Consider the following 144,179-nt stretch of genomic DNA (forward strand, 5'->3'; position numbering starts at 1 on the left):
CCCAGTTCTCTCCCTGGAATAGCTTCTCCCATTCTCAGTCCACATAGTTGGATGGTATTGACTCCATCCTCAGCCCAATTGGGCAGTTGGGTCATTGGGTCAGGCTGGCTTATCACAGTGCTACATTCTCCTAGACAATTAATTATTTCAGGATGGGTATATGAGCCAACTGGGACTAATAGAATCAAGGCCAGGACTTTAGCTCAAACTGCTGGGAAAGGGAAGTTCTCTTTTCTACTGAATTGGCTGCCATGTTGCTAACCTAGGGATGTGGATGGCAGGTCTGCAGATGGAGCCCACAAGGAGATAAGAATGGAAAGATGAAAAAATCAAGGTCGGGTCACATTATCTGAGGACTTGGGGACAGATATATATCAACATATAATTTTCTTCACTTCAGCCAGATTGCTAGCTCATGGAGCCCCATAGGCAGTTCTATACTATCAGGCAGACTTGTGAATGTTTGTTTGATTTGCATTTATTTCTCTGGGCATTTCCTAATCCTGAGTCCTGCAGTGTCCCTGCAGCAGCAGCCAGCTCTTCTCTCTGCCTTGATTTGACCATCCACACTGCCTTCTTGAAGTTTTTGAGAGGATCCTGCTGGGAGGCTCTTGATGAAGGGCACTGGAATCGTTCACGGATGAGATAGCCATGTCTGGTGGGAGCAATGAAGCCATTGGAAGTTGGGATGATTCTGTTCACTATGGCATGGACAAACTGGATGGCCAGCAGGGTGCCTGTGGGGGGTGGAGGTCAGGGCAGCAAAAATGAGAAAACCGGGGTCACAGAGATTCAATTTCACATGTTCAAGAGTTGATTGCATGAAGTTAAATATGTTATGCCCTTTACTGGGTCAGGCATGACATCTAACCTCTCAGAGTCCCTCTTGCTTTATCTATAGTATGGGAATGATAACTGAACCTATGTGCCAGAGGGAATTCTGAAGGTTTGAAGATGCCATGTGGGTGCTTAATATCAATTTCAGCCCTGAGTGAACTCAGTAAATATTATTATTATTATTATTATTATTATTATTATCATCACTGGAGGAAGAGAAGGAAGAGAAATTATGAACCTGTCCAGGATGGGCTTTTAAGGCCACATTCCACAGACCTCAGCTTTTGAGCCATCTGTGACATTTTGCTAGGCATCTTTGCTGCACTGTAATAGACCACAATGTATTAGACTATAATGTATTACATTACAGTGTATTAGATTGCAATGTATTGGATTACAATGTATTGGATTAGACTGTATTCTATTATAATTAGTTTGATTATAATGTATTCTATTACAATGTATTTGACTTTACCTGATATTCATTCAGACACTTGCTTGCTTTGTGACCTTGGGAAAGTCCTTTAACCTCTCTGAACTACAGCTTCTTCATTTGTCAAATGGCAACAACACTTACCTCCCAGCCACTGTCTACAGGAAACAGTGTAGGAAGGTGACAAAGGTGAGCACAGGGAGCAGGCAGACCTGCTCCCACCCACGACCTCACTGTGTGACCTTGGGCAAGTTACCCCATTACTCAGAGTCTCAGTTTTTGCTCTGTGAAATGGGGGTGACTGTTGAGAGAATGAAATTGCTTGGTGACAGTACCCAGTACACAAGAAGTGTTAACTTTTATTAATATGTCCTTAGTGTAATATTGAACAGATCAAGAGATGTGGGGTTTTCAAAGTGGTATTAAACAGTCTGCCCCTGACTTTTATGGGGCCTGGGGCAAGAGAATAAATCAAGGCCCACATTCTACCAGATATAATACGTAAATGTTCCATATCCAGCTAATAAACTATTAAATGAAATATGTTCTATCCTCTTACATTGATGGATATACCTTTGGAACCATCTGGAAGGTCAGGTTTAGGTTGAGAATTCTCGGTCTTCTCAGTTCCACCCTGGAATGTGGTGGTGTGGGAGAGCCAACCCCCAGCTGTCTGTGGCTCAGCCCCCTTCTCTTCCCACAGCCAGCTCCATCCTATACTCCTAGGGGCCTCACACATCTCAACTCCATGCACAACACTCCATTGCTGCCCCGAGCCTAGGGGTATGCACATTGGGCGCACAGTCCACCCTCAGAAGGATGGCCCTGAGGAAGAGGTCTGTGTAGGCCCTAATGAAGGCTTCATGATGGATTCCTGAGAATCAGAACACAACCAAGGACACTTGCAGGCAAGCTGACTTGCAAGCGAGTCATGCTGGTCAAGCAACTGCAAGCAGTTCTTGGAACAGAGTCTTGGACTGTCTCCGGGTTCTCAGGGTCATTATGACCCTAGTAAAAGAAAACATATATTGTTATGCCTTGCAGACATGGGAAACTCCCTTTACAATAATCTTAAGAACACATAGGCTGCATTCCTTTCTTAAGACATCATGTTAAGATGGTTTTTAACCTTTTTCCTTTTTTTTTTTATCATCACCCGAGGACATTTTTCCATTTTGTGTACAGATAGAGTGGGAGGGAGAGAGAGGAAGGGAGAGAGAGACAGAAACATCGACGTGAAGGGACACATCGAGTGGCTGCCACCCACACGACCAACCAGGGCCGGGGACAAACTGCAACCGAAGTACATGCCCTTAGCAGGAACCGAACCCGGGTCTCTCCGGACCGCAGGCCGACGCTCTAACCGCTGAGCCAAACCGGCCAGGGCATCTTTTTCCTTTTTTATAAATCACAGTTAAGCATTATTTGAGCTTAGATGTAACCTTGGGTGGTGGGGCACTGATTTATGTAACCTTACACAGTAAAAACCATGATGTTTAGGAGGAGTTTTGCTACATGCCTGAGAGAGCTGTAGCCCTCCATTCATCTTGAATACATCTTGCCTGCTGATGCTTTCTTCGCGTCCCCGATCATTTTGAATGCAACAGCTTCAGGCCAGATGGGAAAAGTGTTCTGGAGTTCCAAGTACCCAGAACATGGGTCTCGAAAAGGAGCTGTAGTTCTAGGTACACCAGTCCCCTTAGCCTGTAGAGGCCTGGGAGGGAACAAGCCAGAGGAGGCCAGAACAGGGCTTTCTTCTCCAGATATAAGATCAGTTCTGTTCTCAAAGCAAAATGACTCACCATCTAACACACTCCAGACGATTATGGAGCGATCCCTCAAGCCAGCATACACATACTTGTCATCCTTGGAGAAGCAAGCACATTGGACTCCACGACAGTAAGAGTTCTGTTGAAAAAGACAATGTGATCTTGATTTCAGACTGAAAGACACACAGGAACCAGCCCCCAGGTATGTGTGTAGGAACCAAGGCTGTAAGGACCCCACAGGAGATGGATCCAGGGAAAAACTGGAGGGACAGGTAGTATTGATATTTCCAGAGTCAAAACACACCTTCACTGAGACTGGATTGAGCCTTAGAGATATTTTGCATTGTAGTGAAGAAATTCTAGGATTTAATTCTTAAATGACCTCAATTATAGAAGTATTAGCTATAATTGTCTTTAACTAAAAGCATTGTGCTAAATGCAAGAGGGGACCCTGGATTGGATCCTGGAATGGAAAATGGGAATTTGTCAAAAACGTACAATTTCAATGAAGTTGATAGTTTAGTTAATAATATTGTTCCCACATTAAGTTCTTAGTTTTGACAAACACTCTTGTTACATAAAATATTAACATTAGGGGAAGCTGGATGAAGGGTGAATAAATAGAAACCTTTGTACTATCTGTAAATCTAAACTTTTCTGTAATTCTAAAATCATTCCAAAATTAAGTTTGTTTAAAAACAAAATCATAATACTTTCAACAATAAAGATATAAATAAATAACTACCAGAAAGCTAGGTGTATTTAACTGCAGTGGTGACATTTCCCATCTCAACGAGACAAAACATTACTTACATTCCAGCCTTATAGTGACTTCATAAAAATAAGTAAGTCAGGTGGGACAGAGGCTTTTTAAGATCAAACTACTCATACTCTGTTCTCTTAGTACAAGATCATCTCCCTGTGTTTATTAACAACTTTTGCATCTTGCAACCTAAGGTATGGTCTTCATTCCCCATCTGAAAAACTAGAATAATAACCCCAATGGTACAGGATTGTTGAGGGTTAAATTAGAGAATATTTTAATATGTGTATTTTTATATAGTATATGTTTTCTATAAATATATAACATAGTTCTTCATAATATTGATACAAAAATTATAATAGCTCCTTGAGATAGGCAGTATGAACTCCAAGACATTTTGTATATAAAGGAGTTACCAGTTTCCTGCTTCAGAGCTTTTGCAGCTACTGTTCCTTCTGCCTAGAATGCTATTCCATAGGGTTTATTTGACCTTAACCAGCAGCCCTTGCTACTCTCTACCCTCTTGACATTGCCCTATTTTTTTCTAAAGGCCTGTTGTTCCCCAACCGTTCACATATTTGCTGCTTTATTTTTATTTCACAGGCATTTATTGAGCCCTGAGAATATGTCAGGAGCTCTCCTAAGGGCGAGGGCCATCTCAATGAGCAAAACACAAAATTCTGCCTTCACAGAACTCTCAGTGTCACCCCCACTAGAACATGGCTTGAAGATTGTTGGTGGGATTGTTGGTGTCACCCTGGTCACAGCTGCTTCCTCAGTGCTAGAAAGAAGTCTGTCATGGGTGGTGCAGTTAAAACTGGTCAGTGAAAGAATGACATAGTCAGGGTTAGGGAGAGTGAGGCAGGACAAAATCTTGTCTTGATTTAAAACTTTGATATGTTTTCCTTTGTGGATTTTTTGCATTTGTTGTGACTTATTTTTTTATCCTCACCTGAGGACAATTTTTCCATTTTTTGTTCAGATAGAGTGGGAGGGAGAGAGAGAGAGAAACATAGATATGAAAGGGACACTGAGTGGCTGCCACCCACATGACCCAACTAGGGCCGGGGACAAACTGCAACCAAGGTACGTGCCCTTAGCGGGAACTGAACCCCAGTCTCCGCAGGCTTACGCTCTAACCGCTGAGCAAACCGGCCAGGGCTGTTGTGACTTTTTAAAACATTGTATTAAGCACAGCTTTGGCTCAGTGGTAGAGTGTCAGCCCACGGACCAATGAGTTGCGGGTTTGATTCCAGTCAAGGGCACGTACCTTGGTTGCGGTTTGTCCCCGGCCCTGGTCAGGGTGGTGCGGGAAGCAACTAGTCAATGTGTCTCTCACATCAATGTTTCTCTCTCTCTTTCTCTCCCTCTCTCTCTCTCCCACTCTATCTGAAGATAAATAGAAAAATATCCTCAGGTAAGGATTTAAAAACAAAACAAAACAAAACATTGTATTAAGCTCTGGCCCATTTGGCTCAGCAGTTAGAGTGTTGGCCTGAGGACCAAAGAACTGTGGGTTCAATTCCAGTCAAGGGCATGTACCTCCATCTCGGTTCGTCCCTGGCCCTGGTCAGGGTCATGCAGGAGGCAACCAATCGATTTCTCTCTCTCTCTCTCTCTCCCTCCTCCTACTCTATCTAAAGATATTTTAAAAAATATTCTTGGGTGAGGATTAAAAAAAACCACATTGTATTAAAATATTATTTCTCTTGACTGCTGAGTTTTGGGGCACCCTCTTAAACTCTGCTCCTGAGGTGAGTGCCTTACTTTTCTTATCCTAGTCCTGACCCTGGTCAATGGCACATAGTGTGCGCACTTAATCAGTGATGCCTGTCATCAGTTTCCTAACACCAGGACCTAGCATGGCTACATACCGTGTAACTCATCTCGAATTTCCACTTGCATGCCTGCAGGTCCCAGAGACACAGCAGGGCTTCCTCAGACCCGCTGACCGCCAGCTGCTCCTTGTGGCTGACCTCCACGCAGGTGACCCGGCTCCCATGGGCCTCCAGAGGGAACACTTTGGAATTTGCACACTCGTAAAGGAAGAGGTCACCATTGGTCATGCCGTAAATCACACGGTAGTCAGCCAGGACTGCCACACTGGATATGGTCACAGGCAGCTGGGTATAGAAGGTGTAGATTGGCCCATCGATGACTGGACAGGGGTCCCTGGGGTTAATAATATCCAACACCAGGACAATGTTGTCATAGGCGATGGCCAGGCACTCCTCGCCCTTACTCAGGGCCATGCAGTTGACGGCTTTCCGGGCTTCTGGAGGGGGGATGCATGTCACATCTTGCCTGGAATTCAGGGGGAACACCAGGACGATGCCGGAAATGAGGCCAGTGAAAAGGAGCTTGGCCTGCTCGGCGACCTCCAGACACCTGACCTCACTGGAGGTGTCCAGGGCATCTTGTTCTTCACCTGCCACAGGGAGAAGACCTCATCAAGAATGGATCATAGGAACACTCCTTCCACGGTTTTTCTGATTTTCAATACTTTCATTATCCATAAACTTCAACATGGCTACTACAAGTTTCCCTGCTTCCACCCCTGCCCCAAACCATCCAAGATTTTCAAAGTAAAAATACATCATGTCACTGCCCTGCATACCACCATCCAGTGACTTTCCACTCCCCTCACATGACCTCTCAGACCTCTTCCCAAATGTTTCCTTTATAAACTTCTGTAAAGGCTGAAGAGTAAATACTTTAGCCTTGCCGACTATATGCTTTCTGTTGCAACCATTGAATTCTGTCTTTGTAGCCCCCAAACAGCCACAGAAAATACACAAACGGGTCTATCTGTACTTGGCCCTCAGGTCTAGCTTATCCCCTACAATGCTTTGTTTCTTTGTGTCTTATTTGCCTCACAACTAACAGGCAAGCACCTTGAGAATCTGTCTTGCTCACCAACTCCCTTCCCCCTGAGCCTGGCACTAAACAAAAATCTGTCAAGTCAATGAATGCATAAACTTGAGAATGAATTTCTTTTCTTAAATTATTTTATCATAAACAGGAATTTCTATATCTCCATTCACCCAGTGGGGACTGTCCCAGATACTGTTGGTAACACAGCCCGTTCCCCCAGACCCAAGGCTGCCACTGCCCCCGAGAAGGGAGCTCTCATCTGGAAATGCCTGGGGGCTCTGCCTACTCCCAAGGATGGCACCAGGAAAATGACTGCCTGATAGAGGGCACAAAAGGCTGGTCCTCTTGCTTCAAATGGGAAAAATTCTGAGGTGCAATTTATGCTCTGCAGCTCCCTGTGGGAACAGGCCGAGCCCCCCACCCTTACTCAGTCCTTCCCAGCCCCAGCCTGCTTCTTCACTCCCTCGCAGGCCTCTCCTGGGAGCTCCCCTCTACACACCACTTGGGCAAATATCCCCATCACATGCCCTGCTTTCAGGGGAACCTGAACTAAAACAGAGACTAATAAGGCCAGTTATCAATTGCCTTATGCCAGAAATTTGTAAAACCAACTCCCATTTTCTATTAGTCACTTCCCATTTCACTGGAGTTATGAGGGTGATATGGACTGGATGTTTGTGCCCCTCCCAAATACATACGTTGAAATCCTAACCCCTAATGTGACGGTGTTTGGAGGTGTAGCCATTGGGAGGTGATTAGGTCATGAGGGTGGAGCCCTCTGGCTGGGATGAGTGCCCCTAAAGGGGAGACGTGAGAGCTTGCTCTCTCCTTTCCCTCACTGTGAGGACACAGTGAGAAGATGGCCATCTGCAATCCAGGAAGAGAACCCTCATCAAATACTTGATGTGCTGATACTTGACCTTGGACTCCCAGACTCCAGAACTGTGAGAAATAAATGTCTGTTGTTTAAGCTCCCCAGTGATGGTATTCCGTCATAGTGGCCCGAATAAACCAAAACGGGGGCTTCAGTGCTTACCCACACAAATGACAGTGCTTATATCATACAAACCTTCTGCCAAGTCCCAAATGATGACTTTGTTTTTGTCCCCAATTTTGGGGAAGTAAATGTAGCTGCCATTGTGTGACATGGCAGTGAGGCCAGTGCGGTCCAGAAATGGGGCAGAGACCCTTGGCTTCTGAATGTAAGTGAGGTCCCAGACTTTGAAGGATGAGGACTGCTGAGAAGCAGATGCCACCAAGGCGCCACTCTGGGCCAGAAGGCTTACGGGGGCCCCGACGCCTTCCAGGATGTCCAGCAGGGTCCCCTGTTCTGACAGACTCCACACCTGCGGGTGGAGAGCAGAGGAGCAGAGCTGACTTCTTCCTTATGCTTCCTTATGTTTTCAAGATGTAGCTTGAAAACATGCTCAAGTTCATTTGTCCACCGAAAGTGAATTCTTAGGCTGAGGTTGAAAGGCCTTCATGTTTCCCCACCCCCTAAAACATGCCTACATCGTACCACCATGACAGTTTTCAGAGTGAGTTCCAGGGAACCCCTGGGGGGCAACCCCCTGCCTTTTCTGTGAAAGCAAGACTATTTTCATAATAATTCTAAGATATTATTTGATTTTTCCATTCATTTCCTCTCATGATCAAATAGTGGAGTTTTCCAGAAGTTATGGGACATGTGATATTGTAATATCACCCTCTGTTACTGCACATACACACCCTGGGAGTTTCTTTTTTGTAAACATAAGGGCCTTGAGAAACCCAAAGAAAACTATAAAGATAAGGGGTTAATGAAGGCCTTGGGAAACTCAGAGGAACCATGAGAAGAAAGAGGTTAATGGTTGCTCTGACCTAACAGCTCCTCTCACCCCCCTTCCATCAGTCCCCCCACTTAATGGTGCCAAAAGCAGCACCAAGAGAATGTAGTTTTTTTCTGAAGTTTGTGCCTTTAAAAGTGGGCAACAAAGAAGGCTTGGGGCTGTCGATTTGGGGAGAGCCCCCCTTCAGCCCACCAGTGAATAAAGTGCTCCTTTACAATTCAGCTGTGCATCTCTAGTTATCTCGCTGACCATTTGGAGGCCCCAGAGAGATACCTGGTGTTTTGTGACTCCAAGGGCTAGATGCCTAGGATGGGCAGCCTTTCCTGATCCCTAGAGATCTGAGGGGAGGCGCCTCTTGAGTTCCAGGGCCCTGAAGATCCTACTTGGATTTTCAACAAGTGGCTGGGAGATGCCAAGACATCCCCAAAAAGATTAAAGGAGACTTTGTAAAAGCCTCTGGAGATAGGTTCTGGGTGACCAGTCTTTCTGGGTGAGAGTAAGAGGGCCGGACATGGCGCAGCCTCTCCTCTCCTGAGAATCCCCCTCAGACGTTAGGTGGGGTTCATTCTGTTCCCACTGGATAAGGAATTTTCCTTGGCCCACCAGTGGGGCGGAAGGAGAGTCTGATCACTTCCTGGAAACTTCTGGTGTGTGAATGTGACTGTGTGAATGTAATTGTGTGTGAGTGACTGTGCTCCACGATGCTTGTTAATTCTCAGTCTTCTTTTTTCTGTTTAATCTGAGGCCAGCTTGCAGCTAAACTTATCTGCCTAGGGAGAATGGATAATAGGCAAGGTTCCCAAAAGACCCCCCTCAGATGCCTCTTATAGAATTTCATGGAAGCTTTTAGAAATAAATATGGGTACAGAGTTAAATTCTCAACAGGGACACCCCTGGGGAAGAACAAGGTAAAAGAATAGCAAAAGTAATAAAAGGAACCTTAAGGGAAACAGAGCCCATAGAAAAGGATCACCCTAGGAAGGGTCAGGATGGCAGGCCCAGGACCCAACTAGGGAAGAACCAATACACCTACAGTAAAGAGGAAGGACACTGGAAGCAAGAGTGCCCAAAATGGCCAGAAAGGAGAGACAAGGCAAACAGACATATCCCAGCTGTCCTTAACTTAGAAGAATGACAGGGCTAGGGCTCCTTCCAACTGAGCACCCCCTGGGAGACAAGACAATAGGGGACAAACTAGTTAGTTCCCTGGTAGATACTAGTGCAGCAGACTCAGTCCTGACAGAGCCAGTGGGGCTCTAACTTACCCCTGGACTTCAAAGAAGACTATAGATCTTGGGAAAAATACTATGACTCATTCATTTCTGGTCATGCCGGAGTGCCCATAACCCCTACTCAAATGTGATCTTCTTCAGTGACTGTTCGATTGCTGGCCACTGCCACTCTAGGCCAGCACCCCACCAAATTCCACAAGACGTTGGCCATCAATCTTGCCATCCTGCTTCTAGACAATGACCCAGAGAAACCTTTGCATGACTGCCTGGAGGTAATCAACATAGTGCAGACGGCCCGCCCAGACCTCAAGGATATCCATTGTCATCATCAGATGAGATATTGTTCACAGATGGAAGCAGCTATGTCCAGGAAGAAATCAGGTATGCCGGGGCAGCAATAATAACTCTGGTCTGTGTCATTTGGTCACAGTCATTAAGTAGAGGAACTTCAGCCCAACAGGCTGAACTCATAGCCCTAATTCAGGCTCTCCAATGGGGCAAGGAAGATCTGCTGCAGATCAGAAAGCTTAGGAGGCAGACCTAAAAACAATGGGGCCTCTCCAGATACACTAAGTCAGAAAATGACTTAGCCAAGCAGAAACAAGCCATAAAGGAAATCAATGGACAATGGACACTGCCTGATGAGAGGTTATTAGTCCCAGAGGCTCTAGGTTGGACTTTAGTCAACCAGCTGCACCAGACTACCCACTTAGGTACACCAAGCTTACTGAACTCCAGAGAGACAGGCAATATCCAGTAAGGTCACAGGAAAAGGGAGAAGGTTTAGAAAAACAGGAATGTGTGGGTCTAAGTAGGGAGGAGGAGAAAAAAAGCTGGGGAGGTGCAGACAGCAGATAGATTGAGCAAGCTCTCAGGTTCGTGTCAGGGGAGGGACTAGGAAAGTCGCAGAGGGTCTGTGCAAGTTGAAGAAGGATTGTGTAGAGAAAATAAACAGAAGAAATCAAAAGGTGGGAAAGAAAAGATAAAAGAAAGGGACATACATATTACAGGAAGACAGGACATTGGAGGAATACTCAAGAAGGGAAAAAAATAAGACACTGAGAGAGGGAGAGCTTGCCTCTGGTAATGGAATAACAGTCTGAGATGTAGTAAAGGGAGTAATAGGCTTAGGCTACTCCTGCCCCTTGGATCAGACAATAGCCCTGCCTTTGTAGCAAAGATATCACAGGTTATCTCTAAGAGGTTAAATATAAATTGAAAGCTACCTTAAAGAAAACCTTAATAAAATTTACTTTAGAAATCGGTGAAAACTGGACCACTCTGCTCCCACTCACCCTCTTACAGTTCTTGCAGGCCCTGCAGTCTGCCCAGAAAGCTGTTAATAAACATGTCTGCTACGCCCTGCCTGTGCCCACCTCGGACCCTGTGCACCCTTTCTAGCCCAGGGACTTGATATGGGTAAAGAAGTTCACCACCCAGGGACTGACTCGCCTGGAAGAGACCATACACTGTCATCCTGCCTGCACCAATGGCTGTCAAGGTCAACGGCATCCTGGTCTGGCTGTACCATTCCCAGCTGAAGGCAGGAAAAACAGAATGGACGGTCCAGGCCTCTCCAGATCCCTTAAAAATGAGACTCTTACGTTTATTGGGACTCTAATTTTTCTGATTATGACTATACAGGGAAATCTTTATAGATCTTGGCCCCAGTGGAACTGGGAACTTAAAAATGGGATATTGGGGGAGGTCTTAAGAAATGTCATCACAAAGGGGATAGAAAACCTGTTTTCAATCTCGACCTATGTGACCTCATGAGAGGCACCATAGGCACAGATAGTATTACTGAAGATTGATGTCATATAAAAGGGCCCATACCCTGGGGTTGTGGGACACCTATTGGGGAATGGGACTACAAGGGATAGGAATCTATATATGCCCAGGGAGTGGTACAGTCACCACAAGTTACTTGAATGCAAATCAATACTTTTGTCCATCTTAGTATTGTGAAACCATATTTACTACTAAATGCTATCTAAGAAGCAGGGACCAGGCCAAGTTAACTTTGGGGAGATCCAGGGGTAAGGGACTTACATATTCCCACCTAAGTATAACCTCCAGCAATACAAAACAACAAGGTTTAGATCTCTTTTTCCTCAAACAGGAAGGACTCTGTGTGGCACTGGGCAAAACCTGCTGTTTCTATGCCAATAATTCGGGAACAATACAGGGACAGAGTTAGTATCCTTAATGAGAAAGAAAAAAAAGGTCAATGATTTGACTTGTACATAAAACCAGTGGAGATGTAATAACTCCATTCCGACACTGCACATACACATCCTGGCAGGTTTTTTTTGTAAACATAAGGGCCTTGAGAAATCCAAAGAAAACTATAAAGATAAGGGGTTAATGAAGGCCTTGGGAAACTCAGAGGAACCATGAGAAGAAAGAGATTAATGGTTGCCCTGACCTAACAGCTCCTCTTGTCCCCCTTCTATCAGTTCCCCCCCTCCTTAACGGTGTCAAAAGCGGCACCAAGAGAATTTAGTTTTTTTCTGAAGTTTGTGCCTTTAAAAGCGGGCAACAGAAAAAATGGCGGTGGAGAGAATGGAAGCTACACAGACCATCTCCCAGGACCAAACTGGAATTACAACTAAAATAAAGGCAAATCGTCAGGAAAAAGCAACAGAAAAGCAGCTTGTGCCCTGGCCAGTTTTCTCAGTGGTTAGAGTATCAACCTGCAGTCCAGGGACGCCTGCATTCAGTTCCTGCTTAGGGTGCATGCCTCAATTGCAGTTTGTCCCCGGCCCTGCTTGAGTCATGCAGGAGGCAGCCACTCAATATGTCCCTTTCACATCAATGTTTCTCTCTCTCTCTCTCTCTCTCTCTCTCTTTCTCTCTCTTTCTCTTCCTCTCTCTCCCTCCCACTCTATCTGAACAAAAAATGGAAAAAATGTCCTCGGGTGAGAATAAAAAAAAAAAGAAAAAAAGCAGCTTGCGAGGAACATATAACCAGGGACACTGACCTGATCCTGGTAGGATTGCGGAGGCGTGAGAGGGGGGCTGGGAACCCACAGACAGCAGCAGCCTTAGCTGTGAGCAGCACCCTCAGGTTAAACTCCCAAGCGGTTCCACAGTGCAGAGCCAGGACCGACGCTAAAATAGCCACAGCCACTCACCTTGGGCTCCAGCAGAGGGAGGGTGGACTGGACTGGAACTGTGTGGGGACACCCAGGATTTGGAGGATGCTCAGAGCTTTTGCTGAGTTGCAGCCATGCAGGCTGGTGGTCATCTTACTCCTTCCCAGGGCTCTGGGGAGAGGCAGTGGGCTCTGGGGAGAGACAGTGGCCCCTCCCTCAGAGATTCAACCCCACCAGGTGGGCCATTGAAATGCAAATTGAGGCCCATTGACAACCAGCATCTACCCCACCCTCAGAAAATCCTCTTACACTGAACACCTGAGGGAGTTTTTCATTCAACTGAGATTCCAAGGCTCTTCAAGTAACTTCTGCTAATAGCCTCTAGGCAAAAAGCTAGAGGATAATGGAACCATTCCTGGGCTTGCAACTCTACCCAGGAAAGTAAGACATGACAGTGGTGTTTAATATGGGTCCTCCCTTGCTCATCCAAACCCAGTAGAGGGAGCCACAAACAGCAGAACACCAACACCCACAGGGAAAATTTGGCAGGCTCCAAAACCCTCTGAGATAGCCAAAATGGTGAAACAAAGAAACAAATCTCAAATGAAAGAACAAGAGAACTCTACCGAAGATGAGATAAATGAAACACAGTTAAGGACGTTAACAGAGTTACAATTCAAAGCCATGATCTTGAGGAAGCTCAATAGTATGTGTAAAGACATCAACACCATGAGTAAAGACATAGAAAAGTTGAAAATCAACCAATTGGAAATTAAAAACCACCAAGAAAAATATAAAGAAAGACATAGCAGAAATAAAGAACACATTGGAAGGACTAAACAGCAGAGTAGAAGAAACTGAGGACCAGATCAGTGAATTAGAAGACAGGGTAGAAAAAAATCAACCAATCAGAAAACCAAAAGGAAAAAACAATTAAAAAACAGGAAGAAAGCTTAAGAGAACTGTGAGACAACTGGAAATGTAATAATATTTGCATCATAGGAGTCCCTGAAGAAGAAGAAAATGAGCAAGGATTAGAGAATATATTTGAAGAAATAGTGACAGAAAACTTCCCTAATTTGGTGAAGGAAGAAGGCATTCAAGTCCAAGAAGCACAGAGAGCCTCAAGTAAGAAGAACCCAAACAGGCCCACACCAAGACACATAGTAATCAAAATGCCAAAAATTAAAGACAAAGAGAGAATCCTAAAGGCAGCAAGAGATAAGCAACAGGTTACCTACAAAGGAACCCCCATAAGGCTCTCAGCTGACTTCTCAAAAGAAACACTACAGGCCAGAAGGGAATGGCATGAGATAATCAAGGTCATGAAACACAAGGAACTGAATCCAAGACTACTCTATCATTCAAAATAGAAGGTCAAATAAAGAACTTCCCAGACAAAAGAAAAAAAGGCCTTAGCACCAAACCAGCACTGCAAGAAATGTTAAAAGGACTGCTGTAATTAGTAGAAGAAATAGGAAGAAAAATATAACCACACTAAACAAAAAAATGGCAATAAATAAGTACATATCAATAATCACCTTAGCCCTGGCCAGTTTGGCTCAACGGTTGGAGCGTCGGCCTGCGTTACAGAAAGACCCGGGTTCAGTTTCTGCTAAGGGCATATAACTTGGTTGCAGTTTGTCCCCGGCCCTGGTTGGTCGTGCAGGTGGCAGCCACTCGATGTGTCCCTTCACATTGATGTTTCTCTCTCTCTCTCTCCCTCCCGCTCTATCTGAACAGAAAATAGAGAAATGTCCTCAGGTGAGGAAAAAAAAAATAATAATAATCACCTTAAATGTAAATGGATTGAATGCTCCCATAAAAAGATACAGAGTAGTTAATTGGATAAGAAAGCATGACTCATATATATGTTGTTTACAAGAGACCCACCTCACAACAAAAGACTCACATAGGTTGAAGGGATGGAAAAAAATCTTCCAAGCAAATGGAAAGAAAAAAAAGCTGGGGTAGCAATACTCATATCTGATAAAATAGATTTCAAAATGAAGGCCACAACTAGAGACAAAGAAGGCCACTACATAATATTAAAAGGATCTATCCAACAGGAAGATATAACCTTGGTAAACATATATGCACCCAATATAGGAGCACCAAAATATATTTAAAATCTTCTGGAGGACTTCAAAGGAAAAATTGACAGCAATACAATACAATCATAGCAGGGGACCTCAACACCCCACTGACATCACTGAATAGACCCTCTAGACAAAAAATTAGCAAGGAAACATAGACTCTAAATGAAGCACTAGACCAAATGGATTTAATAGATATCTACAGAGAATTACACCCCAAAACTAGAGAATTCACATTCTTCTCAAGTGCACATGGGACATTCTCAAAGATAGACCACATGTTAGGATGCAAACTAAGTCTCTATAAGTTCAAGGAGATTGAAATCATATCAAGCATCTTCTCAGATCACAATGGTATAAAACTAGAAATCAATTGCAACAAGAACATGCAAAGACATTGGAACACATGAGGCTAAATAGCATGTTATTAAACAATGAATGGGTTACCAAGGAGATCAAGGAATAAATTTAAAATTTCCTGGAAACCAATGAAAATGAACACACAACAACACAAAATTTATGGGATGCAGCAAAAGCAGTTCTGAGAGGAAAGTTCATAGTACTACAGGCCTACCTCAAGAAACAAGAAAAATTTCTAATAGACTATCTAACCTCACAACTTAAAGAACTAGAAAGCAAACAAAAAGAAAACCCCAGAGCAAGAAGAAGGAAGAAAATAGTAAAGATCAGAGCAAAAATAAATGACATAGAGACAAAAAAAAAAAAAAAAAAGATTCAGAGAATCAATGAAACAAAGAGCTGGTTTTTCGAAAAGATAAACAAAATTGATGGACCCTTAGCTAGACTCACCAAGAAACAAAGAGAGAGAACCCAAATACACAAAATCAGAAATGAAAGAGGAATAGTAACAACTGACACCACAGAAATACAAAGGATCATTAACACCACAGAAATACAAAGGATCATCAACAACTACTATAAACAATTATATGGCAACAAATTCGACAATCTAAGTGAAATGAACAAATTTCTAAAAACACATAGTCTCCCAAAACTGGACCAAGAAGAGATAGAAAATTTGAACAGACCAATAACAACTAAGAAAATTGAAGATGTAATCAAGACTCTCCCAACAAACAAAAGCCCAGGCCCAGATGGCTTCACAGGGGAGTTTTACCAAACATTCAAAGAAGAACTAACATCCATTCTCCTCAAACTATTTCAAAAAATTCAAGAAGAAGGAAGACTTCCAAACTCATTTTATGAGGCCAGCATAATTCTAATTCCAAAACCAGAAAAAGACACTATAAAGAAAGAAAACTACAGGCCAATATCCCTGATGAACATGGATGCCAAAATCCTAAACAAAATACTAGCAAATCGGATCCAGCAATACATCAAAAAAATTATTCACCATGACCAAGTGGGATTCATCCAAGGGATGCAAGTCTGGTACAATATTTGCAAATCAATAAATGTGATACACCACATAAACAAAATGAAGAATAAAAACCACATGATTATATCAATAGATGCTGAAAAAGCATTTGACAAAATCCAGCACCCATTTCTGATAAAAATGCTCAGCAATGTGGGAATAGAGGGATCATATCTCGACAAAATAAAGGCCATATATGAAAGATCTACAACCAACATCATAATCAACGGGCAAAAACTAAAAGCATTTCCCTTAAGAACAGGAACAAGACAGGGATGCCCACTTTCACCACTCTTATTTAACATAGTACTGGAAGTCTTAGCCACAGCAATCAGACATGAAATAAAAATAAAAGGGATCCAAATTGAAAAGGAGGAAGTGAAACTGTCATTATTGGCAGATGACATGATACTATACGTAGAAAACCCCAAAGACTCCATCAAAAATCTATTAGACTTAATAAATAAATTTGGCAAAGTAGCAGGATACAAAGTTAATGTCAAGAAATTGACGGCATTCTTTATTTTTATTTTTATTTTTATTTTGCACAGATAGAGTGGGAGGGAGAGAGAGGAAAACATCGATGTGAAAGGGACACATCGAGTGGCTGCCACCCACACGACCAACCAGGGCCGGGGACAAACTGCAACCGAGGTACATGCCCTTAGCGGGAACTGAACCCGGTCTCTCCGGACCGCAGGTGGACGCTCCAACCGCTGAGCCAAACTGGCCAGGGCTGACGGCATTCTTATACACCAATGATGAACTCACAGAAAGAAAAACTAAAAAAACAATCCCATTTACCATCATAGCAAAAAAATTAAGATACCTAGGAATAAACTTAACCAAAGAAGTAAAGGACCGATTTGCAGAAAACTACAGGACATTGAAAAAAAGAAATAGAGGAAGATATAAAAAGTGGAAGCACATACCTTGTTCATGGATTGGAAGAATTAACATCATTAAAATGTCCATATTACCCAAAGCAATCTATAGATTCAATGCAATTCTCATCAAAATACCAATGACATATTTCACAGAACTAGAATAAATACTTCAAAAGTTCATATGGAACCAAAAGAGACCTCGAATAGCCACCGCAATCTTGAAAAAGAAGGACAAAGTAGGTGGGATCACAATACCAGATTTCAGGTTATACTACAAAGCTACTGTAATCAAAACAGCCTGGTACTGGCACAAGAACAGGCAGCTAACCAGTGAAACAGAACAGAGAACCCAGAAATGGACCCAAGACATTATGCTCAATTAATATTTGACAAAGGTGGCAAGAGCATACAGTGGAGTAAAGACCGCCTCTTTAATAAATGGTGTTGGGAAAATTGGACAGCTACATGCAAAAAATTAAAACTAGACCATCAGCTTACACCATACACAAGAATAAACTCAAAATGGATAAGAGACTTAAATGTGACCCGTGAATCCATAAAAATTCTAGAAGAAAATGTAGGCAACAAAATTTCGAACATCACACGCAGCAAAATTTTCACTGATACATCACCTAAGGCAACAGAAACAAAGGAAAAAATGAACACATGGAACTACATCAAACTAACAAGCTTCTGCACAGCAAAAGATACAACCATCAAAATGCAAAGGCAACCTACTGTATGGGAGAGCATAATTGCCAATGATATCTCAGATAAGGGGTTAATTTCCAAAATATATAGAATACTCATACAACTCAACAAAAGGAAGACAAAGAACCCAATTAAAAAATGGGCAGAGGAGCTAAAAAGACACCTCTCTAAACAGGACATACAAATGGCCAAGAGACATATGAAGAAATGCTCAATATCACTGATCATCAGAGAGATGCAAATTAAAACAACAATGAGGTATCACCTCACACCTGTTAGAATGGTCGCCATCAACAAATCATCAAACAACAAGTGTTGGCGAGGGTGTGGAGAAAAGGAGACTCTAGTACACTGCTGGTTGGAATGCAGACTAGTGCAGCCACTATGGAAAAGACTACTGTGTTACCGCAAAAAATTAAAAATTGGCCCTGGCCAGTTAGGCTCAGTGGTTGGAGCGTTGGCCTGTGGTTCAGAGAGACCTGGGTTCAGTTCCCGCTAAGGGCATGTACCTTGGTTGCAGTTTGTCCTTGGCCCTGGTTGGTCATGCGGGTGGCAGCCACTCCATGTGTCCCTTTCACGTCAATGTTTGTCTCTCTCTCTCTCCCCCCTACTCTATCTGAACAAAAAATGGAAAAATGTCCTCGGGTGAGGGTTAAAAAATAAATAAAAAATTGAATTGCCATTTGACCCAGTGATCCCACTTCTAGGAATATACCCTAAGAAGCCTGAAACACCAATCAGAAGGAATATATGTAACCCCATGTTCATAGCAGCACTATTTACAATAGCTAAGATCTGGAAACAGCCCAAGTGCCCATCAGTAGACGAATGGATAAAAAAGCTGTGGTACATATACACAATGGAGTACTATGCAGCTGTAAGAAAGAAAGATCTCTTATCTTTTGAGACAACATGGAGGAACCTGGGAAGTATTATCCTAAGCAAAACAAGCCAAGCAGAGGAAGACAAATATCACATGATCTCACTTATTTGTGGAATATAATGAACATAACAGTCTGAGGAATTGCATAGATTCAGAGATGTGGAGGTAGGGTACAGACTGACAACCGTCAGAAGAGGGGGTGGTGGGGGGAGGGAAGAGATAAACCACAGAACTTATATGCATGTACGCATCACTGATGGACATAGACAACAAAGCCAGGGACGGGGGGGTGGGGGGGATGGGGAGGAGGCTGTCAATGGGGGGAAAAAGGAGAAACATCTGTAAGAAAAATAAATTAATAAAAAATAAATAAATAATAGCGGGCAACAAAGAAGACTCGGGGCTGTCGATTTATGGAGAGGCCCCCTTCAGTCCACCGGTGTAATAAAGTGCTCCTTTACAATTTGGCTGTGTGTCTCTGGCTATCTTGCTGACTTGTTACAACAATATTACAACAGATAGGAGCATGCAGAATCAAACAGGAGAGTCCAATAGTCTCCTATTGAACTAGACGTGAAAGAGATTTGCCAACATGGGAAACAGTGACACCCTTCTGAAAAGTTTTTTGGTCTGTGTCAGAAAAGTAGTTATTTTCATAAAAGTATGTTATTATGTTGACATGTCATGTTAATGAATCAATGGATAAGTATTTTGGGATTTTCTCATTTTTAATTTTTAATATGGTAATAATCAATAAATACTAAATACAATGATGGATTCTGAATTGGATACTGGAATAGAAAATAGAAAAGTTGTGGAAAAGCTGGTGAAATTGGAACAAAACCTGCAGATCAGCTAAGAGTATTATTCCAGAGTTAATATCTGGGTTTTGATAAAGGGACCGAGGTAATATGAGAGGTGAATGTAGGCAAGTGGGGTGAACAGTAGATATATATTTGGGGACTCTCTTAGATATAACTCTTCTGTAAATACTAAAATTATTTCAAAGTAAATCAGTTGTTAAAAATATATAAATCAAATTGATATGATCCACAAAAGCACTTTGCGGTAGGTGGGGGAGTCTCAATAATCTTTAAGAATGTGAAGATATCCTGAGACCAGAACTTTGGAGAACGAACCTTGAGAACTTTGAGCTTAACAGAAACTTTCCTCCCCTCCCCCAGACCCTGCTCCACTCTAAAGGTCAAAGTTCTCCTAGTCTTTCAGGTTCAGTGGGAATGCTATCTCCTTGAATATTTGGCAGTTCCCCCAGATCTGTCACTGGGTCCTAAGAGACCCCTCTTATCCTCCCAATGACCTACCCTGTTTAGCCTGCAGTCATTTTTGTGAGTTTCTATATTTTGAAGTTCAAAGGTCCCTAAAAATCATATATTTTATTTCAGAGGTAGAAGTGAGGATGACAGGCCCTAGGTCTCCCCCTCACCTGAATGAGTGCATCCCGGGATCCAGTGACAATCAGATTGTTCTCAGGACCAAAAACGGCTGTCTCAACTGTGTCTTCATGTTCAAGGTCAGTGGCCATGAATCGATGAAACCTCTGGGAGTCGGCCAAGAATATCCGCACAGATCTTCCAAAGCCTGAAATGGCAGGGACCAGGGTAATGCCTTCCATTCCTGGAGGAGCTCGAGTAATTCAATTTAGTTAACAGAGTTTTTTGAACACCTATTATGTGCCAGTAGAAGAAACACAATGGTGAGCAAAACAGACACAGCCCTCATCTTCACAGAGCTTGCCACTGGGGGCAGGGAGGATGACAGTGATCAATAATCTCACAGAAAAACAGTGAAGTTATTTATTATCAGAAGACAATGAGTTTCCCGAGGACTGGGACTGCCTATTTAAGCTGCTCATGATATTCCAGAACCCAGCACAAAGCTGGACACAGAGTAAATATGTTTTAAGGAATGAAGGAAAGAAGGAAGAAAAGGAAAAGGAGAGCAGAAGGAAGGGAGAGAGGGAGGGAGGAAGGAAGGAAAATATAACGATTACAATTTGTGATAAAGGCAATGAGGTCAGGGCACTGGCTGCCAAGAGAAAATGCTACGCAGACACACGTAGCAGAGAACGCACTGTGAAGACGGAGGCAGAGACTAGCATGTGGCCACAAGTCAGGGAATCACAAGGCAGAAGCTGGAAGAGGTCAAGAAGGGTTCTTCTCTAGAGCCTGTGGAGGGAGCCAGCCCTGCCAACACTGGGATTTCAGACTCTGGGCTCCTAGAACAGTGAGAGAAGAAATTCCTGTTGCATTAAGCAACCACAGTTGTGTAGTAGTTAACTGCAGCCCCAGGACGTGTGCGCTGACTTTAGAGGGGGGAGGAGGTGACAGGCACTGGAAAAGTGGAAACAGCATGGGACACCAGGAGACAGGAGAGGATTGGTGTGTCTGAGGAGCAGCATGGAGGCCGGTGTAGATGGAGCACAGTGAAAGAGGAGGAGATGAGCGAAAGGGTTGCCAGATTTAGCAAGACAACAGCACACCCAGTTAAATTAGAATTTCAGATGAATAATGAACGTTTTTATTAGTATAAGTATATCCCAAATATTGTGTGAAATATACTTACTATATACTAAAACATTGATTTGCTGTTTATCTGAAATTTAACTAGGAGTTCTGTATTTTATCTGGCAACTCTGCCCAAGGGGATTTGCTCATTTGCGTTCCAAATATGATCTGGGTGAATGTTGTGTTGAGAGAACCTAGCACGGAGGTGGGAAAATAAGGATTACAACTCCTAACCAACAGTTTGGTTCTTAAAACTGTGAATGGAGAAACTGTCCAGGCTTTTTCTTCTCATTGGCTGCTGGAAAGAGCTTTGTTTTTTTTTTCTTAATTTTTATTTTTTAATCCTCACCTGAAGACATGCTAAGAGAGAGAGAAACATCGATTGGTTAACTTCAGTATGCTCCCGGACTGGGGATCAAATTTGCAACCCAGGTATGTGCACTGACGGGGAACGGAACCCGCAACCTTTCAGTGCACAGAAAACACTCAGCCAACTGAGCCGCTCGGCCAGGTGATCTGTAACAAGCATTTAGATCACTGAGCTCTTCAGTGTGTGTGGCCTCAGTCCTGACGCTATTTTGTGCCTCTACCTTTGTTTTTCTTTCTTCTTTCATTCCTCTTTCATGTGTTACATTTTACACATACTTAAGCCACCTGAAATTCTTTTGGAAACAGGATAGACAGTATATGTCAATTTATCACCCATCATTTGATCTTAGAGGATAAGTGTTTAGCCCTGCCAGAGTGGCTCAGTGGTTGAGTGGCGACCCATGCACCAAGAGGTTGCTGGTTCAATTCCCAGTCAGGGCACATGCCCAGGTTGTGGGCCCAATCTTCAGTGAGGGGCGTGCAGGAGGTGGCCAATTGATGTTCTTTCTCATCAATGTTTCTATCTCTCTCTCTCCCTTCCTCTCTCTCTAAAATCAATAAAGGGAAAAAAAAAATAGTTGAGGATAATTTCATATTGAATTTTTGGATGTATTGGGTTAAATACAATATATTATTAACATGAAGGTCACACCTTTTAAAATAAGTTCATAAGAACATTCATAATTATAAACATGGCTCACATTTGTGTTTTGCATTATTGACAGCACTGGTCTACAGTGTCTTTGACCCCTGGAAATGGCTTTGCAAAAATTGGGCTGATTTTAGGTCAGTGAAAATACTCTGTATGAGACTATAATGATGGATACATGTCATTATACATTTGTCCAAACCCATAGAATCTACAAAACTAAGAGTGAAACCTAATGTAAACTATGGACTTTGGGTATCAATGTAGGATTATCGATGATCAATATACACCTCTCTGGTGGGAAATGTTGATAATGTGAGAGGCTATGCATGTGTGGGACTAAGGGGGTATATGGAAAACCTCTGTACCTTCCACTCAGTTTGGCTGTGAACCTAAAACTGATCTGAAAAAAATTAATCCTTAAAAAAAATCAGGCTCTAGAGCATATGTTAGTCACCTCCACTAGGCAGCCTTCCTTGACTGCTTCGGACTAAAGAAGAAAACCCTGTCACACAGTCCCATGACCTCTGATTCTTGTCTTTCTTGTGCCATCTTCCCTGTTAGCCTGCAAGCCCCGAAAAAGCAGGGGCTGTGTGAGCTGGCTTACCCCTGAGTGTACCCCATCCCTTCACCCAGCCCCGCTCTATCCCTGTGACTATCTAACCACTCCCATTTCAAAGATAATGAACCAGAAACCCAGAAAGGTTAGGAGATTTGCCCAGAACAGTTTGGCAAATGACAGCTGGTAAACCAGACCAGGCTGGCCACCTATTTTTTGTCTGGCCCATGAACTAAGAATAGTTTTTTCACTTTTCAATGGTTGAAAAAAACTCAGAATGAGATTAGTATTTCATGATTCATGAAAATAATATGAAACTCAAATTTCAGCATAAAGAAAGATTTATTGGTACATTGCCATACCCACTCGAAATATCATCTGGGCAGCTTTGCATTACAAGGGCAGGGTTCAATAGTTGTGACAGAGAGCATTGGGCAAAAATGTGTACTATGTGACCATTTGCAGAAAAAGTTTGTTGATCCCTGGTCTAAGACACTGCCTTCTTCACTTCCAACCAAATCCAGAGCTTTCTCCTTATCACTCCCCAGTGAGCTAAACACTACCTGCGGCAAGAAGGGACTCGTCTTCAGAAACCACCAGGAACCCCACAGCTTCCGGAAGCTTCTCCATCAGGCTGTCTCCTTCGGAGGAAACCTGTACAAAGTCAAAGATTCCCCTCAAGCATTTCCATAGGGTTAAGGGCTCAGGGTCAAGAGCTTGATGCAGGGCTCTGTTGTTCACCATGTGCAAGGCAATGTGATTCTAGGCTAATTCCTTAATCCTTGGGTATCTCAGTGTCCTCATCTGTTAAATGGGTGATGATACCAGGACTGCCTCACAGGGCTAAGAAGTGTGTAGCATGGTCCCCCTGCTTTCCACCCCCATGCACGTAGTCAGCTCTCCCAGAGTGGCAGGTATTATTATTGTTGACGTTGTTGTTGTAACAAACTCAGGGACCCAGAGAACATTCTAGCATTTGATTTCTGACCCCAGAGGAGGTCTGGAGATCTCAAATAAAATCAAAACACAAGGTGGAGCCACAGGAAGAAAGCACTGCTCTTCCCATTCCTGAATTGCAGAAATGAGTTAATTTTGTTCAAATTTAAAAGGAAGATTCATTCACTAACCCTGATTCTCAGCCCCTATCCAGCTACTGAGTTTTAAGTGCCTGACTGCCATTGGGCCCTGTGCCTAAGGGTTATGTTGATTATCTGATGGGGTTGGGGGAATGGGACATGTAGGCAACCCAGGAAAGTGAGTCTTTTGCACCAACTCAAGCCAGGATTTTAAAATGTTTGTTCAAAAAAAAATAAAAATATTTGTTCAACATTTATTTAGCAGGTGCAGGAGAAAGGGAATTTCTTCATGGATGTAACTGTTTATATTTTTTTAACGTGATTCTTTATAAAAGAATTTTTCTTTATTGATTTTAGAGAGAAAGGAATGGAGAGAGAGAGATAGAAACACTAATGAGAGAGAACATCAACTGGCCACCTTCTGCATGCCCCACAAAAGGGGTTTGGCCCACAACTTGGGCATGTGCCCTTACCAGGAATATAACCAGTGACCTCTCGGTGCATGGATCGATGCTCAACCACTGAGCTAAACGTGATTCTTTTAAAACTTAAAAAGTTCAACAATGATACTGTATAAGATATTTTTTAAAAAGGAATATCCAGTGTACACCATGAACATCTTTTCACCTTCGCTGTTATTCTTCCTTCTCCCCAGAAGGGACTGTTGACCATTTGCATAGATAAATGCTTACAGCAGCATCCTCTGTTTCACAATCCATCACAGATGTTTTGCAAGTTGCTTTTTCACATAATTATGTCTGGGGCAGTGGTTTTCAACTAGGAGGCGATTTTGTCTCCCCAGAGGACCTTGAGCAATGTCTGGAGATATTTTTGGTTATTAAGATTGGTGAGAGTCCAGCCTGGGTGGGTCAGTGGTTGAGCATCGACCCGTGCACCAAGAGGTTGCCTGTTTGATTCCCGGTCAGGACACATGCCCAGGTTGTGGGCCGGATCCCCAGTGGGGGACATGCAAGAGGTTGCCAGTCCATGTTCTCTCTCATCCATGTTTCTATCTCTCTTCCTTCTCCCTTGCTCTCTCAATAAAATAAATCAATAAAGGAAAAAAAATAATAATAAAAAGATTGGAGAGATACTGACTTCCAGTCAAGATGGCAGTGTAGGTAAATGAGGTACTTGCCTCCTCCCACAACCATCTCAAAATCACAACTACGCCCTGGCCGGTTTGGCTCAGCAGTTAGAGCCAACGGTCCAGAGAGACCCGGGTTCGGTTCCCACTAAGGGCATGTACCTCTGTTGCAGTTTGTCCCTGGCCCTGGTTGGTTGTGCGGGTGGCAGCCACTCGATGTGTCCCTTTCACGTTCATGTTTCTCTCTCTCTCTTCCTCTCTCTCTTTCTCTCTCTCTCCCTCCCTCCTTCCCTCACTCACACTCTGAACAAAAAATGGAAAAATGTTCTTGGGTGAGGAAAAAAAAATCACAACTAAACTACAGAAAAACCAGCATTCAGAACTGCCTGAGATTGAGCTGAATGGAAGTCCTACAACTATGAAATTAAAGAAGAAGCCACACCAAGACTGGTAGGAGGGGCGGAGGCGTGGATGGGCTGGACCCACATCCAGGTATGGAGGATAAAAATCAGGAGGGACACCTCGGCTGTGAAGGTCCTCCCTGAGGAGTGATGGGTCCCCGTCCCACATGAGGCTCCAAACTCAGGGTTCCAGAGCCAGGAAGAGAAGTCCTCATAACTTCTGGCTGTAAAAACCAGCTAGAGTTGAGGGTGAGGGAAGCTGAGGCTTCTAGAGTCCCAGGCAGTTCCTCTTAAAGGGCCTGCTCTGGGACCTACTTGGATTCGCTCCATCCAGGCTCCAGTGTGTGTGTGTGTGGGGGGGGCAACTTGAAAGACTCCAGAGACATACAGAAAAGAGCTGAGTTGTTTGGCATCAGGATGAGGCAGCATTCTCCCAGACAGACATGCTGGCAGAAGCCACTGTTCCTTAGGTGAGCCCTTCCCCATGGGGCCGGCAGTGGCCACCATATCTTAGACTTCAGCAACCTGGCTCACACTGGTAGCCCCGCCCTGGTAATTCCCTGAGGCCCCGCCCCACCCAGCTTTCAGGCCCACCCAAGCTGTTTCCAGCAGCTTTACCATAGGATTGGCCTGTCTTGGCTCCTGCTTCAGATTTTCCTCAATTCTCTCAAACAAGCACCATCTGGCCTCAGTGAGCCCCACACCTCTCATTAAGTGGCCCCAGGCCCGGCACTAGGAGCAGCCAGCCTTGGTTCACAACTTGGCTTTGCCTGGCACAAGAAGCAGCCCCCTTTAGACTGCTTTGTAACTTATTCCTGGTGGCCCTGGGTAGAACACAGGCAGTGGCTGACCTTGCCCCAGAGTGAGCACACCCAGTGGACAGCTTCAGACCATGGCGAAACACTACTACCCAACCACTCAAGGGGTGGACTCAGTGGGTACCCGCGCCCTACTGAAATAAGTTCTGCTCTGTGTGGTGGGCCCCTGCACAGCTGATCCTCCAAGGTAGTCAGAGGTCAGTAGTCTGTGGGCACAGCCCGTCCTTGCAGCTGATTAGCCTGAGTAAATCCCTTCCACTGATGTGCCAACAGCAATCAAGACTCAATTACAACGGAAGGGTGGACAGTCCACATGAGGGATGCACCTTGAATGCCCAGCTGCAGTGATCAGGGTGGCTGGGCCACTGGATCCTATAGGACATGTGCTGCAATAGGACACCCTACAAAGCCTAGGAGACATAGCAACTCTACCTAATACATAGAAATAAACCCAAGGAGGCAACCAAAATGAGGAGGCAAAGAAACATGTCCTAAATGAAAGAGCAGAACAAAACTCCAGGAAAAGAACCAAACTAAATGGAGATAAACAATCTACTAGATTCCGAGTTCAAAACACTGCTTATAAGGATGCTCACTGAACTGAGTAAGAACTTCAAGAAACTTGGTGAGAACTTCAAGAAACTTAATGAGAACTCCAAGGAACTTAGTGAGCATATCAACAACATTAAAAAGGACCAGTCAGAAATGAAGGATGCACTAACTGAAATCAAGAATAATATACAGGGAATCAATAGTAGAGTAGGTGAAGCCAAGAAGCAAACCATCAATTTGGAATATAAGGAAGCAAAACACACCCAATTAGAACAGCAAAAAGAAAAAAAGAATCCCCCCAAAATGAGGATAGCATAAGGAGCCTCCAGGACAACTTCAAACATACAAACATTTGCATAATGGGGGTGCCAGAAGGAGAAGAAATTGAAAACCTATTTGAAAAAATAATGACAGAAAACTCTCCTAACCTGGTGAAGGAAACAGACATATAAGTCCAGGAAGCACAGAGTCCCAAACAAGATAAACCCAAAGAGGCCCATACCAAGACACATCATCAAAATGCAAAAGGTTAAAGATAAACAGAGAATCTTAAGAGCAGCAAGAACCCTGGCTGATTTGGCTCAGCGGTTGGAGCATCAGCCTGCGGACCAGAGAGTCCCGGGTTCGGTTCCCACTAGGGGCACGTACCAAAAAAAAAAAAAATTAAAAAAGATTATTAAAAGCAGCAAGAGACAAGCAGTTAGTTACCTACAAGGGAGCTCCTATAAGACTATCAGCTGATTCCCCACAGAAACTTTGCAGTCCAGAAGGGAATGGCAAGAAATATTAAAAGTGATGAAAAGCAAGGACTTACAACCTAGACTACTCTATCCTGCAAAGCTATCATTTAGAATCAATGGACAGCTCGGCCAGTGTGGCTCAGTGGTTAAGCGTCAACCCATACATGAAGAGGTTGCTGGTTCAATTCCTGGTCAGGGCACGTGCCCGGGTTGTGGGCTAGATCCCCAGTGTGGGGCATGCAGGAGGCAGCCAATTGATGTTCTTTCTCATTGATGTTTCTATCTCTCTCCCTCTCCCTTCCTCTCTCTCTAAAAATCAATAAAGAAAAATAAAATAAAATAAAACAGAATTGATGAACATATAAAGAGCTTCCCAGGCAACAAAAAGCTAAAATAGTTCATCACCACCAAACCAGTCTTATATGAATTGTTGAAGAGTCTTCTTGAATAAGAAGATCAAAAATATACACAATAAAATGACAATAAATACATATCTATCAACATTTGAATTTACCAACAAAATGAACAAGCAGATACAGACAACTTTGTGTTGATAGCCAAATGGGAGGACAGTTGGGGGGATAGGCAAAAAAGGTAAAGGAACTAAGAAGTAAAAATAGGTTGTTAGACCGAGGAACCTCAAAGGGCAGGGGGAGGGGGAGCAGAAAGAGATAAACCAAAGAACTTATATGCATATATGCATAACCAATGGACACAGACAATAAGATGGGGAAGGCAGGAGGGGGCAGGAGTGGGGAGGAGGGGTCAATGGAGGAAAAGAGGGGACATCTGTAATATTTTCAACAATAAAGGTAAGTTTTTTAAAAAAAGAACTAAACTGATTATAGGTATAAAGTAATAAAAAGAAATTATTTCAGGGCCAGCTTTGATGAAGAGTGATGGTTGAGTACCACTCAGGAACTTTGGTGCAAGGAGACTGCTTTTCCCAGGACCAAATAGTTGCAGAGTCTTTGGGTACCTGCTTGTTCAGCCTCCTTCCCTGTGCTCTGACATTCCTAGGGCACAGACAGCTTTGAGCTGTGCTTTCTCTTCTAGTTGTCTTTTCTGATGCTCTTCCTTCATAAAGCTTCCATCTGGTACTATATCCCTTCAGCCTGAATAACTTCTTTCAAGCATCTCTTATAGTGCAGATTTGTTGGAGACAAATGGTCTCAGCTTTTGTTTGCCTGAAAATGACTTTATTTTACCTTTAGTGTTAAAGGATATTTTCACTGGATATAAAAGTCTAGGTTGAGAGGTTTTGTTTTTTTCTTTCAAGTTACAGATGTCATTCCACTGTCTGCTGTACTCATTTCTTTTTTTTTTATCCTCACCCGAGAACATTTTTCATTCTTTGCTCAGATAGAGTGGGAGGGAGAGAGAGGGAGAGAGAGGAAGAGAGAGAGAGAGAGAAACAACGATGTGAAAGGGACACATCAAGTGGCTGCCACCCGCACAACCAACCAGGGCCGGGGACAAACTGCAACCAGGGTACGTGCCCTTAGCGGGAACCAAACCCAGGTCTCTCTGGACTGCAGGCTGACACTCTAACCGCTGAGCCAAACCGGCCAGGGCTGCTGTACTCATTTCTGATGAGAAATTAGCTGTCATTCTTATCATTGTTATCTACTATATGTAATGAGTCTTTTTCACTCTGAATGCTTTTAAGATTTTTTTGTCTTTGTCTTTGGTTTTCAGCAGTTTGTTATTATCACCAAAAATGAAGTCTTTTTTCGTTTGACCCTGCTTAGGGCCCTATGAACTGTTGAACCTTTGGGCTGATGTCTTACATACATTTTAGAGAATTCTTGATTATTATCTCTTCAAATATTTCTTCTGCAGCATTCTCCCTCTCTCCTCTACTTTAGAGACTCTAACTGTCCTTTAGACATTTGGCATTGTCCCACAATTCTCAGATGCTTTGTTCCCTTTCCCCTCATTTATTTTTCTTTACATTTTTGTTTGGATAATTTCCATTAACTTGCTCTTAATTTTCTGATCTTTCTTTGCTGTGACTAGTCTACTCTTAAGCCCATCAAATTAATTCTTTATTTCTGACATTGCCTTTTTATTTTTATCATTTTTATTTACTTTTTAGAGAGACAGGAAGGGAAAGAGAGATAGGAACATCAATATAAGAGAGAAACATTGATCAGCTGCATCCTGCACATCCCCTACTGGGGATCAAGCTGCAACTCAGGTATGTGCCCTGACCAGAGTCAAACTTGGACCTCTCAGTCCATGGGATGATGCTCAATCCACTGAGCCATACCAGCTGGGCAAACATTGCCTTTTTATTTCTAGTATTTCCATTTTATCTTTTTCTCTAGTTTTGATTCTTAAATTTTGAAAGTCCCATCTATTCACACATTATCCATACTTTTCTCTATTTATCATATACATTTTAGAATTCTTTGTCTGATTATTTAAACATCTGAGTCATTTGTGTGTCTGATTTTATTTTATTTTATTTTATTTTATTTTATTTTATTTTATTTTTTCATCCTCACCTGAGGACACTTTTCCATTTTTTGTTCAGATAAAGTGGGAGGAAGAGAGAGAGAAACATCGACGTGAAAGGGACACATCGAGTGGCTGCCACCTACACGACCCAACCAGGGCCAGGGACAAACTGCAACCAAGGTACATGCCCTTAGCGGGAACTGAACCCAGGTCTCTCTGGACCACAGGCCAACGCTCTAACCGTGGAATCAATCCAGCCAGGGCTGTGTATGCTTTTATTGACTATGTTTGCTCTTGTTCATGGTCCCACTTTGCTCTTGATTATGGTCCCATTTTCTTGCTTCTTGGTGTGTCATAATTTTTGTAATATAACAGATACTGTATGTAAAAGGACAGTAGAGCCTAGTAGAAAAAGACATGCTCTTTCTGTTGAGCCTCTAATGTGGAGGGGTCTGAATCAACCTAATCTATACGTCAGCTGCATCTGGGGTTGATTGCATTTTTAGTTAAATTCATTTATTACTATCCCAAATATTTTAAGGATGGTATCAAGACTTTTCCTCTAGCAGGGCTAGTGTCTGAGTACTGGTGAGACTCCACAGACACCCTATTCCTTATACCCCAGCCACCCTATTCCTTAATCACAGCACATCTCTCTCTACTTTATAGCCTGATCACCAGCTTTTTGATGGCGCTAGAGATTACCTTCCAGTCCTGCCTTCAGCTCTCTGCCTCAATTTATATTTTTCCAGGAACACCTGTCATGGATTGTCCCCGAAACTGACATTGAGAATAGTATTTGAATGCAAGTAGTTTATTTGGGAGTTGATCCCACAAAACACTGGTAAAGCCCTGGCCGGTTTGGCTCAGCGGTTGGAGCATCGGCCTGCGGACCAGACAGTCCTGGGTTCAGTTCCCACTAGGGGCACGTAGCAAAAAAGAAAAGAAAAAAACAAAACAAAATATTGGCAAAGAGTAAAGAAATGAGACTGGGAAGAAAATGTGTGCTGATGGAGCTCAGTCTTCCTAGGGTTGCTCTGAGAGAGTGTAGACCATGTGTTCATCCTGGGGTTCTATCCATCAGCTCCATCAGTGATTAGGGGAGGACTACTCCCAGAAGCATTAATATAGTGGCCAAATGTGCTGGAAGAGTAGGGGAGTCAAGAAAAAAAATACACACAGGTGCAGTTGCAAGTGTGCTGTAAGCAGCTGTAGTGTAAGTGCCTGGCATTAAGCTTTTGATTGCCAAGGCATTGTTTCAAAAGACACCCATCTTCAATAAACACATTGCCAGCTGCGTGACACAGCTACTGGCAGAACAACCAGATAAGGAATTAGGCTATCCCCACTCTTTCAGAAAGCCCTGGGCACTTGAGTGATCCTACTTCTCCATTTAAATTCACCAATAAAGAATAAACTTACAAAACCCTATATCCCATCCTTGGACTGTAATAAATGCAGAGCCCCAGGTTTCCTCTTTCAACCTTTCAATCTCTCTCTCTCCTCAACCTCACTGCATGGCCCTTGAGTGTGCTGTGTGCCATATACCCTTTAGAACTCAAGCGTAATAAATCTTGTTCCTCAAAGTTCCCTGATGATTTCTTACTGAAGTGCATCCTGTGATCATAATAAGAACCACAAGAGCTGCCCCAGCCATAAACAAAGCCCTGGTGCGGGACATGTTTGTAGAGCTCCGTACAAGTGATGTGTGCCCAGGTGCGCACTGCAGGCTTGCCTAACCAAGGGCACTATCATCAATAGGCTTGGCATTGACAGACCAGCAGCCTTCGGGAATAAAAGGACAGCCTTCAGAATTGAGGGCATGGTGATGGGGCACCAATGGTGAGTTACAAAGGGAGAAATCTGAGTTTAACTAGCACTATATTTCCAATTCACTCCAGTGATATGTTATTGATTGGAAGTTTGAGCAGATGCTCATCTATCGATCCCTTGTCCTGTTTCTGAATGTAGATGCTATTTCTCCCCTCCCCCTCATTTTACAAATGAGGAAACTGAGGCTCAAAGAAGGGGTTGAGCTTGCCCAAGAATACAACTAGTTAAAAGCAGAACTGGGATTTTTAGACTTAGGTGTGTCTAACCCCAAAGTTCAAGTTCCTTTCTAGGCTGAAGGACATTGCTGAAGATAATCATTAAAGGGAGCAATAACATTAAACATCCAAGAGATCTGATAAAAGAATCGAGATTCTCTTTCATTATTGGGTTTGCTGCCTTGATTGCTCAGAGAGGCTATGAGGCCATGAGGTCCAGAAGTGTGGAGCTTTGGGATGATTCTCTAGTGGCCATATTCCTCCCCTACTCAAACTCTCTCCTCCTCCCCAGAGCATAAAAGACCCTCTGTGACCTGTTTCCTTAAAATGCCAGGCATGTCCTACTTCACCACCACAATATCTCTTATTCCCTCTATCTTTCCCTTTCCGTCTTAGAAATCCGTCTTGCTCCAAGGATGCCTCCCCAGGGGAGCCTTCCCAGATTGCCTCTTCCAGAAGTATTTGCTCCTTCCCCCAACCAAGAACACACTACCTCTATCTCCATTGGAAACAGAGTCTTTTCCTCTTAGTGTGCCTATATGTCATTGGCGAGCTCATCTCCCTCCCTAAGTTGAGTTCTTGAGGGTACAGCTGGACTCTTGTACCTCCTCCAGCCCCTCCAGTGCCTGGTGTGGTGCCCTTGTTTCTCCCTCTATGACTCCTAGACTTGCCCTTGGTGCCCCATCCTTATCCCCTCAAGGTTCTTTTCTATTCCTGAAAGTTGCTTACTTCACAGCTGCAACTCTGCACCTGGATGGTTTTTCTGATTCCCCACCCCCATCCCGCCATCACACTTGGCCCCTGTGTGAATGTTCCTGAAAGCGTCTAACCCCTGGTGGAGCTGGTGGACAGTATCCAGCTCCTGGCTCCTCGGTAGGGACAGCTCTCAAGCACATTCTTACACTGTCCCCCACATCACCCCTAGCAGGACTGAGTGCCAACAATTACCCATGCTAGCCAGCCCCCAGGAAACACCAATAGATGTTTCCTGAACGGCGCTGAATTGTGAATCTTTAGGATTAGGAAGCCAGTGTCATTTATTTAAAAATCAGAGGTGAGATGGTTTCTCCCAACTTCTAGGACATGTGAACACTTTGGAGCTGAGTGAATGTTGGCATCATATTCAATAAAGTTGCTTACCAAAGAGATGGAGCCCTTGCTGAACCCAATAACCATCTGTCCTGGTTTCTGGACCAAGACCCCACAGGTAGGTGTTTCTTCTTTGATGCCAGACAAGTGTTGCTTCCCCTGCACTTTTCCTGTGGCTGAGCTCCACAGACTGAGCACACTGCCCTCAGACACTGTCAGCAGTGTGGCCCGGGAAGCCAACACTGCCGTGCATATCCACGGGTCGGACGTATCTCTCAGGATATGGAAAACCAGCTCTGCAGTTTCCAGATTCCAAGCACTAACCTAATAGAAAGATAAAAGAGGAGAAAACTCATCAGGACCCCTAGGCTGCAAGTTTTCCAGAGTTGAATGCAAGACCTGTTCTTTTTTATGGTTCATGCATTTTATTTTCAACGCTCTGCTAGTTCCAAATGTAAGGGGTCAGGGAGAGGTATCCTGAACTGCATCCTGGAAGAACAAAAGGACATCTGTGGAAAATCTGATGAAATCCAAATAAAGCCTGGAATTAGGTTGATAGAAATGATCGATTTTAATGTCTTAGTTTTGACAAATGTAGTTATGTAAGATGTTGACATTAGAGAAGGCTAGATCAAGGGCATGTGGTAACTCTTTATAATATCTTTATAAGTTTTGCATAAATCTAAAACTGATGCAAAATAAAATGTTTTAAAAATGGCCCTGGCACCCTGGCTGGTTTGGTTCAGTGGTAGAGTGTCTGCCCGCGGACCAATAAGTTGTGTGTTCGATTCTGGCCAAGGGAACGTAAGGTTGTGGTTTGTCCCCGGCCCTGGTCAGAGCCCTGCGGGAGGCAGCCAATTAATGTGTCTCTCACGTCAATGTTTCTCTCTCCTGTTGATGTTTCTCTCTCCCTTTCTTTCCCTCTCTCTCCCTCCCACTCTATCTGAAGATAAATGGAAAAATATCCTTGGGCAAGGATTAAAAAAAAAAGTGGCCCTGGCTGGTTTGGCTCAGCAGTTAGAGCGTCTGCCAGCAGGCCAAAGAGTCTCAGGTTCAATTCCGGTCAAGGGCACATACCTCACTTGTGATTCAATCCCGGGCCCTGGTTGGGGTTGGCAGGAGGCAACCAATCGATGTGTCTCTCTCACGTCAATGTTTCTCTCTCTCTCTCTCTCCCTCCTTTCTTCCCTCCTACTCTATCTGAAAATCAATGGAAAAATATCCTTGGGTAAGGATTAATAAAAAAGTTTTAAAAATAGAAAAAAAGCCAGCTATACCATATGCATTGACATATATGTCCATTACAAGTAGTTGTTCATTAAAGCAGTTTAACCTCATCAAAAGATGTATCTTTTTATCAGCAGTAACCTTTTATTATTTATTTATTTAATTTTTTTTTATCTGTTGATTTTAGAGAGAAAGGGAGGGAGGGATAGAAACATCAATGAGAGAGAACATCGATTGGCCACCTCCTGCATGCCCCCCACTGGGGATTGGCCCACAACCTGGGCATGTGCCCTGACTGGGAATTGAACCGGCAACCTCTTGGTGCATGGGACGATGCTCAACCAGTGAGCCACACCAGCTGGGCAGCAGTAACCATTTAAATAGTAAACATTTGCCCAATAATTTACTTCTGGGGTTTATGTAAAAGAAATAAGGAGAGATACTCACGAAAATATATGCATAAGAAAAGTTATCTCAGTTACTTGAAAGCTCAAAGCACTGCAACTTGTATGTACAACAGTAAGGGATTAGTTAAATAAACTATAGTGGAGCCATGCAATGGAATCTTATGAAATCACTAAGCATGCTCTTTTTGAAGACTATTTAAGGTTATGAGCCAATGAAAATCAATTTATAAAACTACGCTTACAGATTTATCCCAATTTTGGTTTATGTACACATGCACTTTCACACACACACACCACATAAAGTAAAATCATATAAATGTTAACAGTGGTTAGCTTTGAGATTATCTACTATTATTCACAATTCCTTTACTGTTGTTTCCAAATTTTTACTGATAACAAAGATGATTTCTATAATCAGTTTTGAAATCAACACTTCTCTAATATTTAAGCATGCACTACCCCATAAAAATATAATGCAAGCCACATGTGACTAAATTTTTATTAGCCACCTTTGTTACCTTTGAGCTAGATGCTGAATATACAACCTTCTTGGCTTCGTCCACGTGAAGGCTCCAGCTCTGAGATTCAGTGGGATCTTTTGAGCCTCCATCCCAAATGGTGAACTTCTCCTGGCCAGAGAGTAAGTTCCACAAGCGCAGCGTGCGGTCCTTGGAGGCAGAGATGGCCTGTGTCCCTTTGGCAAACACTTTTACACACCTCACCTCTCCTGCAGCAGGCCAGGTGGGGGGAGAGTACATTAGCTGGGCACATTTTGACCTTCCAACTACCAAAATACCTGTTAGCTTGGAAATTCCCTGGTTTACCAAAAAAAAAAAAAATGGAGAGATTCGAACATGTCCTGAAGCTGTTACAATAACCTGGTTATTACTTAACAGGAAAGGAGTAAAGAGAAGACTGGATAATATAGGCATGCCATTTATACAGCTTTACCAAAAAGCTAGTTTAACACTCTTCTAGGTTTATTCCCTGCAGATTGATGGGGGAAGGGACTAGACAAAGGCAGTTTAGATGTATGCCCAGTAAGGTCTGAGTGACATGAGAAGGTGCTTTTACCTGTCTGTTACATCTGGGAGAGAGTCAGCAACCAGAATAGGTGTGGCCAAGGCGAGCATGTGAAATCTGAATATTTAATGCACTAGAAAAAAGAAGTTCGTTCTCTCTCTCTCCCTCTCTCTCTCTCTCTCTCTCTCTCTCTCTCTCTGCTTGAGCCAGACTCCTGGCTTATGGGGCTCCCAGGCCCTGCATTTGCCACATGGCCCACAGCCATGTGGACTCCACACAACGGATTAATGGACTGAATCTATAGCCTGATGCCACATCGGACCCAGCTTCATCACAGAGAGGAAACTCTGTACATTGACCCTATTTCTAACACTACTGAATCCAAAGCTGCATATCCTCCAGGACTGGACTGAGGGACATGCGACTTTACAACCCCAGAAATGTAACAAATAAGCAAGAAAAACACAACTAACCTATTTACAAGTTGGACAAGGAATATAAACAGGAAGAATGGACAGAAATAGTGTAGTAGACAATAAGCATTAGAAAATGATGCTCAACCTCATAGTCAGCACAAAAATGTAAGATGAAATACCAATACCATTATTAACTATCATATTGGCAAGAATTTTATAGATTGATCGTTGGAGTGCTGGAAGAGATATAAGAAATCAGTTACTCTACTACTTTGCTGATAGGAGTTGATATAAATTTGTAAGAGGGTAATTTGGTACCATTTATTAAAATGTGCACCCTGGCCAGTTTGGCTCAGCAGTTAGAACATCAGCCCGAGGACCAAAGAGTTGTGAGTTCAGTTTCAGTCAAGGGCACGTACCTTGGATATGGTTCAATCCCTGGCCCTGGTTGGGGTCATGCAGGAGGCAACCAATTGATGTGTCTCTCTCACATCAATGTTTCTCTCTCTTTCTCCCTCCCTCTTTCTCCCTCTCTCCCTCCCACTCTATCTGAAAATCAATGAAAAAATATCCTCAATGCCCGGCCAGTGTGGCTCAGTGGTTGAGTATTGACCCACGCACCAAGAGGTTGCCGGTTCAATTCCTGGTCAGGACACATGCCCAGGTTGTGGGCCAAATCTCCAGTTGGGGGCATGAAGGAGGCGGTCAATCAATGTTCTCTTTCATCAGTGTTTCTATCTCTCTCTCCCTCTCCTTCCTCTCTCTCTAAAATCAATAAACAAAACAGAAAGAAAGAGAGAGGAAGGAAGGAAGGAAGGAAGGAAGGAAGGAAGGAAGGAAGGAAGGGAGGGAGGGAGGGAGGGAGGGAGGGAGGGAGGGAGGGAGGGAGGAGAGAGAAAGAAAAGGAAGGAAGGAAGGAAGGAAGGAAGGAAGGAAGGAAGGAAGGGAGGGAGGGAGGGAGGGAGGGAGGGAAGAGAGAGAAAGAAAAGGAAGGAAGGAAGGAAGGAGGGAGGGAGGGAAAGACAGAAAGAGAGAGAGAAAGAAAGAGAGAGAGAGAGAAAGAAAGAAAGAAAGAAGAAAGAAAGAAAGAAAGAAAGAAAGAAAGAAAGAAAGAATGAATCCTTGGGTGAGGATTAAAAAAAAAGTTAAAATGTACAATCTTGGTTTTGATAATATACTATAATTATGTAAAATGTTGCCATTCAGCTGAATAAAGGGTACACAGGAACTCTCTGTACTATTTTAGCTAGCAACTTTTTGTGAGTCTATAAAGTATTTCAAAATAAATAGCTAAGAAAAAGAGTAATAAAGAAAAAGTGTGTATACAATTTGACTCAGAAATCCCACTTCTAGAAATGTGTTTTACAGAAATAATAGCATAAAAGATATTCATTGCATCATCGTTTGTGTATAAATAATATTATACATGGCCTTGGCCGGTTTGGCTCAGCAGTTAGAGAGTCGGCCTGCGGTCTAGAGAGACCCAGATTCGGTTCCTGCTAAGGGCGCGTGCCTTGGTTGCAGTTTGTCCCTGGCCCTGGTTGGTTGTGTGGGTGGCAACCACTTGATGTGCCCCTTTCATGTCGACGTTTCTCTCTCTCTCTCTCTCTTCCTCTCTCTCCCTCCCACTGTATCTGAACAAAAAAATGGAAAAATGTCCTCAGGTGAGGATTAAAAAAAAAAAAGAATATTATACAGGCATTAAAAATAATAAGATCGATGTATATATACAATGACTTGATCATGATAATCTTATTATTATAACAGTCAATACTTACTGAGTGCCTTCTATGTGCCAAGCATAGTTGTAAGTGGTTTACATGCATTAAATTCCTTTAATCCTGGTAACAACTCTGTGAGATATGACTATTATTTCATTATACAGATGTGGAAATTGAGATTTAGTAGAATAGAGTAACTTATCCAAAGCCACATAGTTAATAAGTAATGGAGCCATGATTTGAACCCAGAGATCAAGCTTTCAATCATTACAAAATTGTTACAATATATTGTGATAAAAGCAAGTTGTAGCACAGTATATAAAATAGATATTTTTGACAAAAACTCAAAGTACATGAGCCTATAGAGAGTTATGTTGGCATAAGCCTAGAGAAAATTTGTTATTGGCATATAACAAACTGGGGACACTGATCACTTCCAGGGAGAGTTTGAAAGCTGGAGAGACTAAAGGAAGGGAGTTCTATTTTTTTTATCATTCAAATACTAACTATATAGTGGGTGTTTTTACTTGTTACTATTTGGGTATTTTCAAGCAAAATATTTGTGTATCTTTATTGTTGAAAGTATTACAGATGTCCCCCCTTTTTCACCCCATTGACCCCCCTCCTTCCCGCTCCCACCCCTGTCCTGCTTTCCCCAAACCATTGTCTGTGTCCGTTGGTTATGCATATAAGTTCTTTGGTTTATCTCTTCCTGCCCACCCCATCCCCTCATCCCCTTTCCCTCTGAGATTTGTCAGTTTGTTCCTTACTTCCATGTCTTTGGATCTATTTTAACCCACAGCTTATTTTGTTCACGATATTCCATAAATAAATGAGATCGTGTGGTACTTGTCTTTGACTAGCCTATTTTGCTCAGCATAATACTCTTCAAGTCCCTCTATGCCATCTTAAAGGGTAAGACATCTTTCTTACAGCATAGTATTTCATTGTGTAAATATACCACAGCCTTTTATCCACTCATCTACTGATGGACACTTGGGTTATTTCCAGATCTTACCTATAGTAAATAGTGCTGCTATGAACATAGGGGTGCATATATTCTTTCTGATTAGTGTTTCAGGCTTTTTAGGATGTAGTCCTAGAAGTAGGATCACTGGATCAAATGGCATTTCCATTTTTAATTTTTTTAGGAAACACCATATTCTTTTCCATAGTGGCTGCCCCAGTCTGCATTCCCACCAGCAGTGTACTAGAGTCCCCTTTTCTCCACACCCTCACCAGCACAGCAAAATTTTTATAAATAGTAATGCTTTACAATATATCCCCATAGAGAACACTTTATTACTGTTAATATGAATTAGAAATATATACATGGTATGGGAATAGATAAAATATATGATGTTAACTGGGGGGGGGAAAGGTTGCAAAAGCATATGACTATGCCACATAATAACATTTTGGTCAATGACTGCATATACAATGATGGTCTCATAAGATTATAATGGAGCTGAAAAATCCCTATGGCAAAGTGACATTATAGCCATTGGAGTGCAATGCATTACTAGTGTGTTTGTGATGATGCTGGTGTGAACAAAGCTACTGTGCCGCCAGTTGTATACTCTTATGCTCCTAATGACTCATTCCTCAGAACCTATCCCTTTTGTTATGCAGGATATGACTGTATAAAATCAAACACTCCTGGAGGAAGGGATTAGAACAATAATATGCTGGGAAATATCTAACAACTGGCTCTGCAAGAGAGTGGAAGAAAGCTCTGATCTGCAGAGTTGGTCATTTTCCATGGTGTTAATACTCCCACTGTGGCTGATTTCAGGCCACGATCATGCCATTGCCTGTGGTGGGAAGAGATGCCAGGTGGCACACCATTTCTACCACGGTGTCACAGCAGCCAAGAACGTAGGTCATGGTTGAGTGTGGTAAAATAATTAGAAAGTGACAAGTTTTGAGTATTTATTACCTTGTATTAATATAATTGATTCAATTGTATTAATATCATTGATATAATTACATATATAATGTACTGTTTAATAATGGCTTATTTTGTCAACTGCCTCACAACATTCCTGAAAACTTCACAATTGGTTGTCACAAGCCAGTATGAACCACCTCCAGCACCCTACCATGTGATCAAAATGTCACTTTTCAAATGCATCTGTAAGTCTTCCCATTTTTCAATAAATTAATTATTGAGTTTTTCTGATTACAAAAAATTAAAATTTGATGACTTTAAAAAATAAATCAAGGTCCCCAGTGGACTCAGGTCTTGAATATTTGTATTTGTCAACACAATAATTGAATAGACCTATAGAACAATAGCCATCCTAGCGATAATAAAGTGAATGAAATCTTATTTGACAGACATTCTGTCAGTACCCACCCACACCCATCTCTCAGGAAAAAAATGTGTAAAATGAAAACATTTAATGCTGAAAGCTTTCAGACTGAGGGGTGTTTTTTTGTACTGCATACAGCCTGTTTGGAAACCAATAAGATGACACTTGTCAAAATTCAGAGAAATGGCCCAACCCATGTGATTCAGTGGTTCAGCATCAACCCATGCACCAAGAGGTCACTGGTTTGATTCCTGGTTGGGGCACATGCCCAGGTTGTGGGCCCAATTCCCAGTGGAGGGCATGCAGGAGGCAGCCAATCGATGTTCTCTCTCATGGATGTTTCTTTCTCTCCCTTCCTTTCTCTCTAAAATCAATGAAGAAAAAAAATTTTTTTTTAATTCAGAGAAATGTTCATACCCTTTGATTCAAGAGTCCCACTGCCTGAAAATATTTCACAGAATGAAAAAAATATTGATAAGAGTAATAAGAGATTCATCCCACCATGATCCATAATAGCAGGTAACTAGAAATAATCTAAATATAAAAATTTTTAAATAGTTTAATAAATTCTGGAACATGATCTGTTAAAACAATGAAATATTTTTTTATTTAAACATGATAAATACGAAGATTCAATGGATCATAGCAGCATTACTCCTAATAGCCCCAAACTGGAAACAGTGTAAATGTCCTTCAGCTGATGAATGGATAAACAAATGCTGGTCCTTCCATACAATGGAATACAACTCAGTAATGCAACGGAACAAACTATTGATACATGCAGCAATATGGATGAACCACAGATACATCATGCTGAGTGAAAGAAGCTGGATGCCAAAGATCACAGACTGTACAATTCCATTTATCTGAAATGCCCAGAAAGCAAATCTATAGATTCAGAAAGCACATCAGAAGTTGCCATGGGGATGGGATGTGGGAGCAGGGATGGACTGTAAACAGAATAGGAGGGAGTCCCTGGGTGTGATGAAAAGGTCTAGGATTGTGGTGATGGTTGCACAACTCAGTAAATTTGCTAAAAATTATTGAATTGTACATTTACATACCATACACTTCACCTGTTTTAAATGTACAATTCAGTGATTTTTATTAAGTACCTCAATAAAGTTATTTTTAAAAGATTCAACAGAGCCCTGGTGGCGTGGCTTAATTGGTTGGAGCATTGTCCTGTGCACCAAAAGGTTGTGGGTTCAATTCACTGTCAGGGCACATACCTAGGTTGTGGGTTTGATCCCCGGTAGGGGCAAGTACAGGAGGCATCGGATTGATATTTCTCTCTATATATCTCCCCATTCCTCTCTCTCTAAAATCAATAAAAATATATCCTCAGGTGAGGATTTTAAAAACAGTTCAACAACTTCCGGTCAAGATGGTGGGTAGGTAAATGCGGTATCGCGTCCTCCCACAACCACATCAAAGTGACAACTAAACTACAGAACAACCATCATTCAGAACTGCCTGAAATCGAGCTGAATGGAAGTCCTCCAACTACGGAATTAAAGCAGCAGCCACATCCAGACTGGTAGGAGGGGCGGAGGCGGACGGGCTGGTCCCACAACCATGTGTGGCAGATAAAAATCAGGAGGATATCTCAGCTGGGAAGGTTCTCCGTGAGGACTGAGGGGTCCCCGTCCCACACCAGACGTCCGCTCAGGGTTCCAGTGCCAGGAAGAGAAGTCCCATAACTTCTGGCTGGAAAAACCAGCGGGAACTGAGGCTCAGGGGGGCTGACTCAGCTGGAGCCCCAGGCAGCTCCTTAAAGGGCCTGCGCACGGACTTATCAGACTCTCTCCCTCTAAGCTTGGAGGGGAGGCAGCTCGAGGGGCACCAGAGACACACAGGGAAGAACTGAGCTGTTTGGCACTGGAGCAAGGGCTGGAGAGGGGGCTTTCTCCGGGACACATGTGCTGTCAGAGGCCTTTGTTCCTTTGGTGAGTCCTTCCCTGGGGCGGCAGACAGCTGCCATATCTGGGACTCCAGTAACCTGGCTCACACTGGTAGCCCCGCCCTGGTGATTCCCTGAGGCCCCGCCCCACCCAACTTTCAGGTCCCCCCAAGCTGTTGCCAGTTGCTTTATCATAGGATTGGCCTGTCTCAGATCCTGTTTCAGGTTTTCCTAAATTCTTTCCAACAAGCAGCATCTGGTCTCAGCTAGCCCCTTATCTCTCGTTAAGTAATATATAGAAACTAACACAGGGAGGCAGCCAAAATGAGGAGACAAAGAAATAGATCCTAAATGAAAGAACAGAACAAAACCCCAGGAAAAGAACTAAGCGAAATGGAGATATGCAACCTAACAGATGCTGAATTCAAAACACTGCTAATGAGGATACTCAATGGACTTAGTGAGAACCTCAGCGGACTTAGTGAGGGCCTCAAGAGCATAAAATTGGACCAGTCAGAAAAGAAGGAGGCATTAACTGAAATAAAGAATAATTTACACAGATTCAATAGTAGAGTAGGTAAAGCCAAGAAGCAAATCATTGACTTGGAATATAAGGAAGCAAAAAACACCCAATCAGAACAGCAAAAAAGAAAAAAGAATCCAAAAAAAATGAGGATAGTGTAAGGAACCTCTGGGACAACTTCAAGCATGCCAACATTCACATCTTGGGGGTGCCAGGAGAAGAGAGAGAACAAGAATTAGAAAACCTATTTGAAACAATAATGGCAGAAAACTTCCCTAACTTGGTGAAGGAAACAGACCTTCAAATCCAGGAAGCACAGAGAGTCCCCAGCTAGATGAACTCCAAGAGGCCCACACCAAGACACCTGATCATCAAAATGCAAAAGGTTCAAGACAGAGAGAGAATCTTAAAAGCAGCAAGAGAAAAGCAGTTAGTTACCGCCCTGGCCGGTTTGGCTCAGCGGTTAGAGCGTCGGCCTGCGGTCCTGAGAGACCCGGGTTCGGTTCCCGCTAAGGGCACGTACCTCGGTTGCAGTTTGTCCCCGGCCCTGGTTGGTTGTGTGGGTGGCAGCCACTCGATGTGTTCCTTTCACATCCATGTTTCTCTCTCTCTCTGTTCTTCTCTCTCCCTCCCACTCTACCTGAATAAAAGATGGAAAAATGTCCTCGGGTGAGGATAAAAAAAAAAGAAAAGCAGTTAGTTACCTACAAGGAAGTTCCCATAAGACTGTCAGCTGATTTCTCAAAAGAACCTTTGCAGGCCAGAAGGGAGTGGCAAGAAATATTCAGAGTGCTGAAACGCAAGAACCTACAACCAAGATTACTCTGTCCTGCAAAGCTGTCATTTAGAATCGATGGCCATATAAAGAGTTTCCCAGACAGGGAAAAGTTAAAGGAGTTCATCACCACCAAACCATTATTATATGAAATGTTGAAGGATCTTCTTGGAGAAAAAGATAAAAAATATGAACAAACAGCCCTGGCCAGTTTGGCTCAGTGGTTAGAGCGTCGGCCTGGGGTCCAGAGAGACACGGGTTTGGTTCCCACTAAGGGCCGGTACCTCGGTTGCAGTTTGTCCCTGGCCCTGGTTGGTCATGCAGGTGGCAGCCACTCGATGTGTCCTTTTCACATCAATGTTTCTCTCTCTCTCTTCCTCTCTCTCCCTCCCACTCTGTCTGAAAAAAAAAAAAGAAAAAATATCCTCGAGTAAGGATTAAAAAATATATATATATGAACAAACAAAATGGCAATGAATATATATCGACAATTGAATCTACAAACAAAATGAACAAGCAGAACAGAAACATTCTCATAGAAACAGAACATTTTGTTGGTTGCCAGATGGGAGGGGGTTTGGGGGAATGGGTGAAAAAGGTGAAGGGATTAAGAAGTACAAATTGGTTGCTAGACTGACAAACCTCAAAGGGAAGGGGAGTTGGGGGAGGGGAAGAAATAAACCAAAGAACTTATATGCATATATGCATAACCAATGGACGCAGACAACAGTGTGGGGAAAGGCAGGAGGGGGACGGGAGTGGGGAGGAGGGAGTCAATGGGGGAAAAATGAGGAACATCTGTAATACATTCAACAATAAAGATTAAGAAAAACTACCCTGGCCCTGGCTCAGCGGTTAGAGCGTCAGCCTGTGGTCCAGAGAGACCCGGGTTCGGTTCCCACTAAGGGCATGTACCTTGGTTGCAGTTTGACCCTGGCCCTTGTTGGTCGTGCGGGTGGCAGCCCCTCGATGTGTCCCTTTCACATCGATATTCCTCTCTCTCTCTTCCTCTCTCTCCCTCCCACTCTACCTGAACAAAAAATGGAAAATGTCCTTGGGTGAGAATAAAAAAAAAAAAAAATTAAGAAAAACTAAAACAAAAAACAATTTAACAGAAACAAAGAATGTTTATGGCAACATGTTAAGAAAACTATATAAACAGTGTGTACATACTTAGATTGCAATGACATAATATTTCTAACATTTTTACTGAGATATAATTTACAAAAACAATTCACCCATTAGATGAACAATGGTACAATTTATTGTATGCCCACAAAATTGTTCAACCATCACCACAGGCTGTTAGAAAATTTTCATAACTTTACAAAGCTGTCATTCCCTACTCCTTCTCCCCTTATCATTTTAGCCATTTTTTATTTTTATTTTTTTGGATTTGTTGTTCCACTTCTGTATGCAGTCTTCTTTTTTTTTTCTTCTTCCTGTTAATCTTTACATAAGGTTTTTCCATTGATTTTTTTTTTTTTTTTTGAGATAGAGTGGAAAGGAGGGGGAGAGAGAGAGAAATATCAGTATGTCCATATCGATTGGTTGCCTTCCAAAGGACCCTGACCAGGTTCAGGGTTTGAATCTGCAACCCAGGTACATGCCCTTGATCGGGAATCGAACCCAAGACCCGAGGACCCTTTAGGCCAATGCTCTAACTGCTGAACCAAACCAGTCAGGGTATCATTTTAGCCATTTTATTTTATTTATTTATTTTAATCCTCATCCAAGGATATTTTTACATTTATCTTCAGACTCAGTGGGAGGGAGAGAGAGAAACATTATGTGAGAGAGATACATAGATTGGCTGCCACCCCCATGACCTCAATCAGGGACAGGGACGAACCGCAACCGAGGCACGTGCCCTTGGTCAGACTCAAACCTGGGACTCTTTGGTCCACGGGCGATGCTCTAACCGCTGAGCCAAAGTGTCCAGGGCCACTTTAGCCCTTTTAAAGTGTCTAACTCTGCTTGGCCCATGTGGATTGAGTGTCAGTCCCATGGACTGAGAGGTCCCAGTTCTATTCCAGGTCAAGGCACATGCCCAGGTTGTGAACTTGATCCCCAGTAGGGGGCGTGCAGGAGGCAGCCGATCGATGTTTATCTCTTAATCAATGTTTCTTTCTTTCCCTTCCTCTCTCTAAAAAATCAATAAAAACATATTTTAAAAAATAAAGTGTCTAATTTAGTGGTATTTGGTACATTCACAATGTTGTATAACTATCACCTCTATCTAACTCCAGAATATTTCCATCTCTTTAAATGGAGACCTTGTCCTCATTAGCAGTCACTCCCTATCCCTCCCTCTCCCACTAGCAACCATTAATCTGCTTTCTGTCTCTATGGATTTGCCCCGTTCTGGACATTTCATCTAGATGGAATCATACACTCTGTGGCCTTTTGTGTGGCTCCTTTTATTTGATACAATGTCCGGAGCTCCAGCCCCATGGCTTCCTTGCTGTTTTGTAAACGTGCCAGACTCCGCCCCTCTCAGTGCCTTTGCCCTAGTTTTTCCCTATCCTCATGCTTTGACGCTCTTCCCACCGCCTTCCCTTTGCACACCTCTTCCTTCACACTCGTTGTGTCTTGGATGAAATGTCCCTGCTTAGAGGAATGCCTTCTCTAACACCCTAAATTGGTCACTTTGGTTATTCTAGCTCATGACAAGTTGTTTTCCTCATTACACTTCTCACAGTTTGTACTGGCTCATCCTTCCAAATACATGAGTCTCAGTCGGGCCAGGACCAGGGTGAGTCAAGTGAGGCGCTCTCCTTAGGAGCAAAATTGAAGGAGGTACCGAATCACTGAGTTTCCCTTTTGTTGCTGGTTCCATTGTGGCTTGGCAACATTGCTGATCCTGTCATTATTTAAGACAGGTTGAAATTATTCATTGGGGTTATTTTTACATTAATTTCCATTTTTAAAAACATTGCATTGGAATATTATTTATCATGATGACTAAGGTTATATTAATTTTGGGACCACCCCCTTATTTTTATTTTATTTGTTTAACTTTTTAAAAAAATGTATTTTAGAGAGAGGGAAGGAGAGAGAGAAACATTGATGTGAGAGAGAAACATGGATCAGCTGCCTCCGCATGTGCCCCAACCAGGGAATAAAGCCACAACCTGGGTATGTGCCCTGAGCAGGAATCGAACCCACCACTGTTTGGTGTATGGGATGACACTCCAACCAACGGTGTCAAGCCAGCTAGGGCAGTGACACCCCTTTAAATTGTGCATCGAGGGTGTATACCTTACTTCCCTCGCCCTAGTCTTGGCCCTGATTTGTCTCTCTTCAGCCTCTAGAACAGGACCTGGTATACAGTAGGCACTCAATAATTGATCAAATGAATGAACCATTGTGGTAATGGGACTCTGCAGAAATGAAAACTTTACTGCGCTAGAAAAACTGCATAGATATTCACAAGGCTTTACTCTCTCTGATCTATATTTTCTGCAGTGTGGCTCTACTTCTCCCATCAAGAGATAAAGTCCAGTCCCGGCCCGTTTGGCTCAGCGGTTAGAGCATCGGCCCGCGGACCAGAGAGGCCCGGGTTTGGTTCCCACTAAGGGCACATACCTTGGTTGCAGTTTGTCCCTGGCCCCGGTTGGGGTCGTATGGGTGGCAATCAGTCAATGTGTGTGTGTGTCTCTCTCTTCCTCCCTCTCTCCCTCCTGCTCTGTCTGAAGATAAATGCAAAAATGTCCTTGGGTGAAGATAAAAAAAGAAAAATTAAAAAAAGAGATAAAGTCTATTTCCCTGCTCATTGATTTTGGACTGTTCTTGTGACTTCCTTCGGCCAGTACAATGTGACAGGGTACCAGTTCCAAGGACAGTTCCAGGCCTTAAGAGACCTTGTGTGCTTCTACTTTCCCTCTAGAGACTCTGCCTCTGCACCAGCTGGCCTGCTGGAGGATGAGAGACCATGAGTTGGCCTGTCTCAGCGGAGAACATCCTGACGCAGTGAGCTCCCAGGCGCCTCACTAACTGATCACAGGTGCATGCGCAAGCCTGGCTGAGACCAGAAGAGCTGCCCAGCTCAGTGCAGTCTGATTTCCAGTTCACAGAAAGTGAGCTACACAAATAGCTATTGTTTGAATCTACTATGTTTTGGAGTGTTTTGTTATGTGGCAATAGTTCAATGATGCAGGATCAAAGCCAGAGTTTTGATACAGAGAAGTGAATTGGTAGTGAAGGGGCTCTGGGGACTGACTGATTGATGTGGGACACTAGGAAGGTGATAGTAAACCACTTCCTGAGTCTCACCTGTGTGTCCGGTTAGGATGTGGATCACCTGCTGCTCTTCCATGTCCCACACAGCCACAATGCCATCCTGGGTGCCGACCACCAGCAGTTTCTCTTCCAGGCTCCAGGCCATAGCGGTGATGCCTACAGCCCACAGAAGACATCAGCTCCCGTATATAAGTGCTCAACCATTAGGTCCTCTAATGGGCCTCCACTTCATAGATAGGGAAACTGAGGCATGGACAGATTCAGTCCCTGTCCAGAGCCACACACCTAGGAAGTAGCAGAGCCAAGATTTCGAAGCCAGAGCTTTCAGACACAAGATTCAGATCTCAGCTGTGATGTTTATATTGCTCTTAGGGACTAAGCCACAGCTTGGGCGTAAGTGTCTCTCCAGTTCAGCAGTTCTCACCCGGGGCAATTCTGCTCCCCACTGGACACTCCCCAGCGGACACTGACTGTTATGTAAGAGAGAAATGAACTATTTTATTTAAGCTGCTGTTATTTTGGCCTTTGTTGTAGTATCTGAACCTATATCCTAACAAATATACAATGTTTGCCATTAAACCAGATTCGGTCTCACAATCCTTCTCACTACAGCATTCTAGTGGTTGTCCCTAAATCAATTCTTCAATTAATTGTACTGAGTGTCACTTAGAATTTCTATTTCAAAAGCACTATGCCTTGGGAGTGTAGCTTTCCCAACAAGGAAAGAAGGAAGGAAGGAAGAAAGGAAGGAAGGGAGGAAGGGAGGGAGGGAGGGAGGGAGGGAGGGAGGGAGGGAGGGAGGGAGGAAGGGAGGGAGGGAGGGAGGGAGGGAGAGAGGAAGGGACAAATGGATGATGAATGGATAGAATGAAATTATCTTGTCCCACTGACGTTCTGGTGTCCCAGGGAATCTACAAGTTCCATCAGCGTCTCAGGAGCCATTCATAGCGTCCAGACTTACTAGCATTGGCCTGTAAATTGCAGAAACTCTCTGTGGGATGGGCACTAAACTCTCAGAGGCAAGAACCCTGAAGCAGTTGGCATCTCCTCACCCCAGGCTCATTAGCAGTCTTCACACTAGTAATCTGCAGTCCCTGTGGGGCAGAGAGTGAGTCAGCATGAGACAGCAGGGGCAGCCCTAATGGCACCCTTGGGGTCTCCAGACTGGCAGGGGGTAGTCCCAGAGAGTATCCTGAAATATCTGCCCTCCAGTGCCCTGGGCAAGAGCGTGCCTGGCAGGACTTTTACTACACTGGGGAGACCTACCTTTGTGACAGCCAGTGAGGGTCACCAAGAGGGGTCCTCCTGGGGGCTGGAGGAATCCTCCGAGAGGCACCAGCACAGGGTGTGGGCACTCCCGGAACCAGCTCTGGGCCTGTTGGCACAACTGTCCCACCAGTGCCGGATGCGAGGTGGCAAAGAAATGGAGTCTGGCCAGGATTTCTGTGTACAGGATGCTCCTCTCTGCAACAAAGGGAACTCCAGTTAAGGGTAGGGAACACTGATTTCCTGGGTCAAGCGCAGCCCCCTTTGCCTGTCATCCTCTCCTGCCTGTTATCCAGACGTATTTGCCCCTACTGCAAGTGCACTAGCTGGCTGCCAGCCTTTGGGCCACCACCGGAATGTTTCCTCCCTCCCCTTTCTCACCCCAGTCATCTCATCCTCCTCTTAGCTCAAAGGTCACTTCTGAAAAAAACATTCTCCAGTCCAACCCTCCAATCCCCACAGTCCCCAAGCTTAGGTTTTGTCACAGTAGCAATCTAATATTTGTGTGTTTATTCGATGGCCCCGCCACCATCACTACCCTAGACCCGGAGTTTCCTGAAAACAGGTATAATGCCTGTCTTGTTCATTGCTGTGTTCTTACTGCCTAGAACCTTACAGACACCCAACAAGTCTGTGAGAGAAATACCGATCATTTCCCCAGCACTTCACAGTTTTTTAAAATTTTAAATGAAAATAGATTTATTAATACCTGTGAAAAACAGAATATAACTATTTAGATTACCCACTTTATTGACAGGAATAAAATTCAATAAGAAACTCGGCCCACTGGTTTTCCTCTGCTAAAATGTTATCATCTGGTGTATAATAATAATAATTAGTTAAGTAGGGAAAGGCAAGAAAGGAAACCAAGAGGCTGACAAAGGCCTTATTTCCATAGTTAGGTCCTGGGAATGGCAGGGAGCCACTGAGGGCTACTGAGCAAGAGAAGGTCATTGTCACTAGTGTCAAGGAAGGAAGAATTGCTCAACCCCTAGTCAGCCTTTTTACACCCTAGCCACCTCCGTCCCTGAGGTGCATGGCTCCCATGTAGCATTTGCAATCTTTCCACTGTCAGGCCGGGGGGGACAGGGAGTGTATTAGTTTCCTGTGGCTGCCATAACAAGTTACTACAAACTGGGTGGCTTAAAACAACAGCACTTTAGTCCTGGTCGGTTTGGCTCAGCGGTTGGAGTGTTGGCCTGCGGACCAGAGAGTCCCGGGTTCGGTTCCCACTAGGGGTATGTACCAAAAAACAAAACAAACAAACAAACAAACAAACAAACCCAGCACTTTATTCTCTCCCAGTTCTGGAGACGAGAAGTGAATCAAGGGGTCAGCAGGGCTGTGCTCCCTCCAAAGCTCTAGGGGAGGATTCTCCCTTGTCTCTTCCAGATTCTGGGGGCTCTAGGCATCCTTGGCTACATCACCCTAATCTCTGCCTCCATCTTCACACAGCCTTCTCATCTATGTTTCTCCATGTCTTCTCCTTTTCTCTTTCAAATCTCTCTCTGCTTCCTTCTTATAAGGATACTTGTGATTTCATTGAAGTCCACCTAGATAATCTGGCACGAACTCTCCATCTCAATATCCTTAACTTAATCACATCTTTTCTCATATAAGATGATTGTCTTAGGTTCCAGGGATTAGGAAGTGAATATATAGTTGGTGGTGGTGATGGTGGTGAGGTGGCAGTTTTTTCTGCCTACCACACAGTTATCATTATCATTATTATTATTATTATTATTTTTAAATCCTCACTCAAGAATTTTTTTTTATTTATCTTCAGATAGAGTGGGAGAGAGAGAGAGAAACATCGACGTGAGAGAGACACAACAACTGGTTGCCTCCCCCACCACCTGACCAGGGCCAGGGACGAACTGCAATTGAGGTATATGCCCTTGACCAGAATCGAACCCACAACTCTTCAGTATGCAGGCTGACGCTCTACCACTGAGCCAAACCGGCCAGGGCCTATCATCATTATTAGCCCAAGTTTATAAAGCACAAAATTGGGGCACAGAGAGGTTAAGCAATCTGCACAAGGTCACACAGCCAGTCAGAGGCAGTAATCTGACCCAAAGAGTTTGATTCCAACTTTGAGTAAAGACTAGGGACACTGAAGGTGGACAATTTATTTTGCCCCTATTGTTGGGGTCTTGGGCCATGGTGGCAATGCCCTGTGCCTTGGTTTGCTGGTGGGTGAAATGTGGCAGGGCCAAGGGCAAGGGCAAGGGCAAGTGCCTCACTCATCATGGGTGCAAAATTTAAGGTGGCACTATAGGCTCAACCATTAAGAAATATACTATTTTAATACAATATTTTATTTTATTTTGTTAATCCTCACCTGAGGATATTTTTTTCCGCTGATTTTTAGAAAGAGTGGAAAGGCCCCCACCAGTATGGCTCAGAGGTTAGAGTGTCAGCCCTTGGACCAAAGAGTCGCGGGTTCATTCCTGGTCAAGGGCACGTACCTCAGTTGTGGTTCGTCCCTGGCCCTGGTCAGGGTCAGGCAGGAGGCAACCAGTTGATGTGTCCCTCTCACATCGATGTTTCTGTCTCTTTCCCTCTCTCTCTCTCCCTCCCACTCTATCTGAAGATGAATGGAAAAATGTCCTCAGGTGAGGATTTAAAAAAAAGTGGAAGGGAGGGACGGAGAAAGAGAGCAAGAGAGAAAGAAAAACATCCATGAGAGAGAGAGGCATCGATTGGTTGCTTTCTGGATCTCACACCCTGACCAGGGCCAGGGAGCAAACCTGCAACCCAGGTATGTGCCCTTCAACGGGAATTGAACCCTTCACACTTTGGTGCACAAGCCGATGCTCTATCAGGGCCAATGCTATATTTCAAAAATCAAAAATTTTGCCCTGGCTGGTTTGGCTCAGCAGTTAGAGCTTTGGCCCACAGACTGAAGAGTTGCAGGTTTAATTGTCAGTCAAGAACCTGTACCTCAGTTGCAGGCCCTGGTCGGGTTATGCGGGAGGCAACCAATCAATATGTCTGTCTCACATCAATGTTTCTCTCTGTCTCTCTCGCCATCCTTCCCTCCCGTTCTAGCTGAAAAACCAATGGAAAAAGATCCTCAGGTGAGGATAAAAATAAAGTAAAATAAAAATGTATGTACCTAAAATCTATGATGAACAAAATATCAGTCTTTTAAATAAAAACAGAGTCAGAAATGGCATCACTCCAAGTCATCCTGCAGCCTGAGGTAATAGAAGTCAGGAATATCTACCCATTTTTAGGAGCCCGCTGAAAGTGTTGAAATGTGCAGAGAGAACAGGTTGCCCAGCTGTGTCCTCTGGTGGCAAACATTTGTTTCTACGCCTCATTGTGCTAGGGGAGCCACAACTTGTCAATCAAGGATGCTGCAAAGAACATGCTGTATTTGGGCAGTTGTGTCCAAGGCTATTTTCTTGGGAAATTACTCCCTGTGAGGTTTACGACTCCTGGTGAGCATGATGCATGAGAAAGGCATAACAAATGGTGGACACTAGTGCCTTCCACTTGAGTGGGACCCTCAACATGCTAATTCAATGCCACAATTCACAGATGATGGAAGCTGAGGCTCATTCACCACAGAAATGGCCAGTCCAAGGCTATTCACATCTACAATATTGATGCTGTCATGTGACAGTAACAAGACCTTCGATGGCACCATAGGGACAGGCTCTACATAAACCGACTTGCCTACCCTTCCAGGCAGCCCTAGGTGGAAGGGCCAATTATCATCCCATTTTGCAGATGGGAAAACTGAGGACTGCAAGGCAGATGTGGGGAGGGTAAGGACTTGCAAGGTCATACTACTGGTAAGTGGCAGAGCCCTGATTTAAATCAACACAGTGGGGCTTATAATCCACGCTCTTGGCTAGTTCTGGTCTATATGTAGGGGTTCAGATTTGGTAAGGAGCAAATGGGGGATACCCTACACTCACAGAGCTCAGTCTGATGGGGCAGACACTTGATGCAAAAACAAACAAACAAACAAACAAAAACAACCCAGCAGAAATAGTAAGAGCTAAGACAAATGAGAGCAGAGTGCAGTGATGAAAAATTTAGGGGGACTGGGGAGAGTCCAGCTTCATTGATGGCTAGACAGGCTTCTTGCAGAAGCAGCTGAGTTCTGAGGGAGCCATGGAAGGAACATAGAATTCAGCAACTTTATAAAACCCTCTGATCAAAAGCTGGTGGGAATTATGTGATAAAAGCCATCCTGGCACCCTGGCAGGTTTGGCTCAGCGGTTAGAGCGTCAGCCCTTGGACCAATGAGTTGCGGGTTCGATTCTGGTCAAGGACATGTACCTCAGTTGCAGCTCGTCCCCAGCCCTGGTTGGGTCATATGGAAGGCAACCAGTCTATGTGGCTTTATCACATCAATGTTTCTCTCTGTCTCTCTCTCTCCCCCTCCCTCCCACTGTATCTGATGATAAATAGAAAAACATCCTTGGGTGAGGAGTAATAAAAAAAATCAAAATATAGCCCTGGCCAGTTTTTCTCAGTGGTTAGAGCCTCAGCTCACAGACCAAAGAGTCACAGGTTCGTTTCCAGTGAAGGGCGTGTACCTTGGTTACAGTTTAGTCCCTGGCCCTGGTTGGAGTCCTGTGGGAGGCGGCTGATCGGTGTGTCTCTCGCCTCAGTGTTTCTCCCTCCCCCACCCCCCCCACACACTCTGAAGATAACTGGAAAAATATCCTCAGGTGAGGATTTGAAAAAGAAAAAGAACAAAAAAATCAGAATATAACAAGTGTTGGTGAGGATGTGGAGAAATTGGAACCCTTGGGCACTGTTGGTGGGATTACAAAATGGTGCAGCTGCTGAGGAAAATGGTATGGAAGTTCCCAAAAAGTTAAACCCAGAAAGACTATATGACTCAGAAAGCCCACTTCTGGGTATATACCCTAAAGAACTGAAAGCACTGGTCAAGATGTCAGCATAGGTAAACTTGGTACTTGCCTCCTCCCACACCACATCAAGATTATAACTGAACTACAGACCATCCATCATTCAGAACTGCCTGAAATCGAGCTGAATGGAAATCTTACAACTATGAAATTAAAGAAGAGGCCACATTGAGACTGGTAGGAGGGGCAGTTGGTAAGGGATATCTGGGCTGTGGAGGTACCCCCTGAGGAATGAGGGGTCCCAGTCCCACATCAGGCACCCAGCTCAGGATTTCAATGCCAGGAAGAGAAGTCCCCACAACTCTGGCTGTAAAAACCAGTGGAAATTGAGGCTGAGGGAGGCTGAGGCTGAGGGAGACCTAAGCAGCTTCTCTTAAAGGGCCAGCACACGAATTTACTTGGACTCACTCCCTCTGAGCTCCAGCACAGGGGCAGCAGCTTGAAAGGCACCAGAGACATAGGGGTAGGGACTGAATTGTTTGTCATTAAGAATAATGCTGGTGGGGCAGCTTTCTCCCAGACGGAAGTGCTGGCAGAGGCCATTATTCCTTTGATGAGCCCTTCCCCCATAGAGCCAGCAGAGGGCACCATAACTGAGACTCCAGCAACCTGGCTCACACTGTTTGCCCCAACCTGGTGATCCCCTGAGGCCCTGCCCCCCCAACTTTCAGGCCCACCCAAGCTGTTTCCAGTGGCTTTACCATAGGATTAGCCTGTCTTGGCTCCTGCTTCAGATTTTCCTAAAATCTCTCAAACAAGCAGCATCTGGTCTCTCAGCAAGCCCCATACCTCTCATTAAGTGTCCTCAGGTCCAGCACTAGCAGTAGCCAGTCTTGGTTCATAACTTGGCCTTTCCTGGGCACCTCCAAGCCCAGCACCAGAAGCAGCCATCTGCAGATCGCTTTGTAGCTTATGCCTGGTGGCCCTGGGTAGAACACAGGCAGTGGCTGACCTTGCCCCAGAGCGAGCACAACCAGTGGACAGCTTCAGATCACGTCAAAGCACCACCACCAAACCACTTCCACAAATGACACATTCAAGGGGTGTACTCAGTGGGTACCAGGGCCCTGATGAAGTAAGGCTTGCTCTGTGGGGTGGGCCCCTGCACAGTTGATCTTCCAAGATGGTCAGAGGTCACTGGTCAGTGGTCACAGCCAGTCATTGATCAACCTGAGTAAATCCGTCTCATGGATGTGCCAACAGCGATCAAGACTCAATTACAACAAAAGAGTGTACAGCCCACATTGGGGGTGTACCTCAAATGCCCAGCTGAGGTGATCAAGGAGACTGTGCCACTGGACCCTACAAGACACCTACTAAATTAGGCCACTCTACCAAGCCAAGAAGATGTAGCAACTCTGCCTAATACATAGAAACAAACACAGGGAAGCAGCCAAAATGAGGAGACAAAGAAACATGTCCCAAATGAAAGAACAGAACAAAACTCCAGAAAAACAACTAAACAAAATAGAGACAAAACACTCATTATAATGATGTTCAAGGAATATATGAGAACCTCAAGAGCATAAAAAAGAACCAGTCGGTCCAGTCAGTATGGCTCAGTGGATTGAGCATCGTTCTATGGACTGAGAGGTCCTGGTTCAATTCCTGGTCACAGCACGTGCCCGGGTTGCGGGCTTGATCCCCAGTAGGGGGATGCAGGAGGTGGCTGGTCGATGTTTCTCTCTCACATCGATGTTTCTCTCTCTCTCTCTCCCTTCTTCTCTCTCTAAAAAATCAATAAACACATATTTAAAAAATAAATAAAAGAACCAGTCAGAAATGAAGGATACACTAACTGAAATAAAGAATAATTTACAAAGAATCCACCGTAGAGTAGGTTAAGCCAAGAAGCAAACCATTGATTTGAAATATAAGGAAGCAAAAAACACCCAATCAGAACATCAAAAAGAAGAAAGAATCCAAAAAAAATGAGGATAGTGTAAGGAGCCTCTGGGACAACTTCAAGCATACCAACATTTGTATCATGGGGGTGCCAGAAGGAGAAGAGAGAGCAAAAAATTGAAAACCTATTTGAAAAAATAATGACATAAAATTTCTCTAACTTGGTGAAGGAAACAGACATACAAGTCCAGGAAGCACAGAGAGTCCCAAACAAGATGAACCCAAAGAGGTCCACACCAAGACACCTAATCATCAAAATGCCAAAGGTTAAATACAAAGAGAGAATCTTAAAAGCAGCAAGAGAAAGCAGTTGGTTACCTACAAGGGAGCTCCAATAAGACTGTCAGCTGACTTCTCGAAAGAAACTTTGCAGGCCAGAAGGGAGTGGCAAGAAATATTCAAAGTGATAAAAAGTAAAGACCTACAACCAAGATTACTCTATCCTGCAAAGCTATCATTAAGAATTGATGGGCATATAAAGAGCTTCTCAGACAAGAAAAATCTAAAGGAATTCATCACCACCAAACCAGTATTATATAAAATGTTAAAGGGTCATCTTGAAGAAGAAGATAAAAATGTGAACAATAAAATGGCAATAAATACATACCTATCAACAATTGAATCTACTAACAAAATTAACAAGCAGAACAGAAACAGATTCACAGATACAGAGAACTTTTTGTTGGTAGCCAGTTGGGAGGAGGGTTGGGAGGATGGGTGAAAAAGGTGAAGGGGTTAGGAAGTACAAATTGGTTGTCACAGAATAGTCGTGGGGTGGAGGGGGTCAATGGGGGAACATCTGTAATACTTTCAACAATAAAGATAAAAATTTTAAAAAGAATTGAAAGCAGTCTTGAAAAGCAACTTGTACACACATGTTCACAGCACATTATGTACAACACAAGTGCCCATTGATGGGTTAATGGGTAAACAAAGCATGGCCCAGCCATGCAGTGGAATATTATTCAACATTAAAAAGGAAGGAAATTTGCCCTGGCTGGTTTGGCTCAGTGGTTAGAGCGGTGGCCTGCAGTCCAGAGAGACCTGGGTTCGGTTCCCACTAAGGGCATGTACCTCGGTTGCAGTTTATCTCCAGCCCTGGTTGGGTCATGTGGGTGGCAGCCACTCCATGTGTCCCTTTCACGTTGATGTTTCTCTCTCTCCCTCCCACTCTATCTGAACAAAATATGCAAAAATGTCCTCGGATGAGAATTAAAAAAAAAAAAAAGGAAGGAAATTCTGACACACACTATGACATGGATGAAATGTGAGGACATTATACTGAGTGAAATAAACCAGTCACAAAAGGTCAAATACTGTATGATTCCACTGATATGAGGTCCTGAGAATAGTCGGATTCATAGAGACAGAAAGTAGAAGGGTGGGTGCCAGGGGCTGGGGTAGGGGATGGGGAGTTCGTGTTTAATGGGGACAGAGTTTAGGTTTGGGAAGATGGTAAGTTCTGGAGGTGAATAGTGGTGATGGTTACAGAACAATGTGATTGGCAATGCCACTGAACTGTGCACTTAAAAACAATGACAACGGTAAATTTTGTGTTACATGCATTTTACCATAAGTTTACAAAACAAAAACAAACAGAAAACCATCCTGGACAGAGTATCAACTAAAGACTCAGAGATTCTCCGGTCTCTAGGGCAGCCCAGTGATTTGCCTGAGAGCGAGAATGATTTTTACAGATCAGTGTTTGCAGTAGATGGAATGACAGGAAATACTGACTTTGAACCACAATTAAGCAAAATGTTATTCCCCAGAACACATATGCCCTCATCTTTTTCATTAGCAGACCTGAGTTACCAAAAAGTCATGCTCAATTATTATAATTATTTTTTATATTTTATCAATAAAAAAAAATTTCTATGTTTTCTCTCTTGTTATATCAAGTACTGACATTATTTCATTGATTTTATCTGAAATATCACCTACCTGGTCCTTTCTAGAAACAGGTGCTGGGAGATAGGCAAGGGGATAGGCACTGTTTTGGTAGTTATCACTCCAAAGCATTCCTAAATTCAATGGAAAGTTCTAGAGGCTAGACTGAGAGAAACCCCAAAGGTGTAGGCAGGAAAGGTGTGCTGGTTAATAAAAATCCAGCTCAATGAGGAGAGTGGGCTTCTAGTGGTCAGTACAGAGTGGACCCCCCGCCAGGCCAGCTCACTCACCCATGCCCCGGAGCTCCACAGCCGGGCGGCACAGCTGGAGGGCTTCTCGGACCAGACCCACCTCAAGACAGTCCACATGAGGGGCATACAGGTCAAAGTCATCCAACAGGCTCTCGATGCCCCCAGAGACACCCCGGCAGGAAATCCAGTTCATGTTGCCTGCGGGGAGAATGGGAGGCTGTGGGGAGCTCATGCCTCTCTCTAGTTCATCCAGGGAGGTGAGCTCTCACCTCTCTGGTTCACCCAGGGGTTCTACCCTTGGCACTGCTGGGTGATTCTCTTTGGTGGGTAGTCTTGTGCACAATGGGGTGTTGAGCAGGATCCCTGGTCTCCACTCACCACATACCAATAGCATCCCCCCGAAGTCATGATAACCAAAATCATAAACATTGCCAAGAGTCCCCTGGGGAGCAGAATCATCCTGGTTGAGAATCACAAGGATGACTGAAAGAAAAGAAAAGAAAAGAAAAGAAAAGAAAGAAAGATAGAAAGAAAAAACAGACAAATAGATGGATAGATAGAAAGATGGATGAATAGATAGATGATTGATGGAAAGGCATAAAGATGATAGACACAGATGACAGAGAGAGATAGAAATGATAGACAAACATAAATGGTACTTAGAGATAGAGATGATAGATAAATACACAAAAAGAAAAATGGATGGATAGACAATAGATGAATAGATAGATAAAAAGATATAGATAAGAGATAGAGATAGAAATGATAAAAAGACAAATATGACAGGTAGATATGACTAATAGATACAGGTGGTAGATAAACAGAGGTGGAGACAATTGATGATATATTGATACAGATAAACAGGGCCTCTTTCATTCTAAAGCTGACTTTCTCACCCTCTGCACTATCAACTAGCACTCCATGCCAGTAGCACCCCCTTCCTGAGTCTTGACAACCAAATCCACAGACATTGCCAAGTGTCCCCTGGAAAGGGGCTGCAGAACCACACCAGGTGACCCAGTGCCCCCAGAGAAGCCAAGAACATTGACTTTTGCCCTTCGCGTTTCCCAGGCTCTGGAAAGGCGGAGCATGGTGGAGAGTGGAGACTGCCCAGGGCTTACCCAGCACCTCCTGCTTCAGCTCCTGGATGCGGCCTGAGTGGAGCAGGTGATAGGGTAACTCCTTCAGTTTCCGCAGGTTTGCAACAGTATCTGAAAACCACAGGGGTTGGGGGGCCACCTGCAGAGGAGGAGGGGATGGCAGCCAGGCTACTACCACATGAGCTCATTCATTCACTCCACAAACATAGACCGGGCTGGGCACCAGGTGATGCTGGAGAGAATGAGCACGCAACTCCAGGCAGAGATGCCCTGTACCCACCACAAGTTGAGCTGGGGCAGAGGAAGGGATGTGGGATTCAGGGAATCCAAGGGGCATTGGAGCAGAGCCTCAAAGGATAAGTAGGAGTCTGTCTGATGAAATGTGTCAGAAAACAATGGGATTCCTGGGCAAAGGTCCAGAGGTGGGAGAGAGCAGAATGAGAGTTTGGGGAGGGCTGAATTATAACACATAGCGGGCAATCATGGTGGGAAATGAGACTAGAGAGTTTGTAGGCAGATCATGAATATCAGGCTGGGGAGGTTGGATAGGACAGGGAGGGTGTTAGGGGGCCGTGGGAGGTATAAGAGGAGCCCCGTGTTCAGATTGCATTGTCAGAAGCATTTTGGGGGAGGATGGACTGAAGCAGGAGTTCCTGCGGCTGGGAGGCCAGGAAGGAGTGCAGACCACATCCTAGAGGGAAAGGATGAAACAGCCTGCAAGGATTCTGGGCACAAGAGAAAGATCTGTGAGTCGTCAGAGAGAAGAAAGGGCAGCACCGAGAAACAATCAGGCCTGGCCCTGCCTCTGGCCTCCCCTGTCCATCCTGGGAGACAAAGAAAAAATAAAAATCTATGACAAAAAAAAGATTTACAAGTGTCTTTGCTCGTTGTAATAATATGCCATGGTTACAGAAGATGTTAATGTCAGGGGAAACTGATGGAAGAGCCCCTGGGAACTCTCTGTACTCGATTCGCAACACCTCTGTACATCTAAAATGATTTCAAAACTAGTCCGGCTGGTGTGGCTCAGTGGTTGAGCATCAACCCATGATGCACCAAGAGGTCACCGGTTCAATTCCCAATCAGGGCACATGCCCAGGTTGTGGGCCCGATCCCCAGTGGGGGACATGCAGGAGGCGGCCAATCGATGTTCTCTCTCTCTCTCTCTCTCATCAATAAAGGAAAAATAATTTTAAAAAATAATAATAATAAAATGGTTTCAAAATTAAAGGTTTAAAAAATTAAGATCTACCTCAGAGTGAAGGGAACATGAAGTAAGGAACAAGTAATCGAGAAGGGAGAAAAACCTGGAAGGCTTCCTCAAGGAAGAGGCATTTAAGCTGGGCCTTGAGGTGTTTGAGAGGCAAAAAGTCAGGGGGCAGCACACCAGCTAAGGGTGCCAAGTCTTAGAGGTCCTGGGCATATAAGAAGAAAGACTGGAAGAAAATGTGTGAATAGTGATGTGGTCTGGCTCCCAAAGCAGGGTGGAGGTTGGAGGTGGGGGACAGGGGTGTAGACACCTCACCTTGCGGTCCAGGTTCAGGGGCTTCCCCACCAGTGGCAGGGTGATGAGTTTCTTGGTGCCCTGGCTCCAGGTCCCCAAGAAGAAGTCAGCTAGCATTCCGTGCCTCTTGGCTTTCTCAGGACCCAACAAGTAGCGTTCTCGGACTACCTCAGCCAGCTGTCTGCAGAGAGGGGACATGGGCTGGTGGGCCTGGGAGACTGGACAAGCTCAGAGTTGGCCACTGGCCTTCCAGGAGGTAGTTCCCAAATGCAGTCCATCCTAAACCACCATCCAGATGCTCACTAAGTCTTCTGACCACCTGTCCTATTTCTTACCTAACATTTATCTCTAAATTGGCACATCTTTTTTCCCCTCAAATAAATTACTTTAAAATGGAATCTTTGGACTTCTCATGTTAACATAAAGTAAGTTACTGTATGACCCAGCAATCCATTCCTGGAATTATATACAATATATATATCTACTCCGAGTACATAGCAAAAGAATGAAAATATGTACATGCAAGTTCCTAGCAGCACTATTCACACTCGCCAAAGGGTGGAAGCAGCCCCAAATCCATCAATGGATGAACAGATAAATAAATAGTAATTCATCCATACAATCATAAAGAGGAATGAAGCTTTAGCACACACTACAATGTGGATGCATCTCAAAAACATGATATTGAGTGAGAAAAGCCAGACACGTTGTATGACTCTATCTATATGCAATGTCCAGGACAGGCAAACCCACAGAGGCAGAAAGTGGATTAGTGGTTGCCGGGGGCTGCGGGGGAAGTGGGGAGCAACTGCTCATGGGGATGGGGTCTCCTCTGGGGTGATGAAAATGTTCTGGAACTACTTAGAGGGGATGGTTGCACCACACTGTGAATTGTACTAAGTGCCACTGAATTGTACACTTTAAAATGGTGACTTTTATATGTGAATTTCCCCTCAATTTAAACAATAAATTAGTTGTGTTAGAGTCTGTGCATGGAAATCCTTAAATGCTGTTCCAAGTGGACTCGATCCCTGGGAATGGGGAGAGAAGAGGCTCCGGGTCAAGGAAGAGCCTGAGCAGTGAGTTCTTGCTGTTGGACACCCAGACAGCTCCACCTTAGCACTGGACCTACCTGTGGGCGATGGCCAGGAGTGTGAAGCCATCCACGGGCCGCCTGGCCAAGCAGTTTCCCAGATCACGACGAAGCCTCACCCACAGCAGGGGTGGGAAACGCAGCAGCTCCTTGCTCGGCGGGGTCCAGTCCTGGTACACAGCCTGCAGGACCTCATCATCCAAGGACAGGATGTCCTTCAGCTCGGCCTCCGAGACCCCTTGCCTGTAGGAAGGAGGATGGAAACACAGCTGTGTCTCCTGCGTGTGGAGGACACAGACGCCAAGGGAGGGAGGGACACGGCCAGCTGCACAGTGTCCTGCACGTCACCAAAGGATCAGCACTTGGATAGTGCCCAGGCCCAGTGGGCATCAATACCTGGTTCCAGATATACCCATCAAATAAGACCTTTCCTTCTGTACCCACAGTCACAGAACCTCAAACCATCCCTCCCCAAGGAGCGTAGGGAGGGAGAGAGGAGGTAACTTAGGAAAATGATGCAGAAACCACTTGTGCCCGTCCTGTTTCCTGGCCTGAGAAAGGGCTGAGTGAGAGAAAGGGAGCGGCTTTAAATAGGATGACCAACTGAAGTTTTGGTGCTGAACCGAAAGAACTGTCTCACACCTTCGCGCATGAGACTGGAGAACTGGATTTGCCCGCAGTGAAGCGCAGTGTGGGGATGAAGACTCTCAGAGATCCTTTCAGAGCAGGGCAGAGGGAGGTTCTGTTTGCACCTCACTGGCTAGAAACTGCAACTGCTCATGTGGATTTTTTTATCCTTACCCAAGGACATTTTTTTTTTTTTTTTTTTTTTTTGTCCAGATAGAGTGGGAGAGAGAGAGAAGAAGAGAGAGAGAGGGAGAAACATCAACGTGAAAGGGACACATTGAGTGGCTGCCTCCCGCACGACCCAACCAGGGCCGGAGACGAGCTGCAACTGAGGTACGTGCCCTTAGCGGGAACCGAACCCCGGTCTCTCTGGACCCCAGGCCAACACTCTAACTGCTGAGCCAAACCAGCCAGGGTACTCTCATGTGGATTTTTAAAAAATTCTCCGATGTTAAGCAAAGTCTTCATTTTGACCAAGACACTTGCCACATTCTTCACATATACAGAATACTTGCTCACTTAAAATTTTCTGATGTATACAAGGTGGGTATCAACATCAAGGAGAGACAGAGAGAGAGGGAGAGTGAGCAGACAGAGTATCTCAGGCTAAGGCAAACTTTCTCACGCTCAGTACTTCTGACATGTAGGGCTCCATCATTCTCTGGCAGAGGGGAGGGGTGTCCTGTGCACTGTAGAGTGTTGAGCAGCATCCTTGGTCTCCACCCATTAGATGTCAGTAGCAGCCACTCCCTCCCCCGAGCTATGATAACCAAAATGTTTCCAGACATTACCAAGTGTTCCCTGGAGGGTGAGGAGGGGGTTGGAGAATCTCCCCAGGTGAGAACCACTGGCCTAAAAGAGCTCAGGTCTTCTCCAGAGCCAGGCTCCCAACCATCACCGACTCTGTCTGTACACATGACATACTCTCATGAACTGGAGGCACTGAAATCACCTATCCCGTGGTCACCATCCTTAAACTGCCTTCCCCACCTAGAGGAGGGGTGGTCCTACCTGCCTACCAGACACCTGCCTGCTTTACCAATCAGATCAGACAGGGCCGAAAAGGCCAATTGATTTCTGTCTCCCAGATTTTGCAATCAGGATTCAAGGAGCCAGGATGATGGCATCAGGTCTCTGAAATGGGAGTTCAGGATGCCAACGGAAGCTTGAGGCAAGCTGAACTTCTGGGAAAAGAAAGGAAGAGTCTAGAACAAAAGCTGACGTGTAGAAAGGATCCAGAGGGAGAAGGGATGAGAAACTGCCCAGATTTCTGTGGCTTGCCAGTTTCCATGACAACTTTCTTCCTCCATAAAGACAACATCCCAGTGGCCTGATGGCCAAACCCCTTTATTCTGGAACATTCCCCAGTTTGGGGCACCAATGGCAAAATCTGGGGTATGCCCCCTGGAGTTGGCTCTGGAGTGGCTCTGGATTCCCAAGCTCCTCCCAGGGCCTCGGCATAAAGCCCTTATTAGTGTGAGTGGGATTCTGTTCCTGGCAAACTAACCAATAAACAAACAGACGAAAAGCCCCCTCACTGATCCCACCCATCTTGCCTGATTTTTTGGTGAAAGACAAAGGTCAGAAAGCAGAAAACTGCCCCAAAACTGAGAAGAGGCAAAATTGCATTGTCAAGCATTTCTGATGATAGGCTCCAGTGTTCCTGAGAGCTTTTCTTAAGGGAAAGCTCTATTGCCTGGTGTGCCTGCTAATTGGCCTCTATCCCACCCTCCTGGGGCTGGGAGCTAGGCTGCTGGCTGCTTCTCCTCCCTCCGGCTCCTTATTTCTGAATCACTGTCCAAAACTGGCATCTCTCAGCAATTGCTCCTGACCATACTGACCCAGGTTCATCAGTTTGCAGCCCTGAAACTTTCTCTGAGCTGAGCAGCCTCATTTAAGCCTTCATTTCTTTGAACTCTGTAAACACACTAGAGTTGGATTTTCCTGTTACAGTTTTGCTGACTCCCATGCTACAAGCCTGAAATTCAATGTAGACACAAGCTTGAGGTCGATTCTTCAGAGGTGTTTGCTCTCAGATTTTTTCCTGAGATCTCCTCACATGTTGTTTATTAATTACAAAGGGAAACATTGCAAATTTACAGTGGGGGAAAATTGGTACCCAAGAGGGGCCCAATATCATTCAGGTTTAACTTGGGTGTGATCAGGAGGAAGCAGACCAAACCAGGTGGGTAAACTACAATCTCCTCCAGCCCCCAGCTGTGCTCCCTGGACCAGCAGCATCACAGCAGAGACACACCAGGTCCCAGCTTCACCCCAGACCTGCTGAACCAGAGTCATTATTCGAAAACAGGACCGAGAGCCCTGGCTGGTTTGTCTCAGTGGTTTGAGCGTCGGCCTGTGGACCAAAGAGTTGTGGGTTCGATTCCAGTCAAGGGCATGTACCTCAGTTGTGGTTCAGTCCCCAGCCCTGGTCGGGGTCGTGTGGGAGGCAACCAGTCCATGTGTCTCTCTCACATTGATGTTTCTCTCTCTCTTCCCCCCTCACCCTCCCTCCTTTTTTCCCTCCCTCCCACTTTATCTAAAGATAAATGGAAAAATATCCTTGGGTAAGGATTAAAAATAAACCGGACCAAGATATATCTATCTATCTATCTATATATCTCTCCATTAAAAATTGAGGAATATGGCCTGTGCTCTTCAAAAGGACAAAGACAGACAGCAGAATGTTCAGATTATGGGAAACCAAAGAGATGACAACTAAATGCAACATGTGATCCTGAATTGACATTTTTGTGACAATTAGCAAGTTTTAACTATAAAATGTGTGTTAAATATTATTATGTCAATGATACATTTCCTGAGTTTTATAATTGTCCTGTGGCAATGTAGGGTTCTTTTTTTTTTTTTATCCTCACCTGAGGACACTTTTGCATTCATCTTCAGATAGAGTGAGAGGGACAGAGGGAGGAAGAGAGAGAAACATTGATGTGAGAGAGAGACATCGACTGGCTGCCATCCACACTATCCCAACTGGGGCCGGGGACAAACTGCAACTGAGGTACATACCCTTAGCGGGAACCGAAACCAAGTCTCTCTAGACCATGGACCGATGCTCTAACTGCTGAGCCAAACCGGCCAGGGCCAATGTAGGGTTCTAACTGTCCTTGTTCTTAGGAAATATGTGACACATTTAAGGGAAAGGAGGTGACACCTGTAATGAATTCTCAAATAGTTCAGGGAAAAAATTATGTGTGTGTTTGTATGTGTATGTGTGTATAAGTAGATAGATATTGAGACAGAGATTAGATAGATAGATAAGTAAAAAGATAGAAAAAAAGGCCCTGGCTGGTTTGGCTCAGCAGTTAGAGCGTCGGCCTGTGGTCCAGAAAGACCCAGGTTCGGTTCCCGCTAAGGGCACATACCTCGGTTGTAGCCGTACCTCGGTTGTAGTTTGTCCCCGGCCCTGGTTAGTCATGCGAGTGGCAGCCACTCGATGTGTCCCTTTCACGTTGATGTTTCTCTCTCTCTCTCTCTCTCTCTCTCTCTCTCTCTCTCTCTTCCTCTCTCTCCCTCCCACTCTATCTGAACAAAAAATGGAAAAAAATGCCCTCGGGGGAGGATAAAACAGAAAAAATATCCTCAGGTGAGGATTAAAAAAAAGAGAGAGAGAAAAAAAAAAAAAGATAGATAAAGAGAAAGAATTATAGCCCTGGCAGGTTTGGCTAAGCGGTTAGAGTGTCCGCCTGCAGACCAGAGAGTCCTGGGTTCAGTTCTCACAAAGGGCACGTACCTTGGTTGCAGTTTGTCCCTGGCTCCAGTTGGGGTCGTCTGGGTGGCAACCAGTCAAAGTGTCTCTCTTACATCGATGTTTCTCTCTCCCTCTTCCCCCCTCTCTCCCTCCTGCTTTATCTGAAGATAAATGCAAAAATGTCCTCCGGTGAGGTTAAAAAAAAAAAGAATTATAAATAAAAGAAAAATAGCTAGCTGGAGATAAATAGATGATAGATCAGTAGAAAAATAGAAAGAAAGAAAAAAATAGATAGATAGACAGGAAAATAGAAAAAGTGAATTTATTTATTGATAAATAAGAGGGAGAAAAAGGGAGAGAGGGAGAGACAAAGCTAATGTAGCAAATTGGTGATTCTGGAGGAAGGGCGCTTGGCAGCAGTTCTCAGCTAGGGCTCATTCTGCCTGTAGGGGACACCTCGCGGCATCCTGAGATATTTTTGGTTGTCATGATGGACATAGGTACTACTGGCATTTTGTGGGTAGAGGAGGCCAGGATGCTGGCCTCTCTTTTCTCTCTCTCTTTTTGTTAATCCTCAGGGTGGTATTCACCACCCTACCGTGCACAGGAGGCCCCCAAACACTGCAAAGAACGATCTGGCCCCAAATGTCGGTAGTGAAAGGCTGAGAAAACAGGAATTATTTGTGCTATGGGAGTTCTTCCACTAGTCTATAATTTGAAAGTATTTCAAAGTAAAAATTTTAGAAAAGAAATATTACATTTCTGTCTCCATAGAGACAGAAAGGAGATTAGTGGGTGTCGGGAACTGGGGAAGGGAGACTGGGGAGGGACTGCTAATTCGGACGGGCCTCCTTGCGGGGGACGACATGTTCTGGAGATGGATAGTGGTTACATGACACTGGGACTATACAAAATGCCGCTGAAACGTATATTTTATAATTTCATTTTTAAAAATAGTTTTATTGATTTTTTTAGAGAGAGAGGAAGAGAGAGAAACATCGATTCAGGAGAGGGAAGCATTGATCTACTGCCTCCTGGGGATCGAGCCCGCAACCCCAGGCATGTGCCCTGATCAGCGCACAGGACAATGCCCAACCAACTGAGCCACACCGGCCAGGGTGAAATGTACACTTTAAAAGAGCGAACTTTATGATATGTGAATTCTTGGGGGGTGAATAGTGTTTCCCCAAAATTAGTGTCAACCTGGAACCTGTGAATGGGACCTTGTTTGAAAACAATCTTTGGGGAAGTATCAAGTTAAGATGAGGTCATCCAGGATTAAGGTGGGCCCTAATCTAATGAGCAGTGTCCTCACAAGAAGAAGGAAATTCAGACAGAGAGACACTCACAGGGAGAGGTCAGGAGACATTGTAAGCAGAGATTGGTGATGAGTTTACAAGCTACAGAACCCCAAGAAAGGCGTAGAACAGATTCTTCTCTAGCACCTGAGCACGGCCGTGCTGACACCTTGATTTGAGACTTCTGGACTCCAGCAACTTAAGAGAGTACATTTCTCTTGTTCTAAGCCAGCCACCCAGTTTGCGATTTGTTACAGTAGCCCTAAGAGAGGAGAGCATGCTTTCTGTCTCAAGTTAAGTTAAACACGGAGAAAAAGGAACCCTAGTGCACTGTCGGCGAGATTGTAAATTGGTGCAGTCACTGTGGAAAACAGTGTGGAGGTTTAAAAATTAAAAATAGAGCTGTCAGCCCTGGCTGGTTTGGCCCAGCAGTTAGGGCATCAGTTCTCGGACCAAAGGGTTATGGGTTTGATTCCCGGTCAAGGACACGTACCTACCTGGGTTGCAGGTTTGATCCCGGGCCCTGGTTGGGGTTGTTTGGGAAGCAACCAATCTCTCTCTCTCTCTCTCCCTTCAACTCTACCTAAAAATCAATGAAAAAATATTCTCCTCAGGTGAGGATTAACAACAACAACAACAACAACAAAATAGAGCTGCCTTATGCACCCAGCAGTTCTGCCTCTGGATATTTATTTGAAGAAATCCAAAGCACTAATTCAAAAAGACATATGTACCCCTGTGTTCACTGCAGCATTATTTACAATAGCCAAGATAGGGAAACAACCTAAGTGTCCATCAATCAATGAATGGATAAAGAAGAGATGGTATATATAATGGAATACTACCCTGCCATAAAAAGAATGAAATCTTGCCATTTATGACAACCTGGATGGACCTAGAGGGTAGTATAGTAAGTGAAATAAGTCAGAGAATGACAAATAGCATATGATTTAACTATATGTGGACTCTAAAACACTAAACAAATAAATAAACAAAACAGAAACAGACCCATAGCTACAGAGAACAAGCTGATGGGTGGCAAAGAGGAGGAGGATGGGGAATGGCTGGAAAAGAAAAAACATGATCTAGAATACGATTATATTGAAAATAATAATAATAAAGGCCAGACTAATATTATAAACTGTTACCAGACACTCTCAGGTCTGTAAAAGATTTTTGCTTGAGGTTTTCTGAGAATTTCCTTGTTTGTTTAAATAATAATAACAACAACAATAATTTTATGTGTAAAAAAGTAAGGCAGAAAGCACTTTTCCAAAAAATGCATTGCAACTGCCCTGACCAGTGTGGCTCAGTTGGCTGGAGCATCGTCCCATACACCAAAAGGTTGCAGGCTCTATCCCCAGCACATACCTGGGTTGTGGGTTCAATCCCAGGTATGGGAGGCAACTGATTGATATTTCTCTCTCTCTCTCCCCTTCTCCCACTTCCTCTCTCTAAAATCAATAAGCATGTCCTTGGGTGAGGGTTTAATAATAGAAAGGAAAAAAATAAATACATTGCAACTAATGCTTCTGAGTAATGTGCATTAAAATGTATGAGTTGTACATTACATTACAACTTAGTACATTAAATCATATTTATTTTTAAGAGAGGGACTTTTGTGTAGCATGTTTTATATTTTTCTTGTACATGAGCTCTATTTATTAGCTTAAAAAATAAAATTAATCCAAAAAATTTTTAAGAGGTGAAAAAGCAGAGACTTACCGAGAAGACACAATGTAGCCCAGCACTCGGGCCACCAGGAGCTGCCCATGGGTCTGCTCCAGACGGGCACACAGCTGGTGCATCGCTTCCTCAGCAGTGGAGGCCAGAGGGGCAGGCACAATGAAGGAGGCCCATTTCCGGGCCTCCTCAAAGGCCAGCCTCAGCTGCCCTGGGTGCCCGCACTCCGGGAGGCTGGCCCAGAGCAGATCCCTCTGCCCTGGGCTCAGTGTCCTCCTGGAGGCTGTCAGCAGGAGCTGAATCATCTCTTGCCCTTGGTTGCTGGAGAGGGGTTTCACCTCCCAGTAGGACTCTGGGTCCATGAGTGTCTGCTGCACAGTATCTAAAACCCCTTGCTGCCCTGAGCAGGCCGAGAGGATGAGGTGGACCCTTGGGGGACACTTAGAAGGCAGCCAGGGGACCCTCCGAGCACGGTGGATGGAGTCCACATCATCCACAGAGTCTAGCAGGATCACAAGGGACTCGAAGTTTCGGCAGGAGACGGTGTGCAGAAGGGTGTGGAAAAACTGAACCACCCTAGTGTGGACCTCCAGGACCTGAGCAGGAGGCAGGGGCAGCCCATAGGCCAGGCACACCTGGAAGCAGATACTCTGGAGCAGGCTGGGGGCATCACAGCTCATCTGTGATGTACCCAAAAGCCTCAGGATGGTCACTGTCTTGCAGCCCAGCAGCCCTGGCACTTGCTCGGCCAGCTTGCACATCAGAGCCGTCTTTCCGATGCCTGGGGGTCCGAAAAGCACCAGTGGCGTGTGGGGGTGGTTGTTACTCTGCAGGAGTCTCTGTCCCACCTGGGCCAGGAGCTCTTGGCGCCCACAGAAGGTCCTGGTGGCCTCGACACTCAGCCTCAGGTGATGGCGGATCTCCTGGTAGAGCCATGCCAGTTCCTGCCTGCCTGCCTCCAGCTCCTGGAGGCGCTGAAGGATTTGGTGGTTAGCCCGGGCCACAAACTGCTCCCCTAGCGCCTTCAGGTACCGGGCATGAGCCTTATTTTGGGGGTTCACGAGGTCACGGCTCCACGGCAGGTGGTGGGCCTTGAGGACTCCAGGCTGCGTGTCAGCAATGCGCCCCTTGAGGTTGCTGAGAAGGTTCTGGGCATCTGTGTCAAGGCAGCCGTCTGCAAGCCGGTCCACCATCTTTAGGGTGCAGTCTTCCAGGATGTGTTTGTTAAGGTCTCGGATCTCTCTCAAGAAGACAGTGGCCCCCTGGTCCCCATCTGTCAAGCTCAGTAGGCCCCGTTCTATCTCCCACTCGATGACTGCAAAAGTACAGGAGATGGGAAGAGTGTGGTCATCACTGTGTGATCAGCTGGCCTGAATGGGGACAGTTGGGAGACACATTTGGGAGGTGGGGATATTGGTTCTGAAGCTCAACATGTGCCTGAGTGACATGACATAGCCATGGACAACATGCAAACGAATGCTCTTGAGTATGTTTCAATAAAACTTTATTTACAAAAACTAATTGTGGGCTAGATTTGGCCCCCAGGCCATTGTTTGCCAGACCCTTGTCCCAGAGCACATAGCAGCTGCCCTGAAAACCCATATATTCCAGAACCAAAGGCCCACACTGACTTCTTCTTGGAGGCCATTGTTTGGAAATAGCAATCAGACCCAAGAAGTTATTTTTTAAGCTGCCCTGTACTCGGCAGAGGCTCGTAGCTCTTTGCAGGCTCTTAGAGACAGGACTTAGTCTCTGAGCCAAAGACAAGAGCCACTTAAAAGTCCTCCTTGGAGTGACCCCACACTCGCCTCAGCTCTGTGAATGGAAGTCAGAGGTATGAAGGCAACTACCAGTCCCCAAATGAGATCCTTCTTGAACATATTTCAGCACGAACCAATCCAAGACTATCTTCAAGCTGTGTTAACTTCTGCAAATCACTGCACCTCTCTGAATCTGTTTCCTCCACTGTAACATGGATATACTAGTTCAATCTTGAGGGGCTGTTATGAGGATTTTCTATGAACTAGTCCTTGTGAAAAGCTGAGCACGTTATGCTGAAGTAGCAACGGCAATCAAAAGATTACAGACTATGCAATTCCATCTTCTATAATGTAACATGTTGAAATAAAATTATAGAGGTGGAGACAAATTAGTGGTTGCCAGGGAGGCTGGGTGTTGGGTAAGTGTGCCTCTACAGGGATAGCGGGAGGGATCTTTCCAGTAAGAAAACAGTACTATGGATTGACTGTGGTGGTTCCTTGAAGCTACACAGGTGATACAATTGCACAGAATGAAATACACACACATAGGCATGTGCACGTGCACACACACACACATACACACACACACAAGTATGCCTGTAAAAGTGACTCTCTCTCTCTGAATTGTAACAATGTCCACTTCTTGGTTGTAATATTGTACTCTAGTTTTGCAAGCTGTTACTTTTTGGTGGAAACGGGTTAAAGGATATATGGTTGGTAGTCACAAAATAGTCACAGGGGGAATTTAATCAATAATATCGTAGTAACTATGGTGTCTAGATTTATCAGGGGAATCACTTTGTAAATTATATAAATGTCTAACCACTATGCTGTATACCTGAAATGAATATAAAACAATATTGAATATCAAAATAAATAAATAAAAAGTAGATCCTCAGTCTCTCTCTCTCTCTCTCTCTCACCATCCCCACACCTCACTGTGTGCTCCCTGGTGTGCCTCATTCACTCCAGGGCCTGTAAGTAATAAACTCTTTATTCTTTAAAATAAAAATAATAAAAAAAGGATACATGGAACCTCTTTCTACCTTTTTTTTTTTTTTTTTTTTTGCAACTTCCTGTGAACTGCTATTTCAAAAGAAAACATTTTTTAAAAAGCAAGGGACCTGGAATATAACATGCCCTGAGACACCATGCTGACATGCATAGTGCTTTCTGCTACTTTCAAGGAGTTTCTATTTGTTCTTTCATGAGGGACTTCTGAACAGGTGAAGTTTGACATTGCTGCTTATAGCTTGAATGAAGTCATGGCTGGGACACAATCCTTTAAATCCCACAATGACTCCATGACATGATAACTCTGACTAGTTCCATTTTACAGATGAGAAAACTGAGGCTCTAAGCCTGCCAGAAGTCAATACAGCTGGAAAGGGGCCAGGCTGAGATGTAAATCCAGCCCATCAAAGCACAGACCCTAGACACTGATTGTGGCCTTGATGGCAGACATTCTCACCAAACAATTCTCATAGTTAGCTTTGTGTCATAGAGCAAACAATAGCAACATAGTAAGTGTTCGATAAACAGTAGCCATTAACATTTGTCACATAAACAGTGTATTCAAAATTGATATGTCTTTCCTATCTCCACCAAAGGATCAAGGTTAGCATCACATGTGATGTCAAGTGGGCATCAGGTACCCCTGACATGACGGGATGGAGAGGGAATGTCACCTCTGTGATCTTCCTCCCAGAAACCTATAATCCCAGTCCAATCACAAGAAAACACCAGACAAGCCCAGAGTGAGGGTCATTCTACAAAACGCCTGGCCAGTACTCCTCAAAATGGTCAAGGTAAAACAAGGGAAGATAGAAATTGTCAGACACCAAAGAAGCCTAAGGTAACACATCGACTAAACACAATGTGGGGTCCTAGGTGGGGTCCTGGGACATAGAGGGGATGTAAATGGGAAAACTGAAGAAATCTGAGTGAAGTCTGGAGTCTAGTTAATCATCATGTACTGACATTAGGTATCAGTATTAATTTCTCAGTTCCAACAAACCCACTGTGATCACATGAGATGTTAACTTATCTGAGCAAAGAACAAAAAGAAACTCTGCCCTCTTTTTAGCTTTTATAACCTTGTAACTTTCCTGTTTATCTAAAATGATGCCCCCTCCAAAAAGTTTATTTTTAAAAATGAATATGTCATTACCAGAATTAGTATCTATCTAATAGATAATAATTGATATATTTTAATAAAATGTAAATATTATTAATATAAATTACTATATTAATATCTTTAAATCAATCAGTCAATATACTTAATTTGTCTATACATTTAATACGTTCATAATATAAATTCACATATTTAATATATAGATAAATGAATTTATATATTTAACATTTTCAGTAATATAAATTTATATATTTAACATTTTGGGTAACATAAATTGCTATATGTAATATGTTTGGTAATATAAGTTGACATACTAATAACCCACAAACTGACTTGTAACTAACCCATGAGCAATAACAAGAACCCGTTTCCTGCTGGCAGCAAGTGGTGGGGAAATGAACTGATCATGCTGCATTTTTAGAAAAATTTTTCTGGTACCTGGAGTGCAGGATGATGTGGGGGGAGGTTGGGGGAGAGGTGAGAGGTAAGGACCAGGTGGGAACTGGGTGACGGACTCAACAGTCACAGGGGCAAATCCCTTCTCTCACCTTGGGCAGGTGAGACTCCTCTGAGGCAGGTGCAGCAAGGCCAGATGACGCGGTTCTCAGCAGGTCTAACTCGGGCTAACACAGGGAGACCCACTCATTCATTTTTTCAAGGACTGTCCTGAGTTTGCCCTAACAGTCTTGCATCCCTGGAGCCTCTCAGTCCAAGGTAAAGAGGGATGATGGTTGTTTTAGAATATATCCTCCAAAGCCAGGAGCCTCCCTGGAAGAAGGGATGGAGCCAGAGGAGGAGAGAATGATCCTAAGAGACAAAGATTTAACTGGAACAGGGATAACTCTCCATGACCTTTCTCAGAACCAGGGTTTCGGGAGGTAGGCTGGCTTGGCATTCATAGAAATTGCCTTTGGACAATACTCAATGTATATTCTCAACACATGGGCATTTCCCATGGATCCTGAGGGGAGTCTCACTATCTTACCTGACCGGTAGTAGCGATGCCACTGCTCCTGGGTGATGAGGCCCAGCTTCCTGGCTTCCTGGGCTCCACGGCGCAGCACAGAAGTCAGGGTGGCCTCTTCGGGCCCGTGGGTCTCCCTGGTGCCCAGGGCCTGCAGCACGTAGGTGGGGGGCACAGTGTTCTCATCCCTCTGGAAGTGGTGAGCCACCAGCTCCAGGTCACCTGGCCTGGTGATCAGCTGGGCCTTCAGTGTCTCCCACTCCTTCTCCTCAATCAGTGTGGGGACTGGACAGGGGCCGTACTGGTCACCTAGGAGAGCCTGGCGGAGAGAGAGTAGAGAGAGGGCACAGGTGCACATCTCAGCTCTGGCACTTAGCTCCATGACCCTTGGTAAGCCACGCAGGGCTCCTAAAAATGGGTCTGGCTGGAGCGCCATGGTCATGATTACATTAAGAAGTGCAGGCAGTCCTGGCCGATGTGGTTCCGTGGTTAGAGCATCAGCCTGCACACCACAGGGTCATGGGTTTGATTCCCAGTCAAGGGCAGGTATCTGGGTCGCAGGTTTGATCCCCGGCCCCAGTAAGGGGGCATGCAGGAAGCAACCAAGCAATGTGTCTCTCTCACATTGATGTTTCTCTCTCTCTAAAAATCAATGGAAAAAATATCCTTGGGTGAGGATTAACAGCAACAAAAACAAACAAAAAAGCACAGGCAGAGATAGAACCTGTGGTGGAGGTACCTGAGAGCATGGCACATGAGACAGGTACATTTGGAATCTGATTGAGCACCAAGTGTCACAGAACCCTTTGCTTGGGAAGCCCTCTGTGGTAGTTGAATAGCAGTGCCCCCAAAGATATATATATATATTTTATTTTTTTGTTACGTGCCCCTAGAGGGAACCGAACCAGGGACTCTGGTCCACAGGCCGACGCTCCAGCCACTGAGCCAAACCGGCCAGGGCTCCCCCCAGAAATATCTGCTCTTAATCCCTGGACCCTGTGAATGTACCTTTAACCAAAGAAAGGTTGTGATGGTTAATTTTATGTGTCAACTTGAGTGAGCCAAGGGATGCCCAGATAGCTGGTCAAACATGACTTCTGGGTGTGCCTGTGAGGGTGTCTCTGGAAGAGACTCGCACTTGAATTGGTGGACTGACTAAAGCAGATGGCCCTCCCTAATGCAGGTGGCCCTCATCTAATCCATCAAGGGCCCCATAGAACAAAAAGAAGAAGAAAGGGAGAATTTCCTTTCTGCTTAAGCTGAGAATATCTGTCTTCTGTCGTTGGACATTGGTTCTCCAGTATTCAGAATTTGACTGGGATTTACACCATCAGCCCTCGATTGTCAGGCCTGGCCGCAGGCTGAATTATACCACTGGCTTTCCTGGGTCTCCGCTTGCAGACAGCATATGGTAGAACTTCATGGCCTCCATAACCATGTGAGCCAATTCCTATAACAAATCTCCTCTTCTATATCTATCTATCTATCTATCTATCTATCTATCTATCTATCTATCTATCTATCTACTTATCTACTTATCTATCTATCTATCCCAATGGTTCTGTTTCTCTGGAGACCCCAGACTAATATAAGGGTCTTTGCTGATATGATCAAATTAAGGATCTTGAGCTGAGGAGATTATCCTGGATTATCCAGATGGGCCCTAAAAGCAATCCTGAGTTTGTTTGTTTTTAAATATGTTTTTATTAATTTTTTTAGAGAGAAGAAGGGAGAGATAGAAACATTGGCGTGAGAGAGATACATCGATTGGCTGCCTCCTGAATGCTCCCCACCGGGGATCAAGCCCACAACCCGGGCCTGTGGCCTGTCTGGGAATCCAACCAGGACCTCTCAGTCCATGGGACAGTGCTCAATCTACTGAGCCACACCAGCCGGGCCTAAGAGTCTTTAACAAGAGACAGGCAGAGGGAGATTTGACACAAATAAAAGAGGAAAGGATGATATGACAATGAAGCCAGAGGTTGGACTGATGCAGCCCCAAACCAAGGATGCCTGGAGCCCCCAGATGCTGGCAGAGACAGGAAAAATCCTCCCTGAGAAATGTAGGCTGGAGTGTGGCCCTGCTGACACCTTGATTTCAGACTCTGGCCTCTAGGCCACAAAAGAATAAATTCTGTTGTTTCAAGCCAACTAGTGTGTGGTCATTGCTGCATCAGTCCCAAGACAAGCACCCACATCCCCTTCACTGTACATAAGAGAAAACCACAGCTCTTTGTATGAAGGCCCTGGGTTGTCCCAGGAATAGAGCTGAGACAAGAGTTACAGCTTCCATTGGCTCTGCCCAAATCTCATGCTATGATGTGGCCCGGGCGGCAGGACTGTCTCCAACAGCAGCCAGGGAGCAGGGCCCAATGAGGGGGAGGTTAGGGTAGTTCTCAAAAGTGCAGGAATGATCCTGTCTTTATTTAGAATTTTTGTTCCTTGTGGGTGTTTTGGATCAATTTTGATTTTTTTTTAAAGATTGCACTAAGCCCTAGCCGGTTTGGCTCAGCGGTTAGAGTGTCGGCCTGCGGTCCAGAGAGATCCGGGTTCAGTTCCCGCTAAGGGCACGTACCTCGGTTGCAGTTTGTCCCCGGCCCTGGTTGGGTCAGGGCTGTGCGGGAGGCAGCCACTCGATGTGTCCCTTTCAAATCAATGTTTCTCTCTCTCTCTCCCTCCCATTCTATCTGAACAAAAAATGGAAAAATGTCCTTAGGTAAGGATAAAAAATTAAAAAAAAAAGATCGCACTAAAATATTTATCTTGATAACTAAGATTTTTGGTGCCTCCTTAAATTTTGTGCTGGAGGCAAGTGCCTCAGTCTCCTCCCAGCCCCTCCAGGGAGCATTAAGCTGCAGCAAGCGTCAGAAAACCCCAAATCCTGCTCCCTTATTGTTAGATGTGGAAACTGAGGCCCCAGGGAAGGTGCCAAATTGGAACTGATCTGAGTTCATGGGTTTAAAAGGGCCACCTAGGAAGGGAGGGTCAGGTCCCAGCATGGAACCTCTGCGTTCTGAGCACAGTCATTCCCCAAATATTTATTGAGCCAAGTCTATGACAGCTGCTCAAGAGACAGCAGTGACCAAGACAGTCTTGGTCCTTGCCTTCCTGGAGCGTGGAGTCCTAACAGGAGACTCAGGCATCAATCTGAGAATGGCAACAATGTCAAAGTGCAGCTGACCTGGTGCTAGGAAGAAAGAACAAACATGGGTCACACGTGGGCTGTAGAGTCAGGAAAATTACCCTGAAGAAGTGAGGATTGAGGTGCAGAATAAGATATGGGATGAGTGTACTTGGCAGAGAGCCTGGCAAGCAGTGAAAATAGCATGTGCAGACTCTGTAGCAGGAAGTGTAGGCATGTGGTCAGCTGGGCCTTCACAAGCAGAGGAAATGTGACAAGCAGTGAAAATAGCATGTGCAGACTCTGTAGCAGGAAGTGTAGGCATGTGATCAGCTGGGCCTTCACAAGCAGAGGAAATGTGACAAGCAGTGAAAATAGCATGTGCAGACTCTGTAGCAGGAAGTGTAGGCATGTGGTCAGCTGGGCCTTCACAAGCAGAGGAAATGTGACAAGCAGAGGAAATAGCATGTGCAGACTCTGTAGCAGGAAGTGTAGGCATGTGATCAGCTGGGCCTTCACAAGCAGAGGAAATGTGACAAGCAGTGAAAATAGCATGTGCAGACTCTGTAGCAGGAAGTGTAGGCATGTGGTCAGCTGGGCCTTCACAAGCAGAGGAAATGTGACAAGCAGAGGAAATAGCATGTGCAGGAAAGCCAGGGGGACTGAAGCACCAACAAGGAGGGAGATAAGGGCATCCGGAGGACAAGATTTTGTAGGGTATGGTAAGGCCCAAATATTTTGGTCCTAGTGCTGAGAACACTGGGAGGCCCTCTCTCTGCCCCAGCACATTAGGAGAAAGTGCACACTTGAATGCAAGAGAATTAGGCCTAGTATATCAGGCCCAAAGTCTTGAGTTTCCTCATAAAATGGAAGCAAGCACCCCTCTCTCTTAGTTGGGTTATTCCAAAATATTTCAGGGGTGTGCACCTCGGAAACCTGGATATGGAATCTGAGATGACAGGATGTTGAAGGGGACGCTAGTCTCCCAGGGTCTTTCCAACAGTGACAGCCTTGGAGGAACAAGGGAAATTGGAAAAGGTGTTAGTAGCAAACCACGGACCAGAGCTCTTAGGAAGAAGACAAATGGTTAAAAAAAATACTGCTTGGGTCTATGGGACCAAAGCAAGGGCTTGAAAGAACTGCAAAGGAGATCAAGGAGCCATCAGAAGCAACTATCTGGAGACTCTGATTCTTCTGGTGCCCCAAGACACCCAGGGCCTTGAGAAGGAAGTACCTGGGGAAAGGTCCCTTGCCATGTCACCTAATGACTTATTTACAGAGAGAAGCCTCTCCAAGAGCAGAGACAGCTCCAATTTTCACGGATAGCCCCCAATCAGAGCCACTGAAGGAGAATAAAGCATGACTCTGGGGCAACAGAGGGGAGGTGTGTTACAGGAGAAAAGCAGGACACGAATAGAGGTCACCCTCCAGTCAGCCCACAGTCCTTCTGGAAAGACTTGCAAGGTCCCTGGGCTGGTGGGGCCTAAGGGAAGCTCAGAGACCATCCTCTGTTCCCCCTGTCACCTGGAAGCTGTATTGTGCTTTTTGCTGCCTGCAATTTAGTTTGCAAATTTGAATTCCCCCAGGGTTCTTTTTTTCTCCCATCTTCCTTTTTCTTTCTTTCTTCTTCTTTTTTTAAATAATTTTATTTTTTGTTTGTTTGTTTTTTTCAGAGAGAGAAGAAGGGAGAGAGAGAGGCAGAAACATAGATGTGAGAAAGAAACATCCTCCTGTGCGCCCCCCCACCAGGGATCAAGCCTGCAGCCCCGGCATGTGCCCTGACAGGGGATCGAACCGAGACCTCTCAGCCCATGGAATGACGTTCAATCCACTGAGCCACACCGGCTGGGCACTAATCTCCCTTTTGCCCTTAAGAATTTGTTTTCTTTTTTCTTGGAAACAACAAAATGATAATTCATCAGGCTCATTTGGAAAACTAAATGAGAAAATTGGAAAAAATTATTTGCAAGGGGGATACGCGAGCAGGAGTATAGAGCCTTCCAAATGTTGGGGTGTATTTGAAAGCAACAATAACTAAAACAGACTGGTTCTAAGGATACAAACTTCCAGACACATGCATCCTTGGGAGGTAAGTACAACATGGGCACTGCTGCCCGGGGTATTGAAAGTTGGTCCTGAGAGTTCTCACCACAGGGGCCACTCTCTTTTTCTTTCTTTTTTTGTATCTATATGAAATGATGGATGTTAACTAAACTTATTGTAGTAGTCATTTCACAATATACGTAAGTCAAGTCATTCTGTCGCATACTTTAGACATGTGCAGTGCTGTGTGTTAGTTATATCTCAATAAAGCTGGGGGAGCGGAGGGCGGGGGGAACACACCAAGAAAAGTATAGAGCAAAGGACGAACGCGAGCCCCGTTGTAGAGAGAACGATCTGTAATAAAGACAGCTTCCCACACACCCTGCCCTGACCTCGCTTCTCTGGGCCAGTCTCTAAGGCGGCTGGCAGCGTTCTGGTCTGTGCTCTGCGTTATGTGGCCCCTTGCCATCGCAATGTGAGTAGTTGGACTGAAGAACTGAAATTTTAATTCTACTTGATTTGAATTAATTTAACTTTAAATCGCCACATGTGGTTCATGATTACCGCACTGGGAAGGCAAGTCTAAGGCCAAACGGGCCTAGTTCTCTTTATTTCCCCAGAAAAGAGCTTTTATAAAGGGACTGTGCTCTCTCACATTCCATATTCTACATTATCTCCAGGAGATGTTCAGAGGGTTTCTCTTTTTATTGGTAGCTGCTCAAAGCTTCTTTGTAATTAAGGTATGTTGAACAGAGACACTTTTTCTTGTCTTTTCTCCCATTTACTTTCTAGGACAGGAGTCAGCAAACTTTTTCTGTCAAGGCCAGATAGCCAATATTTTCAGCTTTACAGGCCAGACAGCCTCTGACCCAGCTGCTCAGCTCTGCAGCATGGGCCCTGGCCGGTTTGGCTCAGCGGTTAAAGCAACGGCCTGCGGTCCAGAGAGACCCGGGTTCGGTTCCCGCTAAGGTCACGTACTTTGGTTGCAGTTTGTCCCCAGCCCTGGTTGGGTTGTGCGGGTGGCAACCACTTGATGAGTCCCTTTCACATCGATGTTTCTCTCTCTCTCCCTCCCTCCCATTCTATCTGAACGAAAAATGGAAAAATGTCCTCAGGTGAGGATAAAAATAAAAAATAAATAGCAAACAGCATGGCCCATACATAAATGAGGTGTGTGTCTACATGCCAATAAAGTTTTATTTATGAAAACAGTCAGCGGGCCAGATTTGTCCCATGAGCTATGATTTGCTGATCCCTGCTCTGGGATTTCTGAGCCAAAATGTCATACTTCTTGGATGTATCTGGAACTTGGTGGTATAATCAAAACTGGAATATCATTTGCCGATCATAGCCCAATGCGTTATTGTGAGCCAGGTTGTTTTGGTGACAGAGGGATGTAGTTTGAGCTGAGGGGAGAGAAGACTGTAAAGATTGGCCTTGCCTAGGGATGGAGAAAGTTTGCCCCTGAGACAGGCTCCAGATGGGGCTCGGAGCCTGCTCCCAACACCATGGGGCACATGGGAGAAAACAATTCCAAAGTTCCAGATATAAAGTGGAATGGGAAAACTGGGGGAAGGTCCAGAGCCAATTATAAGATCCCTTTGGACTTCAACACTGCTTTCCAACTTACCTGCTGCTTCCATGTGACTGCTAATGTCTGGATCTCAGCTAGCTCTGCAGAAAAAGTACTGTGAACAATGAGCAGTGTCTGCCACAGATAGGCTGTGGAGATGTCACTACGTCCCTCCACCTGTGGGTTTGGCTAGGAAGCAGGGGCAACACCCCGGTGCTACAGGAGAAGTGAGAGTGACCCCTCCCTCCCAAGAGACTCACAACAAAAGCTGGCCCTAGGGATGTTTTCTGACACCGGTCCAGCTCCTCCAAGCAGAGTTCCGTGGTCATGTGGTCAGTGGCCTGGGTGTCCTGAATTCCCCACCTCAGATCAACGACCTGGAGATTACAAGTGTGGGTTTGTCAGGAAGGTGGCAGGATGGGTGATTTTTTTTTCAATTCCTTTTGGCAAAGGCATAAAATTTCTTTCAATAATTGTTGACAGCCTTTCCCCAAAGAGAATGTCTGAATTAAAAGAACTTGAATGAATCCCATAATCCTAGAATAATCATGAGAAAAATATGGGAAGATCCTGATCAGGGGCATCCTGCAGGACACCTGGCCAGTCCCCCCCAAGACTGCCAAGGTTATGAGCTACAAGGAAAGACCAAGGAGCCAGCCCAGAGTGGAGCAGATTGGGCGGATGTGACAACTACATGCACCTGGGGTCCCCTGTGCGGGGTTCTAGACCAGAGAGAACTGGTGAAAAGCGAATAACGTCAGGAGGTTGGTTAATAACAATGTACCAGTGTCTATTTCTTAGTTGTGCAAATGCACCTGATAATGTCAGATGTTCACATTCAGGAAAAAATTGGGTGCAGGGTATACTAACTCTGTACCATGTGCGAGTTTCCTGTAACTCTGAATTCCAAAATAAAAATTTACTTAACAACATTAAAAAAATTTTTAAGGCCTTGGGCATTTTCAAACTGTTTCTTTTATTTATTTATTTATAGCAGGCTCTGTAGCGCAATGGATAGCGCATTGGACTTCTTATTTATTTATTTATTTTTAATCCTCACCCAAGGATATTTTTTTATTTATTTTCAGACAGAATGGGGGAGAGAGAGAGAGAAAGAGAGAAAGAAACATCGATGTGAGAGAGATACATCGATTGGTTGGCTCCCACACGACCCCGACCAGGGCCCGGACTGAACCGCAATCCAGGTATGTGCTCTTAACCAGAATCAAACCCGTGACTCTTTGGTCCAAGGGCCAACGTTCCAACTGCTGAGCCAAACCGGCCAGGGCTCAAATTATTTCTTTTCTTTTTTTTAATCCTCACCTGAGGACATTTTTGCATTTATCTTCAGATAGAGTGGGAGGGAGAGAGAGGGGAAGAGAGAGAGACACACACATAGAGTGGTTGCCATCCACACAACCCCAACTGAGGTGGAGACAAACCGCAACGGAGGTGCGTGCCCCTTAGTGGGAACTGAACCCGGGACTCTCTGGTCCATGGGCTGACGCTCTAACTGCTGAGCCAAACCGGCCAGGGCTCAAACTGTTTCTTTTAAGGTGAGGACGTGTCCACACTTGTTCACAGAGCTTTCTTTGCAAAGAAGGGTGTTTAGTTTGGCCAAAATCAGATAGGGCAAAGTCTCCTTGGCAACCGCACGACTGTGGTCCATTTTTGCCTGCTAGCCAGAGAGCACCCCCTACCCGCAGCAGAATGGGTTCAATTCAAGTAGCGAGGCTGACCTCGTGAAAGGCTGGGATGTGGAAGGGGGGAGAAGGGGACTCAGAATAGTCTCTACCTCCCTAAATTCTTTTGCCCAGAGTGAAAGACACATTAATTCCTAATGAACTACAGCTTAGGATAAAAGGACCAAAGTACTAAATGTGACTGGAGGAAGCAAGAAAGAAGGAAAGGGGTCAGCCATCAGCCTTGGGCAAGAACCTTCCTCTCTATGGGCCACTGTCCCCCACCTGTGAGTTGAGATCTGCAGTGCATGTTGCATAGTTGGCACCCATGTGGACATTAAGGGATGAGCTTGGGCATTTCATCTGTTCTCAGTACGGAGGGTTTCCTTTCTTGTGCCTCTACCACTGAGCTGTATCTCATGCTCAATGGTGGGCAGAGTCGCATTTCCAGCACTGCTTCTTTCTTAGTAACATATCAATGACAGAACGTCTTATAATTCAGGGACCTTCGAGGTGCTTGATCGCTATAATAAATGGCAAGGAGGCAGCATCCATTAAAGCTGAGACTCCAAAGATGGTTTGTCGGTTTCTGCATCAAATGTGCAACCAAGCTGAGGTTGGTGTGAGAGTTGTAGGAGACTGTTTGGGGCCAGTGGCGACTGTGCCCAGCAGGTACACTATCAGCACTCCAGAAAAAGGTGCATCCCACCTCAGCGCCCACCCTGCATATCCCACAGCCCTCAAGACTCTCCTCAAGCTGCCCCAGTGCAGGGAGGGCCTGGAGGGCAGGAAAAAAACAACATAAAAGGGACACATCCAAGGGTCTCTAGGTGTCCGCTCCTAGCGCGGTGACACACCACTGTGCTGACTGCGTGCCCACAGCCATAATCCCTCCACCAGCCTTTTTATTTTATTTTATTTTTTTTTTCTTTTTTTTTTATTTTATCCTCACCCGAGGACATTTTTCCATTTTTTGTTCAGGTAGAGTGGGAGGGAGAGAGAGGAACAGAGAGAGAGAAACATCGATGTGAAAGGAACACATCGAGTGGCTGCCACCCGCACGACCAACCAGGGCCGGGGACAAACTGCAACCGAGGTACGTGCCCTTAGCGGGAACCGAACCCGGGTCTCTCCAGACCGCAGGCTGACGCTCTAACCGCTGAGCCAAACCGGCCAGGGCACCACCAGCCTTTTTAAAGGTCTTTCGTCTTCATAGCCCATTGCCAGAACCAGCTACAGAATTTGCAGGGTCTGCTGCAAAAAGAAAATGTGTGTCTCTTATTAAAAAATCATTATGAATTTCAAGACTCAACAAGAAAACACTAAACTGAGCAGAGCCCCTCAGTGACTGTCCAGGTGACACACCCTTGTCCCCGAATTTCCAAGCAGAGGAGACTGAGGCAGTGAGGAGTGGGCAGGTGATTACCTCAAACATCAGGCCATGCTTTTGGCAGAAGGACTGCACTTCGGGGTATGCGGTGCTCTGCAGAGCTTCTCTCTCCGCGTCCATATCTGCAAGGAGTGGCATGGAAGGTGTTAGATGGAAGAACCCAGAAATCTGCCCTGGTCCATGGCTCTGCTTTTAGTTTCGTTCTCCCCACCCATGCTGTGGCCCTTTAGGTCAAATCAAAAGATACAGAAACATGAGGTAACCCTAAGGAAACCAACCACCTGAATTGCCAGGGACTTTCCCAGTGTCAGCACTAAAAATCCCACATCCCAGGAAATCCTTCACTCCCAGCTAACCAGGGTGGTCGGTTGCCCTGGGTTAGGGTTGTCAGATAAAATATAGGATGCTCGCCCTGGCCAGTTTGGCTCAGCGGTTAGAGCGTCGGCCTGCGGTCCGGAGAGACCCGGGTTCGGTTCCCGCTAAGGGCATGTACTTCGGTTGCAGTTTGTCCCCGGCCCTGGTTGGTCGTGCGGGTGGCAGCCACTCGATGTGTCCCTTCACGTCGATGTTTCTCTCTCTCTCCCTTGCTCTCTCTCCCTCCCACTCTATCTGTACAAAAAATGGAAAAATATCCTCGGCGAGGATTAAAAATATATATATATAGGATGCTCATTAGACTTTGCATTTCAGATAAACAATGAATAACTTGGTAGCATAAGTATACTCCATTCCACACACCATTGGGATAAATTTGCATCTCTAATACACCCTGTTCAATTTGCATGTGACATAAACAACAAATCATTTTTTAGCATAAGTATGTTGCTTCCGTACAATATTTGGGATATACTTATAGAAAAGGATTATTCATTGTTTATCTGAAATGAAATTTGACTGGATACCCTGGTTTTGTTGTTGTTTTGTGTCTTGGTTTTGTTTTGTGGTGTTTTTTTTTTTGCTAAATCTGGCAGCCCTACCCAGAGTAAACCTTCTCCACAACTGACTTCACTGTGTGGCCTTGTGCCAAGTGTCAGGCTAGCCTCAGTTTCCTCCTCTGTAAAATGGGATGATACCTCTGCTCATCAGAGCTGTAAGCTTCCCAAAATAAAAAACCTCATCTCAACCATTACTTAAGTGATTTCTCAGTAGTCAACACAGGTGCTCAATAAATGTTGATAGAACCACTGAATCTTACAAGTAAAGGTACCTGGTGCAACATAGGTTTTGAAGAAACATTTGTTTTCTCCACATGGCCAGGAGGAGGTCACATTTGTGTCCTTAAAAGGTCTCCTAAAGCCACTGGTACAAAGAAGCTGCCCAGGCCCTGGCCAGTTTTGCTCAGCGGTTAGAGCATCGGCCTGTGGTCCAGAGAGACCCAGGTTCGGTTCCCACTAAGGGCATGTACCTCGGTTGCAGTTTGTCCCTGGCCCTGGTTGGGTAGTGCGGGTGGCAACCACTCGATGTGTCCCTTTCACGTCGATGTTTCTCTCTCTCTCTCTCTCTCTCTCTCTCTCTCTCTCTCCCTCCCACTCTATCTGAACAAAAAATGAAAAAATGTCCTCGGGTGAGGATAAAAAAAACAACAAAGAAGCTGCCCAGGTCCTGCCACAGGAGCTGGCCTCAATGCCAATCTGGGATCTGTCCCTACCCACTTCCCTTTCCACGCCTGTCATAAATCCCTCAGGCTATTTACATTTGTCCATAAAATATCAACTGGGGCCCTGGCCGGTTTGGGTCAGCGGTAGAACATCGGCCCACGGACTAATGAGTCTCATGTTCGATTCTGGCCAAGGGAACGTACCTCGGTTGCGGTTTGTCCCCGGCCCTGGTTGGGGTTGTGCGGGAGGCAGCCAGTCCTTCACGTTTATGTTTTCCTCTCTCTCCCTTTCTCTCCCTCTCACTCTATCTGAAGATCCTCGAGTAAGGATTCAAAAAATATATATAGCCCTGGCCAGTTTGGCTCAGCGGTTAGAGCGTCAGCCTGCAGTCCAGAGAGACCCGGGTTCGGTTCCCGCTAAGGGCACGTACTTTGGTTGCAGTTTGTCCCCGGCCCTGGTTGGTTGTGCGGGTGGCAGCCACTTGATGTGTCCCTTTCACATCGATGTTTCTCTCTCTCTCTCTCTTCCTCTCTCTCCCTCCCACTCTATCTGTACAAAAAATGGAAAAATGTCCTCGGGTGAGGATAAAAAAATATATATATATATATACTGGGAAGTTTCTTTAGATCTAGACACTGCTTAGATCAAGGGCACAACAGCAAATGAGACATATAAATAACGCAGTATGCCAGAGCTGGCCCCTCCTGGCTTGGGAGAGCTGATGGCTAAATCTTCAGGAATTCTGTGAACCAGTGTTGACACAGACATTATGAAAAATTAAATTACCTGAACTTTCTGAACTTTCAATAGAATACACTACAGCAAAACCAGAGGTCGCAAGCACTCAAAACTCATCACTTCCAAATCATTTTACCACATTTGGCCACGAGCTCCGCTCTTGAGTTTGTTTACTGTTATTGCTTTTGCAGCAGGAAGAAATTAGAGGGTGGGGGGCCGCTGCACTCAGACCTGCAGCTGCAGCTCTGCTTCCTCCGTGTTTATGAAGTCGCACTAGCGGGAGGACTTACACCACAGAAATCGGCAGACAATACAATCAGGTGTTTTATGTTTTCTTTTGTTATTTTACTTAAAATTCTGGAAGAAAAGGTTATTAAACATTTTCCAGCACACCACTCTATGGTGTGGGTCCCATGGAGCTTACAGCCTGGTGGGAGGAACCAGGCATTAAACACATAAATAACTACAGCTTTGGGGGCCTAGGGCTTAATGGGTTCCAGGGTCTGCTGGAGCCCAGTGTGACTACAACATGTGAGTGAGGAGAGGATCATAAGAGAGAAAGCTGGGGAGGTGAGCAGTTCAGTCGTGCCCGGCCTTGTAGCGATGGGAAGACTCTGGCACTCTTTAAGCGTAGTGCATAGAGTATTCATCATAAATGTTAGTTGCAATATCATTTGCCACTCACAGCAACTCTATCAAGTGAGGCTCTCAGACTGGGTTATCAACAAAGACACGGAGGGTCTGGGATGCTCCCCTTTCCCGGTTCCCACGTGGGTCGTTGGCCAGGCTGCATTAGCATCCAGGTCTCTTGGGGGACACTGTGAATCATGCCCATTTGCTTGGCATCCCTCAAGAATGCCCACTTACCTCCAAAAACCCAAGCCCTGGCCCTGGCCGGTTTGGCTCAGTGGTTAGAGCGTTGGCCTGCGGTCTGGAGAGACCCGGGTTCGGTTCCCGCTAAGGGCGCGTACTTCGGTTGCAGTTTGTCCCCGGCCCTGGTTGGTCGTGCGGGTGGCAGCCACTCAATGTGTCCCTTTCACATCCATGTTTCTCTCTCTCTCTCTCTCTCTCTCTCTCTCTCTCTCTCTCTCTCTCTCTCTCCCACTCTATCTGTACAAAAAATTGGAAAAATGTCCTCAGTGAGGATAAAAAAATAAAAATAAAATAAATAAATAAATAAAACCCAAGCCCTGCCCTGTCCCTTACCTGAGACCGTGGAGCTGATGAAGATGGCCACACTGCTGGATGGTGGTTCTGGGAGGGCGCCTGCCTGACCCTGGAGAAGCCGCCGGCGGGTGCCTGGGCTGAGGAGGCCCACGCTCATGCTGCCCACCCACCTGGATGATCTTTTCCCAAGAAAGGGTTTGAATCTCAGACACCTCACACCAGTGGCTGGGTAGCCTTCCTGGGAGGCCAGCCAGGCAGAGCCATCTGGAGTGGGGTGTCTGTCTCCCCCTCCAAGGCTTCCTCAGTGACCGGCAGCTCTGTCACCTCCAGTGTTCCTGGGGAACTGAACCAACTGCTCTCACTGCTCTGGTTGGTCTGCAAACGCTAAGGGATGGACATTGGATTGTGGTCTCCCAGCCAAGGCCCCTGGATGTTGTCTGCTCCAGGCATTGGAGCCTTTTGCCCCTCAACCAACCAGCTCTTTGCCCTAAGAGCTCAGTGGTTGCCACAGCAACTGTGGTTTCTTGGTGCTTGGCATTGGGGCCCAGGGACCAGCCAGCCTCTGGAACACCTGGGTCCCCTGGGGCTCCATGAAAACTGAGCTTGGGCCCAGGTGTGCAGAGGGAGGCTGTGGGATGCTGGGAGCCGTGCCCAGTGCTGGCAGGGCAAGCCAGAAGGATAGACACTTAGTGGAACTCCCCACTCCATCCTGCACTCATGTTCCCTCCAACAATGTCTACAAGTACTATTTAAACCAGCAGCTCTCAACTGGGGGGGGGGGGGATCTTTTCCCCAGGGGATATTTGTAATGTCTGGAGACACGTTGTCAGGACCGGGGGAGGGGGAGCTATTGGCATCTAGTGGGTGGAGCGCAGGGATGTTACTGAACACCCTACAGTGCACAGGACAGCACCACCACAGAGAATGATCTGTCCCCAAAGTGAGCAGTGTGGGGAAAATAAACCAGCTTTAAAACAACTCTAGTCAGATCTCCTTGCCTTTAGGAGGCCTGCAGCCTGAAGCCGGCGGTCTTTGATAAGAAGGGATATTAGCAAGTCTCCAGGGCCAGTTTGGAAACTACCCACATTAAACTGAGATGAAGCTCTTTGAACTAAACAAAAAAAATTCCACTTGCGACAATGTGGTATTGAGGGTATTATGCTAAGTGAAATAAGTCAGACAGAAAAAGACAAATAACTGTATGATCTCAATTATATGTAGACTCTAAAAACGCCAAACTCATAGAAACAGAGTAGAATAGTGATTACCAGGGGCTGGAGAGTGGGGAGGTGAAGGAAATGGGGAGATGTTCGTCGAAGGTTACGAATTTCCAATTATAAGATGAATAAATTCTGGAGATCTAATGTGTAGGATGGTGTAGTTAACAACACTGTATTAGATACTTGAAACTTGCTAAAAGAGTAAACTTAACTGTTCTCACCACAAAAAAAGAAATGGTGCCCTGGCCGGTTTGGCTCAGTGGTTAGAGCGTCGGCCTGCAGTCCAGAGAGAGCCAGGTTCAGTTCCTGCTAAGGGCACGCAACTCGGCTGCAGTCTGTCCCCGGCCCTGGTTGGGTTGTGTGGGTGGCAACCACTCGCTGTGTCCCTTTCACGTCGATGTTTCTCTCTCTCTCTCTCCCTCCCACTCTACCTAAACAAAAAAATGGAAAAGTGTCCTCAGGTGAGGATTAAAAAAAGGAAGGAAGGAAGGAAGGAAGGAAGGAAGGAAGGAAGAAAGAGAGAGAGAGAGAGAGAGAGAGAGAGAGAGAGAGAGAGAGAGAAAGAAAGAAAGAAAGAAAGAAAGAAAGAAAGAAAGAAAAAGAAAGAAAGAAAGGGTAATTATGTGACGTGATAGAGGTATTAGATAACCCACAGTGGTAAAAGTTTTGTAATATATCAGTGCATCAAATCCACATGCTGTACACTTTAAATGTACACAACATTATATGTCGATTATATCGCAATAAAGCTAGGAAAAAATAATTTTTAAAAAGCAAAACATGGGCTGTATGACCAGGGAAAAACCCTCTCACGATTAGACCTTATTGAAAATGCCCTGGTGATCTAAGTCCTGCCTACCCACTTGTCAATATTAACCAACCACTGACAGAAGGGAGGTGCACCTCAACGTCCATGGGCCTGGTGGGAATGCCGACTCCTTCACCACCTTCCTGGAAGATTCAAGCAAGTGTTCTCTCTCCCAGGACATCAGCTGCATCATCTGTGATGGGAGTGAGAACTACTCGGGGATGGGCTAGGGGGAGGTAAGTCGGGCACTCACCTTGGATGCAATGCATAGGGAATCACAATGTGCCTGAACATCGAGGTGAGTGCAAACATGTCCATGGTTAACAAAATGTGCACAGGATATTTGGGAGATAGGTAGGCCAAGTCCCCATTTTACATGCAGGCACTCAATAAATGGTGGTATCAGTTCAACTGAATAGTTTGGGGGTTTCAACTTATGTCTCAACTTACCTTCCCTGCCCTGTCCATTCAGGAAAGACCCTGCTGTGCAGGGGCCCCAAGACCACCTTCCATTTCAGGGATTCACTAGAAGGACTCACATGATTCCAAAAAGCTATTTTACATATTATTGTTTGATACAGGGAAAGGATACAGATTAACAGTGGTTGGCTTGGGGCAGAAAGTTTCGAGGCCTTGATTGGATGGGAAACTTTTTATTATACAGGTGCTCCTCCACTTACAATGGGGTTAAATCCCAATAAACCCATTGTAAATTGAAAATATTTTAAGTAAACAATGGGCTTAATACCACACCGTAGACTATGCCTTGTCTACCCTCATGACCACGTGGCTGACTGGGAGCTGGGCTCCCTGCCACTGCCCAGTGTCACTAGAATTTCGTACCACATGTCGTTTGCCCAGGAAAAGATCAAAACTCAGATTTTGAAGTACTGTTTCTATTGTACGCATATCACTTTTGCACCACTGTAAAGTCAAAAATTTCTAAGCCAAACCATTGTAAGTCAGGGATCGTCTGCGTAAGTTTTTATACTTAATGTTGACCATTTAAAATATTTTATTTTTATTTAAATGCTAGTAAATAACAGAAAAGATGCATTCTTGGTAGTCTTTCATAGCTCCAAAATGTCTCTTCTAAATAAAACAGCTACAGTCCTGGCTGGTTTGGCTCAGCGGTAGAGCGTTGACCCGTGGACCAATTAGTTGCAGGTTCGATTCTGGTCAAGGGCATGTACCTCGGTCGGGATCATGCAGGAGGCAACCAGTTGATGTGTTTCTCTTGCATCAATGTTTCTCCCTTTCTCTTCCTTTCACTCTATTCGACGATAAATGGAAAAAATATCCTCAGGTGAGGATTAATACAAAAAATAAAATAAAACAGCTATACTTGATGTCTCTTTGATACCTCCTTTCTTTCGTAAATGTTTTATTGCTAAAACAGAGTCAGATCAAAGTGAAAGATTACTCCAACACTTGTTTTATTTATTTATTTATTTAGTTAGTTAGTTTATCCTCACCTGAGGACATTTTTGCATTTATCTTCAGATAGAGTGGGAGAGAGAGAGGGAGGAAGAGAGAGAGAGAAACATCGATATGAGAGAGACACATCGAGTGGTTGCCACCCACACGACCCCAACCAGGGCCAGGGACAAACTGCAACCAAACCCAGGACTCTCTGGTATGCGGGCCAATGCTCTAATTGCTGAGCCAAACTGGCCAGGGCCCAGTACTTGTTTTATGAAAAAGATTAACAAGCAGGTTCTGCTTGACATTGGGTAGTTAGTGAAGGCCTCTGTGAGGAAGCCACACACACACACTCAAAGGACACAGATTAAAATGAAACAAGGGAAGCCCGGCCAATGTGGCTCAGTGGTTGAGTGTTGACCCATGCACCAAGAGGTCGCAAGTTCGATTCCTGGTCAGGACACATACCCTGGTTGTGGGTCAAATCCCCAGAGTGGGGCATGCAGGAGGCAGCCAATGTTCTCTCTCATTGATGTTTCTCTCTCTCTCTCTTCCTCTCTTTCTAAAATCAATAAAGAAAAAGCATTAAAAAATAAAATAAAATGAGACAAGGGAAGAAGTGCATGGGGCGTCATCCAGGAAAGATCAAGCGTGAGCTTCTAATTGTCCCCTCCCAGTAGAGTCATGTGGTATTTAATTCTCATAACAACAATGTGTGACAATATGCATAGATGGCATACTACCAACCAGGGAATCTCACTTGAGCCTCGGTGTCCAGGGTTTTTACTGGGTGCTGGTCATACAGACATGGCTGACCTCAGTCTTCAGCCCCTGCAGAAGTCCAGTTGATGCCACCTGGCCCAATGCCCTTGTTATAAGTCACAGTGTTAGTATAGGTTATTTGGCATACCCCAAAGCCCCCAAGTTAACAAAGACCCTCTTATCTGTCAGGTCATTTCCAGGGCTTAAGGGACACCTCCCAGGAGCTGGGCAAAGGCCAAAACTTTCATGTTTCTCTCTCACATTGATGTTTCTCTCTCTCTCTCTCTCTCTCTCCCTTCCTCTCTCTCTAAAATCAATAAAAACATATCCTTGGGTGAGGATTTAAAAAAAACAACTTTCCGGCTAGTGTGGCCCAGTGGTTGAGCATTGACCCATACAGCAAGAGGTCGCTGGTTTGATTCCTGGTCAGGACACATGCCCAGGTTGTGGGCCCGACCCCCAGTGGGGGACACGCAGGAGACGACCAATTGATGTTCTTTTTCATCAATATTTCTCTCTCTCTCTCCCTCTAAAATCAATAAAGGAAAAAAAAAACAACTGTCTCCAGACATTGCCAATATCTATTAGGGGGCATCCTCACCCAAGGATATGCCTGGTTAAGAACCCCTTGTTTAACATAGCTGATTTACTTTAACCTCAAAGCCTTTGCATGTGCCATGAATGCCCCATTCTTTGTCCTTCAGCTTAAATGCCACTTCCTGAGAGGCTCCCCTTTACCCTCTCATTACTCGATGACCTCCCATGTTATTCTGATGTTATTACCCTATTTTAATTCTCTGCATGGTACTCACCACCAGCTAATTTTCTTCTTTGCTTGTTTACTGGTTGTTATCTCCTGAGAGAATATGACTTCCACAAGTGAAGGAACTTGTCTGCCAAGGTTGGCGTGCCTGGCACATAGTAGGTGCTTAGTAAATAATTGTCACATTAACAAGCTCATCCACAACTATCCATCTTTCTCAACTCCTGTTTGCCACTGCAGACAATTAAGCAGGACTGGACTGCCCTGGGAAGGACTGAGGCCCTTACAACAACTGCCTTCTGGTTCTTCTCGGGGGCTCCAGCCTCCCTCTTACTTCTGCTGATGGTGGAAAGGCCGGTTTAGAATCCTCTAGGGAAGTAGGTTGGAGAAGAAAGTTTTTTTCGGCTCAGCACTAGTCCGGAGGCAACACCCCGGCAACCCCAGTAACTTTTGTCTTAGGTATTTCACAGGTCTCTCCCTGCCAATTCCCCCAGCAACTGGGATAATGAAAGAAATGTGTGGTTCTCAAGGCTCCGGCTTAGCTGGGCACTTAGCCAGACTTGGCAGTTAACTGTTGTGTGCCAGGCTAATATAGTCGATATAGAGATGCCATTGTTGGGAGTCCATGAGATGCCAGCTGGTTGGCCTTTGGCATCGGCAGTCCACACACAACTCAAGAGGTGGATATTATGAACCTGTACCATGGATAAAGAAATGAGGTCCAGAAAACTGAGACCCCTTTTATGTGTCACTCTGAACTCAAGTTTTCTCAACAATCTCCTGGGTTGGCAAGAGAATAAAATGCACGTGTATAGTGAGCCTAGCACTACTCTAGGGTCATGCAAAAGGCCCACAAAATGTTGGCCATGATTAATTACTATGTTACCAGGCTCACTCAACAAGTGGCAAAGTCAGGAATCAGCATCTCTGGTGACGGTGTTCCAGCAAGCACTAATAAGATCTAAGTCTCTAGATCAGGGTTTCTCATCCTTGGCACTGCTGATATTTGGGGCTGGATCATCCTCTGGGGTGGGGCTGTCCTGTGCACTGCAGAATGTTGATCAGAATCAGAATTCTACCCCCCCCCCCAGATTCCAGGGGCACCACCGCTCCCAACGTTGCTCGCTGTTCCCTGGGGAGAGAGCAGAGTCCCCACCTTCATCCTCTGGTTGAGAACCACTGCTTCATCATGTTATATATTCATGTTACTGTAATCATGTTGCTCTATGTTGAGTAACTCTTAAGTTTCAGGTTCAAATATACATACTCTCCAATACTCCTAGTGACCTGGAGACTTCAGTTTGCTACCCTGGTTTAGCAATGATGAAAAACAGCGTTGGCCCTGGCTGGTTTGGCTCAGTGGTTGGAGTGTTGGCCCATGGACCAGAGAGGCCCGGGTTCAGTTCCCGCTAAGGACACGTACCTCGGTTGCAATTTGTCCCCAGCCCTGGTTGGGTCGTGTGGGAGGCAACCACTCGCTGTGTCTCTCACATGTAGGTGTTTCTCTCTCTTTCTCTCCTCCTCCTCCCTCCTCTCTCTCAAGATAAATGAAAAAAAAAAAAAAGTCCTCAGGTGAGGATAAAAAAAAACAGCTTCAGCCCTGGCCGGTTTGGCTCAGCGGTTAGAACGTCGGCCTGAGGTCCAGAGAGACCCGGGTTCGGCTCCCACTGAGGGCATGTACCAAGGTTGCAGTTTGTCCCCGGCCCTGGTTGGGTTGTGCGGGTGGCAACCACTCGATGTGTCCCTTTCACGTCGATGTCTCTCTCTCTCTCTGTCTCTCTCTCTCTCTCTCTCTCTCCCTCCCACTCTATCTGAACAAAAATATGGAAAAATGTCCTCGGGTGAGGATAAAAAAAAAACAAAAAACAAAACAAAAAACCAGCTTCAGAAAAATTCAGTAATTTGCCCGAACTGAGCCTATTTGTTGGCCATCTTGAAACCTGTGAGTATTAAAAGAATTCTTGTTAAAGTTTTAAGTGTGATAATGGTATTGTTAGATTTTTAAAGAATCTTTATCTTTTGAAGACACATAATAAAAATATTTACAGAATGATAAGATATATAGAATGACTGAAATTTGCTTAGAAATAATCCTGGATGGCAATGAGGACCGAGTGAAGTTAGCTAGGGGGTGATGGCGATCAGGGCTGGGACTGGGGGCTCCTGATATGATTCTGCCTACTTTTGGGTATGAAATTCTCCATAGTAAAAGTGTAAAATATTCTTCCATCTGTGCTCTTAGGGAATAGTCATGATTATTTTGTATTGAGTAGGTGCTGAGTACGAGGCCAGGGGATTTCCATAACTCTGTCATTCTCTAACACCTAACGTCATCATCCTCACCTTACAGAAGAGAAATCCAGGTTGGGAGATGTTAATAAACGGAATCACACACTCAGCCTCCCAGGAGGTGCCCGCGCTGAACATGATTGGGGAAGCAGCGCCCCCTGGAGGCCAGCACAGGCGCTGTCACGTGAATGGGCAGAAGTTCCTGTAACCCAGCGGGGTAGGAGGGTGAGGCAGCTGAGACATAGTCCTGAGGCACAACATTCCGGGTAGGGGGGCCACAAGAAAAAAAAATCAGTAAAGATACATAAATAATATTTTTTAAAATTTTATATTGTGGTAAAAGGATAACTATTTTAATGCAATTTAAAAAAATCAAAATCAATGCAGAAAAAATTCGCAATAAATGAAATGTCACAATTCTTTAAATTAATTAGTTAATTAATTAATTTATTTATTTTAGACGTTATTTTCCATCAACCTTATTTCCACTCTGTTCAGAGACTGTGGAAGAACAGCTTAAGACCACTCAGTGGTTGTTCCTACCCATTCAGGGGCCTGAGCAGTGGGGGCTGCAGACCAGTCTTCAGTGGCAGGCTGAGCACTCCAGTCTTCAATAGGAAACTGCTCACTGGACACAGAGGGCACCTGCCCGCCTTCAGACCTGTCTGCCCCCTCCAGCTGAGCAGCAGTGAACTCGGGAGCTGGAGCAGCCCATTCACCCTGAAATTCCTCCTTGGCCACAGCCTTTCAGCAGCGGCCTGCTCTTCCTTTTCAATCTCTTCAGGATCTCTGTAGAAGTAAAGACCAGGCATGACCTCCCGTGGGTGTTCACCAGAGATGGTGCCACGCATGCGCAGTACTTCCCGGGCCAGCATCCACCACATCAGACCCCCTGAGTGAGCCCCCTTGTTGTTGCTGCAGGGATGGCAATGTCCACCTAGCGCAGAGGAGAGCCTGTGTTACACAGAGCAGTGGTCGGCAGGTTAACATAAGATGCCTCTGTGAGAGGCTGGTGGTCAGAAGTCTCGGCTCCGAGAGGCTGCCTGGATCTGGTTGGTGAAGGTTCCAGGAGTGAAGTGGCAGCAATGGGAGTGGCTCCAGTGGCAGCAGCAAACTTCAGCATAGCTCGTTGGCCAGTGTTCCTGGACGATATGACGCTGACATCAGCAGGGTTTCCAATGGCAACAATGGCACGAGCTGCCAGGAGGATCTTCTCCCAGGTTTTCTTCAGATTTATGATGTAGATGTCATCACTTTTCCTTCCATAGATGTACTGTTCCATTTGGAAGTCAAGGTTGGTGCCACCTAAGTGGGTTCCTGCTGAAAGGAATTTGAGGACATCCGCCTCCATTTGCAGGACATCCAGGGCTCCAGACATTGCGAAAGTTTCCCTTTAAGTTCCGTGGGAACAAGAACAATGCCGTATGGGACCCTCTCTGGGTAGCGTGGAAAGGCGAAATGTCACAATTTTAAATAAAGTGAGGCAAGTGTGTGAAATATGGAAATCAAGGCTGAATCCTGCTTTTATTTTTCTCATCACGAATTTTTTGCGTTGATTTGGATTTTTTAAAAATATTATTTGTCTGCTAGTTGAAACCATAATGAAATACCACCACCTCATGCCCATGAGGATGGCTAGAGTCAAAAAAGTAGAAAATAACATTCTGTGAAGATGTTGAGGAATTGGAACCCTGTACCCTCCTGTTGGAAATGTAAAATGCGACAATCACTGTGGAAAACAGTCTGTCAGGTCCTTAAAAAGTTAAACACAGAATTAGCACATGATCCAGGAATTGTGCCCCTAGGTATTGTCAACTGATGGCTGTTTGCCGCAGTCCAGCTGCAGCAGGATCCAGGGTATCCCGAAGGTGGTAAGGCGTTGGCGCTGGGAGACTGATGACTACACGACTCAGAGGAAGTGTGACACTGTTCTGATTTATTGCAAGTTTCTATGTGCTTATATACTTTATTTTTTTGGCATAAATTTAACATTTAAGGTTAAAGAAGCAGGGAGTTACATTCCATAGTACCAGGATATTAGTTTCATTTTTATTAGAATTAATTTATAACTTTTTGTGTTTATAGATACGAAGAAGGGAGTAGAGTAACCTGTAAGGTGAGACAGAGTTTTCTATAAGCCCTTTGTCTGAGATTACTAGTTGACCTTTATTTAAAATCTGGTTCTGGCCCTGGCCGGTTTGGCTCAGCGGTTAGAGCATTGGCCTGCGGTCCAGAGAGACCCAGGTTCGGTTCCCGCTAAGGGCATGTACCTCGGTTGCAGTTTGTCCCCGGCCCTGGTTGGTCATGTGGGTGGCAACCACTTGATGTGTCCCTTTCATGTCGATGTTTCTGTCTCTCTCTCTCTTCCTCTCTCTCCCTCCCACTCTATCTGAACAAAAAATGGAAAAATGTCCTCGGGTGAGGATAAAATAAATAAATAAATAAATAAAATCTAGTTCTGAGTTTTAAGATCAGCTAGTTTTTTTATTTACCTCCCTAGCTAACTCAGGACAACATCTCTTATAAAACCTATCCAATTGCATGATTGAGATTTCTTTTGTTCCCATGTGTGTAAACACCAAGGGGACCTTGGCGTGCCAATCGTTCCCTGAAGGCAAGCTTGCGTAAGGAACATGTAGTCCATCTTTGTTAACTATTCTTATTCTATCTTCATTATATGCTCCTGTAAAGGGCAAGGGAGGGTCAGGAATCTTTTGTACACTTCTAGCCCCTCTAGGTGTGTACCATAGTTTTCCTTTTATCCAATAGGCTATATAAGGAAACCCTTGAACAGTGGGTAGGGGTCGATACAATTTTCTTTTATTCTCTTGAAATAGTCTTTCTATCTGGGGAGGAGGCACAGGAGTATAAGGTGCCTCCATTAGTTCTACCTGTCATAATTCATCCATGAATTGTTTATTAGGGTCTTTTGGGGAAAAACTTTTACCTAATTGAATTAGTTAATTATTAAGACAGTCTGGACATGCAGTAGTGGCTGTTTCAGGGGATGCTGGAGTTTCTTCAGAATTTAATTGAAGAGGCATGATTTCAGATACATTGTTTGTTACTCCCAGGTTAGTCATATAGTAGAATAATAATTATTATAATTCCCGTAATATCGATTAATCCCACCCCCATGCTACGTCCTCTTCCTAGAAGATGCATTTTTTGAAGCTTTCTTCTCCATATCTGGACTTTGTCAGACAATATCGTTGGAAGAGGACGCAGCAGCTGTTGGTGCCAATTCAATGCCAACAGGAACCCCCAATTTGAGGTGTGGTGAAGAAGGAAACTTCATTCAGTGTAAACATCTCAATTATGAAATAGTATAGCTGTGAGGCAGCCCTGGGGCAAGGTGGCTCTCTCCAACTAAGAAACACAGTCTTCAGTTTTACGTGGAAAGGGAAAAGTGCTTTCCCAGAGCCAGAGGAGAGCTGACTCATAGAGAGAGAAGTCCAGGAATGGTCCGTCCTCATACAAAGGAGGGCTCCAACTCTTCAGTTTGATTGGTCCAAAAAGCACTGTCCTGATTGTTCAGAATGGAGCCCCTCTGATTGTGCAACTATGGGGCTATAGTTATACAGTTCCGATTGGATGGGCAAAGTCTCAGTCCTACTGGTTGAAATACAATTCCAGAAACTCTTTTATAAGGATTGGTTCAGATGGCAAGAACATAGTGCAGGCAGGCCGTTCAGTGCAGGCTTCTCCCGAAGTTCTGCTTTTGTGAGAGGCCTCTGTTTACCTCTCACAAAAGCAGAGCTACAAGGGTCTGTTTTTAAATTTGAACCCAGAAGCCCTTCTTGGTAGGTATCTTCTTTCTCAGAGTCAACAATATACACCCAAGAGAATCTAAAACAGGTATTCAAAGAAATCCTTATACACACATGTGCATAGCAGCATTATTCACAGTTTCCAGAAGGTAGAAACAAACCCAGGTGTCCACTGACTGATGAATCGATAAACAAAGTGTGGTCCATCCACACAATGGAATATTATTCAGCTGTAAAAAGGAATGAAATAATGACATATACTACAACATGGATGAACTTCAAAAACATTATGCTGTGGAGAGAAGCCAGACACAAAAGGCCACATGGTGTATGGTTCTATTTATATGAAATGTCCAGAACAAGCAAATGCATAGCGACATAAAGTGGATTCGTGGTTGCCAGCAGTTTGGGGAAGGAGTTTGGGGAGTGACTTCAATGGGGATAGGATCTCCTTTGGGCATGATGAAATGTTCTGGAACTAGCTAATAGTGGTAGTTGCACAACATTGTGAATGTACTAAGTTCCACTGCACTGCACACTTAAAATTGATTAATTTTATGTTATGTGAATTTAACCTCAACTTTAAAAAATGAATTTAAGCCCTGGCTGGTTTGGCTCAGCGGTTACAGCGTTGGCCTGCAGACCAGAGAGTTCCTGGGTTTGGTTCCGCTTGCTTGCAGTTTGTCCCCGGCCCTGGTTGGGGTTGTGTGGGTAGCAACCACTTGATGTGTCTCTCTCACACTGATGTTTCTTTCTCTCTCTCTTCTCTCCCTCCTACTCTATCTGAAGATAAATGCAAAAATGTCCTCGAGGTCCTCAGGGGAGGATAAAACATAAATAAGTAAGTAAATAAATAAATAAATATATAAAATATAAATTATAAAAAAAAAAAATTTAAGCCCTGGCAGGTTTGGCTCAGCCGTTAGAGTGTCAGCCCACAGACCAGAAAGTTATGTTTCGGTTCCCGCAAAGGGTGTTTACCTCGGTTGCGGTGCATCCCCGGACCCAGTTGGGGTCAGGCAGGTGGCAGCCAGTTGGTATGTCTCTCTCACATCTATGTTTCTCTCTCTCTCTTCCTCCCTCTGTCCCTCCCGCTCTATCTGAAGATAAATGCAAAAACAAAATGTCCTCGGGTGAGAATAAAATAAAAAAAGGATTTAAATTGGAAAAATTAGCTTGATCACTAGTTGTTGATTTTTTGCACCCCAATTGTCTTGCCAGAGGTGAGTGCCTCTCCCCAGTCTTGGCTTGGATCCCGTCTCCCTCTGAGTGTTGCCGGTTCACAGATGGGGAAACCAGGTCCATTGTTGTCTGTATTTTGAATTAATCACTTTAATGTGGTTTAATTTAAGCCTCATGCCAACCCTTGTTGGTGACCACATTTAGCCACCTGTATCCCCGGCTGATCTGTGCCCTATCCTGGAAGTCTCTGGCTTGTTTCCTCTCCCAATGCCTTGCACTGAACTTAACCTGGCAGGGTCTAGAATGACAGTCCTTTGGAAATCAACAGTTGGCCTAATGTTTGCCCTGTGGTTCCTAAGTTTTTGGGGTCACAGATCACACTTTATCCTCCACAATAAAAGCCTGGGACCCTTTTCTAGAAAATGACGTGCACACAATTTTGCCTATAATCTTAGGCAGTCCATAGAATCTCTAATTCCTGTCCTTGGATTTGAAAGAGGCCAATGAAGTCCAGCTTAAGGAGCTCTAAATCAGATCAATACTCTGGGATTCAACCATTTAAGGAACAAACAACAGCATAGTTTGTACATCTTTTTCCCACCCCATTCATTTTATCATGTTCTTTTATAATGTACATACAGTAAAATAGACTTTTATTTCCAGTGTGAATTTTAGCTGAGTTTTGAGGCATGTACAGATTCACGTACTCACCACCACAATCAGGATACTGACCTGAACAGCTCTGTCATCCCCAAAAGCTCCCTCACTCTGTCACCTTTGTACTCATATACCTCCCCACCCCCTGGCAACCATTGATGTGTTCTCTGTCATGATAGGTGTGTCTATTGGAGAAAGTCACATGTATGTAATCATATGACATGCAACCTTCTGAGACAGGTTTATTTTACTCAGAGCAATGCTTTTCAGATTCATCCAGATTGTCCTGTGTATTAAAAGTTCTCTCCATTTCATGTACCAGTCTCTGTCCAGTCATGATATTTGGGTGATGGATTTGTTTCCTGGGCATGCCATAACAAAGTGCCACAACCTGGGGGGCTTAAAACAACACAAATTTGTTCTTTCATGGTTCTGGAGGAGGACAGAAGTCTGAAATCAAGGTGTCAGCAGGGCTATAATTCCTCTGAAGCCTCTGGGGAAGGATCCTCCCTTGCCTCTTCCAGCTTCTGGTGATAGCTGTCAATCCTTGGTGTTCCTTGGCTTGGAAACTCATCACTCCAATCTCTGCCTCCATCATCATACGGCCTACTCCTCCTTATATATGAGTTCAACTTTCCTCTTCTAGTAAGGACAGCAGTCACCTTGGATTAGGGCCCCACCTTGTGGCCTCAACTTAACTTGATGACATCTGCAAAGATTCTGTTTCTAAATAAGGTCACATTCATAGGTGTTGGAGGTTAGGGCTTCAACATATCTTTTAGGGAGACACAATTCACCCCATAAAATGTGACTCCATGTTTGTGTGTGTGTGTATATGTAGTTCTATAACTTCATTCAACAATCACCAGTTAGTTCTCATCCACATTAAATTTTTATAGATTTTTTAAAAGAGAGGACAGGTACGTAGGTAACCAATGTATAGAGTTTGTTTGGTGAATCTTCGTCCTCATTACGAATTCTGGACAACCACACCCGGATACCATACGGAACATTCTTTATTTCTTTGGCTCAGACAGCTTTGTTGAGCCAGGCGTCAGTGAGCACAGCTAGAGTTCCCATCTCTTTTATGGCAAATTTCTAGATTTCTTTGAGTGTCCTAGAGTCATCCTTCTAAAAACCCACTCCATGAATGCATTTGTGAAAGATGATGGTGTATTTTCTGGTCACTACCTTGTTGATGGCTAAATGCCCTTCTCACCACCATTCTTTGTGGGAGCCATTCTGCCAGGCCCAGGTTGGAAAAAGTCTATGTCTTCTTAATATTTTGCATGACAAGGTGGAAAGTACATATAAAGCCCTCCAACTGAGTTTTAAGTTCAATGACTGTCTCTAGGAAAAGTACTTGAACAAACTCTGGAGTCCAACCTGGCCTTTTTTTCAGGGAGCACCATTTTTCTTGAAATGTCTAACAAACTATGGGTTAGACTTAGCTGTTAGGCAGACACTTTCTCAAAAGTGAATAAAATGAGCCTGTCACTCCAAGGAAAACAACTGTCGGTTATTGTTGCCAAGATAAAATTCAAGCTTTCAAGAGAAAATCAGAATTTTCGAAAATCTGTATCCACCACTGTGAACTTGACTGCTTTCTGATACTTAAAAGCTTGTCTGGCCCTGGCCTGTTTGGCTCAGCGGTTGGAGTGTGTCGGCCTGCAAACCAGAGAGTCCTGGGTTCGGTTCCCACTAAGGGCACATACCAAAAAAAAAAGCTTGTCTGGCTAGATCGGTGGTGATATTAAAGAATGTGAGCCCAGGTGGGGAGGGAGGGGGAGGGGAGAATCAGTGGGGGAGGGGGGGGAGAAACATCTGTAACAAAAATAAATTAATTAATTAAGAAAAAAATAAATAAAATTTATTTGGAAATTTAAAAAAAAAAGAAAATGTTTCAAATTGAGACTTTAAAAAAAAGGATGTGAGCCCAGCTGGTGTGGCTCAGTGGTTGAGCATCGACCCGTGCACCAAGAGGTCACCAGTTTGATTTCCTGTCAGAGCACATGCCCAGGTTGTGTGCCAAATCCCCAGTGGGGGGCATGTGGGAGGTGCAGGAGGAGGCCAATCGATGTTCTCTTTCATCGATTTTCTCTCTCTCTCTCTCCCTCTCCCTTCCTCTCTCTCTAAAATCAATAAAGGAAAAAAAAAAAAGAAGAATGTGACTCTCTGGCCCTGGCCAGTGTTGCTCAATTGGTTGACCACTGTCCTGTGCACCAAGAGGTCTCCAGTTCAATTCCCTGTCAGGGCATGTATCCGGGTTGCAGGTTCTATCCCCAGTAGGGGGCACGCAGAAGGCAGGCGATCCATGTTTCTTTGTGTCTCTCTCCCATTAATGTTTTTCTCTCCTTCTCCCTTCCTCTCTCTCTAAAATCAATTTAAAAAGACTGTGACTCTCTGACATTGAATAATAAAATGTGACAACCTCACATAACTGATGCATGATGTTACAATCATTGTGGAGAGGGGTCCATTCAGAGTGCAAGACAGACCAACAGATTTTTGTTTGTTTTCAAATGTCCCTTTTTTGCTTTCCTTTCCTTTTTTAAAAACTGAATTTATTGGGTAACATTGATTAATAAAACTATACAGTAAGACTGATAGATTTTATTTTTTAATTTTTTTCTTTATTGATTTTAGAGAGAGAGGAAGGGAGAGGGAGAGAAAAATGGAAACACTGATGAGAGAGAACATCGATTGGCCACCACCTGCATGCCCCCCACTGGGGATTGCGCCCACAACCTGGGCATGTGCCCTAACCAGGAATCAAACCTGAGACCTCTTGGTGCATGGGTCGACGCTCAACCACTGAGCCACACCGGCCAGGCAAAACCAATAGATTTTAATGGAGCCAAGTGTAGATCTGCTAAAATGATATGTCCATGTCCTATCCTCCAGAACCTGTGAATGTGACCTTATTTGGAAAAAGTCTTTGCAGGTGTAATTAGTTTAGAGATGTCAATATAAGATCATCCTGGATGACCAAGATGGGCCCTAAATCTAATGACAAGTGTCCTTAGAAGAGGAGGAGAAGACAGGGACGCAGAGGAGGAGAAGGCTATGTGACAATAGAGGAAAACAATTGGAGTGATGTGGCCACCAGCTGAGGATCCCCTGGAGCCACCAGAAGCTGGAAGAGGCCAAGAAGGGTCCTCCCCTGGAGAGGCATGTTGTAAGGACTGCATATTGTTTGTAGAGTCTCCATATTAGATAAAGATATAAAATTTAGATATAAGGTATAAGAAAGAACAAAATGAACATATACCCACCATCTAGTAAACTTTTTCTATAAAGGACCAGGAAGCAAATATTTTCAGCTTTTCAGATCAGTGTCTGGCTCAATTATTCAACTTTCTCATTGTAGCTCAAAGCAGCCATAGAAAATGTGTAAACAAACAAGTGTGCATGTGTGTCAATGGCACTTTGTTTCTGACACTGACATTTGTATTTCACAAAATTTTCTTTTATTTTTTATTTTTAAAGCCCATGAAATCATTGACTAAGGCAGTGACCATCATGAGCATTATTATTATTTTTTCTTTATTGATTTTTAGAGAGAGAGAGGAAGAGAGAGAAATATTTATCAGAAAGAACATAAATTGGCTGCCTCCTACATGCCCCCCACTAGGGATTTGGCCCACAACCTAGGTATGTGTCCTAACCAGGAATCAAACCCTCAGCCTTTTGGTGTACAGGACAATGCTCCAACCAACAGAGCCACCTGGCTAGGGCTGAATTTCACATAATTTTCACTTGTTATGAAATAGGCTTCCTCTTTGAATTCCCCCATCCCCCACCCCCACCCCCTTTCAAAAAAGGTAAAATCCTGCCCGGCTGATGTGGCTCAGTGGTTGAGCATTGACCCATGCACCAAGAGGTCGCCAGTTCAATTCTCAGTCAGGGCACATGCCCAGGTTGTGGGCCCGACCCCCCAGTATGGGGCATACAGGAGGTGGCCAATCGATGTTCTCTCTCATCGATGTCTCTATCTCTCTCCCTCTCCCTTCTTCTCTCTCTCTAAAAAAATCAATTTAAAAAATGTATTTATAAAAATGTAAAATCCATTTTTAGCTCATGGGTCATACAAAATCAGATGACCCTGATCTAGCTTAAGAAATAGAACATTTCCAGTATTTGAAAGCTCCCTGTACCCCACCCAGTTATTTCTCTTTCCCTCTTTCCACAAAGGGAAGCCATGATATTGCATTTTGTGTTCATCATTCTCTTAGTTTGTGTGATGGTTTTACTGTATAAATATGCATCCCAAAACAATATACTGTTAGGTTTGTATGATTTTTTGCTGTTATATAAAGGGGAACCTGCTGTAAGTATTCTGACACTTGCTTTTTACACTCAAGGTGGTTTTGAGATTTGTTCATGCTATAGTTTGTTCATTTTCAATGCTGTATGGTAACCTATCGTATGACTATAGAGCGATTTGCTCATCCTCCTGTTGATGGGCATTACTGTTTCTAATGTGTTTGTTGTTGTTTTTCATTAGAACATGCTGGAATATTCTGGAGGGCTTTGAAACCATAGTCAGAGGTGGTCAGACTGATGGATTAGAAAAGGGATCATCCCGCCCTGGCCGGTTTGGCTCAGCGGTTAGAGCATCAGCCTGCGGTCCAGAAAGACCCGGGGCTCGGTTCCCGTTAAGGGCACGTACCTCGGTTGCAGTTTGTCCCTGGCCCTGGTTGAATCGTGCAGGTGGCAACCACTCGATGTGTCCCTTTCATGTTGATGTTTCTCTCTCTTTCTCTCTCTCTCCCTCCCACTCTATCTGAACAAAATATCAGGGGAAAAAATGTACTCAGTTGAGGATAAGAAAAAAAAAAAAAAAAGAAAAGGGATCATCCCCAGCTATCTCTGTAATAATGAGAGGTAGTGGATTGTGGCTCAGATTGGAGCACAGATGGGGAAACTGAGGCTGAGTGGTTAGATGATAACCACGACACATAGTATTCATGAGTGTGGAAGGCAGCCTCTAAGATAGTCCCTGATGGCCCTGGCCGGTTTGGCTCAGCGGTTAGAGCTTCAGCCTGCAGTCTGGAGAGACCCGGCTTCGGTTCCCGCTAAGGGCACATACCTTGGCTGCAGTTTGTCCCCGGCCCTGGTTGGGTCGTGCGGGTGGCGGCCACTCAATGTTTCACTTTCACGTCGATGTTTCTCTCTCTCTCTTCCTCTCTCTCCCTCCTGCTCTATCTGAATAAAAAGTGGAAAAATGTCCTCGGGTGAGGATAAAAAAAAAAATAATAATAAGATAGTCCCTGATGATCTCCATCTCCTGTTTACCAAATATTCACATGTCCACGCTGTGGTCTCCATCTGGAATACTTTCCAAGACATCTTTTAATCCTCCCTGTGTATTTCAAGGCCCCAGACAAATCTCTCTCCTTCAGGAAGCCCTCCTTGACTTCTGAGTCCCCAGGGCACTTCCTTTCCTCTCCCAGGGCACTCCTTACAGCAAGGCATAGGCCTTTGCATCTCTGTTTTTGAAGAGTGCAGCTTAGGGACAGACACAGTAAGCCTCAGCAAGTGTTTGTTGAATGAATTCATGTCTACTCTGATGTTATAGACTCAATTTTTGTGTCCCCTCAAATTCATATGTTAAAATCCTAACTCCTACCTGGCTGGTATGGCTCAGTGACTGAGCGTCGACCCATGCACCAAGATTTCGTTGGTTCGATTCCTGGTCAGGGCACATGCCCAAGTTATGGCCAAATCTCCAGTGCGGGGCATGGAGAAGGCGGACAATCGATGTTCTCTCTCATCAATGTTTCTATCTCTCTCCCTCTCCCTTCCTCTCTCTCTAAAAATCAATAAAGAAAAATATTATTTAAAAAATCCTAACTCCCAACATGATAGTATGTGGAGATGAGCCTTTGAGATTGAACATCAATTGGCCGCCTCCAGCATGCCCCCCACTGGGGATTTGGCCCACAACCTGGGCATGTGCCCTGACCAGAAATCAAATCAGCAACCTCTTGGTGCATGGGTCAATACTCAACCACCGAGCCACATTGGCTGGGTTGGAGGTGGGCCTTTGAGAAGTGATTAGTATTAGATTATGTCATGAGAGTGGGTCCCTCATGCTGGGTGCTCTTATAAAATGAGGAGATGATGAAAGATCTCTCTCTGCTCTCTGCCATGTGAGGTTACAAGGAGAACACAGCCATCTGCAAACCAAGAAGAGAACCCTTACCAGATATTGGATATGCCAGTGCCTTGATCTTGAACTTCCCAGACTCCCAAACTGTAAGAAACATCTGTTTTTGTTTTTTGTTTTTAATATGTTTTTATTGCCCTGGCCAGTTTGGCTCAGAGGTTAGCGCGTCAGCCCACGGACCGGAGAGTCCTGGGTTCAGTTCCCACTAAGGGCACGTAACTCGGTTGAAGTTTGTCCCTGGCCCCGGTTGGGGTTTTGTGGGTGGCAACCAGTTGATGTATCTCTCTCACATCGATGTTTCTCTCTCTCTCTTTCTCTCTCTCTCCCTCCCGCTCTATCTGAGGATGAATGCAAAAGTGTCCTCGGGTAAGGATAAAAAAATATAAATAAATAAATAAGTTTTTATTGATTTTTTAGAGAAAAAAAGAAGGGAGAGAGAGAGAGAAACATGGATGTCAGAGAGAAACATTGATCAGCTGCCTCCAGCACAACCCCCACTGGGGATCAAGCCCAAAACCCGGGCGTGTGCCCCAACCAGGAGTCAAACCAGACCTCTCAGTCCACGGGACAATGCTCAATCCACTGAGCCACACCGGCCAAGCGAAATGTCTGGTGTTTAAGCCACCCAATCTATGGTAATTTGTAATAGCATTCTGAGTAGACTAAAACACCTGACTGATTATGGTCTATTTTTATAGAGGAAACAGGGACACTTGAGGGATGGTGAGATGCCCATTTGTAACATGACAGAGTCAGATACAGCTCTCTTGGTTTTACCTAGTTATTTGTACTATCTACTTATTCTACGAATTATCATATATTTAGAGTTGAAAATGCGGTAGGCCGTTAGACACAAAGGAGAGTAAGGACTATGGGCTCGGTGTAGAAGGTCACCAGGGTGGAACGCCCCGGGTGACTAGCAAAGGACAATTGCAGAGTGGGATCTTGCCCCCAGGGTGACTTTTCCTCCCCTAGCATATTGGTGATCTTGCAGTTTGGACCCCTTGACCTTTCCTCCCTAGAGATAACATCTAGGCCTCAATTGTATTTTGGCTCCAGGCCCAGAACAGCAGTAAAACCAGACAAGTGACCCCACAGCTGACCTCAGGACCTGTTGCACTGGCTAATGACCCCCTGCCCTGGTACCAAATAATCAATCAAGGGAGATCCCAACGCTGAAAGGACACAACTGGAAAGATACTGAATAGTTTATTGAGATCTTCCCCTGGGACCTCCCCTAAAACCTCCACCATTAATGGAGGAGCCTGGCTCTCTCCTGGGAGCACATCCATGCCTTTCCCCTCCTCCTTTCCCTTCCCCTCCCCCTAAGTGTGCCACCTTGGCCTTCCTCACTTCTAAGCTCCAAGGGCCCTTCCTTTGCCTCTATAACTTGTTTCCTAAGCCCATATCTTCTTTTACTTCTTCTACCTCTGTGATTTTGTAAGTAAAAGTTCTCTTATAGTTTGAGTCTTGGCTCTGAATTCTTTTCTAGCCAGAACTCAAGTACCAAGGATGCTGAACCCAGGTCCTGTCTCATCCTACCAGTATAATATCTGGTACCATTTCCACCACCACCAACAGAAAGAGTCTTAAAAATCATCCAGTCCAGGGATTGGCAAACTTTTCCTACAAAAAGCCACGGTCAATATTTTCAGCTGTGCAGGCCAGGCAGTCTCTGATGACTCAACTCTGCTGTTGTAGGTTAAGAGAGGTCACAGACAATATGTAAACAAATGAGTGTGGCTGTGTGCCAATAAAAGTTTATTTACAAACACAGGTGGTGGGCTGGATTTGGCCCTTGGGCCATAGTTTACCTACAGTTGACCTAGGCCAACATTTCATTTGACAAGGAGGGGTTCACCCAGAGTCACTTGGCAAGTTAGGCGCAAAACCAGAACTCACTTTCAGGCCTGCCAACATCCTGCCTTTGTGCCTTCACTTTGATCTCTCAGTTGGCTTCTGTGGGCTCAGTTAGGTATTAATTTCCTCCACTAACTGAGCTGGGACTTTTTCCAGATGCCTCCAGGCAGGTACCAACAAGAAAGTGCAAGGTGAACAGTTATAACCACCCACGACTGCGGTAACTGTTGGATGGTGGCCTCACCTTTATGGAGCACCTGCTCAGCATCTGAGACTCTGCTAACCTCTCACTACAAGTGTCTTATGCTTCCCTAAAGAGACTCAGAAAAGCGAAGTGTAAAGGAAAAAGCATGAGCTTTGCAATAAGATAGGCCAGAATTTTAATTCTGCCCCACTGTTAGTCCTCCAAGTTGCTTCACAACTGAGCCTAATTTTTTCCCCATAGAATGACCCACTTCAAAGACATACTATTTGTAAAATACCTGCTTATGTGCTTGGCATGTTATGAGCACTTAATAGAAATTTCTAGGTTTAGCTGTGGTCTGGATTTGCTTATGAGGCATGGTGGGTACCTTCTAAGGTGGTCCCTGTGAATCCCAACCCTGGTACCACACCTGTGTATAGTCCCTATTCTTGAATGTAGGAAACCTGGGATTTGCTCCTAAGGAATAGAATACAACAACAAAGGTGATGGGATGTGGGTCCTCAAAAATTTAAATAAAGAATCAGCATATGATCCAGAAATTTCACTTTTTGGTATATATCCAAAAAACTGTAAGCAGGGTCTCAAATAGATACTTGAATACCTGTGTTCATAGCAGCATTAGTCACAACATCTGAAAGGTGGAAGCAACACAAATGTCCATCAACAGGTGAATGGATAAATAAAATGTGTGTATCCACACAATGGAATAGTATTCAACCTTAAAAAGGAAGGAAATTCTGACCCATATCACAACATGGATGAACTTTGAGGACACTACGCTGAGTGAAATAAGTCAATCACAAAAGGGCAAATACTGTGTGATTCCATTTATGTGCACTTTCTAAAATAGTCAGATTCGAGCCTCTTCCGCCCGCCTGCCTCACCCTCCGCTCTGCCTTTCCTCTTAAAATCAGTATTGCTAGCTCAAAGAAACCACTTGGCATAAGCCTGTTTGGCTCATAGGTCTTTTGTTGTTGTTGTTGCCGCTGCTGTTGTTTTTAAGTTAAAAGTCAATCTAAACCCAATAATAATGAAACTGTCAGCAAAAAATAAAATATAACAGTCAGATTCACAGAGAGAGAGAAAGTGGCTGGGGGAGTTAGTATTTCATGTATCAAGTTTTAGTTTTGCAAGATAAAAAGAGTTTTGGAGCTAGATAGTGAGAATGGTTGTGCAACAATGTGAATGTACTTAACACCACTGAACTGTGTATTTTTAGAAATGGTTAAGATGGCCCTGGCCAGCGTGGCTTAGTGGTTGAGCATCAGCCTTTGCACCATAACGTCACCAGTTCCTGTAGCTGTCCAATTTTCCCAACACCATTTATTAAAGAGGCTGTCTTTACTCCATTGTATGCTTTTGCCTCCTTTGTCAAATATTAATTGAGCATAATGTCTTGGGTCCATTTCTGGGTTCTCTGTTCTGTTCCACTGGTCTATATGCCTACTCATAACCAATGGACATGGACAACAAAGCCGGGGACAGGGTGGGGGGGATGGGAAGGAGGGTGTCAATGGGGTTAAAAAGGAGAAACAGCTGTAACAAAAATAAAATTAAAAAAGAACTAAAAAAAAAAAAAAAAAAAAAAAAGGTCACCAGTTCAATTCCTGGTCAGGCCACATGCCCAGGTTGCAGGTTCAGTCCCCAATCAGGGTGTATATGGGAGGCAGCCGATCTATATTTCTCTCTCTCCCTCTCCCTCTCCCTTTCTCTCTCTAAAGTCAATACAAACATATTTTTTAAAAAGAAGAAATGGTTAAGATGGTAATTTTTATGTTGTGTATTTTACAACAATAATAAAAAAATCTTTCTCTCAGCTCATGATCAAAGAATCTACTGAGTGTGACTCCCACAGCTAAAATGAGGCTGAACTTGAGAGCCGGCCTCCAAGTTCTCACACCTGCACGGGGACACAGGATCGGCCTGCCCCTCCAGTCATTCTCAGCCAGGGTGCCCGTGGCTTGCCTACCCTCTTCCCAAAATAGGCTGGAAGACTATTTTGGTACAGTCTGCCCTCTCACAAAATGAGATCTCAGAACATTTGTGCTGGAAGCAGGGAGCCAACTTATCATCAACACCCATCAGGTGCTAGATGAGCCCAAGCAGAAGTCTCAAGACTCACAGAGCTGGTGTTTGTAATCCAATCCAGGCACCCTCCTGGGCCAAGGGCTTTCCAGCCACTCCCGCCAGTCATCCTAAGAGGAAACTGAGGCTCAGAGAAGAGGAGTTTTCTGCCCCATGCCACACACCTCATAGGTGAAAAGCCAGGATGTGAACTGGTCTGAGAAGCTTCAGCGCCTATTGTTTTATCCTTTTCATTTTAAAGTAGAATTCTCAACATACAGTTCTGTAGGTTTTGACAAAGACATAGTTATGGATTCCCCACCACAATCAAGATACAGAACAGTTCCGACACCCTTCCCAAATTCCCCTGGCCTTTTATCAGACCCTCTCTCCTCCCACCCAGCTCCTGGCACCCACTGACCTATTTTCTGTGCCTATAATTTTGCCTTTTCTAAAACATCCTATAATGGGAGCCCATAGGAGGTAGTGAATCTGACTTCTTTCACTTAGCAAATACATTTGAGATTATCCACTTTGCTGTATGTGTCAGAAATTTGTTCTTTTTTTTTTTTTTTAATCACTGAGTAGCATTCCTTTGTGTGGTGGGATCATTGCATAATATTCACCCACTCACCAGCTGATGGACATTTGGGATGCTTCCAGCTTTTGGCGATGACCACAGTCAACTTGCTCTAAATGTTTCTTGTGTGAACATGAGTTTGTGTTTCACTTAGGAATGGGATTGCTGTGTTATATGGAAAGTGATGTTTAATTTCATAAGAAACTGCCCAACTGTTTCTCACCAGCACTACTTGAGTGTTCCTGTTGCTCCAAATCCTTAGCAGCACCTGGCATTATTAGTTGTTTTTATTTTACCCATTCTGAGCAGTATCAGATTTACTTTCTAGGGATGCCATAACAAAACACTGGGTGGCTTAAACAATAGAATTTATTTTCTTATTGTTCTGGCAGCTAGAAGTCCCAGATCAAGGTGTTGGCAGGATTAGTTCCTTCTGTGATATTTCTCTGTGACCTGTAGACAACCATCTTCTCCCTGTGTCCTCCCATGGTCTTCCCTCTGTGTGTGTCTGTGTCCTGATCTTCTCTTCTTATAAGGACACGAATCATATTGAGTTAGGCTCCACCCAAAGACCTCATTTTAACCTAATCACTTATTTGAAGACCGTATCTCCACATATGGTTACATTCTGAGGTATTAGAGCTTAGGACTTCAACATATACATTTTGAGGGTAACATAATTCAGCCCATGACAGATATGCAGTGGCATTTTATTGTGGTTTTAATGTGTATTTCTTGTGATTGATTACTTGCCATCCATATATTTTGTTTGGTGAACTATCTGTTCAAATCTTTTGCCTGATTTTTAATGTTGTTTTTTTCCTTACTGAAGGTTTTTTTTTTTAATCCTCATCTGAGGATTTTTTCCCCCATTTATTTTCAGATAAAGTGGGAGGGAGAGGGGGGGGAGAGAGAGAGAGAGAGAGAGAGAGAGAGAGAGAGAGAGACATCGATGTGAGAGAGATACATTGACTGGTTGCCTCCCACGTGACACTGACCAGGGCCAGGGGCGAACTGCAACCAAGGAACACGCCCTTGAGTGGAATCGAACCTGTGACTATTTGGTCTGCGGGCCAACACACTAACCACTGAGCCAAACCAGCCAGAGCCTGAAGGTTTTTTTATAGCTTGATTGACGTAACATAGACATACAGTAAACTGTTCATATTAATAAGTATACAATTTGATAAACTGTGACATATAGACCCGTGAAGCCATTACAGCAATCAGCATGGTGAAGACATCCATTGCCCAGTTCCCTTGAAATTTTTGGCCATCCCTTCCATCCACCCCTCCTCCTCTCCCCAAGCGCACATTAATCAGCTTTCTATTTTATATAAAGGGACTCAGACAGTATGCATTACTTATTTTTTTAATATATTTTTTTCTTTGATTTTAGAGAGAGAGAGGGAGAGGGAGAGATAGAAACATCAATGAGACAGAATATCAACTGGCCGCCTCCTGCATGCCCTCCATTGGGAATCCAGCCCACAATCTGGGCATGTGCCCTGACCAGGAATCAAACCAGCGACCTCTTGGTGCATGGGTCGACGCTCAACCACTGAGCCACACCAGCTGGGCTGCATTAATTTTTGGATGGCTTTTCTTCACCCATCACAATGCATTTGAGGCTCATTCATGCTATTGCATTTGGTTCCTTTTTATTGCTCAGCAGTATTCCATTAGGTGGTGCAGTCATTCACCCATTCACTTTTTGGGGGCATTTGTTTCCAGTTTGCGGCTATGATAAACATAACCCTAATATACTGCTGGCTGGAATGCAGACTAGTGCATCCACTGTGGAAAACAGTATGGAGTTTCCTCAAAAAATTAAAAATGGAACTGCCATTTGATCATTGATCCCACTTCTGGAAATATATTCTAAGAATCCTACAACACCAATCAGAAAGAATATATGTACCCCAATCTTCATAGCAGCATTATTTACTATAGCCAAGATCTGGAAACAGTCCAAGTGTTCATCAGCAGATGAGTGGATAAAAAAGCTGTGGCACATTTACACAATGGAATACTATGTGGCTATAAAAAAGAAGGCTCTCTTACCCTTTCAGATGACATGAAGGGACCTGGAGAGTATTGTGCTAAGTGAAATAAGGCAGTCAAAGAAAGACAAATACTACATGATCTCATTTATATGTGGAATCTAATGAACAAAATAAACTGACAAACAAAATAGGCCCAGAGGCATGGATGCATGGAACAGAATGACAGATGAGGGGAGGGGATTGGTGGGATGGGAAGAGATTAACCAAAGAACATATATGCATATATGCATAGCCCATGGACACAGACAATAGTGTGATGAAGGCCTGGGATGGGGCAGGGGTAGGGTGGAGGGGGACAAAAGGGGGCAAATGGGGGACATCTGTAATACTCTTAACACTTTTTTGAAAAGCTGCCATGAACTTTCATGTGCATGTCTTTGTGTGAACATATATTTTCATTTCTCTTGGGCAAATACCTGAGTGGAATGCTGGGTCATAAGACAAGTGCATGTTTAACTTCTTAAGAAACTGCCAGTTTTTGAAACTGTCTTCTAAAGGGGCAGTACTGTCCACAGAGTATGGGAGTTCCAGTTGCTCCATATCCTCACCAGCACTTAGTATGGTCAGTCTATTTTTTGTTGTTGTTAATCCTAACCTAAGGATATTTTTTTCCATTGATTTTTAGAAAGAGGGGGGAGAGGGGGAACATCGATGTGAGAGAGACATACCAATTGTTTGCCTTCCCGCACATGTCTTAACCAGGGCCAGGGATGAACCTGCAACTCAGGTACGTGCCCTTGACTGGGAATAGAACTCTCAATCCTTCCGTGCATGGGCTAATACTCTAATCACTGAGCACACTGGCCAGGGCTGGTCATTATTTTAATTTTAGCCATCCTCGTGGGTGTGACGTGGTACCTTTCCACCTATAGCCACTACTTTCCATTGGTAATCAAGGGCTGCCCTGAGCCTCATTCCCCTGGAAACTCTGAGCACCTCTAAGAAAAAAGTAGGAATGAATCAGACAAGCCAACAGGGTTCTCTCACAACAGATTTATTTGCTGAACTTTCATGCCAAGCCTTGATGGACATGCAAGAGGATACAGTCTCAGGACCCATCCAACTGCCAGATATCACCAGATCAAGGCACTTTCCCAACAGCTGGGCAACACCTGGGACCCCATAACCCTAAGCCAATCTCAAAACAGCTGCAGACTAATGCCCAGAGCACACCCTGAGCACCCTTTTGCAGAGGACAGCCTCAGGCTGGCCTGGCCTGGGCCCAAACTCCAAATTCAATCCACCCACCCCTCTCAGACATCCTGGTGACCTGGGATGAGATGAAGGTAGCTAAGAGGGGCCTTCAGCTACCATTCTCCTCACTCACCCAAACACAAGTTTCCAGCCTGCCCAGCAGCAGCACAAGGCTGAGCAGAGTAGGCAGCAACATGTTTAGTAACTGAATGGGCGGCAATGGATGCCAGCATGAGGATGGCCTGATGCTGCCAGGGCCCAACAGTGAGTGCTTGGAGCCCCCTGGACACACTGGACCTCGGAACCCCAGCCCAGCTAGCTGTATTTCTTTGGTTTAGCGGCAGGCCAAAGCCAAGGGTCAGAACAAGCCTTTCCCATCCTCCAAGCTCTGAAGTCTGGCCTAGATGTGTCTAGTGAAGGCCTTCTTTGTGCCAGGTAACTTGTGGGGGTCTCCAACCCACAAACACAAATGATCTAAAACACAAAGCTGTTCTCAAACGCAGTGAACACCCGTCAGGGGCTCTCCTGCTGACTGCACGGTGCTTCTGAGCTTATAAGGCTGGTTCGTGGCCAGCCTCACATCACCCTTGTGTACAGAGAAGGGCCAGGGGACCCCATTATACAGATGGGGAGCGCAAGGCTCAGAGAAGGAGGCACCTTGCCCAGGGATGCCCAGGAGGAGTCAGCAAGATGTGGAAATCACAGCAGCTGCCTCTCAGGAGGTACTTAGGAATCATTCGTCAAATAAATGAATCTCAATGCTGCTTGAAATTCAGAGTCAAAACATAATTTTAGAGGAAATAATAGAACCAAGAATATAACTGCCAGTATTTCTGGCTGGAGCCATTGCCAGGATTCTATGCCCCCCCAAAATTGGACTCTACAGGGGTCCTGCAGAGAAGGACCCCCATTCCTACAAATGCCCTTTACCCTCATACCTCATCTAACCCCTCACATCAGCCCCAGAAGGTGGGCTAATGGCCCCAGTTTGCAGACAGAGAAGTTGAGGCTCTGCGAGGGGACAGTTGAGCCCAGGACACCTCCCCCACCCCCGACTGAGGGTTCTGAGTCGGGGTCTTCTCCCCATCCTCCCACAAGCCCCCTGGGCCACCCCCTAATCTGCCTTCTTGGTCTTCTTCTTCCTGGAGCCCTCACTCAGCTCCTCCTTGGACTTGGTGGCCATGGCTGAGTGTGGTGAGCTGGGCCCACTGCCACCGTGGGCTCCCCCATGGACCCCACCATGATTGTCATGATGATGGTCACCCGCCAAGGTCATCCCAAATAGCACGGGACAGATATAGCCCTCCAGAACATCAAAAGGGGAGGTGTGGGAGTGAGTGGCTGTCAGGAACACCTGAGGAGGAGTGGCAGGGGGACAGAGAGACAGCGAGAGAACAGAGGAGATAGAGAGAAAGCAAGGGGTGGGAGAGAAGGGACAGAAGTCAGTCAGATAAGGTCAGAGGTATCCCAGGCCCAGCCTTCTGGCTGTACACCCTCTCACCCCCAGGAGGGTGACCAACTGTCCCGGGATGTGGAATGTTAGGTGCTAAAACCAAGACAGTGCTGGGCTCACCAAGACAGTTGGTCACTCTCTCCCCAGAAGTGCTCTCACACCTGGGCTCAAGGAGGAGCTATGTTTGGCCTGGAGTCACTTACTCTCTTTTGCTGGCTCATGGTCCCTTCCCAGGGAGCCAGCAGCAGAGTTCCCCAGCTCTACAGGGAGGGAGGAGAATGTGGTCCCTCAAGGCCCCTCCTGGAGGGTGGGGTGACCCCATTCAAGGCCTGATGATCAGACCAGCACCATTCTTGGTCTAGCCCAGGGCTCCAGCATTCTGAGGGTACCTCCCTCCCCTCCATCTTGTCGCTCTACTCTCCACACCCAAGGCACGCAGACCCTGCACACGCCTGCCCCCCTTAGCTTTTGCCTAGGCAGGGCCGCCTGCTGGGCAAACCTTGTTTTCTCACTCCCGTGCCTACCTGCTGGACACTGCTCTCAGTCCCTCCTCCACGCAGGGACCTACTCTCCATCCCCACTTAGGGCTCGCCTTTCTTGAACACCAGAGGATGAGGGTCCAAGCCCCCCGCCCAGGAGGTACGGGTGGGCATGGGTCAGGATGGGAAGGCTTACCTTACAGGACACCATGAACATGGTGAAGATAAAGATGAGACTGGCTTTGGACACTGGGAGCCAGCGGGTCTGCTGGAGGGTGAAGAGTATAGCTCCATACAGGCTGGCCTTGGTGGGGCTGGAGGGGACAGCTATGGTTACCGGGAGGCATGGCTTGGCCCAGGCCTTTGTACTTCGGTCCCAGACCCCCTTCTCTGCCTGCCCCCAGCCAGCCCCAGCCCCGTTGGCTTCCAAGTGTGAAATGAGAGGACTCCCACATGGCGTGGAGGAAGTGGTGTCTCTTTGTGTAGTAGAGGGTTAACTTGACTCAAAGAGATCTGGCCTTTGTATCTGGAGCTTGGGAGGTAACCTCTAAGTCCTGGGAATGTCCTGCGTGACAGGAGTCTTTGTTTACTTGGGGACTTCGGGCCACACCAGATAGTAAGAGTGTGATTTAGGGTGGGGATCTTGGGCCATGTGGCATCAGCTCAACCTCTGGAGGAGCTGGAGGCTGAGGTCAGTCATGCAGGTAGTCAGCTATGTTTGTGTCACTGAGCCCCAGTAAAAACCTTGGACACCAGAGCTTGGAGAAGTTTGCTGGTTGGCCATATTCAATGCATATGGTCACACATGGATGCTAGGAGAAACAGGCACTGTTCACAGAGCTCACGGAGAGGGGACAACCAGAAGTTTGGGCCTGGTCTCTCCCAGATGTTGTCCCACGTGTATCTTACCTTTGCTCATTTTAATATGTATCCTTTCCCTGTTATAAACTATAACCCTGAGTAAAAGGGCTTTGCTGAGTTCTGTGAATCCTAGCAAATCATCAAATCTGAGGGTGCTCTTAGGGACCCCCAAACAGCACACTCCCCTAAGAGCTGGAATTGCAATACATGATTTTTCTTCACTTTCCTTTTCTTGCTTGCAGACTAGGTTTCTAAGATTTTAACTTTTTGCAAGAGACAGACCCATGACTTCTGTTCCTGATGTCTGTCACTCATTGCATGTACTTAAAGATGATCATTCTAACTGGTGTTTCCAAAGCACTTACCAGATACCAGGGCCAGGGGATTACGTCTGCAATTCCATGGAAACCTCACCCTCAGCTGGTGAGGTGGAAATAGAATCTGAGAGGGGAAGCCACTTGCATGCTTAATAGCAGGCAATGCAACTATCTGGGCCCCATTTCTCCCCCAGTGAATTGAGGGTGGGAACAGACTTTTTGTGGAGATGAAATGAGATAAAGCCACACTTTCCAAAGTGTAAAACAACAGGTAATGTTCATTGGTCTATGGGTAAGCCTTTTAATTTTTTCAGATTTTAATGGCTATAGTTTTATTTACTGTGGATTGGGAGAAAATCTAACTAGCCCGAACCTGTGAAGTCTTTTAAAAATATATTAAGCAAATTCTCTCTCTCCTCTCTCTCTCTCTCTCTCTCTCTCACACACACACACTCAAACACATTCCTGCATCTCCCCCTTTTTCCCCAGGTGTGTTTTCCTTGCCTCCCTCTCCCCTAAGCTGCAAGGGCCCTTCTTTTGCCTCTGTAACTTGTTTCCTGAGTCCATTTTTTCCTAGAGCTCACTTCTACCACTGTGACTTTCTAAATAAAAAAAAATATATATTAAGCAAAGTGCAGTGTGAGGTTCCAGGTTGGGTCCTAGCTGCTGCAGTCTGACCCTGCCCGCCCTACTCCATTTAGCTGCAGCCATTCCCCACCCACACTCCACGTCCCATGCTCCCCACCCAACTGTGTACTCCTGCCCTGCAGAACCAGGAAAAACTTGTTTTTTTCTGACTTGACAACTGGCAGAGATGATGGCCTCTGTTCAGAGGCTCCTTCCTTGACAGAAAACTCCTATTCATTCTTCAAAACCCAAATCAAGTGTCTGATTTCCCTGCATCTCTGCCTGCCCCTGCCCACTAGGCGAAATTGTGGTTCCCTCTCTGGCTTCCCCCAGACATATCCTTTGGAAGCTTCTAGAAGGCAAGATCAGGAGCTGAGGCCTCCAAGTTACCAGAAGTATCCAATCCAGGGTCAGGTCTAGGGGGCACAAGAGGAACAGACAGGGAGGACGGGGTACTCACAAGGACATGTGCAAGATCTCGTTGGTCTCTGGCTTCCAAACCCCTCGGAACAGCTGCTCAAAGTTGGACATGAGGGCAACACCAGAGCCTACAAAACAGGATACTTCTGCATGAGCCCACCACCCCCAGCTTCTTTCTTGGCCTAAGTCCCATGGAAGCAGACTCTCTGCTCCTGGAGTCCTCTCCAGAGGGACAATGAGCCTGGGGTATATGATGATTAGTTGCAGGTGAGGAAACATGCTCAGAGTGGGCAGAATCTTACCAAAGGTCACACAGCATATGTGGAGCAAAACAAACATGAAGGAATCAAGCTAATATCCCAACTGAAAGGCTTGGACAAATCTGGTCTGTCTGCCCTGCTGCTCCCAATCCAGGACCCTGAGCTGTGCATCAGGCTTCCAGAGTGCCCCCCACACACAGCTTCTCTCCTTAGGGCTCTGAGCTCTCAATCTGTCTCAAGCCACTTGCCCCCTGGGAGGCATGCTATACTCCTGGGGAATTAGTATTGGCTTCCTGGAGTAAGAATAAGGAGACCCACATGGAGACATAATGGTTAAATTTCAAGGAAGAATCTTTCCTTGGATCCCAAATGCACGTTAAAGAGGCTCAGATTCCATCCCGGGGAGTAGCTGTGTAACTGGGGTTCCCGGTATGTACCACTGCACCAGGGGTTCACAACTGAGGTGATTTTTCCTCCCAAGGAAGCATTTGGCAATGTCTAGAGACTCTTTTGGTTGTCACAACTGGGGAGGTGAGTGTGTTGCTGGTGGGTGGAGGACAGGGATGTTGCTCAACCTCTGACCATTCATAGGATGGCCCCCACCACAGAGAATGAGCCAACACCAAATGTTAATAGTGCCACAGTTGAGAAACCCTGCTTGAGGTATCAGATGTTATTGTTTCATTGTCGTCCTGGTTACTTTTTTTTTTAATCCTCAGCCGAGAATATTTTTCCATTTATTTTCAGACAGAATGGGAGGGGGGGAGAGAGAGAGAGAGAGAGAGAGAGAGAGAGAGAGAGAGAGAGAGAGAAAGGAAGATCAATGTAAGAGAGACACATCGACTGTTGCCTCCCACAGGACCCTGACCAGGGCCGGGGTCCAAACTACAACCAAGGTGCATATCCTTGACCGAAATCTGGTTTGCGGGCCACACTCTAATTGCTGGCCAAACCGGCCAGGGCCCTATTTACCTTTGATAGTTAAATTTCTGGAAGAATCTTCTCATTTACTCTAAAGGTGTTGGCTAATAGGGACCTGGGCTCCTACAGCAGTCCTGATACCCCTTATTCTGGAGCAATGACTGTGCAAGCCTGGGTGCCCAATATGTACCATTGAACAGAGGTTCTCAACTGGGGTGATTTTTGGTTGTCATCATCATGATCCTGTTTACCTTTGACCCAGCCAGTGGCAATCATGATGAACCACCCGTGGTGGTAGTGGTGATGCGCGTGGTGGATGCCCACAGCGATCTTGCGAACTCTCACCACTTCCTTCATAGCCACAAAGATGAGTTTCACAGGCAGGAAGCAGACACACTTGTAAAAGAGGTCCAGGGGACAGAAGAAAATCAGGTACCTTCAGGAGAGAATGCCAAGCATCAGGGGGGAGACAGATTCTGGGGGCCCCCGGGAAGTGATGTTGTATCCAGACCCCTCTTCTTCATGTGCCTGGCTCAGGACAGAGCTGGGCAACAGAGAGCAGTGCCTTCGGGGCCACTGTGGAGGTTGTGCTGCTGGATCCCAGTTCCTCCAACCTCCTGCTTCCCACCTCCTTGGTGGAAGGGTCACCCCTGTCCCCGGCTCTGCTTTCCCACGCCCTGCCAGCTTGGTGATGCTTACCAGACAGCTGAGGCCAGCAGGACACTGGAGTTGTTGCTGAAGTAGTCAATCAGGGGCTCCCCAAGAAGCAGATCAGCCAGGATGTAACTCCCGAAGCAGTGCAGCATGGCACATAGCCAGGATGCCATGGGGTGGCGCCGTGACAGCTCCACTGCTCCTGGGGTTAGGGGGAGTAAAGGGGTGGCATCATAAGTATTTATTTTTTTGTGACTGGCTTATTTAATGTCCTCAAGGTTCATCCACGTTGTAGCATGTGTCAGAATTTCCTTCCTATTTTTTGGGAGGGGTTGTTGTTATTTTAATCCTCACTAGAGAACATGCTTAGAGAGAGGAAGGAAGGGAGGGAAAGGGGGGGGGGAGAGGAGAGAGAAACATCAATTGATATCAATTGGTTGCCTTCTGAACGCTCCCCAACTGGGGATCATACCCGCAATCTAGGCATGTCCTCTTAACTAGGAATTGAACCGGCAACCTTTCTGTACATGGGACGATCCTCAACCAACTGAGCTACACCAGCTGGCTGGGCAAATTTCCTTTCTTTTTAAGGCTGAATAATATTCTACACAGACACAGAGAAGGTATTGTGAGTTGAACTGTGGTCCTCAAAAAGATATATTAACGTCCTAACCCCTGGTACTTGTGAATGTGACCCCTTTTGGAAATAGGATCTTTGCAGATGTAATTAAGTTAAGAGGTGGTCATTAGGGTGGGCTCTAATCCAATGCCTTGTGTCCTTATAAACAGAGGAGATACAGGGAAGGCACTATGAACAAGGAGGCAGACACAGGAGTGATGAAGCTACAAGACACCAAACACCAAGGATGCCAGCCACCTTCAGAAACTAGGAAGACACATGGAAAGATTCCTTTCTTGAACCACTGGAGAAATCATGGCCCCAAAGACATGTTGATTTTGGACTTCTGGTCTCTAGAATTGTGAGATAATAAATGTGTTGTTTTAAGCCACCCAGTTTGTGGTACTTTGTTACAGGAACCACAAGAAATTCATACAGAAGGCCAATGTGAAGATGGAGGCAGAGACTGAAGTGATGTGTCTATAAGCCAAGGAATGCCAAGGATTGCTAGCAACACCAGAAGTCAGAAGAGAGAGGCCTGGAAGGATCCTCCCTTAAAGCCTCCAGAAGGAACCAACCTGCTGACACTTTGAACTTCTGGAAAATAAATTTCTGTCTGGTCAGATAATTGAAACTACAGAAAGAAAAACCACAAATGGGGATGAGTGAGGGAAGACTACTGTAGTTCATAGATACACGCACAGTGGTGACAGTATAAATACAGGGACGGGAGCAATACAGGCTGCTCTTAGTGTGGTAGTCATATCTAGAGAGGAAAGGAAAGAAAGGGGCAGGTTTGGCTATGTTTGTCACTGTATTTCTTTAAAAAAAAAAAGATCTTAAACAAATCTATGTTTACATTTGTTAAGTCTGAGTGGAGGGGACAGAGGTGACCATAATATTTATACTGTGAGTATGAAATAGTTAGTCTTCAAAACCATAAAAAACAAGAGGCCCCCCCCTGAAAGTTGGTAAGCAGGGAGGACATCGGTTGCTCTCCTGCCTCATTGCATTAGACTCCACAGTCTGTACTGATTCCCTTGTGGAGTCCTTACCACCTGCCTCGTCTCTGTTGGCCCTTGACGGGGGTCCAGGAACAGGTCTCTGCCTTGGGTGGGCAGTGGGATGTTCCAGTTGTTCTCTCTAGAAGAACCCACCAACAGGTTCCAGAAGACTCTTAAAAGTCCATGTTGCCCTGGCCAGTTTGGCTCAGCAGTTAGAGCGTTGGCCTGCACACCGGAAGGTCTCAGGTTCAATTCCCAGTTAAGGGCACATATCTGGGTTGCAGGTTCGATCCCCAGCCCCAGCTGAAGTCATTCAGGAGGCAACCAATCAATATCTTTCTCACATCGATGTTTCTCTTTCTCTCTCTCTCTTCCCCCCACCTCCCTTCCACTCTATCTAAAAATCAATAGAAAAAATATCCTTGGGTGAACATTAACAAAAAATAAAAAATAAACAAAAAGTTCATGCTCACAGCAGCACTATTCACAATCACCAAAAGGTGGAAACAGCCCCAGTGTCCATCAAGTGACAAACAGATACAAAATGTGATACATCTATACAATGGAACACTATTCAGCCTTAAAATGGAATGAAGTACTTATTGGAATGATCTCTTTGTAAGGTATATAAATGTCTAATCACTGTATTGTACACATGAAACTAATGTAATACTGTATGTCAATTATAATCGGAAAATGAATTTTAAAAAAGGAGCAAAGTCTTTTATTTTCTTTCATTGTTGATGGAATGAAGTCTTGATAGATGCAACAACATGGATGAATCTTGAAAACATGCTGAATGAAAGAAGCCAGACACAAAGGCCATATGTTGTAGGATTCCACTGATATGAAATGTCCAGAACAGGCAAATCCATAGAGATAGAAAGCAGATCACTGATTACCAGAGGGAGGGGCATGGGGGATGACTGTTGATAGCAATGGGTTTTCCTTTTGGGGTGAAGAAAATATCCTTAAACTTATAAATCAAACGTAGATGGAAATATAACAGTGGGCAAAAGTAGGTTTACAGTTGTGAGTACACAAAACGGGAGTTCATTCTAGTATTATTTATTAATTGTTGTATTATTTATTTGTGTTACAACTGTAAACCTACTTTTGCCCACCCCTGTATATAACATGGCCTTTTGCATTTGTCTCTTTCACTGAACACAATATTTTTTTTATCCTCACTTGAGGACAGTTTTTCATTTAACTCCAGATAGAGGGGGAGCGGGACGGGGGGGAAGAGAGAGAGAGAAACAGCAATGTGAGAGAGACACATCGACTGGTTGCCACCCACACGACCTCAGGGCCGGGGACAAACTGCAACCTACGTACATGCCCTTAGCAGGAACCAAATCTGGGACTCTCTGGTCCACAGGCCAACGCTCTAACCACTGAGCCAAACCGGCCAGGGCAAGTACAATATTTTTAACAGTAATGTTCATTCTTACTGTTGTATAGTATTCCATCATAAAAATAGATCACAAGTTAACCATTCTCTTGAATATACTACATTTTATAACTAGAAAGCATGCTTAAAAGTTGTTTTAGAGTAAATCATCAACACACTCCCCTTTCTCTTCGCCATCCCCACCAACTAACCATGTGACTTTGGGCAAACTAATTTTTCTCTCTGTGTCCCTTTCCTTCTGTCAGATGCAAACCCTTAATCCCTTCTTTGCTCAACTCCTAACAATGGTTGGAACTGCCCTGGCCAGTTTGGCTCAGTGGCTGGAGCACCAGCCTGCGGACCAGAGAGTCCTGGGTTCGGTTCCCGCTAGGAGCACGTACCAAAAAAAAAAATGGTTGGAACTGAATTTTCCCTCCTCAATCTCACCATGGAGTTACAAGTGCCATGTGCATCTTCTCCCTGACCTCAGATTATCCTCATGTCTCAGCATTTACCAAGGTTCTACAGAATTTAAGAAAGCAGAGTGCTTTCTTCTCTGGAGTGTCTGTCTATTTAAAATGCTGCCAGCTGAATGTTAATCCTTCAGAGCAGCTGGTGGGTCCTGCAGGGATCGGGTCAGGTGAGGCACCCATGTTTTGCAGAAATGGATACCTCTGCATTTAAAAATAACCCCCAGGGGTTGAATTCTTTCCAGGGTCTTTCTTGTGCCCTCTGGGGCTATCCCAGGGACTGAGACTGGGAGTCGGGGTGGGAGCCTGGGTTTTGTAGGAGTAAAGCAGGCTCTATGTTTGTACCATGGATAAGTCCTGATAAAAGTCACATGCCTGGGTTTTGACACAGTTGCTCACTCAGGCATGGCCTTGGGCAAATGACTGCTCCCTCCCCAACCTTAATTTCCTCTGCTGTCAAAAGAGAATGAGGCCTGCCAGAGTGGCTCAGTTGGTTGAATGTTGTCCTGTGCACTGAAAGGTTTCAGATTTGATTCTCCGTCAGGGCACATACCTGGGTTGTGAGTTTGATCCCCAGTTGGGGAACATAGGAAAGGCAACCGATTGGTGTTCTCTCTTTCTCTCTCTCTCTCTCTCTCTCTCTCTCTCTCTCTCTCTCTCTATCTCAGCATGGCCTCAAGTGATGATTAAAAAGAGAGAATGAAAGTACCCATTTCACCAAGTTGTATTGATGACTCAATGTGGTGTGCATTATAATCATTATATTTCTTATCATTACCAATACCCTCCTGGCAATCCCAGAAGGATAGGAAGAGTCTCCCCATTGCCATAGATGGGAAGACTGAGGCTGATGGAGATAACCTGCCCGAGGACCCATGGCAAGGCAGGGGCTGAGACACTGTGCTACTGGCTCCTTCCCTTTGCCACACTCCTTGGTTTGGGAGCAACACTCAGAAGCACCAGAATATAAGTTTCAATCCCAGGTTTGCCACCGAAGTTTTCCCCTTTCCCAGCTTCAATCTGCTCATGTACTGTCTAGAGTGACTGACCATCCCAGTTTGCCTGGGACCTAAGAGTTCCAGGGACATGGGACTTTGGGTTCTTGTCTTGGGCAAACCTGGCTGAGTTGGATACCCCAGGGTGCCTGTGAGGATGAAAAGAAATTGCTTAATGCCTAGCAATTATGCGAGAGTTATTTCTGGAACTGAACTGAAATGGAAAGTACCTGTGGGTGGAAATTCTAGTGGATGAATTTATAAAAATCAGCTCTGCCTTAGAAGGAGGAGGAAATCCTGATCAGGTCCCAAATTCCAGCCTTGATGCACTCCATGACATTCCCTCTCCAGGGGTCAGTGTGCTGTCTGTGGATGGCAGGGAAGTGCTAGAAAGTTCCCCAGGGCATTTTCAGCACTGACCCTCATTTGGTGCCATTTAGTTTGAGGTCTACACAAAGGAAGTGCTCTGACAGAGTCTCTCGACGACTCTAAATCCTCTTTTCCTGAGCCTTCAAGCACAGCTCTCTGCCTCAGTTTCTTTCCCTGCCTTGCAAGGTTGGAGGATGAGCAGCCCTCCATGTTCAAAAAGCTTACAGTTCAAACCAGAGATCAAGGAAGGGTTCTCTTAGCCCACACAGAAGTTTTTAAATGTTCCAACTGCAGCCAAGATGGCCTTCAGTAGGTTAATAATTAAACTGGGTACATCCATACCATGGAATATTACTTAATACTAAAAGGAAATGAGCTATCAAGTCATGGAAAGATGCAGAGGAACCCTAAATGCATATTACTGAGTGAAAGAAGCCTATCTGAAAAGGATATAGACAATATGAGTCTAACTCAATGACCTTCTGGAAAAGGTAGAACTATGGAAACAGTAAAAAGATCAGGGATGGGTGGGGGTTCAGGGTGAGGGGTAGGGAAGAGTGATGAATAAGTGGAGCACAAGGGATTTTCAGAGCAGTGAAACTATTCTGTATGATGCTATAATGTTGAATACATGTCATTATACATTTGCTGAAATTCATAAATGTACAACACCAAAGATTCCTAATGTAAACTATAGACTGGTTTATAATGATGTTGAAAATCTATGATAATAATGATTAGATGATAATAACAATGTTGATAATAATGTTGGTTCACTGATTGTAACAAATGGACCACTCTGGTGGAGGATGTCAATGGTGGGAAAGGTTATGTGTGTGTGTGTGATGGGGGTGATCAGTGAGTACGTGGAAACTGTAGTTTCAGCTTAATTTTGATCTGGATCTAAAACAACTCTAAAAAATGAAGTCTATTCATTTAAATAAAAGAGAAAGGGGAAAAAAAGTGTCCCAACAGTCAAATCACATTTCCAGCTTCCCTTGAAAAACCAGTTCTGAGGGTTCCAGCCCCAACCAGGTGGAGATGAGCCTAGCTGAATCTCACCTGGGCATAGTCCCCACCTGGCTGGTTTATTGCTTCCCATATATCACCTGCTTGGCCCTTGATAGCACTGGAGTTTGAGATTCAGATCAATGGTTCTCAACTGGGAGCAAATATTTGGGACACTAGCAATGTATGGGGACATTTTCAGTTATCACAATGGGGTGTGCTACCAGCATCTAGTGGACAGAGGCCAGGGATGCTATAAAACATCCTGAAATGCCCAGGACTGCCCTCACTGCAGAGAATGACCTGGCCCTGACCATCACTAGTGCTGAGGTTGGGAAACCCTGGTGCAGAGAGCTGGGGAACTTTAAAACATCTGAAACTGCCCTGGCCGGTTTGGCTCAGCGGTTAGAGCGTCAGCCTGCGGTCTGGAGAGACCCGGGTTCGGTTCCCGCTAAGGGCATGTACTTCGGTTGCAGTTTGTCCCCGGCCCTGGTCGGTTGTGTGGGTGGCAGCCACTCGATGTGTCCCTTTCACGTCGATGTTTCTCTCTCTCTCTCTGTTCCTCTCTCTCCCCACCCCACTCTACCTGAACAAAAAATGGAAAAATGTCCTTGGGTGAGGATAAAAAAAAAAAGAAAAAAACAAAAAACATCTGAAACTAATATAGTGTCTGTCAACTGTAACTGAAAAATACATTTTAGAAAATGTTTAAATGGCATAAGATAAAAGCATTTTATAAAACACATTGTATTGGCAAAAGTATAGGAAATAAACATATTTCAATTTTCCAAGTCCAACAAAATAAAATACTAATGCTGGTGCTACCACCCATGATTCTGATTTAAATAATAGAGGGTCAAGAGTTTAAAAAGCTCCCCAGGTGGGTCTGATTTGAGGACCACTGGTCTGAAAAGTTCTTTGAATGGGTCAGGCTTCAGGTAATCAGAATTGTAATTCATTCATTCCTTTAATCATGCAGCCAGCACCCACTGCTTCCTCCTGTCTTCTTGCATAGAGCTGAGGGTCCTGGAGGTGAGCCAGGCCCAATGCTCCCTGCCCCCTGAAGCAGCTCTTGGTTTAATAAGGAGCTCCAGCCTCTTATAGTTCATCACTTCTCGAATGTTAGTGTGCTTATAGGGATCTTATTTGAATGCAAGTCTGGGTTGGCATTCTGCACTTCATAACCAGCTCCCAGAAACATGGTTGCTGTTCCTTTGAGGACCACACTCTGAGCTTCATCTTCATTCTCAGGAAAGCCTGATCCATAAAATGCCTGCATCTCAGGAAACACATTCCCTCACTGCCTTAAAAATAATTGTAAGTACCTCTCCCAAGTGCCTTAGACCCTACCATTGATAAAATTCTCAATAGATCTTCACAACAACTAGGAAAGGGAGTCCAGGATTATTTTACCAATGAGCCCATTTCACAGATGAGCAAACTGAAGCTCATGGAGACTTAGTAAGCAGCCTGTGCAAGAGGCAGAAACACTCCTAATTTGGAGATTTTTTTCCCTTCAAGGCAGCTTGGCTTTCATCTTTAAGAGTGCTACCTGTGCAATTGCCCAGGACCTGGTGCTCAGAGGGCCCTGCATTCAGTTTGATGTTCTGCTGTGACTTTGTTGAAATTCTTAATTTCTGAACAAGGAAGCCTGCAAATTCTGAAGCTGCTCCTGCAATCAGTACATGGATTCTGAGAAGAAATCTTTACAGAGGCTCAGCAGTACCACCAAACTGGGAGGGTGGGGAGTGGGGGTGCTAAGAGCTAAGTCTAACGCTTCTCTTTTCTAAGGAGAGTAATTCTAGTGATTCTTAGGATCAAGCAGACCTGGGTTGGGATCCCAAGGCCAGTATCTAGAGGACTAGAGGCTCATTGCGTATGTAAATTAGCTTAACCTCTGTTTCCTATTTCCCCAATTACAAAAGGTGTAAGTTGAACTGGGCAGGGGTTTCTCAACCTTGACAGCAGACAGCAATCACTGGGGGAGGAGAACTTCAAACATGGGGATACCAGAGCCCCACCCCAGATATTCTGAATCAACTGGAGGGTTTAAGAGCCCCCAGGAGGTTCTAACATGCAGCTAGGCTTGAGAACCATAGAACCCTCTCAATCTTCAAGAATCTTCAAGAACCTTCAAGCTCCTGTACTTGTAGTTCAGATGACTTCCTCTGTGACTCCAGTAGGAATGTTCTGACCCCTCCTGCATACTCCCAGCCAACCTGGAGACCCCTTTCCTCCAGACACCTGTTGTCCTACATTCCTAGGAGGCTCCTGCTCCACAGTTTGAGATTTCCCAAGGTGTGTGGGGTTCTGTAGTCACCTTGGGACTGGCCTGAGACACCAGGAATTCATCCCTATACAGGAAATACAGACCCGTGGTCATGCTATGACAATACAAAGCTTATTTTGCATTACAAAGTAACTGCTCTATAGAAAAGCTTTTTAAAAAATAGGCTCTGGCCTGTGGACTGGCAAAAATAAAATGGAACAAAAACACTTGGCAAGCAGAGTATAATCTTATTTGCATAAGATCGTGGGTTTACATCATAATTCTGGGGGTTATAAATGCAGAGAAGAGAGGTCTGGAAGGGTGGCCACCACATAAACTGTAATTCTCTCTTTTTACCTTTGTGCTTTTCAGTTTGATTTTAAATTATATAGAAGCACCTATTTTTGTCATTTAAAAGATAGCTATTTCCATTCTGAGACGAGAATATAGGGGTAATTTACATCTAAGTGGGAGAAAGGATCACAAAGTTTTTGGTGATTAATCTTTTTTCTAAAGCTGAATTCTACTGTCCATTTAGTTTGCTGGTGTACTAGAATAATTAAAATACTAGGAGAACAAGAAATATTTGGCAAACCTATAAAAATAGAACACATTCTGTGGAGACCATTTACCCTTATTTTTATTGTGTGTGTGTGTGTGTGTGTGTGTGTGTGTGTGTTTAAATTCTAGAAGATGGGTTTTCCCCTCTTGGATTCCATGGGGTTCTGGAGCTGGTGGGAGAAGGCTGACCCCAAATTACCCCACCTAGGGCCGGTTCTGCTCAGTAAGTGGAAAGGATGGGGGCCAAGGTCGGAAGAATTCAGGCAGGGAGCAGAGATCCAGCCCAGCCTCCCTGAGGGGAAAGGAGAGGAGGTAGCCTCATAGCTGCAGGGGGAAGGGGGCACCGGTGTCACTTTCTCTGAACCTGACCCCGGCATGACCGGTCCTTATATAGACACTCAGCTGCCGCTCTAGTTCCCTAGCCAAGGGCAAGGAGGGAGGTCACTGCTTAGGGCGGCCAAGACAGCGCCCACCCTCGCCTATCCCCTCACCACGACCTACGCCCCTTACTCAACTTCAAGCGACCTTCCCCTACTAGGACCCCTGACCTTCTCTCCCTGCCCCCTCCGCAACACCTGTTCCCCCTCTGAACTATCACGCTTCTCTCCTTCCCTCCAGTCCCCATCTGCTTCCCCTCCCCCAGCCCTAACATCCAGAGAGGCTTTTCTCTTTGCTCTCCCTCACGTTTCTCCCCCTGCAAACCCCAGTACGGGAGAACCCCACGATCCCTGCACCTGTCTGCTCCCGAACCCGTCCCTGGGACTGTCCCCCCATGATCCAAGGCTTCTCCCTCCTCGAACCCGCCCGGCGATGCCAGGCCCCTCCAACCCCCCCGCCCTGGCTCACCTGGCTCATACTTGAGGTAGAGGATGGAGACGATGAAGTAGCTGAGGTCGAAGACCGGGAAGAGCGGCACCCGAGAGAAGCTGAGCGCCAACTCGCCCAGGCTTAGCGCGGACAGCAGTTCCATGGTGCGCGCCGGGTCCTACCCCAGCCCCCAGCCCGGTGCGTCCCGCCGCCCGCGATCCAGCGACTGCGCCCCCCCCTCGCCGCTGGGTCCGCCCACATCCGCCAGGCCCCGCGCGAGAGGAGGAGCGACAGCTGTCTGGGGGTGGGGGCTGTCCTGTCTCAGGGAGCCCGGCGGTCAGGTGTTCCCTACTTTGTCCCTCCTCTGGGCCATCACGACCCCATTCAGCCCAGCAAGGTGGGGTGCTGACCCCTGTGGAGTGACTTGGGCAGGGGAGCTGTCCTTTGTGGGAGAGGGGGGTCCCTCACACGTGGAGCCCACCCAGGTGAGATGGATTAGTCGGGACCGCGTCCAGATGGAGCTCGATGAGGACCCACATTCTCTGGAGTCATTGGATCGGGACCTCCATCCCTGGGGCCTGATCAGGGGAGAACTCCACCCTCCCGTGCCCTTGGGGGTCCCTTCAGTCAGGATCTCGTCCTCTATACAGCTGTCACAACCCCAGTCTTCCATGTGGCTCCATAAGTTACGACCTCCGTCCCCCACGGGGACCTCCGTCCTCCAAAGGGACCTCTCGGTAAGGAACCCCCGCCACCGGTAGTGGGGATTCCCACCTCTCATGGGACCCAGGAGGACCCTCCTCAATCAGTTGGGGCGTCCATCCTCCGGAGAGCCCACTGCATCAGGACCCATTCCTCTGTGCAGCTCAGTGGTCAGGGGCGCCGTTTCTCCGGAAGCCCCATCTGAGACTCCAGTCCAGAAGAGAAAGCCGCGGAGCTAATTCTCCAGAGCGCAGATCCCTAACGCCTGCGCGGCACACCTCCAACAAGTGACCTAATCTTTGTCTCCAGATGGCCCCGCCCGTAGGTGACGTACCTCGCTCCCCCCCGCCCCTTCCCCGCTACGCTAGGCCTCTTCAGCGAGTAAGGGCGCTTTCTCTTCCTAAGGGGGCCGGACCTGCAAAGGGTGGGACCCTGCTTGCCTTGGCCTTCGATTGGCTCGACCCTCGCCAGTGCTGCTTCATGATTGGCCAACTAGTGTTTCTCTCTCCTCCCTCCTTGGGGCTTCCGCTTCCGGTTCTGTTGGACGCTGTGGCTGTAAAGATGATCGGAGACATCCTGCTCTTCGGGTAATTAAGGGAACTAGAGGCTGGGTGGTAGGGCCGGACGGGGTTGGGGGCGGCCTAGGTAACCACATTCTCCCTCCGCAGAACGCTGCTGATGAACGCTGGAGCGGTGCTTAACTTTAAGCTGTGAGTAGGCCGCGAAGGACCGCGGCTCCACCCGGGGACCCGTAGCCCCGCCCCCGCGGGCGTGAGCCAGCCCCACGTCGCAAGCCCTGCAACCAAGTCCCAGCCCTCTCTGGCTCGGCTTGCTGCCTGGTTCTTGCTCCTGGGAGTCTTCGCGCCACCGTGACTTAAAATCCTGGCTCTCCGTTTTCCGGGGATCCCTGTACTAGTACCCTGAAGAGCCTCAGGCCCATTCCCTAAAAAACTCATAGTCCTAACCTGTACCCACGGACTATCTTCACCTTGTCGATGGCTGTAATTGGTGGAGCAGGTGGGCGCCCAGAGAAGGCGGTTGAACCGCCGGAGGTCACGCCGTAAGTCAGCAGTAGAGCTGAGTGTCTGACCCTTTGAGGCTAGGGGACTGAGCGGTCCTTGTGTCCCATCGAAAGTGGACATTGACTGCTTCTCTTTGTAGGAAAAAGAAGGACACGCAGGGCTTTGGGGAGGAGTCCAGGGAGCCTGGCACAGGTAAAGCCTCCTTTCTGGACTCTGGAATTGATCCATTTCAGAGAGGACAGTTCTTTCTAAAGTCTTATCCCAGTTTTCTTTTAAATTTGTGTGTGTGTGTGTGAGAGAGAGAGAGAGAGAGAAAGGCATGAAGATGTGATGTTCTTTCTGCTCACCTCTGTAATCCACTCCTTTCTCCTGTCAGACCTTCCTGCATAGGTCAGCACTCATTACTTTCTAAAGTTATCATTTTTCTTTAAATGTATTTTGTCATCTGGCTTATGTCTACCCCTCACACTTGACCTTTAGCTCCAGAGAAGAGGCTCCAGCTTGTTTGGCTCATTCCTGCTGTGTGATTGCATGTTTAGTATTTGGCCCCCTGTGAGCTCCTTAGGGCAGTAAATCCTGTCTCATTCTTCTCTGTGTCCACTGCACTTGGTTTACGCCTGGAATATGTGGCCTTAATCAGCATCTGTTGGTGGCAGGAGAACCCATTTACAGGATCTTGGGCTTAGAGAAGGGCCTTACCTAGCAGTGCCTCTCAGACATCCTGGGGGCCGACCCATCTCTGACTTTGAAGTCCATGCTAGGCCAACACTTACATAGGCTGTGACTCACATGGCCAGCTCCCAGAGGTGGTTAATAATGAACCCATCTAAAGTGTGTTCAACAAGACCCTGTGCTTATGCACTAGGATGATGCAGCAGGAATAGTACCAGGTAGCTGACATGCTGGGTTGCTGTGAAAATTTCTGAGCTCTTACCTGGTATTATGTGCTTACTGCACAGCTGTGGTCTCTAGGTGACACTTTGGGTAGCACCCTTGGAGGTCACCTAACCTGGACCAGTTCATTTCATTCCGGACGCTGCGGGTGGAGGTAGAGGGGGAAGACTCAAAATCCCAGAGGAAGGTTCTGGAACACAGGTCTCTGGAGTCTTAATGTACCAAATTTTTTCCTCTTGGAGTGGTTTCTGTTCCTTGGTAGCAGAGGGGACTGGAGTAAGTCATTACCAAAGCAGAACTGCTATTTTACTTGCCCAAATTAGTATGCTTTTAGTTGCAAACACGAAAATTCCAGTTCAAAGTGGTTAAATCAAATTGAAACATCCAAGAGTAGAATTGTCTTTAGGCACACCTGGATTCAGGGCTCAAAACAGCCCTCCAGCATGTGACTGTCTCCAGCTCTCTTTTTTCTTCTAGGTTGGTTTTGCTATCAGTCTGGCTTATGTTAGCAAAGATGACCCTAGAGCAGGGTTTGGCACATTTTTCTGTAAAGGGCCAGATTATAAATATTTTTGGCTTTGTAAGCCATGCTGTGTCTGGTGCAGCAATTCAACTTTGCCATTGTAACTGGAAAGCAGCCATGAGAAATATGTAAATAAATGGTCATGGTAGTATTCCATTATAACTTTATTTGTGGACACTGAAATTTGAATTTCATGTAAGTTTTGTATCTCACCAAATACTCCATTGATTATTATTATTATTTTTAACCATTAAGAAATATGAAAAACATTCTTAGCTTCTGGGCCACACAGAAACAGGTGACAGGGGCCTGTTTTGGTTTCTGAGCCATAGGTTGCCAACCCTGTCCTAGAGGACTCTGCTTATATCTTTCCAGCCCAGCCCAGGAAGCCTGGCAGAAAACAGTGGTTGGGGCAAAAGTCCCAGTGCTGACTCTCATTGGGCGTAGTACTTGGGTCACTACTCCCTGAGCCAGTTAGAGGTTGGGGGCTTGGTGCTCTCCCAGGATTGGTCAGTGGCAGCCACAGCCTGAGTGCTGAGGGTCAGGGGGCAAAAGAAACCCAAAGGAAAAGCCAAGCTGCCACTGGAACATGGGGGCAGTGGTGTGGCCTGGGCAGAAACTGCAGAAGCACCTGCGGTTGTTACAGCAGAAATGTTAGCAATGCTTGTAAACATGCTTTCTGACTTTCCAGGTGACAATATCCGGGAGTTCCTACTGAGCCTCAGGTACTTCCGAATCTTCATCGCCCTGTGGAACGTCTTCATGATGTTCTGCATGATCGTGTAAGTCAAGCCTGTTCATCTCCATCCATGTCATTATCTGCAGCGTTCTCCAAAATGACCCACCTGACGGTCTTTCTCTGTCTTCTCAGTCTACACTTTGGTTTCATGCTTTCTGTTTTTAAAATAAGAACTCTCCAAGCTAAAGAGGAAATGGATTTATAGGGTTTAAGCCATGTCACTGTGGTTCAAGCTGGAGCTTGGATTGAAACATGGCATTCTCCAAGTCCTAGCAGTGTCTGGTGTGTCACCAAGAGATGCTTTTCCTGAGCCCGTGGCTTGGTTACCTCTTGCCAGTTCTGCTGTGCTTAGTGTATACCCAGCATCTGTCAAGGTGAAAAATGTAGTTGGACAACCAGTGTGCTGCTGGGTCCTGCTCCCGCCATACTGGAATCCAGCAGAAGTGTATATTCAGACTTTATTTCTGTTTTTGTGCCCTTTAAAGAAGTTTTTGTTTGTGTGTTTTTATACCCTTTTTTATTTTCTTAAAAGGCTAAACAAATCCATTCAGGTTGGTTTTCCTTCTAGCCACAGGCCATAATTCTAGTACTGCTGTTAATGAATTGTGAGACTCAGAGTAAATAGACTCAGGATTAAAATAATAGAAGAATCTGGAGTTGTAGGCCATGCTGGGCCCATCTTGTATGCTTCCCCTAAAGAGGAAGAGAATGACTGGTTGAGATACTGAATTTCGAGTTGCTGGGTGGTTCTTATCCCAGCCAACTATTTGAGGAGATGTTTCCAGGACTTAGGGGTCAGAGGGTAAGGGGGGGGTCACTGTGCCACTAGGGCAGCGGTTCTCAACCTGTGGGTCGGCAACCCCTTTGGGGGTCGAACAACCCTTTCACAGGGGTTGCCTAAGACCATCGGAAATGTATTCCGATGGTCTTAGGAACCAAGACACTGCTCTGCTATGTCTTCAGACTGGTCTGCCCACATGCAGATACGCTCACATACAACATGAGGAACTGTATTAAAGGGTTGGGGCATTAGGAATGTTGAGAACCACTACACTAGGAAGTGTTTTAGAACCCTGAATGAGGACCATGATGGATGTCCAGAGAGGCCTGTTTTTGGGAGCTCAGGTGAGGCCTACTCAGGTACAAAGAAGTTTGTGAAGAGACAAAGGAATTTGAAGGAGAGTACAGGAAGTATAACTAGAACTTGTGGGAAAAGAACACTGTGTGTGTGGGGGGGTGTTCCTCTAGCTTTTGTCTTTCCAGGTTCCCACCTATTCATTTATTCATTCACAACTATACACTGCGGGCTGTGCTGTGGAGTCACAACAGAGACCAAGACAGCCGTAGTCCCTGCCTTTAGCGAATGCACAGTGTAACAGCTGGACAGAAAACAAACAAATAGGGGGAAATAAATTGTGAGGTAGCAAAAGGAAGGAGTCCCCCCAGTTTAGAAGGCACTCAGGCCTGGCCCTTGTGGGTCAGTGGTTAGAGCATCAGCCCACGCACCAAAAGGTCTTGGGTTTGATTCCTGGTCAAGGGCACATACCTGGGTTGCAGGTTCAATTGGGGCTGCATGCGGGAGGCAACCAATTGATGTGTCTCTTTCACCTCTTTCTTTCTCTCTCTCACACTCAGTCTCTCTGTCTCCCCCTTCCCCTCCCTCCCTCCTTCCACTCTCTAAAAATCAATAGAAAAAATATCCTAAGGTGAGGATTAATAAAAAAAGAGAAAGAAGGCAGTCAGAAGAGGCTCTCTGAAAACATGTCAAGAACTACAGGGACCCTGGCCTGGTAGCTCAGCTGGTTAGAGCATTATCCCGATATGCCAAGGTTTCGGGTTCAATCCCTGGTCAGGGTACATGAAGAAGTCAACCAATGAATGCATAGATGGATGGAACAAGTCGATGGTTCTCTCTTTCTCACAAATCAATAAAAATAAAATAAAATTGGTAAAAAATAAATAAATCAAGAATGACAGGAAGCCCAATTTGCAGAACTGGGGAGAGGCAAGGTAGTATTGGAAGTGGCATATGCAAAGGTCCTGGGGCAAGGAACAACTTGGTGGTTTGGTTTATTTGTTTGTTTGTTTTTGTTAATACTTACCAGAGGATATTTTTTCCATTGATTTTTAGAGGTAGAAGAAGAGAGGGGCTTGGAGGGAGAGAGAGAGACACACACATTGATTGCCTCCTGCACACTCCCCAACCAGGGCCGGGGATCGAACTGCAACCCAGGTACATACCCTTGACTGGGACTCAAACATGCGACCCTTTGGTATGCAAGCCACACTTTAACCAGTGAGCCATGCCAGCCAGGGCAAACTTAGTGTGTTTTTATCATTCTGTTCCTTTCTGTCCACTGGCTTTATTGTTTTCTCTTGTCTGGCTAGCATCCTTCACTGCTCATCTTCTGGCCTGTGACCAGGATTGTAGTCCCAGGCTTAGCCCAAGGCAAGCTAAGTCAGTAGCCCAGTGTCCTGATTTTATTTCCTAGGAGCAAAGTCTGACCTAGCTAGGTGTCACTCAGTTCTAGTTGGATTGGAGGTTCCTCATTCTAGCCTAACCACTGAGGTCAGGGGTTAACAAACTATAGCCGCGGGCATATCTATTCCCTGCCTGTTTTCATAAATGAAGGTTTTTGGGGTTTTTTTTTCCATATTTTGTTCAGATAGGGTGGGAGGGAGGGAGAAAGAGAAACATCGACGTGAAAGGGACACATCGAGTGGCTGCCACCCACACGACCCAACCAGGGCCGGGGACAAACTACATCCGAGGTATATGCCCTTTGCGGGAACTGAACCTGGGTCTCTCTGGACCTCAGGCCGACGCCCTAACCACTGAGCAAAACCGTCCAGGGCTCATGAATGAAGTTTTATTGTCACACAGCCATGCCCATGTCTGTGATTTCTTTTGCGCTATAGTGGTTGGGGCATAGCGACCGCCTAGGGTCCCAAAATCTGGTCTATGTATTGTGTGGCCTTTTACAGAGTGTGCTGACCTCTGACCTAGGCCATCTCTTTCTTTGGGGGTCATGAGTGAGGGAAGATTATCTCCAGAAAGAGCTGTCAGGGAGACAGTGTCTGGGCTTTTCCAGGATATTAAAACACTGGAAATCACTTAAATGTCTAAGAACAGGGGAAGAATCAGGTAACTTAAAGGATACCCATATGACCCACTGTCATGATGCCATCAGTGATATGTGCCAGAAGGTTATCTACACTGGGGAATGTGTTGAGAGTAAAGAAGGCTTATGTTACCTGTATGCACACTCTGGCTTCATTTGTGATTTGCACACAGTAAACATGGAATAAATGCTGAGTGCTGACGTCTGTGATGGAAACACTTCCAGCAAGGGCATTGGAGGGATCTGTCCGTGGTTGTGACTAGCAGAGTCTGAGGGATGGTTTGCTATTTCCTGCACCCACTTCTGTATTGTTTGGGCTGGGCTACTTTGGATTTTTTTTTTTTTTTTTTTTGGTACGTGCTCCTAGAGGGAACCGAACCCAGGACTCTCTGGTCCACAGGCCTGTTGCTCCAGCCGCTGAGCCAAACTGACCAGGGCTACTTTGGAAATTTTTAAAAGTCATAGAAAACCAGCCCTGGCCAGTTTTGCTCAGCGGTTAGAGCGTCGGCCTGCGGTCCAGAGAGACTCAGGTTTGGCTCCCGCTAAGGGCACGTACCTTGGTTGCAGTTTGTCCCCAGCCCTGGTTGGGTCGTGTGGGTGGCAACCACTCGATGTGTCGCTTTCACGTCGATGTTTCTCTCCCTCTCACTCTATCTGAACAAAATATCGAAAAATGTCCTCGGGTGAGGATAAAAAACAAAACAAAGAGAGAAGAAGGGAGAGGGAGAGAAACAGCAATGAGAGAAAAATATCGATTGGCCGCCTCCTGCATACCCCCACTGGGGATTTGGCCCACAACCTGGGCGTGTGCCCTAACTGGGAATTGAATGGCAACCTCTTGGTTGCATGGGTTGACGCTCAACCACTGAGACACACGAGTCAGGCTCTTTTCACTTTCTTGATGGTATCATTTGAAGCACAAAGTTTTTTAATTTTGATGAAGCCCAGTATCTTTTTTTCTTTTGTCACTAAGAATTTTACTGTTTTCATTTTAATAATTAGGTCTATGGTCCAGTTTGAGTTAATTTTTGTATATGGTGTGAGGTAGAGATCCAACTTCATTCTTTGGCATGTGGCAAACCAATTGTTCTTGCACTATCTGTTACTTTTTTAAAATAACCTTTTTATTTTGGAAAGAATTTAGATTTATAGAAATGTTGCAAAGAGAATTCTCAAATATCTCTTTTTAAAAGCTCTGTGGTTTTCCCCATTAGGCCTGTGTTGTAACCTGTGTACCCATTCCCAAACTTCAGAAATATTTATTACAGTTTCCAGGCCGTTCCTATTCCAGATTTCTTCAGTGAATAGAGTTAAGTGTAATCATTTGTATATTCAAAGGACTTTTTGATACTGACTTGCAGTAATGGAGAATTAGTGAAAATAAAATGTTGCAGATTTCTATGAAGTGGATAATTCTTGAAAGAGTTACATTTTTCTTTTAAGTGTATAGATTGGTAGTGTTAAGTATATTCACAGAGTTGTGTAACAGAAGAATTACTTGTAAAATCAGAAAATGGTGTAAAATAATCTTAAAAGCAACATCAAATATTTTCTAAAAATGTTTTCAGAGTGACAGCTTCCCATTCTCACAGACATTTCTGCCATCTGAATTTTCCAGGTTGTTTGGCTCCTGAGCTCCAGATATGGAACCAGGAACATACCTTCCCAGATGCCACGCCTTCCTCTGTTCCTGACAACTTCAAGAATGTGTTTGACCGGAAAACCGGTGACTTTCCCAGAAAGCCCAAGCTCGTGGTGGGTGGGAAGAATTGTTCACCAAGTTGTGCAGGGTTTCCTGACCATGTCACTGTTGTTTTATTTTTTTTAAAGATATTTTTACATTGGACTCTGCATTGAAACATCTACCTAAGGAGTTTCAGGAGGGTTTATGTAAGGGGCTATGGTAACATTGTATTCCTCATAGAAAATAGAACACATCTAGATAGTTTTATTGGATTGGAATCCCTCTTCCACCAAGTTTTCACTAGAAAGACATTCCTGGCTATTTCTTGTTTTATTGTTAATAACCATCCCTTTTGGCTCGAATTATACAGGTTTTTATTTATTTATTTTTGGGGGGGGAGAGAAAGAGAAACATAGATGTAAGAGAGAACATAGAATGACTGCCACCCACACGACCCCAACTGGGGCCAGGGACAAACTGCAACCGAGGTACGTGCCCTTAGTGGGAACCAAACCTGGATCTCTCTGGTCCATAGTCTGATGCTCTAACCGCTGAGCCAAACTGGCCAGGGCGAATTATACAAGTTTTTAGAAATCATTTATTTCTAAGAATTTGAAGCAGAAAGGTTGCCTTTTAAGTTTGATGCAGCCTCTTTTGAGGACTCTGTTTAAGAATAATAAAGTTCATTTTTGCTGGGTCTACATTAAGTTCCTTTTCTGTCCCAATAGGCTCTGATTGACCACTCAGTGGAGCTGTCATCCCTAGGACTTTAAGGGTGAAGTATTACTGGTTCCCACAGAAGAGGTGCAGAACAGTTGGCAAGGGCAGACAGGTGTCTTAGGAGAAATTTTATATTGCCTTGAAAGCTCTCTGTTAAAGGGGTTATTAATTGTACAATTTTTAGAGTGAGAGTGATTTATGTGGTAATATTGGGATGTAATTCTGAAAGCTTGAGGTTTTGGAGTCAAAGTTGAAAAACAGTGAGCTTCATTTGAGCATTTTTCACAGAAGCTTCTTTGAAAGAGTCCTGATTTAATTGCCAAAATAAAACACTAGTGGTCAGCACCTGGATCTCATAGGTGTTTAATTTGTCTGTTGTGGTTTTTGAAATCCTGACTTAAAAGTAAACCTGGTGGGAGGAACAAGCAAACATGCATGCTTTTAGAACTAACTAGCATAGCCCTGGCCAGTTTGGCTTAGCAGTTGCGTGGTGGCCTGCACACTAGAGAGTCCTGGGTTCGGTTCCTGCTAGGGGCACGTACCACAAAATAAAATAAAAAACTAAATAGTATTGAAAATGAAGTGCATTTTCCCAAAAGGACCTTTGGTTATACATTTTTAAAAATAAGACATTGCCTTTCAATTTGAGTCATTTCTAATTAAGCTATGGGAAACACTTCAGATTTTTTTGGAGGCTGTCAAAAAGAAATGATTATCCCTTTTGGATTTTGCTCAGTAAGTGTTGGTCAGGAATTGGGCAAATATGGTTTTGACCTGGCTGCTCCTAGAAGAATTGAAAGAGCCAGTGATAATGGTGGGGTTTCCCTAGACCAGGGTCAAATCCACTTGTACTATTGCTCAGCTAATGTCATTCTACTTCATTGCTTCTATAGCTTATTCCCTTGTCAAATCTGGCTAAGCATCTCCCCATTTGTAAGTAGCAGGGAATATAGCTTCTGAATTGAGTTTTGCCCAGGCCTGTGTTCTTTTTTTTTTTCTATTAATTTTTTTTTTTTTTTTTAATCCTCATCCGAGGGCATTTTTCCATCTCTTGTACAGACAGAGTGGGAGGGAGAGAGAGGAAGAGAGAGAGAGAGGGAAACATCGATGTGAAAGGGACACATCGAGTGGTCGCCACCCGCACGACCAACCAGGGCCGGGGACAAACTGCAACCGAGGTACATGCCCTTAGCGGGAACCGAACCCGGGTCTCTCCGGACCGCAGGCGGACGCTCTAACCGCTGAGCCAAACCGGCCAGGGCCAGGCCTGTGTTCTTGCAGCAAGAACAGATGTGCCAAAATCTTGGCTGGTCAATCTTCAAGCTGTGTCAGTGGTGTGAGGAAATCTCTGCCTCATTCAGACCCAAACTTAGGTTTCAGTGGGACAGGGTATTCGTGTGGTACAGGGATGAATCGTTCTCGGAAAAGAGAATGGTGTTATTGAGGTTTTGTTTCAATAATTGTATTTTTCTTCAGAGAATTATTATCTCATTGTTAAGTTGTTACAAGCCAGAGTAGCTTTGGGATGCATATCAGAGTTTGCTGTACATTTTAAAAATTTGCATATCATGGATCTTTTTTTTTTTTTATCCTCACCCAAGAACATTTTTTCCATTTTTTATTCAGATAGACTGGGAGGGAGGGAGAGGGGGAGAGAGAGAGAGAGAAACGTTGATGTGAAAGGAACACATCGAGTGGCTGCCACCCGCATGACCCAAACAGGGTCAGGGACAAACTGCAACCGAGGTACGTGCCCTTAATGGGAACCGAACCCGGCTGTCTCTGGACCGCAGACCGCCACTCTAACCGCTGAGCCAAACCAGCCAGGGTGCATATCATGGATCTTTAAGAAGCTTTTCAAGAACCCTCACTGGCACCAAAGCTTATCAGAGTTTGAATTTTGGGTGTGTAGGATCCCGCAGCATTTAAGTGCTCAGGTTCAGCGTCAGTTAAGTGTAGATTCAAATCCCATCTCTGTTCATTGCTGGGGGGACCTTGGCTGATTGCTTCTCCTCTCTAAGCCTCAGTCTCCATATCTCTAAAATGGGCTTGAAAGTCACACCTACCTGGATTTGTTGGATGGGTGAACTTGAATTTGGGCTGGGTGCATGACCAAATGCGTGGGTTTCCTTACTGCCACATTTCGCTCTTCTTGCCTAGATTCATTCAGTCAGTCCACACCTACACAAGGGTGATCACAACAATTTTAAAAATTGGAATCAATTTCCAGCATGGAAAATCTTTCCTTGTCTTCCCATTCCTTTTCCAGTGCTTTCCTTTTGCCTGTTGGTATATATCACATAGTTCTGATAGTAGGTAAGGCAGTTTCGGTTCTGTTGTTTTCATTTCAGCGTCACTTTTTTCATATTTTCTGGACTGCCAAAAAAGCTTCATGGTTCTCATTTTTAATTACTGTGCAGAATCAATAAATCTTTAACCTAGATCCTCTTGCTTGACTCGGTTTGTACTTTGTCCACTATTATAAATGTCGCTACTGTCACCAGTGTTCTGATCTTTTCTGGCTTCCCTCACTGGTACTTCTGGGAGCACTCAGGAAAGCTGCATCATTATGTACCACCATTATGGCTTTAGTGGCCTTATTTTGTTTTAGTTTCTTACTACCAATGCATTTTTATTGTAGAAAATTTCTAAAATGCAGCTTGTTTATATATTTCTCCCTCTAATACCATTCTAATAATTGCAAATAAGCTATTATGAGGATGTATTAATTTAATTAGTCCCTAACTGATAGAGACTTGAGTTGTTTCCAGTTTTGGTCTATTAAATAATTTTTGTTGTTGTTACTCCTCACCAGAGGATATTTTTCCATTGATATTTTTTTAGATAGAGGGAGAGGAGAGAGAAAGAAACATCAATGTGAGAGAGACACATCAATTGATTGCCTTCCTCAGGACACTGACCGGGGCCTAGGAATCGAACCTGTGACCCTGCAGTCCACAAGCCAATGCTCTAACCGCTGAGCCAAACCAGCCAGGCCAATGTCACTGTTAAAGAGACCTACCTTGCCCAGCCAGTGTGGCTCAGTGGTTGAGCATTGATCCATGCACCAAGAGGTCACCGGTTCAATTCCCGGTCAAGGCACATGCCCAGGTTGTGGGCCCAATCTTCAGTGGGGGCATGCAGGAGGCGACCAATCATTGTTCTCTCTCATTGATGTTTCTCTCTCTCTCCCTTTCTCTCTCTCTCTCAAATCAATAAAGAAAAACAAATAAATAAATAGAAAAGAGACCCACCTTGACAACTTTAGGTTAAAAACCCCAAAGACAGATGCATCTTGGACAGCTTACATCTTTGTTTTTCTTTATTGTTTGTTCCTTCATTTCATTCCTTCATTTGTACATATGTACCTCTGTTTATATATACATACATACATACCAAAGAACTTGGTTCTAAATCCCTATCAGCTCTGGCCAGGATGGGTATTAGGCTGCTTCAGTTTGTTTAAGCTGTGAATAAGGAGGTTTTCAGCTCTACCAGATAACTGTTTCTTTGTGCAAGTGACAGCAGTTGAGGTCATACCAGCTGGCTTTCCACCTTGGCTCAGAAGGATCTTAACCACCGTCTGAGTGATAAGTGCCAACTGCTGTTCGCCCTGGAGCGTGTTATGTGAAGTTGCTGCTGAGGTGAGAAGCTTTACCTGGAGAACAAAGAGAAGGCTCGGTTTGCTGCACCTATCCTGGTCACAAACTTAGGGTTCATATTGAATACCTCCACTGGGGATTCATATCGGAAACCTTTTGCTTCCTCCACCCTTGCCATCTTGAGAATGGAACATGTCCCTCCTTTGTGTGAGTTTCTTATTGCTCTTCAATTACAGCAGCTCTAGAGTAGAAACGAAACCAAGTCTACAGCTGTTTTTGTAAATAAAGTTTTATTAGCACCCAGCCATACCTCTCTGAGTATGTGTCGTCTGTGGCTACTTTGCTTTCCTGTTGCAAGGGAAAGTTGCTGACGGAGACCATCTGTCCCACCGAGCTGAAAATACTGCCTGTCTAATCCATTTACAGGACAAATTTGCCAGCCCCTGAGCAAGGGAATGATGGAGAATCTCAAAGTGCCCCTTCCTCCCAAAGCCACTCAGGTGGAATCTTTTGTGTGCCTTGTGGTCTAGATTTTAATAAAGATGTTTGCAAACGTGTTTTTAGTCTTACTGAAAATTGAGTCAGCCATTTTCAGGTAATGTGGTTAATAGAGCAAAACCCGATTTTATATCTCAGTAGTTAGTGGCGAGGTCCCTCCTTTATATCTCAGTAGTTAGTGGACTCTGACATTCTTCTGAGCGGTAGCTCAATGTGGTAATCACATTGGCTCTACTCTGAAGTGCTTAGATCTGAAAAGCCAGTGAGACTCATTAGTGAAGCATTTTCTTTTTATTTCAATCGTTTCATTATTTCCTTAACCAAATTAAAGTTTATGAAATATTGACAGACGTCCTGATGTTTTCCTGTGTTGATGAAAGATTTAAGCTGTTTGTGCATAAAGCAAAAAGCTTGTTTGTTTTTTAATGTAAGTTTGACTTGGGGATTTGTTTTCACTAATTACTTTTATTATTATGTAGAGGAAAGCACTTGATCTGTTTCAAGCCCCTCTCTGGCACTAGAGCATTCCTGAAGTAAGAGTTTGGTTGGTACTAGCAAGTGTTCTGGATGAGAAATTGAGCAAAAGGATCTGTAGCAAATCAGAAATTCAAAGCCCATGTTTTTCAACAAGAAAATGGCAAGAATTAATTAAGTGTGTGGCTCTGTGGCTTGCTTTTTTGTGTGTTTTTATTTTATTTTCTCCATCACCACTTATCCCCTCCATGCCCTCCTCCACCTCCACCTCCACCTCCACCTATGTGGCTTTCTTTTTTTTTCTCTAATCCTCACTGGAAGGTAGTTTTTCCTTTTTTATTTAGAGAGAGAGTGGGAGGGAGGAAGGAGGAGAGAGAGAGAGAGAGAGAAACATTGATGTCAGAGAGACACATCTCTCTGTGGATTGGTTGCCTCCAACCAGGGTCTGCAGACTTGACCAGAATCAAACCCAAAACCCTTTGTTGTGAGGGCCAATGCTCCAACCACTGGGCCACACTGGCTAGGGGTGGCATTCTTTTTGTTTTTACTGATACCATATGTTGGC

At 45.0% G+C, this 144,179-nt stretch overlaps 3 protein-coding genes and 1 pseudogene across 4 annotated transcripts; 1 reads left to right on the forward strand and 3 right to left on the reverse strand.

The window, feature by feature from the left end:
• Positions 1-435: 435 nt before the first annotated feature.
• NWD1 (NACHT and WD repeat domain containing 1) lies at positions 436-70,171 on the reverse strand. The gene is made up of 15 exons (XM_036241443.1): positions 69,006-70,171; positions 61,686-61,889; positions 60,575-60,734; positions 59,071-59,188; positions 57,989-58,147; positions 49,006-49,203; positions 47,773-47,895; positions 35,340-35,548; positions 33,239-33,511; positions 23,477-23,567; positions 20,256-20,410; positions 7,746-8,022; positions 5,677-6,230; positions 3,073-3,178; positions 436-737 (listed from the first exon to the last, which is right to left on the reverse strand). The coding sequence occupies exons 1-15, from the start codon at positions 70,154-70,156 to the stop codon at positions 436-438; spliced, it is 4,080 nt and encodes a 1,359-aa protein (XP_036097336.1). The 5' UTR covers positions 70,157-70,171.
• Positions 70,172-94,913: 24,742 nt separating this feature from the next.
• Positions 94,914-95,775, reverse strand: LOC118615810 (annotated as a pseudogene).
• Positions 95,776-113,934: 18,159 nt separating this feature from the next.
• Positions 113,935-130,606, reverse strand: TMEM38A (transmembrane protein 38A). The gene is made up of 6 exons (XM_036241764.1): positions 129,674-130,606; positions 120,185-120,341; positions 119,737-119,921; positions 118,345-118,432; positions 116,276-116,393; positions 113,935-115,501 (listed from the first exon to the last, which is right to left on the reverse strand). Exons 1-6 carry the CDS (start codon positions 129,795-129,797, stop codon positions 115,262-115,264), a joined length of 912 nt encoding a protein of 303 aa, XP_036097657.1. The 5' UTR covers positions 129,798-130,606; the 3' UTR covers positions 113,935-115,261.
• Positions 130,607-130,856: 250 nt separating this feature from the next.
• Positions 130,857-140,020, forward strand: SMIM7 (small integral membrane protein 7). 2 transcript variants are annotated; one of them, XR_004956525.1, is made up of 6 exons: positions 130,857-130,923; positions 131,005-131,046; positions 131,498-131,550; positions 133,467-133,557; positions 138,255-138,362; positions 139,049-140,020. XR_004956525.1 is itself a non-coding variant. In XM_036241432.1 (5 exons), the coding sequence occupies exons 1-5, from the start codon at positions 130,898-130,900 to the stop codon at positions 138,268-138,270; spliced, it is 228 nt and encodes a 75-aa protein (XP_036097325.1). In that variant the 5' UTR covers positions 130,857-130,897; the 3' UTR covers positions 138,271-138,788. The 2 variants fall into 2 exon arrangements, 1 of the variants encoding a protein (XP_036097325.1); XM_036241432.1 differs by lacking the exon at positions 139,049-140,020 and having other exon boundaries at positions 138,255-138,788.
• The last annotated feature ends 4,159 nt before the right edge of the window (positions 140,021-144,179 follow it).

The sequence above is a fragment of the Molossus molossus genome, unplaced genomic scaffold, assembly GCF_014108415.1.
Source record: "Molossus molossus isolate mMolMol1 unplaced genomic scaffold, mMolMol1.p scaffold_m16_p_4, whole genome shotgun sequence".
Taxonomy (NCBI): Eukaryota; Metazoa; Chordata; class Mammalia; order Chiroptera; family Molossidae; genus Molossus; species Molossus molossus.

Coding starts and splice junctions, on each gene's coding strand:
- NWD1 (XM_036241443.1), bottom strand. CDS start 70,156: ATGGTGGACCGGCTTGCAGACGGCTGCCTTGACACAGATGCCCAGAAC. Junction 61,890..69,005: donor GGCTACATTGTGTCTTCTCG/GTAAGTCTCTGC, acceptor TCCTTCCTACAG/GCAAGGGGTCTCGGAGGCCG. Junction 8,023..20,255: donor CCCGGGATGCACTCATTCAG/GTGAGGGGGAGA, acceptor CTCCACCCGCAG/GTGTGGAGTCTGTCAGAACA.
- TMEM38A (XM_036241764.1), bottom strand. CDS start 129,797: ATGGAACTGCTGTCCGCGCTAAGCCTGGGCGAGTTGGCGCTCAGCTTC. Junction 116,394..118,344: donor GAGATCTTGCACATGTCCTT/GTGAGTACCCCG, acceptor TGTCCCCTCCAG/CCCCACCAAGGCCAGCCTGT. Junction 115,502..116,275: donor TGTTCATGGTGTCCTGTAAG/GTAAGCCTTCCC, acceptor ACTCCTCCTCAG/GTGTTCCTGACAGCCACTCA.
- SMIM7 (XM_036241432.1), top strand. CDS start 130,898: ATGATCGGAGACATCCTGCTCTTCGG. Junction 131,047..131,497: donor GCGGTGCTTAACTTTAAGCT/GTGAGTAGGCCG, acceptor TTCTCTTTGTAG/GAAAAAGAAGGACACGCAGG. Junction 131,551..133,466: donor GTCCAGGGAGCCTGGCACAG/GTAAAGCCTCCT, acceptor CTGACTTTCCAG/GTGACAATATCCGGGAGTTC.